Source organism: Mauremys mutica, chromosome 11 (assembly GCF_020497125.1).
Source record: "Mauremys mutica isolate MM-2020 ecotype Southern chromosome 11, ASM2049712v1, whole genome shotgun sequence".
In the NCBI taxonomy this organism is placed as follows: domain Eukaryota; kingdom Metazoa; phylum Chordata; order Testudines; family Geoemydidae; genus Mauremys; species Mauremys mutica.
In genome coordinates this window covers 60,101,581-60,245,759 of record NC_059082.1, presented here as the reverse complement: position 1 = coordinate 60,245,759, position 144,179 = coordinate 60,101,581, and the positions used below count along the sequence as shown (strand labels likewise).

The window sequence follows — 144,179 nt, the reverse complement described above, 5'->3', positions numbered from 1 at the left end:
CATCTTTACCACTCCATGTCATCTCACTTCACCTGTCCAATCACTGTTGTCTCTACCAACTCTAGCACTGAAGTCCCCCAGCAGGATTAGCTTGTCATATGCAAAGGTTGATCTAAGGATGGAGTCCAGGTCAGAGTAGAACTGCTCCTTTCTTTCCTCTCTGCTGGTCAGTGTAGGTAAATAGGCATTCATGACAGTGACATGCTGTATAGGATTCAGGGGGAATAGAAGTTTCGTTAGCCATTCATTCAGGCCAACAAGGAGGTCAAGAAGTTGTTTCAGGAAAGATGTTCTAATTGCAACTCCAACTCCATGAATCCTGTCTTCATCCTCTGCTTTTCATTTTCTAAAGGAAGTGTGATCACCTCCTATTTCACTGATGTAACTTTCTCCAGATAGTCTAGTTTCATGGAGTGCTGCAATATCAATATTGTAGTGGGCAAGTTCTCTATAGATAAGAGCTATTCTCCCAGGCCTTCATGCATTGCCTCCATCCATAAGGGTGCAGACATTCCATGCTCCTAATGAGTCTTTTCTTCTTTATTGTTTTTCAACCACTGTAGGATGATCTGCCAGCTGTGGTAGTCTGGCCAGATGTTATGGAGCAGGCAATGTTTAGGGCACCTTTTCTATCCCCCTCCCTTAGAAGGGGTGAGCAGTACTATCCTAAAAAAGAGCTGCTCAGTCACTTAGGATGCTGTCGAAATTCTCCACTGCCCTGGGGATGGAGCTGAATGGCCACTAGTCCCAAGGCCTCCTACGTTCAGGATTATGGCTACGACCGCCAATGGTCATCTTCACCTGTCACTTCACCATAGCCCCATTGCCGCAGGATTTGGGTTAATGATATAAAGATAATAATACTGAGATTTGATAAGATGATGCTAATGGGATGAAATTTGCAAGAAAAGCTGTGCAGGAAATTTTTAAGGGAGAAAGCCATTGCACAGGGGCAGTCCCACTCTCTTGGCTGCAGAAGCCAGATTCCAGTGGCATGAAGGATTGCTATGGCTGGGGGCTTCCTTAGCTGCAGTGGGTGCCCAGGACATCTTCAGTGCCTTGTTATGCTCTCTGCACCCCACAGAACACTGCTGAACCATCTTCAAGGCCTTTGAATCATAAATTGATTTCCTCCGCCCAGTCCACAGGAACAGTTTTCACATGATAGAGAAAGGCAATTTTCCTATCTGGCTGAGGGTAAAAGACCCATTGGCTACCCTCACCTGGTTAATAGCTGGTAAGATGAAATTATTGGCATTGACATAGAATATCAGTGCATTCTTTCTTAGTACCTGAGGTTGCAATGTCATGAACCAAACGTTTAAGGATGGCTATATTCAAGTGATTTGTATGTATAACCTACCTCCATTATCCAGATACACAAAATGTTGCTACTCAGCATTGTTATGTACACTCAGGCAGATTGGTAAATATTTGAATGACATGTTGTCTTTGAGGCATGTTTTCCTAAATGGAGCATTCCATTTCATCACTTAAGCCTATTGCTTTTGCCCTGTAATACTAACGTAACAACTGTACTTTTCAATCATGCTACAATAAACCAGATCATTGCTTGGAATCTATTATAAAACAGACCATAAAATGTAAGGTCATTCTCATGTATTAAGATAATGTTCTTCTATATACGTTACTTTTAAAAAAAAAAAAGAAAACTATGCTTGAGTACTTTTATATATTCCTCTATTTTCTGGCGGGTTGGCTGGATTTTTCCCCACTATGGATAAAGCTTTTATTTCCAGGTAGCCCAGTCAGGTTAGCTACCATGCTTTCCGTATGCTACATCAGTTGGGGAACCATTTGTGAGTGTGCTGGGGTAAATATTTGAACAAATAGTATAAACTGATGCATATTTTCCAGGAAGAGACTATTAAAGTACCAGGGTGAGACATTTTATATTTGTGTTTCCACACTGTGAGGTAAAACAATCTTGGCATACAGCAGGACGTAGTCTCCATATAACAGCAACCTCGGCAAATAATCTTTTTGGAATCAGTTTCCATATACAGCATGCTCAAGTTTTAACTCTACAATAAGGGAAGATGAAATCACGTCAGGGCTGGCTCCAGCTTTTTTGCCGCCCCAAGAGGTGAAGTGGGGAAAAAAAAAAAAAAGATAGAGCTGCAATCGGTGGCACTTCGGCAGCAGCTCTACCGTGCTGCTTCATTCTTCAGCAGCGGGTCCTTCCCTCCGAGAGGAACTGAGGGACCTGCCGCTGAATTGCTGCTGAAGACTCAGACGTGCTGCTCCTTTATATTGGCCTCCCAAAGCACCTGCTTCCTTCACTGGTACCTGGAGCCAGACCTGTATCACATCATAACCACGGGTCTGATTTCCAGATGTGATAAGTACTCACAATTCATATGAAGCCTGTGAGATGTAGGTGCCATGCAGCTCTGGAAAATCAGCATAATATGATCTTCCCTATCATCAGAGAAATCGTTACTTTTAGAAGGTGCTTCAAGTGGAACAAGCTCTGGAATAGCAGCCATACCTCTGCTTTACTGCACAATGAGACACCTGAGTTTGTAAGCAAGTGTCTATGTTCTGCGCAGAGCAGGACGCAAAGTTGGACATATCTGTAAACTATGATGGCAATAAAATTAAGAACAACAAAAACTGTCTCATATAGCACCTTTTATCAGTTGATGCACCATCGAGTGTTTTGCTAGCTGAAAAAAATCCTCTTTGGAAAAGCAAATTTTCCTTCTGGTCAAAGAGGAAGAGTTTTTATAATAGAAGGTAGCTAGGGAGAGAATCTACAAAACTTAAGTTGTCTTTATTGTTGTCTCTTCTCGGAAAGGGTGAAGCAATATGTACCTCTAATAATCCTAGTACCAGTAGCTGGATACTTCTAACACAGACACAATGGTGACACTGCTTTTAACTCCTTAGAGAAGTGATGGATTAAAGCAGGGTTCCCTGATTTATTTTAATTATATTTTTATCAATTGGCAGGTGTTAAAAAAAACACTTAGTCCACGGATCTTCCTTCCTTATATATAGTCTTTATACAAAATGCAATATAGAATTTATTTGCAATGTACATCAGGTACTAACAATGACAAAATTTATGGGACTATGTCTGAACTGTAATTTGTTAGTGGGCTGTTGATAGAATAATGTTGTTTATCTTGATCCACGCCCTTAATAGCTAACAATATTGCCTCTGCTTCAACTGCAGAAATCTCTCAAATCTACCAGTCTATTTAAATATTCAGAGAGTTCTTGAGCATTACTGCAGCAGCTATCTGAACCACTGAACCGGTGTCATTGCTTCTGGATTAGTCATTTGTCAAGAAAGTGTTTCTTTTGAAATATTTGAAAAAATTGACACTTACGGTTGACAAAAACTGAGGTTCAGTTTTATCCTTCCGCGGCCTGCCTCTAAAAATTCCATAAAATACAGCCATTTGCTTTCCATTTTTCATGCTTATCTGGCCTCTTGCTTAAGATTGTTTTTCTCTCATTTTTCTATTGAGGTGGAGTTTAAAACATGGTCTGAGCTAAAATTTAATATGCACAATAAAATTTAGTGTGTAGCTGAACAAAAAGTCTATGCACCAAAAAATGGTCCAGTCCAGCAGTTTTCTAAATGATGTAGGAGAAAAATAATGGGGCAGAGTAGCAGAAGCCTGACCCTATTCCCATAAGACTGTAAGATTTATCACCTACATAAGCAGAATGCTACAGAAAAGAGATCTATTGACCACAGCAATAACTCACAACCCAGTAAAGCTAGCTGAGATGCTAGTCTGGTATTTGCTGATAGTACCTTTATTATGTGGTACTCAGAATCTGTTTAAATAGCCTTGCTCGACAAGCTACAGTTTTTAATATTACACACCACCTACTCTTTTTAGACCTGCCATTTATTTACAATGCAGTTATTGTGAAAAAGGGTTTATAGTAGTCAGAATTTACTATTTGAATCAAAACCTGCAAGGGGAGCAAGGGGAACTAACCACTAGTACAGCAAAAGGTATCATTCTTACAGTGAGAGAAATACATTACGCACAGCAATGAATTCTAATTGAATATAATATTTAATGGAGAAAAGAAAAAATAAACCTACCAGAGAATAGCAGTTTTTCCCAAATACTAAGGGTTGAATTCTCCCCATTCCAGCACTCCACATAGGGTATGACTACACTAGGAAATTAGGTCAATTTTAAAGAAGTTGATCTTTAGAAAGCAATTTTACACAGTCGATTGTGTATATCCCCACTAAGCGCATTAAGTCGGCGGAGTGCGTCAATACCATGGCTAGCATCGACTCATGGAGTGGTGTACTGTGGGTAGCTATCCAACAGTCTCCGCTGCCCATTGGAATTATGGGTTAAGCTCCCAATGCCTGATGGGGCAAAAACATTGTCGTGGGTGATTTTGGGTACATGCCATCAGGCCCCCCTCCCACCTTCCATCTGTGAAAGCAATGGCAGACAATCATTTTGCGTCTTTTTTCCTGGGTTACCCATGCAGACACCATAGCATGGCAAGCATGGAGCCTGCTCAACTTGTGAGCATTGTAAACACCTCGCGCATTATCCTGCAGTATGTGCAAAGCCTGGCTAGGAGCCACCAGCAGGAGGATGATTGTGAGGAGGACATGAACACAGACATTCCTGAAAGCATGGGATGTGGCAATTGGGACATCATGGTGGCAGTGGGGCAGGTTGATACAGTGGAATGCCGATTCTGGGGCCAGCAAACAAGCACAGACTGGTGGGACCACACAGTGTTGCAGGTATGGGATGATTCCCAGTGGCTGAAAAACTTTTGCATGTGTAAGGCCACTTTCCTGGACCTTTGTGAGTTGCTTTCCCCTGCCCTGAAGCGCAGGAATACCAAGAGGAGAGCTGCTCTGACAGTTGAGACATGAGTGGTGATAGCCCTGTGGAAGCCTGCAATGCCTTACTGCTACCGGTCAGTCGGGAATCAATTTGGAATGTGCAAATCTACTGCAGGGACTGCTGTGATCCAAACAGCCAATGCAATCACTGACCTTCTGCTACCAAGGGTAGTGACTCTGGGAAATGTGTAGGTCATAGTGGATGGCTTTGCTGCAACGGGGTTCCCTAACTGTGGTGGGGCAATAGACGGAACACATATCCCTATCTTGGCACCGGCCCACATTGCCAGCCAGTATGTAAACCGCAGGGGGCACTTCTCAATGGTGCTGCAAGCACTAGTGGATCACAAGAGACGTTTCACTGACATCAACATGGGACAGCTGGGAAAGGTGTATGACGCTCGCATCTTTAAGAACTCCGGGCTGTTTGAGCAGCTGCAAGAAGGGACTTACTTCCCAGCCCAAAACATTACCATTGGGGATGTTGAAATGCCAATAGTTATCCTTGGGGACCCAGCCTACCCCTTGCTCCCATGGCTCGTGAAGCCATACACAGGCAGCCTGGACAGTAGTAAGGAGCAGTTCAACTATAGGCTGAGCAAGTGCAGAATGGTGGTAGAATGTGCATTTGGATGTTTAAAAGCGCAATGGCACTGTTTGCTGACTAGGTTAGACCTCAGCACAACCAATATTCCCATTGTTATTGCTGCTTGCTGTGTGCTCCATAGTATCTGTGAGAGTAAGGGGGAGATGTTTATGGCGGGATGGGAGGTTGAGGCAAATCGCCTGGCGGCCGATTTTGAGCAGCCAGACACCAGGGCAATTAGCAGAGCACAGCTAGGTGAGCTGCACATCAGAGAGGCTTTGAAAACCAGTTTCATGACTGGCCAGGCTATGGTGTGACAGTTGTGTGTGTTTCTCCTTGATGCAAAATTGCCCCCTTTGTTGAATTTACTTCCCTGTAAGCCAATCTCCCTTCCCCCCCTTTGACCACAGCTGGCAAAGGAAATAAAGTCCATATTGTTTTGAATCCATGGATTCTTTATTTATTAAAAAAAAAGGGAGATCACTGACAAGGTAGCCCAGGTGGGGTGGGAGAGGAGGGAAGGACAAGGCCACATTGCTTATTGTAGCCACACTACAAATCAAAGATGTTTAAATGACAGCCTTCTGTTGCTTGGGCCACCCTCTGGAGTGGAAGTGGAGTGGCTGGGTGCTCAGAGCCTCCATTTCCCCTCTTCCCCCCCCTCCCTCCCGAGGACTGCATGAGCTCAGAAAGCATGTCATCGCAAGTGTGTTTTTTTCACCTTCTAATCTCCAATAACCTCAGGGATGGAGATGATAGGGGGCGCATAGAAACATTTGCACCTGCGGGGGTATAAAAAGGGAGAGCAAAATTTAAGATGATACATTGCTGACAACAAAGGGGAGACTCTTTCACCGTGAATCAAGCAATTCACAGCAGACAGCACATGTACTTTAGGTACAAGGTCACGCCTTATATATTGAGCGTCTGCCGGTATGGTGACACATCACACATGGCTGGACAACAGAATTCAGTTTCCAGGCAGCCATGGTAAGTCAAAGGGTACGCAGGGTTGGCTTCTTCCGCCTTCATAACATGTGGGAATGGTTTCAAACTACAGCGTCCTCCTTTCCCATAGCAAGAAATGCTGGTTAGGTTTGCCATTTAAAAGGAGGGGCTGCAGTTTTGGGGTGGATGTGCAGTACACCCCTCCCCCAACCTCATCATATGGCATTTCTCTGGGATGATCCCTTTTAGCCAAGCGCAAACAGCCCAGCATGAACAGGGTCCTTTTACTGTTCCCTTACAAAAATTTCCCTATTTCAACCAGGTGACCATGAATGATATCACTCTCCAGAGGCTAACACAGAAAGATAAAGACCGAATGTTGCTTGAATGCGACCAAAACCCAGGATAATTCGCTACCATGCTTTGTGCTGCAATGATTCCAGACTATTTCCTACTGGCTTGGCGTGGTAAAATGTCCTACCGTGGAGGACAAAATAAGGCAGCCCTCCCCAGAAACTTCTGCAAAGGCTTTCAGAGTACCTACAGGAGAGCTTCATGGAGATGTCCCTGGAGGATTCCCGCTCCATCCCCAAACACGTTAACAGACTTTTCCAGTAACTGTACTGGCCGTGAATGCATCCCAAGTCTCTGTCCCCACAAAAATCCCCCTTTCTACTTTATCTGGTGTTGTCTCTTTGCAGGGAAAGCATATTGAATTGCTACACTCTCCCTTTCTTTGATGGATGTTTTTCTGTCCTTGGGTGTCATCAGGTAGCAGATGTGGTGGTAAATGGTCCTTCCTGCCCATGCTGCAGGAGGAAGAAGCACAGAGCTACACCTTTCTACTGCCATTGACAGGTTTGTTTTTACTAACTCAGAGACAGCACATAAAACCCAACCACATCCACCAAGAAAAGGAGTCAAAATGGCTTCTGTTGGCCACCATCCTGATCTGGACTAGGCTCAGTCAAACACCAGTACCATGTGAGCTTTGTAACCAATCAGGACCAACCATACCATCTTAAAGGTTCGTAAAATCAACATCACAAACATTTAACTCACCTAAGTAGCAAAAATTGCCTGTGTGAAATTTTGTCAGAAAATGTTGATCTCTTAGACTTAACGGTGTTATAATCACTTACCCTAGGTCTAGAGTTGCCTGGCTGTAAGTTCAGCATCTTTCACTAGAAGTACATGAAAGGGCTCAACTTACCCAGTAATGCCTGTCTTAATAGCTGAACAATTTCTGTGTTCTATTATGGCCCTTAACAATATTTGAAACTAACATTTCAGTCAGTACTAAAGTTCAAGTACACACAAAGAACTATCAGTGAAGTCATTATTTATAAAATTAAAATTGCCTCAGGTAGTATCAAGTTATATAATTAGCACAACAAAGAAATAAAGTCTACCACACACAGTACATCTGTTGCCATATGCATAAAGTCTGCACGGCTTGCCAAAGTAATTTATCCACACGGAACTCACATCCAAACTAACCAATATCTAGTACTGAGCAGAAAGAAAATTTAAAGAAAGGCACATCATTTATCATTACAGACAACTCAGCAATATTGTGAGCAAAGAACACACTTTCTGGAGGAAAAAAATAAAAAACCCTGAAGATTGGAAATGTTCACTGAGCTCTGTGCCTCCTCCTAACAGCAGCCTGTCATCCAGGATCTCCAGGGCTCTGTTTGAGGGGAAAAAAGGGGGAGTAAGGAAAGCTGTGTCCTATCCATCTGCTTCCCCATGCTGCCTCAGAGTCCGGAACCTTCTGCTTTTACAGAATTCCCTTTCATACCTATTTACAGCCACTGGCTCACATTCTCTCCTGCGCTGAGTTTGAGGCAGGGAGGTTACCAAGGAGTTGGCCATAACTCTCTGTAGTGCTCTGTACCTCAGGGAAACACCCTACACCCCCATGTTCATCCTGTGACCCACGTTTTGAGAAGGAACTGTGTAACTGACCTCCTGGAGGGGATCAGTCACACAGCTGACTTCTCAGGGACAGAGAAAGAGATGATGGAGGGTACCACAATCCAGGCCCTGGTTTTTCAGGATGCTGTTTCTGATAAGTTTTTGGAAAGTAACTGTGTCTCTTTACATCAAGATGCATCTCCAACATCTGTGACAGCAGAGGAGTTGAGACCAGAACATTGCCAGGCGGTAATTTGTGAGAACACAAATGACCCAACTGACAGAGAAGGGGATGTTTTCCCCCAGGCTGGTGAAACAGAGAGAGCAGTTATGGGAAAGCTGCTAGGAAAAGGTGAGTCTGATCAAAGGGTAAACACACCTAGCCCAGAGAGCCCTGATCACAGCCCTCTAGGGGGCAGGGAAGGACTCAGTGCTGGGAGTGGGAAACACAGGGTAACCCCTAAAGGGGAGCTGGATTTTCTGCATATGTACAGTCTTGGGGTTGGGAGACCCCTCCCCAAAGGGCCAGCCAATGTGCAGGATCCCCCTGAACACTTATCTTGCCAGACTCTGAGGCACCAAAATTCCAGAAACATGATTAAATTAAGAGCCCACACAGAGGGGAACACCGGAGGGAAAGAAAAGCCAGTGACTGATTACATGGGAGAGAGTCAAAAGACACCATGGGTAAGGAACAAACTAACCTCAAACTAGAATCTGAACAGAGGGTGCGGTATCAAAGATACTTGTAAATGCATAGCTGAGATAAAAATGTTGTTATTAATGTTAAGTTTTGGGGATAAGAATTTTGACATGGATGTTAAATCTTATGATAATGTTACTTTTCAATTAATACCTGTAAACAGGTTTAAAGCTCATCACAGCAGAGAAACCATAAAAAAATCTGGTTTGCTATGTGTGAATGGGGAAACTGAGGCACACCACCTCATGGCCTTAATGGCTGGATGCGAAGAGAATTATAACACAAACTGCCTTCGAGCTAGTCAGTGACTAACCCTCTTGCAGTAAACTATGGGAGGGGAGGTGTGACACAATGTATCTTGGGGAAACACCCTACACCCCCATGTTCATCCTTATAATATGATTGTGTGGTATCCAATGCAAAGTTTGTCATGTCCGGTGTCTTCGGAAGGCTCGTGATGTACTGAGCATTGTTGTTATAGTAATGTTATAGGTTTTATTTTCATGTATATAGTTATGAGGCTGAAAATGTGTCCTCATGGCTTAAAGCAAGCCCAGGCAAAAACTCTCCAAGAGCAGAGGGGCAGTTCACACCTCATCAGGGCATGTATGGGACAAACTCAGCCCAGCCTCACAGGAACAAAGGACATTGGCCTAGGCAGCAACAAAGGTTCTGTTGGACTCTCAATTGAGTCACCCCCCTTCCTTTGGTCAGTTTGGGACTGCGATGAGGTAATGCTCACCTGACTCTGAAGGGGTGGGGGGACAAAGCCAAGAGGGAAGAAAGGACATGATAAAAGGGAGAGACATTTGCCATGCTCTTCCTCGCTCTTCCACCTCCATCTACAGACATCACCACTGAAGTGCTGATCAAAGGGGAGAGCCTGGCTCTCCTGTGGTGAGAAGCATCTAAGTTTGTAAGGGCACTGGAAATGTTCATATCAGCTTAGAATGCATTTTGCCTTTGTTTCGTTTGACCAAATCTGACTTTTTATACTTTGACTTATAATCACTTAAAATCTATCTTTGTAGTTAATACATTTGTTTGTTTATTCTACCTGAAGCAGTGCATTTGGTTTGAAGTGTGTCAGAGACTCCCCTGGGGATAACAAGCCTGGTAGATATCAATTTCTTTGTTAAATTGACAAACTCATATAAGCTTACAGCGTCCAGCAGGCATAACTGGACACTACAAGACAGAGGTCACTAGGATTGTGTCTGGGGCTGGAGGGTTAGTGTGATTCTGTTGCACAATCCAAGGAGTAGCTTACATGCCAGAGGCTGTACGTGAACAGCCCAGGAGTGAGGGTTCTCACAGCAGAGCAGAGTAAGGCTGGCTCCCAGAGTCAAGGACCGGCATGACCTAACAGATCACCGGTCCAGATAGCACCAGTGGGGAATGTCACACTCTCCCAGTCTCAATTCACCTCTGCTCTGGTCCTGACTAGTATAAATAAGAGCAGCCCAAAGGCTGCTTGAGCTTATGTAACCCACACACCTTCTGGGTGTGGTGTTCTGTCCCATCTAGTGGCACTGAGAGAGAGAGACAGACAGACAGACAGACAGACTGCTCTATGGCCTTAACTAAGAGCCAGTTGGCTTTTAGCTCAGGCAGTAGAGGCTCATGCACTAAACTCCAGAGGCCCCAGGTTTAATCCCGCCTGCCGAAGACTGGGGTCTGTCAGCGTTACACTTACACTACCTGGCCAGCTGAGAATTAGCATAGGATACTGTGCAATGCCCCACTGCTACACACCCCTATGTGGGAAGGAGGGAACAGTTGCAGGAGTAGGCCACACTGTTTTATTCCAGCTGAGAGCACCCCTTCTGCTGGGGTCATTTGCAGCTGGTCAGTGAAGGCTAGATTCCAGCCATTTTGTGCCACCTGAATTGTCAGAAGTGGTGGAAAGAATCTGGCCCATTGACTGCTGTGGAGTCATTCCAGAGCTACTCTAGTGTAAGCAAGAGTAGACCCAGGCTGTGAGAGCACATTCTACTGTGAAATTTTGTTACACAGAAACTCGAGACACACGACTTCTAACTCCCTTCTGCTGCACTGTATGAGTCAGCTGCATTGCAAAGAGCTAGAATACATGGAGAAGTTAGTGAGCAGTCCACTATGGTGTGATTTTCAATCACACTCGCTACTCCTCACTAACTCCCTGTGTGGACACTTTTACTGCGTATTAAGAGGGTATGTCTACACAGCAAAGAAAAACCCACAGCTGGCCAATGCCAGCCAACTCGGGCTCATGGGGTTCAGGCTGTGGGGCTGTTTCATTGCTATGTAAATTTTGATCTCTCTGACCTTGTGAGGTGGGATGATCCCAGGGCCCAGGCTCTAGCTGGCATGGACCAGCTGTGGATGTTTCTTTGCTGTGTAGACATACGTACAGTGTCCTGAGGCAGTTCAGCTTACTGCACTTCCAAAGAGCGAATCACCAAAAAGACAGAGGAAGTCCAACTAAAACTAGAGAACATTCTCCAAGGACTAAGCATATGCTTTGGCTGCTTCTGCCTCTGCCACTACCAGCTGGACACACTGCCTGGCTCCTCTTTGCAGTTTTCTCCCAAGCCCACATGGAAAGGGTAAAGGAGGCAGCTTCTTTGCCCTAGGTCCCCAGAATGTGTGTGTATGGGGGGGTACCAATGCACAATCTGAGTCTACAAGTAGCTAGTGTGCACTAATTACTGGGCCTTTTCCCCAGAACAAGTTAATATTTGAGAGGAAGAGACTAAGGGCTTGTTTACACTTCCCGGTGCAGCTATGCCACTGTAGCGCTTAGTGAAGACACTGCCTACGCTGATGGGAGACTCTCCTGCATTGGCATAGGTACTCCACCTCCCTCAGAGGCAGTAGCTATGGTGAGGGGAGAAGCCCCCATGTCAACATAGCACTGTAGACAACAGGAATTTGGTGGGTGTAATTGAGTCACTCAGGGGATGTAGTTACAGTGACATAAGTTCATAGTGTAGACCAGGGCTCAAAAGGAACAGGCTTAGTTCAATATCAGGTCAATCATTTTGTTTTGATTTTGACTATTTTTATATTACCGTTTACTTTATATTTTTTAAATTAGAGTTTAATTGCTGTTTTAAAGTATAATATAAAATACATTAAAATATAATAATTGACAATTGGTATTTTAATTGGCATTTGTTTTGTTAACTAGTACTTAATTTGTTCTTTGGTATTCCAGCTGGTCAGTTGTAATTGGTCTCTGTCATTGATACTGTAATAGGTATATTTACAATAAAGTAATAAAATATAAATATAATATATAGATTTTGAAATGAAAGGTCACTTTGAAACAAAAATCCCAAAACATTTTGACTACATCAAATTGCTTTATTATGATTTCTAAATGAAATGTCAGAATTGACACACTCATGCAGCATGGTTCAATTTTGACAAACCTGCATTTTCTGATGGAAAAACTCAATTTTCGACTAGCTCTAATAACAAATAAATAGAATGCAATGATAAAACCTATGAAAAATAAACCTATGTGCCAGTCTACAGCAGTCATTCATTGTTGTGAAACCCTATTAAATGAATGCCACCAAATAAAATTAGTTAGCGCACAAAGAGATAAATCCAGCCCCTTCCTGCACAGGTGTGGAGGGTTCCCAGGCAGTGGTTCCAGTGCAGTTGTGCTGGTGCAAAAAGGCTGGACTCACTCCATTGATTTCAATGAGTGTTAGATCCAGCCCTGTCAGCTAGGAAGAAATATTCCTCACAACTCTCAAGACACCAGAACCTGGGAGTTTTAGGAAGTACTGGGTAGCTCCAAAAAAGCAGGAGGGAGAAGCGGTCAACTAGCTGCCCCAGAATAAGTGGCCATGGAAACCATTCTGCTACACATTTCCTATAGGGTATGGATCAGGGTGTTATTCACCCTTTTAGAGTCAGAGGTTAGTGGGAAGCTGCAGGACTTCTCCTCAAAAGGCAGAATAAGTTAAGGGGGGACGCCTGAGCCAATAAGGGATACGGATGAGTGCTGGGTGAGGAAACAATTGGCTCTTAACCAGCATCCCCTGATGGGACAGTGAGAGCTGGAGAGAGAATCAGTCTATTAACCACATTTTCCTGCATCAATACAAGGTTTAGGTCATAAAATGGGAAAAAGTTTGCAGGAGATTCTCATTGCATACAAGCCAATCAATTCATCGATCATTGCTGGAAGACTTGTTTAAGATAATCTCAGCAAGAGAGTCTGCTCCCCATCTCTTTTATTATCATCACCCCAAATGAGCCCTAATTGACATCAACATCAGAATCAGTGAAAGCAGGACTGCCCTATGAGTTCAGAGAGAAAATCAGGTGGAGAAGTATCCTGGGTTTGTTGCATACATTTAGATACTGAGAGATTTGAGCTAAATGAACTGACTCAACCACATTGCACCTCTCATAAAAATTAGAGCAGGCCAAATTATTAATTATACATTATAATAGAAATTTAGCTTGTTTTGGGTTAGCAAATCATTCATGAACTAATCCTGATTTTCTATGAATGTGTAGTAACGTATTTGTAAATACTCATCAAGTAGCGTAGATGAATATTGTTCAAATTATGGGTTGTTTGTGAGCTGTTCACTTAGATAATTGGTGGTTGTTTTTAATTTGTGGCATTTGGTTGGTTGCTTAAGACACATGTAAATATTACTGATCCCTGACTGGATAACAGAACGATTTTAAATAGGAGAATAATAAGTAATGAACAACAAATGAAATAACAATTCTGATAGAAAGTTTTGGACAAATAATCATTTATGCTAAAATCCAGAGATGTTCTGAGATTTGTGAACCATTTGAGAGCCTTGGCCATTGTCTGAATACTCACAAACAACAAATAATGTCTTTCCAAATCACAGAAATCCAGCACTGACACTAATACTTCAGAATCTTTTTTTAATTGTTTTGACCATTGGTTTCTCTGACTTTGAATAGTACTTAATATGATCAACATAACTGTGTAAAATGACAGCCTTTGCACTCAAGTTTATTTTTGTGAGTGGCAAATAAATAGGATGATCAAAGCATCACATCTAACTAGACAAAGGGCTGATCACAATCTGTGACACTGAAAACCTACTTCTGTCTTCATAAAAATGCAATTGCAGGTATCCAGCTCCCTCTTCCCTTGTTAGATGCCATCATGTGAAATGGGAGGCTATTAGATACCTTTGATGAAGCAGCCAATTTAAGTCTCAATCTGTTTACTCCCTACATCTTGGAAAATTCCATTTTAAAACAATCAAAGATATATTTGCAGTGATTTTTTTTGTACCATGAATGAAGAAAAAGGGCATTTTATGAGAATCCACTAGACCTGTGAGAGGTCAACTGGCCTGCTTGATTAAAGGCTTAATTCTTTAAATTCTACTTTGACGTCACTTCCAAAAAAGATGAGACTCCAAAGCTTGCAAACCCAGACATCCTATGGTATAAGCAAGAGACTGGGGAAATAAAGTGTCCCCGTCTTTAAAATATGGATGGAGACATCCTATGTCTGCTGAAACATTTTAAATGCACTGCCATTACTTACATTTTCCATACCTGAAGAAGAGCGCTCTGTAAGCTTGGAAGATTTTTCTCTCACCAAGAGAAGTCAGTCCAACAAAAGATATTTCCGCACCCACCTTGTATCGCTAATATCCTGAGACCAACAAGGCTACACCACTGCATACTGACATTATCATCTTTTTCCTGTTACCACATCCTGCTCAGGGGCCGATGTAACATCATGGGACAGTGGGTGTGCTATACTAAACTGCCAAGGGGGCACTGACCACCTGCAGCAGCAACCTCCACAGCAATCCTAATCACTGCCCTCTGGGGGAAAGAGGGGGGTGGTTGGAAAACAAGGCTGCCCCACACCCAGCCATAGTAGTGACTTCTGTCCTGATGAACCGGGCACCGCTCCCTGTTCCGGACATTCAGATCTGATGTACAGGGTCACAGCACCCAGGGCCGCCCGGGGGGGGGGGGGGGGGTCAAGTGGGGCAATTTGCCCCAGGCCCTGGGCCCCGCAAGCCACTCCAGGTTTTTGGCAGCACTTTGGCGGGCCCTTCACTCGCTCCGAGTCTTTGGCGGCGGGCCCTTCAGTGCAGCGGAAGACTTGGAGCGAGTGAAGGACCCGCAGCGGAAGTGCTGCCGAAGCCTCGGAGTGCCACCCGGTGAGTACAAGAGCCACAAGCGGCGGGGGGAGGGTGGGGGGAAGCCACGATCGGTGGCACTTAGGCTGCTCTACCACCGCCGCTTCATTCTTCGGCTGCATTCGGCAGCGAGTCCTTCCCTCTGAGAGGGACCCGCTGCTGAATTGCCGCCAAAGACCCGGCCCTGCCCTAGGACCCCTGAATCCTCTGGGCGGCCCTGTTAGCACCACGCAGGTTTGGTCTGACTGCCCCTTCGTCATGACAGGGAGTGGTTGGGCCAAAACTGAGTGAGTGATGCTGCCACCCTGTGCATCTCATCTCATGACAGAAAGGCAGCTGGGCCAAACCTGAAATGCGAAATCATGTGCAAATGCACCCAGTACACATTGGTTAATCCGGGCCTGATTTCTGCAGATACAATTGCACTTGTGTGGGGAGCACATGCAAACAATGGCATGTGGATTTTATGTGGTTTTCTTACAGAACTGGTAGGCAGCTCATATTTCCTTGAAAGCGGACATGTTCACCATCTTAGTGAATTCTTAAGTGAATTTGTTGAAGGTTTCAAGCTGTAATTAAATCTGAACCTAGGCACATAATACATGGCTTCAAATTTATTTTGTGAATATTTTGCATATTTCTAGTCAAGACTGCTGCAGGAGACTGGGGCATTCGCGGGCTGACCTAATGGTCAGAGCTAGACTGAGGTCTGCCCACCAGGGACTGGAGTCACCAGGCCAGAGTTGTTGGAAGGGGGGAGGGATAGCTCAGTGGTTTGAGCATTGGCCTGCTAAACCCAGGGTTGTGAGTTCAATCCTTGAGGGGGCCATTTAGGGATTTGGGGATTGATCCTGCTTTGAGCAGGGGCTTGGACTAGATGATCTCTTGAGGTCCCTTCCAACCCTAATGATTCTATGATGCCAGAGTCAGCGTCTGGCTGGGGCTGGAGATCAGAGGCAGTACCAGGTTAGTACTGAGAGTCAGGAATTGGGATTGAAGTCAGCAACCAGAGATGCAGCAAAATATGGCATCTACATAGTCTATGCCTAAGTCTATGTGATTGCCCAGACAACTTCCTGGGGCAATCCCTAGGGTTAAGTAGGGGCACTTGGCCAGAGGGCTGCACAGTACTGTCACTCTGGGTCTCTTGTGTCGTATGTCCTGTGGCACCTACTCTCCACAGTGCTCCCTGGCTGTGTCTCCGCATGGCTTCCCAGTGGCACTGTGGGAATATCAGCCACCTCAGGTGCTGCAAATCCAGGTTCTTTTCCCCAGGTCCTTACAACTCCAGGGTTACACTCCTACCTAGGCACAGATGTGTTATAAGTTAAGTCCTTTAACTAGCATTTTTAAACTCTTCAGCATAGGCCTAACCCCACTCCCACTGAACAGAGCTCCATGTGAATTCCATGGAAACAGAATTAAGCCAACTCTAAGACTTGATCTATACCTAAAGATTAGATTGACCTAGCTACATTGCCCAGGGATGCGAAAAATTTCACGGCCTGTGCAAAGTAGTTAGGTCAACCTGACTCCTACAGGTAGGTCAATAGAGGAATTCTTCCATCAACCTATCTGATGCTTCTTGAGGGAATGCATTTATTACAGCAATGGAAAAAAACCCTTCCATTGCTATAGCAAATGTCTACACTACAGTGCTACTGCAGCAGAGGCACTTTTAGTGTAGATATACCCTGAATGTTTTTGAAATTCTCACCATTAATCAATTTATGCCTATACAGAATCCAAGAAGGAAAAGACCAAAAGCAAACTAACAAAAAAGAAAAAAAAATGTCCCCTTTAAGATGGGCTCTAAACCAATCCTGGCAGATTTCCTATTTCTTTTATTGTTCTAGGGGGACAAAAGGCATCCTCCCATTCCCTTAAGGATGAGGTAGTTTAACCAAGTTCATAAAGCCCCTCAGCTCAGAGCCTCAAGTCAGAATAGCCAAATTTATAACCAGAAAAACAAATTCTGTGAGGCCCAGGTCAGGCTAGGATCTTGGAAACAGAGGGATCTGCAATTCATAGCAGCCATCATGGCTTCTAGTCCCTCCTAAATGCCGCCCCCCACACACACACCTGTCATAAACAGATAGTTAAGGGTTAATGTCTCTTTTACCTGTAAAGGGTTAAGAAGCTCAGTAAACCTGGCTGACACCTGACCAGAGGACCAATACGGGGAAAAGATACTTTCAAATCTTGGTGGAGGGAGTTCTTTGTTTTGTACTCTTTGTTTTGGGGGTTGTTCGTTCTCGGGACTGAGAGGGACCAGACATCAATCCAGGCTCTCCAAATCTTTCTGAATCAGTCTTATGTTTCAAACTTGTAAGTAGCACAGGCAAGGCGTGTTAGTCTTATGTTTGTTTTCTCAACCTGTAAATGTTCCTTTTTGCTGAGAGGATTTTACCTCTGTTTGCTGTAACTTTGAACCTGAGGCTAGAGGGGGTTTTCTCTGGGCTATATAAATTTAAGTACCCTGTAAAGTATTTTCCATCCTGATTTTACAGAGATGATTTTTATCTTTCTTTTTCTTTAATTAAAAACTTTCTTTTTTAAGAACCTGATTGATTTTTCTTTGTTGTAAGATCCAGGGAATTGGGTCTGGACTCACCAGGAGTTGGTGGGGGAAAGGAGGGGGAAATGGTTAATTTCTCCTTGTGTTAAGATCTAAGGGGTTTGGATCTGTGTTCCCCAGGGAAGGTTTTGGGGGGACAGAAAGTGTGCCAGACACTGACTTCTGGCTGGTGGCAGCTTTACCAGATCTAAGCTAGGAATTAAGCTTAGAAGGGTCCATGCAGGTCCCCACATCTGTACCCTAAAGTTCAGAGTGGGGGAGGAAACCTTGACAACACCTTTTCCCTGTTTTTATATATAGGATGAGGCAGGTGATCCTTTATTAAACCCACATCTTTTTTACCATAAGCTCCGGACGGTTCTTAAAGGGGTAGTATGTCTGCCACAGTGCCTTGGTTACCCAATCTAGCAAACAAGGATCATATTTACGAGGGCAGGTTGGAAAATTGTGATTGAAACATAATTTTAACAAAAAAACAGAAACAAACAACATTTTCTATTTTCCTACCAGTTCTGCTATTTACCTACCTCTTTGGAGTATTGAGAGGCTTAATTCATTAATGCCTGTACAATGCTTTGAACTCCTCCAATCAAGGACATTACAGAAATGCAAAGTATTAGTCAATTGTTTTGAAATATATTTTTGTTTGACACAGAGAATTTCAATTGTGAATCATAAAGAAAAGTCGATATGCAAAGCATACATCTTCTGTTCTAAATTCACGTTAGCTAGCAGAAGGCTAAATCTTCTAATTGGTTGAACATGCCACACAGTCATGGAAACGGCAATGTGTGGCCTCGGCTTGCAGTGTCAAGTATAAATCAGCTGCTATCCTCATTTCACACAGTCAGACTTTTCTCATGAACAACTTTGGCTAAATTCTGCCCTGACTTACATCCTATTTCAGATAATTTGGTTTCCAGGGTGTAAGTTAGAGTAGTACTTGGCCTTTTGTTCAGAGGAAACATTCCAGTTTAAAGCCGCACAGTGAAATGCCTGTTCTGTGTAGTTAAAATACAACTGATGTCCATCAACACACTTCTAAGACTGAACCCAGCCTGGAGAATGGATTCCCTTCTCATCTGACAGTATTTTATGACAAAATTCATTACTGCACAATGGATTGATTGACATGATAACCAATAGGTCTTTTGACAGTGCCATGTCAAATATCCATTTAATAAGGCTCTGAGGATGCATCAAGGTATATCAAAACTTGGCACATTTCTAAGTACTTTCAAGCACCAGGGCATAGATTGCAACAAATGTGTCCTTTTTGAGGGACAGCCTAATTTTTGCTATTATAAAATAATAGGGTTTTAAATCTCAGCATGCAAATGTCACCAAAGTAATCTATTAATCTAGTCTAATGTGAGATGCACAACTACATCCACATGTACCATCTTGAAAATATAGGGGCTAAGGTTGTCTTATGTGCCCATACCCCAGGATTTACTGCAGATCCTACAGGCAGTCTGAAGTGCACGTGTAAGGTTTAGTATTTCCTCTAGTCATTTTAAGAAATGCAGAACCACATACCAGTTTATCGGACTTTTTTTTCAGGCCCCATATATTTTAACACAGAACCCATTATTTTCATTGCCAAAGCATAATTGCAAATAAAGAATCTTCTTAGGTTCTTTGTAAGCTCACAAGGAACCTGTACAAGAGTCTACTTTGCAAAGGGAAAACTGAAGCTGGATGTAGTACTTAAAAAAAAAAGAACAGTCTCTGCAAAACCATGTCACGGAAAAGCTAGAAAATGAAAGAGAAACAATAGCTTTCACATATTTTCATAGCAGATTCCCCACTATAAATTTGGATTGCAGCAGTTATCTGATCCAAACTTTTGGCAGATTTCAGCAGACCAGATGTCCATAATAAAGTGGGTTATTTAATGCATCTGTGAACAGTTTGCAAAATGTGACTGTCTTGGTTTCTGCAAACATTTAATGGACAAGTGCCAAACTCAGTGCGCTTAACTTCAGTTCAGTTGAATAAGTAGCCAGAGAGGTTCTTGCTTCTGTGACCAAGTGCACCCTTTTTAAAAGCTCTCTCAGTTTTGGAATGTTACATCAGAGGCAATGTATGGTTATGTTAAATAGCCTGGAAATATAGTACAGTTACAATACACTTAGTAATAAAGGGAACGATTCTTTGAGCTTCAGAAATAATAACCTTCTATCACAAGTCCTCAACAGGATGTGTGACAATTGTTTCTGTATAGCCATGTAGTTTGTTTGAGATAATTCCACATGCTTTTTGGAGTTCCAAGCATATTGACCATGTTTAAATAATTTATATTCCCTGGCTTCTGTTTTGTTTTTTCCCCATTATTCTCTGGGATCCTTCTGATTCGAAATGCTGTTATTAATGAAATTCCTGGCTGTTGGCCAATATAAATAATTGTGTAGAGAACTAGGATTGCTGTGGTAGAATTAGATAGATCCATGGTATCCTTTTGTACCTACCAGTGCTTAGGCACTGGACCTACAAAATCAATCACTTCTCAGAATCAGGAAAATTAGTTTAAAAAGAAAAAAAAGATGTAAAAAGAAGAATTCTGTGTTTTGCCTTTAATACCTAGTAGAGCACAATATATCAAGCCCCATGGGCTAGACTAGAGTAATTAGTATTGTTGTGTCTCCCTCTAGTGGCTAGTCCACATAGAGCATAAGACCATACCACTAATACCAGCTAATGGAGTTACTCTTACTCTAGTGGTAGATGCCTGTGCTTTGGGTACTGATGGTCTCATATTCAATCCCTGCCAATAACATTGGGTAGTCATTACATTAACAGTAGGATTAATGCAGTGTTACTTCCTCAGCAGTACATGCAATCTAGATCCTCAAAATTATGTCCCATTGATTAGCTTTTTCTCATGCACAGTCTTCTTCATGTCCCTTGATAATTGAGCAATTTCACGTAGTTGCTAGGCCTAATGCCCTTTGTTGTGGTGTGATTATCAAAGAGGCTCTCTTCTGGTACCAAACAAAAATTGTCTCCCATTGTACAGATCACCTCGTTAAATCTTATTCAAATATTAACAAAATCAGGAACTCCTGGTATGCTCTAATTCACATCAGAGTCCCTGTCTCCTAGGCTCCAAAGAGATATAATTGACCCTGACATTGTTATGCATCCCAAGGGACACATAGCATGTCATATTCAATTATTTCTTGGTGAAGCCCAAAATGACAGGGTAATAGTTTAATTAAGGGTAGGAGGCCCTTAAACCATTAAAAGTTCTAAATACTTTTATGAATGGTGGTTCTAAGTAAAACAACTAAACAAGATCATATCAGGAATTGTAGGCAAAAGGGGGCTAAGTACATTTGTTAGTGAACATAAGCCATCATCAACTAATGTCTCTTCAGCAGCCTAAGCATGGAAAATGAGTTGGGGCTTCAGTTCACTACCTTGTGAACTGGTATCAATAACACAATTGGCTTGAACACAATTAAACCCCGTATTGTCAGCCCCAGCTGTCAGGTAAAGGACTGAATGGGTCATGGAAACTAAACTACTCGTTCCTTCTAGAAGTAGTCTTTGTAAAGCAGGATTGAGATCCATGAGCAGGGTTTTGTGGGGAAGTTTGTGCTGCTGCTGCCACTACTTTAGCTGTGACATGCATAAAGGGAGGATTTCATGCACCAGAAAGGTCACTATTGTTTATCCAAAGGTTACTTCTCACAACCACTAAAAATTCACTTTGGAAAATAAAACGTACTTTGAATTACTCCATGTTCACTGAGCCACTGCACATAGCTATGTATGTGCATATATGCAATGAATCCCTTTACTTATAGAACCATTTGAGAAGCTGATAATCTATGGAATAAGCTGCTTTTATTTTTCATTTTTATACACGTCACCTGCACTTTGCCCACCAATTGATCCAGGCATGAACTTGTTCCAACATACTCTGAGTAGCTTTCAAATAGCCACAATACCCCCTCCACTCCCCCTCAAAAAAAATCCCTGCCTCAAAAATGTTTTTTTACCCTAAAATGGCACATTTTTTACCCGGTGACACTGACATGAGGTCCACAATTCAGTTTGGGACCAATGATAGATTTAAGTTCTAGGCTCTGGTAATTCCACAGGGATAAAAACACCTGGCTTACCCCATCATAAAGTTTAGGATTCCACGTTTCTAATGACTCTAATGAATCTTTGTATCTAAACCTAGACAGATTAATTGTGCCTTAGATAACATTGCCTCAGTATGTAGTTAAAGAATGCTGCAGATACTGAAGTAAAGCTAATTACTAAATTAAAGGTGACACGCAAACAGCAAAAGTTAAGGTTCTGTCCTGGGATCTTAATCTTTTTTCTTATGTCTTAACTCACATCAAATTTCAAGAGCCCTGTGCCTGGGTACAAAAGAGTAAATTAGAGATGGATAGCCACAATTATCCCTTAAGAAAGAAAAAGAGGGGACTATAAATTCCGTAGGTTGCATCTCAGAGATCCCATGTGATCGATAATATCCTGTAAGGGTCTGCTTCTTGTTAAGTGAGCAGAGGGTACGCACTCAAAGCCACTTCAGTGAAAGGGGTAAACTCATGTGAGCTAACTGCAAACCTCAGAGGCGGTGCTGGAGGTGGAGGCTTGCAGGGGCTATAGCTACCTCAAAATTTGCCTTCGCCTCCCCATAGCCACCCCTCCCAGTGCAAAGGTCAAATGTTATGCAGAAGTAAAGGTGGTATGGTATGGCATTGCCATTGCCACCCTTACTTCTGCACTGTTGCTAACAGTGGTACTGCCTTCAGAGCTGGGTGCCCAGCCAGCAGCTGCCTCTCTGACCGCCCAGCTCTGAATCTTGATGATGTCCAGGGCCATCATTAGTGAAAATGTCACCCTGGGTGATTGTGAGGGGGAGAAGCTTCTGTACAGGGACCCTTCCCCCTGTGGCTGGGGAGAGATGGGAGCAGGAAATGTGGGGGAGTGCGGAGTGAGCTTCCTGCAGCCAAGGAAAGTTCCCGGAAGTGGGTCTGACCTGGCTCCAGCAGCAGCCTGTTCAGGGGAAGAGGAAGATCGATCTCCACTCATCCCAGCTGGAACTAGCAGCAGGAGTTGAACGCATGGTAGGAGCCCCCAGCCGGGGTTTTCCTGGGCCTGCTCCTCCCTGGCTCCAGGCCCAGAGCTTGGGGCTTAAAGGTGCCTTGGTCTGGCTGTGTGTGTGTTCATACATGGGGGAAGGAGCCCCCCTCCTCAATTTTCTGTCTAGCCCACCTCAGTCCCCCCATCGGGAAGAAGCTGGCGGCTCCCCTGACAAACCTATGGAATAAGAGGAAGGCAGAGGAGAGTAACCTTCTCCCCATCACAACATGACAGGGACAGAGTGAGGTTTCGATACAAGCAGTATTGCCAACCACAAAAGTTCAAAAAGCATGAGTCTGGCCCCCAAAACCCATGAGATTAGATTAAAAATAATGAGATTTTTAAAAATAATAAGTGGTGGGTGCTTTATCTTAGATTTCCAGTTTCTGAGCCTTTACATTACAATTTCTTTCCTCTGCAACCATGAGGGCTAGACACTTTTCTGAGATTCCCATGTACTCACATGACTCCACGGGCTAGGCATTAAGAAAAAACACAAAGTACTGTGAGACTCATGATAAAATTGTGAGCATGGAAAAAATTAAGGCAAACTGATTGGATTGTCTGGTAAATTCTTGTGTTCCCCCAAGGGGAGAGTACTGCAGAAAACACACATTTCCCAAGCTCCCCCTCCCATTCCTGACCCTGAAACTGCAGAGACAAAATTCTCACAGGAGCTGGGGGAAGGGGAGCGCAGCAGGGGGCCAGTGTCATGTGTACTGGCCCAGTTGGAGTCTGCACTTTGGGACTATTAACAGCCTCTCCATTTGTGTAGAGAAACCTGATAATCTGAGCCTTTAATCAGTTTCAGTTTATAATGTTTAGGGGAGGAATGGAGGGTAAGAGAGGGTCATATAACAGAATAAAATCAAATTTTGAAAGCTGGTGTCTTTGCTCAATAATGAACAGGAGAGACAAGAGAATTCTATTTTCTCCAAGCCTCATGGAAGGGCTGTGCTAAATCTCTGATTAGCCAGAGATTTTTTAAAACTTTTATAGGAACGAGAAGGTCTCCACTAATGAGAGTTTAAGGGTATTTCTTAAATCTAAAGTGAAGGATGCCAAGAGTAGAACATAACCTAAGGGTTTTCCTGTACATGTTCACTAATATTACAAAGAGCTCTCAGAGAACCCTCTGGAGATCCTGTTTCCTGCAGGAAGAAAAAGAAGCAGAGCAGATAAGACTTTGGGGAACTGAAAAGGAATGAGTATTGCTATAAATAGTTACACACAGTATGTTGTGGGAGAGGTGGGAGTCTTCCAAATGCCAAAACACTGTAACTTTCAAATACGGGAAGTAATAAGAAAAGAAAAACCTGAAGGGAAAGAAAGTTTTTCCTCTTCAGCTCTCTATGGGGCAAACTGTACCACGTTATAGACCCATCACCACCTCAGTGGGGTTGCACCTCTGTAACTGGGAGAATAATTAAGACCTAAAGATGCCATTTGTGGATGTGTAACCCAATGCCTCTGGCAGCAGGAATTGACAACAAGATCTTTGGAGCATCTACTGCCTGAGCTAAAATACTCAGCTCTGTTAGCTCAAAAGCTGAATTAGACAAACTTCTATGTGGTCTAGGCACTACAGAGGGACAGTCAGTTACACAATGTATGGAGGGTTACAGATGGTAAGACTAATATAATGCTTCACCACAGACAGTAGCTTCCTTAGCAGGATCAGAAGTTACTGTCAATTTATTCTTCATATTACAGGTGAAATCCCTATTCCAACGAAGTCAATAGTAAAACTTCCATTAAGTTCAATGGGCTCATGATTCCACACTTGTATTTGAAGTTGGGCTAGTAACGGATGATTCCCCATCTTCTCTGCCACACCAGACGATTGTCCAGACCAGCTTGTAATGGTGATCAACATGTGATTCAACAAAGGAACAATCTGAGAATGTTCTTAGAAAGGTGCCCCAATAGCATCAGTTAACTTTATTTTTTTTTAATGATGCCTGAAACTGTAAATGGGGGTAAGCTTTAAAATAATTCTTAGCATTAGTCTAAACACATCAGGTTTGCACTGTGCTTTCTCCCTCTGTAATGAGCAGAGACACATAGCTACTCCTCTTGTAATGCCATCATTACAATGACAATTCTTAGGTTCTCCCCTAGGACCTGTCAGAGCGTGAGTGGGTTTTTAAGCTGCACCAACTTAATGATCTACTGCCTGAAAAATTTCAACAACTGAGCCAAAAGACTTCTGCTCTCATTCTGTTCAATGGAAGAATTGTTTTTTAAATGGTGTATTACCATGAAGCACAGGTAGACATAGGAGGGAGAGATTTAAACTTTGTATAAATGGATAGCTGTCAAGGACAATAAAAGACCATGTAAGGTAAGCAAGAGTTATTAGTGCTGAAGGGGGCAGGTATGGAGAATTTAGAGGAATGGATGCTGAGCCTGAGGCATGAGAAATGAAGGGACTTTTATAAAACTCTTCTTTACTTTTGTTTCATTGCAGAGAACTGTTTTATATCAGGAGGCCTGCCAGGTAAGGGCCATTGCCTTCCCAACCCCTGAGCAAGCTGGAGGAAGGAAGTGGCCCAAAATAGGGCAATAGGATTGGGAAATACTGCCACAACTGCTTCCAGTGTTCAAGGATATCCCCTTAGCTGTACTGTAGTAAGGAATCCCACAGAGGGAAGAGGGTCCCTTAGTACATGATTTCTCAGTGATTCCTTTGTATTATGCTAAGGGCCAGATTGTCATCAGCCCTTGTAAGGCCTGTGTGAGACAGAAGGTATAGACAGAAGGGAAGCCCACCCCAAAAGCAGTAATCCAAAGACAAAGTAGAGCAGAGAGGATCAAGGAGAGTCCTGAGGGACATTGGTGGCTCCTTACTTTTTCACTCTCTGTGAAAGAGATGCTAAAGAGTGGTCAGAGAGGTAAGGAGGAAAACCAGGCGAGTATAGCACCTCCAAAGTCAAGGAAGAAGAGAGACATAGAGGGGGTCAGTTGTCCTGAAAGAAAGGTCAAGGAAGAGAATGAAGGAAGGTTGTAACCTCACCAGAGAGAGATGCTTGGTAACTTTGGTGGATTATATTTAAGTGGAGTAGAGGGGGTAAAAACCTGAGTAAATGAGTAGAGAGGAAGTGAACATAGTGGGAGCAGATGGCACATTTTAGAGGCTTGGAGACAAGGGGACAAGGAAGATAGAGGAGTATTTGGAAAAGACAGGATCAAAGAAGTGTACTTTAAAGATCTGGGGGCCATATCTGGGAAGGATGAGGCTGAAGGAGCAGAGCAGGAACTCAGACATTGAAATAAGGAAGATCTGCAGCTGATGGAGCTGTCACTTTTGACAGCTGTCAAAAATACACTGTATATGGTAGCCCTAATATGAATGTCTGGACAAACTGTTTGTAGTGGTACAATGACTGTAAAGTAAAGAATTGCTGGATATGCCACTGATCTCTTTATACTCCCTTCTCCAGTCTTGTGGTCTGCAGAAGATGACCACTGAAATTCTTCCTTTATTTTTTACTAACTGTAACCCTAATCGGAATATTGCACTTTGCTGCTCTCCAATATCACATTGTATTTCACTGCTTTTGTAAATATTTTTGACATATAATGCTACCTCTCTACTTCTTTTCTCCCATTCGTTATCATATATAGAGATTTTTGTTTTATACTTCTGTGAACATTTTGGGTAAAATTTTCAGCTGTCATGGAAATATTCACTTCTTCGTTGCAGCCTTTTTGGTTTCTCCAGAATGGTATGCAATGGGTTCCTGCTACTTTGTCACATGGATTCTGTTCTATCCCATCATTACACAAATGTCAGATACTCCAATTGAATACTCCAATACATGAGGAATCCATACCTATAAGAATGTGTACATGACGTCTCCATCTACTATTTAGAGAAAGCCCATTATTCTTATTGGTGTTTTTTCTCACTTCAAATGACTGTCCAATAGTTCAAGTTTGGATGAGCGCACTTTAGTCTCATCCAAAATTGAGATTCTTCTGTCTTCAGATCAATATTATTAGTTAAAGATTCCAAAGGTTTTAACACAAAAGTGAGCACCTATCCAAATTTTCCCAACATGGATATAATTTTACCAAGTCTCCAATACCATAGGACAATATATCAGTGATTGCCCTAAAGACACCACTGGTCTGCTTTTGAAACTGATCCTTCATGCCGAGTATTTTCCTTTTTGCATGCTTATAAGCCATGAATGCAGCACTACATGCAGTCTCTTTAACTGAAGACTTTTAGTTGTATTTCTTAAGATAAAATAGAAAGGCTGTTCAGGACTATATATGTTTCCTTCACAATAGCACAGGACCAGTTCTCCCCAGCCCATCTGGCTGATAGGTATCCTACTACTAGAATGATGTATAGCATATCAGTCTTTTGTTTCTCCTAAAGAAGAATTTTGTTGTCTTGCAACAACATGTAGAAATGATTTTTTTACTTAGTATTCTAATAGTAGTACAAACATAAGATAGGAAATGTATAAATTACTTCAAACAACAGTAGCTGAGGGATTGAATTTATGGACTATTTGTTGAGATATGTGGATTATAGGATGTGACAAGTGAATATTTGTATTTGTGCAATCTTATTTGCTTTGTATCTAGTAGCTCTAGTTAACATGGGCATTTGCACAATCTACCTATTTTCCATGGCTTCCCAAGAGAAGAGTAGTAGTGAAGCCAATACAGTAGGTAATAAGCCCATATTAATAATGTATGCAGAGGTGTCTATTTATAGGATGTAGCATTAAAGTGTAAATGCCTTGCTTTTTCTTCTTAGATGAATGTGAATGACCAGAACAATGTTATGTGTCAATTTTTCTGTACATTCCACATAGCATAATTCATTACTACTAGTACATATTAGCAAAGATAAAGTTTCTTGACACTTTAAATGAGTGCTTCTTGGAGCAGCTAGTCTTGGAATCCACAAGAGGAGAGGCAATTCTTGATTTAGTCCTAAGTGCGGCACAGAATCTGGTCCAAGAGGTGAATATAGCTGGACCACTTAGTAATAATGACCATGATATAATTAAATGTAACATCACTGTGGTGGGGAAAACACCACAGCAGCTCAACACTGTACCATTTAATTTCAGAAAAGGGAACTACACAAAAATGAGGAAGGTAATTAAACAGAAATAAAAATGGTACAGGGTAAAATGTGAAATCCCTGCAAGCTGCATGGACATTTTTTTAAAATACCATAATAAAGGCTCAACTTAAATGTATACACCAAATGAAAAAAAATCATAGTAAGAGACAAAAAAATGCCACCCTGGCTAAACAAAGTAAAAGAAGAAGAGAGGTAAAGAGACATCCTTTAAAAAGTGGAAGTTAAATCCTAGTGAGGAAAATAGAAAGGAGCATAAACTCTGGGAAATGAAGTGTAACAATATAATTAGGAAGGCCAAAATAATGTGAGGAACAGCTAGCCATAGTAACAAGAAAAGAACTTTTAAGTACATCAGAAGCAGGAAGTCTGCTAAACAACCAGTGGAGCCACTGGACAATCAAGATGCTATAAGAGCACTCAAGGACGATCGGGCCACTGAGGAGAAATTAATTTAATTCTTTGCATCGGTCTTCACGGCTGAGGATGTGAGGGAGATTCCCAAACGTAAGCCATTCTTTTTAGGTGACAAATCTGAGAAACTGTCCCAGATTGAGGTGTCTTTAGAAAAGATTTTCGAACAAATTGATGAACTAAACAGAAGTAAGTCACCAGGACCAGATGTTATTCACCCAAGAGTTTTGACAGAACTACTAACTGTAGTCTGTAACCTATCATTTAAATCAGCTTCTGTACAAATGACTGGAGGATAGCTAATGTAATGCTAATTTTTAAAAAGATCTCCAGAGGTGATCCCGGCCATTACAGGCCAGTAAGACTGACTTCAGTACCGGCCAAACTGGTTGAAACTATAGTAAAGAACAAAATTGTCAGACATATAGATGAACATAATTTGTTGGGGAAAAAAGGCAACATGGTTTTTGTAAAGGAAAATCATGCCAAACCAATCTACTAGAATTCTTTGGGGAGGGGGGAGTCAATAAGCATGTGGACAAGGGGGATCCAGTGGATATCGTGTACTTATATTTTCACAAGTTCCCTCACCAAAGGCTCTTAAGCAAAGTAAGCTGTCATGGAACAAGAGGGAAGGTCTTCTCCTGGATCAGTAACTGGTTAAAAGACAGGAAACAAAGGGTAGGAATAAATGGTCAGTTTTCAGAATGGAGTGAAGTGAATAGTGGTGTCTCCTGGGGGTCTGTACTGGGACCAGTCCTATTGAACATATTCATAAATGATCTGGAAAATGGGGTAAACAGTGAGGTGGCAAAATTTGCAGATACAACATTGCCCAAGATAGTTAAGTCCCAGGCAGACTCCAAAGAGCTACAAAAGGATCTCTCAAAACTAGGTGACTGGGCAACAAAATGGCAGATGAAATTCAATGTTGATAAATGCAAAGTAATGAACGTTGGAAAACATAATCCCAACTATACATATAAAATGATGGGGTTTAAATTAGCTGTTACCACTGAAGAAAGAGATCTTGGAGTCACTGTGGATAGTTCTCTGAAAACATCCACTCAGTATGCAGCATCAGTCAAAAAAAGCGAACAGAATGTTGGGAATCATTAAGAAAGGGATAGATAATAAGACAGAACATATCATGTTGCCTCTATATAAATTCATTGTACGCCCACATCTTGAATACTGCATGCAGATGTGGTTGCCCCCATCTCAAGAAAAGCTATATTGGAATTGGAAAAGGTTCAGAAAAGGGCAACAGAAATGATTAGGGGTATGGAATGGCTTCTGTATGAAGAGAGATTAATAAGACTGGGACTTCTCAGCTTGGAAAAGTGATGACTAAGGGGGGATATGATACAGATCTATAAAATCATGCCTGGTGTGGAGAAAGTAAATAAGGAAGTGTTATTTACACAAGAACTAGAGGTCACCAAATGAAATTAATAGGCAGCAGGTTTAAAACAAACAAAAGGAAGTATATTTTCTCACAATTCGGTCAGTCTGTGGAACTCTTTGCCAGAAGATGTTGTGAAGGCCAACACTATAACAGGGTTCAGAAAAAGACTAGATAGGTTCATGGAGGATAGGTCCATCAATGGCTATTATCCATGATGGGCAGGGATGGTGTCTCTAGCCTGTGTTTGCCAGAGGCTGGGAATAGGTGACAAGGAATTAATACTTGATGATTACCTGTTCTGTTTATTCCCTCTGGGGCACCTGGCATTGGCCACTGTCAGAAGACAGGATACTGGGCTAGATGGACCTTTGATCTGACCCAGTTTGTTTTAAAATTATATAGGACATTAATAAAAATTGACCAAAGTTGTAAGTCTGAAAGTGGATAAAACAAATCTAAGATACATATTCTTACTCTATAACCAAGTTGCTACAAACATACAAATTCAATTATATAGAGATTTTCTTAGAACTCGGGTATTCACATTCAAGAAAAATCCATTCAGTCCTACAAAGTTCTTCCAAAACAAGTTTACTTCTTTGAAAATAATGTTCATTTATTTGTTAATTGCTTTGCACTCTACCACACTGTTCTATGTTCAGTCCAGTCATGCTTCATAATGACCAGAAACCTCAGTGTAGCTATAGCCTCTTGTATAATGCTTGACCAGTAACTGGTTTTTTTATGATCAGTGATAAGCAATCATAAGGACTAGTTTCTGAAATGTCACCAGACTCTGAGCTCTATTCTCACATTCTGATCAATTGGCACTATTATACTTTTCTTGAGAATTCTGGATTCCTGCAATACATGCTGTATTGGATTACCTATAAAGATAATACATGATTTGCAGCTGATTGAGAACATGGTAGCATGATCATTGCTAGGGTAAGCATCAGGATTTCACTGAACACTTGCCAACACTGGGGTATGGATAGATTAAGACTTCTTCAGGTGAAAGGTAAGCACAAAATGTAATTATTAATGGAAATAATAAATAATAACTGCAAATAATTACTTAGTATCACTATTATTTTTTATTCAAAAAGTATTAGATCCAAAAACTTTATACAAGCTTCTCATTTCCTATCTCATAAAGAAATAACAGAACTTTCAGTCCCCAGAGATGGCAAAAAGTATAACAAGTACTGCTCTCATCTTTACATCTGTAGCCCTAGGTCTAAGCAATGCCCTTCAAGATTAAGAACTGCCAAGGATTTGGTGTATTTTAAAAAAAGATCTAAAATGTGTCTCTTTGATAAAGTATTTGCTGTGGCACAGCAATTTAGATTTCATTACTTTATATGTCATTCTATCTTGGTATGTTTTTATGGTGATCATGATTTTGGCTCCCATTCAGCAAAGCATTTAAGCACATGACTCTAATAAGACTAATCATGTGTTTAGAGTTATGCTTGTGCTTAAATGCTTTTCTGAAAGGGGGGGGGGTTAGTCTTGCATTTGCTAGATACCTAGGCTAGGTGCAGATACGTGCCTAAAAATTAAAATGTATTACCATCAGAGTCACAAAGAGCAAAAACTTTTGCTTATGAAGACCATGTATTGGCCATTTTCCAGTAATGTCAGCATCTGTTAACTATACTATGCAAAGGCATTGTGCCACCATCCTGGAAAAAAAAATGTTTGATATAGAAGATGTTTGCATATATTCTCTCATGCTCTGTCCTCAAGACTTGTGCCTAAGCTTCACAAGTTTATACATAATCATATTGACTTTCTCTCATCTTTCCCATACCCAACTGCTTCCTACATTCTCATCTTCTACTGTTCTTATTTCAATTTAAGAATCCTTCTTATCTGTAAGGAATCATGCACATTGACAGCACTAACAGTGTATAGATTTGGGCCAGTGTATACCATACATTCACTGTTTCTTCTCTGCTTGATGGAATGATGTTAAGGTAAGTAGTTGCTGTTTTCCCAGCCTGTTATTCAATATGACATTAGCCAGTCTAATAATAATGGGCAAAAATATATTTGATGAATAATGGGTTAAGTTTTCAAATAAGCGATTTAATTGGTATTTTTCCATTATTCTCACAACTCTGGTCATGACTTGGAAAAGCCACATTACCACTCTGGTGCTGTGTTTCAATATCCTAGCTCTCCATGGTACCTAGGAAAGGATCACTTTTCCCACTTCCTCCCTCTTGATGGCTATGCAGTATAAATTTCAGAAGAAGAGCTGCTTGGTGTGATTCTGTCAAACAGGAGATATGGTGGGTGTGGAGACAGAAATAAAATCCAAGAATTCAAAGTGAGCACAGTTTTAAAAATATTCTGAAAAAAATTGATATGGTCCCTGGAAATGTCAGAGTGTGATATCCTTATTTTTGCAGAAAGAACTGAACACATAAAGATACCTGAGGTTTTCTTATATATATTTCTTTTGAAGATAGAGCTAGAGGCATATATTTTATAATTATCAAGGGACAGTCAGGGTGCTCTTATACGGGGGAGGGGTTAAGAGTTATAAATAGAAAATAAACTAAGCAGTTTGGACATTAAAAAAATGGGAGCGTAACTTTTAAAAATGTTTCAGTCCATTCAAATCTCACTGGCAGTATTGTTTAGAACCAATGTGCCTCTTTACAGTGAAGGGTGAATCTCACAAGAATCAGATTTCAGAGTGATAGCCGTGTTAGTCTGTATCAGCAAAAAGAACGAGGAGTACTTGTAGCACACCTTAGAGACTAACAAATTTATTTGGGCATAAGCTTTTGTGGGCTAAAACCCACTTCATTGGATGCATGCAGTGGAAAATACAGTAGGAATATATATATACACAGAGGACATGAAAAAAATGGGTGTTGCCATACCAACTATAACGAGACTCACTGCACATAAACTGTCAAAAGTTCTGATGCTCCCCGAAGCTCAGCCACACATCCTCAATCTGGAAAATGCAAGTCACCAAATAGCTCTTCCCCATGAGATTTCTGGTACCATACTTCCTGCTTCTGACTGTACAGGAGGTGCCACAAGATCAGCTTTTCTGGCTGAATTTTGGCACTTCTGCTTACTCTGGTGGCTAAAACTAGTACATGATGACGGATGGCAAACAGAACAATTTTGAAATTCAAAAAGGTTTCATCTGTGTTTATGTGGAAAGTTCAGGGCATTAAAAAAAATTGAACCAGTTCACTAAGGCCTCCACTCTCAACATCTCCCACATCTGCCCTCTCCTACAACACACAGACAAGCACAAAGTGAGGCTGACTAACAGCCTCATCCAGCAAACACCAGAACAAGCACTGTGACTTGATTCAGCAAAGGACTCATATTCAGCAAAGCATCTAAATATGCACTTAACTTTGAGCTTCAATAGAAGCAAATGCTTATGAGTATGAATTGCTGTAAGTGCCAACAGCAGTATAAGCAAGAATCATAGAAATGTCTTAGTCTTTTTGGGAAAGGAACAGCGAAGAGAGAGACGGTGAAAATGAGTTATGAGCAGCTGAAGAAATGTCAGCTGCTTATGCTCTGCAATGAAAGACAGGTCTACATTGGAGAGTGGACAAGGGTGCAGCTAGTCAACTTGATGTATTTTGATGAACAGAAGAGAACTGATGGTCCAGATTCACAGGGAACATCCATCCCACTGGCAGAGGATCCAGCAAGCCGAGGAAATCTTGGAGCCAACTACCCGGAGAAGAGCAAGGAAGAGCCTGACAGAGGCAGCAATCATGGCCCATGGAGATCAAATTCACCAATGTAACAGAAATTGTGGACTCATTCAGAGAGCAGGAGAACTGCAGCTGGAGGGGGACATAGTGTGTCTCGAAACCCAGCTGCTTGCATACTCACTAGGAGTGGGAGAGAGCAGACCAGTATCACGAGATAACGGACCAGGAGAGGAGGCATCAGCATGAGGAGAGAGAAGGAGAAGGAGCATCAAATTATCTCAAGAGATACTACACCAGCAAAACCCTAATTCAATTGGTGAAACCAGACACCATGTTCCTGTCCCAGGGGGTAGCATATACTCCACATTACTTCCTCACTGTAGGGAAGGGAGTGGACGTGTTTCTAAATGCTTTTGAAGTGGGATGTGAATTTAACTTAATCTAACATCACATAGCTCTCAGTGATGGAGCATTTAAAATAACAAGAGGTTCCTAATGAAGCCTATTTAGCTCTTTCTTTGAACAGTGGGGAGGAACAGGTTAAACCAGTCTGGGGATTCCTAGGGAAAGTCCACACACATCCTGACTGGAACATCTGTCACCACCCCCTCTTACTTTCACAGGGTTCTGGCATTTGAGCCCCTGGCTTAACAAGGTTCTTTCAACTGAGTGTGACCCTACCTCGTTTGGGACAGGTTAAGCACAGTCCTGCTTCCCTTTATTCCTACAATAATTACAACATTGATAACCATATTTCACTACCCATGCATTCAGTACTAAGGTGATTTGTAACCCAACACTGGCCAAAGTTGATCACTTGCACACTGCTCTATCCGCTGAATATCTAAGCAGAGCAGGAGCAAACTTTATTTAAATAAACAAACCCAAAGTCTCCCCCCATCCCAACTAGCTGCCAGGGGAGCATTCATACAGACCCTGATAACACTTGTAATACTTCCCGGAGGGGGGGCAGGTTTGTATAATTTTTGGGGGTGCCTAGAATGACCAGAGCCCACCCCCCCAACTCCACCCCCCACCTGCCTAAGGAGTTTGGGTGAGGGGAGGAGGTCTGGAGTGCAGGCCCTGGGCTGGGGCAGGGGATTGGGGTTCAGGCTCTGGGAGGAAGTTTGGGTGCAGAAGGGGTGAGAGGTTGGGTTCTGGGAGGGAGTTTTGGTGTGGGAGGGGATCTGGGGACAGGTTCTGGGAGGGAGTTTGGGGGTGTGGGAAGGGGGAGGGGATGTAGGCTCTGGGAGGGAGTTTGGGGCATGAGGGGGTGTTTGGGGGAAGGGGTCAAGATGCAGGATCTGGGATGAGGTGGGGGGAATGCAGCGCTTTCCTGAGGCTCCTAGGCAGGGCAGGTGGGGGGCCTCCATGCGCTGCTACCCCCAGACACTGCTCCCACAGCTTCCTATTGGCCACAGGGGCACTTGGGAAGAAATTATACAGGATGGTTGTCAAATGACTATGGATTTCTGAAAGATGTATACTGGCTTGCTAGAAATATGTTTGTCTGGGTAGCTGAAATGTGAAATTGTGTGTTCTGTTCATGACAGAAACATCATTCAGGGAATAAACCTGTCCAGGAAATAAATTGGTGGGTTCCCCTAGGATGCCAGCCAAGCACCTTAGTTAGACACACTTCTTTAGGGAGGAGATGTGACAGATATGGCAATTTGCTGCTATGTTCATGGGAGACCTTATTGAATTAAGTTGAAGTATCTTCGGGGCCTATTGTATTAAATAATGGTTTCTGTAACTTCTTGAGGGTAAGACATGACAGAGGTAGAGACTTGGGGGTTCAAAGGAATATACTGAACAATGTGCCAGACAAGAATACCTTTTGGAACAGGAATTGTTAAGGGGTTTTCCTGGGCAATATTTAGGAGGAAGTGAATGCAAATTCCCCACCTCCCATTAAGCAAAAACCCACTGTTTTGAAGCTGTGCCCTGAGAAGTGGGCCATTGTCTGCTGATCTCTTGTTACATGAGGCCAAGATCAAAGGCCAAGCTGTATAAAGGAAATACTGAACTAATCATGTTTGTTCTGGTGTTGAATTGGAGATAATTATAAACTTGTAACCATGGGGAAATACCAGTTGTGGGTTTTGGAGGACTGATGCCTATCAGAGCCTGAGGTTGGGTGACCTCTGGTAAGATTTTTAGCAATTGTGTAGATTTTTACGGATTTTATTGTTTTCTTAAGGTAAGAGCACTACAGAGAAAACATTTAAAAAAAACATGTTTGCTAAGGAAGAGCTGTGTGATAACTGCTGGCAATTACACTCTTCATAATCTCTAGAGCAAAAGCAAAGAGCAGACGCTGGCCTGTTATGATGGTTTGGCTTGCTGGGGATATCGCAGTGGAGGCAGGGAGCTGTGCAGAATGGAAAAATCCTTAGTCAGGAGGGAGAGACAGACATGGGTCTCTTCCCAAGGGAGGTGAAGGCTGAGGAGATGAACCTAGAATGGGCCTCAAGAGACCTCAGAGGGGAACAGAAGTGCTGTTTCCCTGAACTGTGACAAGCACTATGCCTTGGTTTCACAACGGACTCATTTAGCAAAGCACCTACGTATGCATTTAGGGCTTTGAAATTCATTTATCCCCATTGTTATGAGAGAACTTGAGCCTAGTGACCTTCAATACTAAGTTAATTTTTTTTTAAATGATTGTAAATGGGCTGAGACATGATTGTAAATGGGCTGGGTAAGTTTTATACATCTAAAAACAGCTCACTAAATAAATACAGTTCATGCTGTCCAGGCAGTGGAGAAAAGCACACTGTGCTCTAAGCCGCTCAGTCTAGAGAGTAGGGCACTGGGCTGCAAGGCAGAAGATCAGGGTTCTCCTCCTTGCTTTGGTGCTGAGCTGGTGCGTGACCACAGGCCAGTCACTTCCCCTCTCTCTGCTGTTTCTTTCCTCCTCTTTGTTCTCTATTTAGATTGGCAGGGACAATACGTCACTGTGTTTGTACAGCACCTACTACAATCTCTGTTTGATTTTCTATACGCTATTGTAATACAAATTCACAAAAAAAAACCCTTACTATACTCTATTTACAACAAAACAAAACAAAACTTTTCCTTAGGGCAGTGCACATAGGTTGGCATTGGCCAGCCAAGGATACATATGTATACATGGCAAATATAAACTGATATCTTGTGACTTAAATGAATTAATAGCCCTGATAGTGTGTTCTCTCCTATTTGCAGAGGCCTCACATTGCTGTTGCTTTTCCAATTCAAAAGAGCAGGACAGAGCTACCTTCAGAGCTTCAATTCTTTTTCTTTCATTCATTCCTTTAGAAAGCAAAGCTGACTAGATACTAGCAAATGAATGGCTGCATAGGAAAATGGAACATCTAATGTGCTCCCAGCTGTTGTTTATACCTAGGTTCAGAGAGAATAATGTGTTTGATTTTTAATACAGAAAGGGAAAGGAGTGCGACAAAAATGTGTCACTGGTTAGTGCTACAGTAACAGGAAACTCACATGAAATAATAAATAAAAATAATATTCAGCTCTTCTTACACACTTTTCATGCAGGATCTGAGAGTGTTGTGCAAACATTAATTGTAAGGCTCAATAAACCTGAGAGGTAAGTATTATTCACATTTTACAGAAGGGTAAACTGAGGCACAAAGCAGCTGAGTGACTAATCCGAGGCCAGAACAGAAGCCTAGCCAAGAACTGTCAGACCTCAGAATAATATTAAATATTATTGTAATTGCCAGCCAGATTCCCCAGCTGGTCTAACACAAAGCCTGATGATCATTAAACAGCAAAAGGAAATGGCAAAAGAATTAAAAACTACATATATAGTATGATATTTTGGGAGTTAAACCTAAAACCATTATCAAATAACAGCACGGCAATTAATTTTTTATAAGTCAAATATATGGTAAGCATGGAGAAAACAAATCTTATTTCTCTCAGAGATTATGGACATAAAGTCTTGTGACAGATTTTCACAACACATCATGCATGAATAGCAAAAGAGCTGCCACCATGTGGTACATTGCTAAGCACCCAAAAAAGGTACCTCCTTATCCGATAAAACATACTACCATTGTACTTTGATCTTGGTAACTCTTTTTTGCTTGTTGACTGATCTTTGTATGTGTCATAAACATACAGCTAAGGGTAGAATAAAATCCCTCTTTTACCTGTAAAGGGTTAAGAAGCTCAGATAACCTGGTTGGCACCTGACCAGAAGGACCAATGGGGAAAGAAGATACTTTCAAATGGAGGGGAGGCTTTGTTTGGTGCTCTGTGGAGTTTTCTTGTTCTCTCCGGAGACAAAGAGAAACCAAGCAAGTAATCCAGCTCCTACCGAATGATACATCTAAAAGTACAGAAATAGTAAGTAATAGCAAGGAAACACGTTAGAGTATCTTTTGTTTTAGCTTGTGAATTTTCCCTGTGCTAAGAGGAAGGTTTATCCCCGTTTTTGTAACTTTAAAGTTTTGCCTAGAGGGAATCCTCTGTGTTTTGAATCTGACTGCCCTGATTTTACCTTCCATCCTGATTTTATAGAGGTGCTGCTTTTATTTTTTTCTTTATAATAAAGTTTTGTTTTAAAATCATCTGATTGAGTTTTAGTGTCCTAAAAACCCAAGGGTCTGGTCTGTGCTCACCCTGGTTACCTATTTGATTGGTGTATTATTCTCAAGCCTCCCCAGGAAAGGGGGTGAAGGGACTTGGGGGGATATTTTGGGGAAACAGGAACTCCAAGTGATCCTTTCCCTAAATCTTTGTCTAACTCACTTGGTGGTGGCAGCATTCTGTTCAAGGACAAGGAAGGATTTGTGCCTTGGGGAAGTTTTTAACCTAAGCTGGTAGAAATAAGCTTTTGGGGTCTTTCATGAGGGTCCCCACATCTGTACCCCAGAGTTCAGAGTGAGGAGGGAACCCTGACAATATGACTAATATAAAGGGTCAAATTCTTAGCAAGCATCAAGCCATCCTCTGTTTTACATGGTCACTTTTGGGTTCACACTTAGGGCTTGGCTACACTTGCAAGTTGCAGCGCTGGTAGAGGCTTTCCAGCGCTGCAATTAGTAACCGTCCACACCTGCAAGGCACATCCAGCGCTGCAACTCCCTGGCTGCAGCGCTGGCTGTACACCTGGCCAGGTTGGGGTGTAGCGATTGCAGCGCTGGTGATCCAGCGCTGCTCATCAAGTGTGGACACACACCAGCGCTTTTATTGGCCTCCAGGGAATAAGGAGATATCCCAGAATGCTTTTAACTAAATTACTCTCTTTGTTTTGTTATGCAGCCTCTCTTTGTTTTGTTGTGAACTCCGATCGGAGCTCCGTTGAACTGCTTATCTAAAAAACAAACACTGATCACAGCAAACAGGAGCTATCTGTACCTGGCTGTGAACGATCAAATGAAAGGCAAGCAGTTTGCTTGACAGAGAAACAGCGTTGGATGCAGGCTGTTTGCAATTAAGACTAAGGGTTCGCGAACATTTTGTGATTTTTCAATCCAGGGAAGCTAACACACAGTGTTGGCTCCAAAAATCCACTCTCTCTATCTTCCCCGCTCCCTGTCACAGTACACCACAGGGAGCGAGTGAAACAGCGGGGAGTCCGTGTTGGAGGCAGGCTGTTTGCAATTAAGAGTTAAGACTAAGGGCTCGCGAACATTTTGTGATTTTTAAATCCAGGAAGCTAACACACAGTGTTGGCTCCAAAAATCCACTCTCTCTATCTTCCCCGCTCCCTGTCACAGTACACCACCCTCCACCCCCCTCTTTTGAAAAGCACGTTGTTGCCACTTGAATGCTGGGATAGCTGCCCATAATGCAGCACTCCCAACAGCGCTGTAAATGCTGCAAATGTGGCCACACACCAGCGCTGGTAGCTGAGTGTGGCCACACACCAGCACTGGCCCTGCACAGCTGCACGACCAGCGCTGTAACTCCCAGCGCTGCAACTTTCAAGTGTAGCCAAGCCCTTAGTCTATGCATGCCCATGCCATACCCCATGTGTGCTCACCAATCATTTAAATGACGACTCATCTCCCCAGTTTGCAAAAGCAAATGGCTATGTGCATGTGCACAATAAGAGTGCATCGACTTTTGTAAGCACTGTTGTATCAATGGAAGATATATACAACTGATCCAGGTATAGATAACAACAAGGATGTGTTTTTCCAGGTAGTCCACTCAGAGGAAGCGAGTCTCTGCCCAGCTCATAACTGCCCACAAGAGACTGCATGTCATCTCTGAGCTAGAGGACAGAAAGCAGCATTGTCACAGATGTGGCAGGCTTTAAGAGAGACAGACACATTGGACAGCATTTCCAAACCAACTTTCACAGAGGTAGAATGAACTGCACGTGCACGCATGGAGACCCAAAGTTACATGGAAAGTCTTGGTGCAAATAAATTGCTCAAAATTCTCTACTTTTTTTTGTTCTGCTCTGTTTCTGAGATGTGCTTAAGACACAAAACAAAGTTCATAGGCAGTTTAGTTTCAAAATTTGTACTTATTCATCTCCTGAATCCTTTGGCTGTGGTTCACACTCAAACACTCTGTCACAAAGAAAATCATCAGTTTGTCATAATGATTCTTAACTTACACTCCAGCAGCTGTAGCTCCTCCTTTCACAGGCAGTGTGAAATATTCTTCTGCCTTTTGGGGGAAGTGTCAGTGACACCACTTCTGCTCACTCTCCATACTGCGTCTATAGGGGGAAAAGATGACGTGAACTAATGAGTCAAAACTTGTGAGCTTGGATGGGCACGTTCTCCAGAGTCCACATCTCTGTGGCAATCACTCATTGCAGCTCTATTTAAAAAATTATCAATTGATTAAGCACAGTGACCTTTACAGAATAATGAGTTAGGAACAATGCCAAATGTTGATTAACTGTCATGTCCACATGTCCCCCCTGTGACGGAACTGCAGAGGTATCCATATGCAGTAAACAACTTAGCTAAGATTGAGAAGTAAAGGTAAAAGGAACAGTTAAAATGAGGGAAAGAAATTGTCCTATTGCCAAAAATACCACTGCAGGGGCTACATATCAAGAGTTGTCCATAAAGAGAGACCAGCAAAAAAACAAAAACAAAAACAAACCCATGGGTATATGTCTACATTGCAGCTGGCCTGTGAGAGCTGACTTGGGCTCATGGGGCTCAGGCTGTGGGGCTGTAAAATTGCAGGATAAATGTTCAGGCACAGGCTGGAGCCCAGGCTCTGAGCCCCTCCCCTCTTGTGGGGTCCCAGAGCTCAGGCTGTTATCTAATGCAATTTATCATATTCTCCCCGCCTGTGAGCTATCAACAAAACGTCTGCAATGATCATATAAAACAGATGACAGAATCTGCAGTTTTGAATGTAAACCAAAAACAGTTTACTTTGAAACAATTTAGCCATTTTCTCCTTTCAGTTCCCTGGGTTTTTCTTTCTTTGCTACTGTCAGCAACTTTGCAGTATAGAGGGGGGCAATTGAATTTCACAACCTAATAGAATTAGCTACCTGCAGATTTCCAAATAAAAACTCTCTCTCTCTGGAGTGATCAAAAACACTTTCTTTTTCATCAGACACCAACATGTTATCTAAACCACCATGACAAACACAGTACTATTGCAGTCAAATTTAAATGGCTGTTCAGTGATGCACAACAACCTCTTGATATCTCCTTTTACATTCCAGCCTGCTTTGTCTCTCTAACATGACTAGTTACAATTATATTTTTCATTCTTTCCACATCCCCACCAACCACCTGTAGTCAGAGGCTGAGTTTCTCATCCAACCAGTTCATAGTCTGTGCCTGCTGATGTGGAGATGACCTGAAGTAAATTGATAATGTTTTCACCACTACAACCGACCGCTACCTAATTCTAATGCAGAGGAAATGACAGGTGAGTCTGTAAGAGATTGAATAAGGCAGCTTCCAATTGTCACCTTAGGGAGCATATAATAGGTGGACAGGTTAGGTCACAAGTGAAAATAAATTGTGTGGTCTCAGCTTGGTCACTATGGGCCTGATTTTCAAAGGTTCTAAGCACTTCCACTGACTTGAATTCATTGCAAATGCTCAGTACCGGGGGGGAGGGAAATCAGGCTTCACAGAAATCACCACACAGTTTAACACAACAGGCAGTCTTTAACCAAGAGAGGCCCATTAGGCCCCATATTGCAGATAAAGAAGGAAGGCAAAATTGTATATAGGAAGCTTGCACAAAACCTTTCTACACTATTCATAGCACAAGACAGGTAAACCAGTTTGGATAAAGTGAGAATTAGCTTGAATCATCTTAAACCCAGACTGAATATAGACCTCTGAGATGCATTTCTGATGTAATTCAGCAAGTCCTTCAAATGCTTCCAACCCTTTCTCTAACCCCAAAATAACTTCCTTTATGGAGTATTTTATCCAAATCTGCAACCCATGCCCTCCCCAATGGCACTGTCACATCTTTCCAGTGTCTTGGAATCACTATTTTTCATGTTACCATTACACTTGAGGTTACCATTTAATATTTCTCATTAAATAATGTAGCTCAACTCTGAAAGAGTCTGATAATATTCAAAGAGGTACCAGATTAACAGCCTTTCAGACTTATTTTTAAGACAAGGCATACAACACAATTAACAGAATGTGCTGCCTACACAATGCTCCCAGACTGGTGAACCAAGCACCTTCTTCCGCAAGAGCACACACAAAGGGAGATCTGACCTGGAGAACCTCAGGGCCCGAGTTCCATCAAAAGTACCTCCACATCTTTCCCAGCTGTAGACTAGGTATGTCAGGGCCAGTTTCAATGGCTTTCCGTTTGTACATGCTCCCCCATCAGCACTGGTAACACAACACTACCTATCATACTGCTATTCAGATCTGTCTTGCAATGATGACCTGGCCTCACTACCTCAGGGTGGGAGAGTTACTGCTGTTCAGAGCAATAGCAATCTATGATGCATTTCCAGTATAAGTTATGCTTCCTGGATAGAGGAATCTACTGCACAGAGCAGAGCTATTCACTGTTTGATTATGTTCATTCCCCCCCCCCAACCTCTTCTACACAAATTCATAGAGCTTAGTCACACATTACAGCCACAGAAGGGGAAGAGATTACTATGCAGCCACATTTATTTTCCATGTATTCCTCTGACCCAATTTATGCAAGAATTTTTGTTGATCTCCACAGCACAGGTGATCATATAATAGGCCCCATAAGTGCAACATACTGACTCAGAACCCCCTCCCTCTACCTCCCATTTCTGCATGGCAGTATAATGTCCTGCCACTTCATTGCAAGCCTCTGTTTGTCGTCATCCCCCTCCTCACCACCAGATGATGGTTTGATTTTCAGTTAGTACTTTCTTATTTTCCTGCAGGAAAACAAGAAAATAAAGAAATCCCTTGAAAACAGACCAAAATAAAACAACAAACAGCTTCATTTGATGTGACAAACTATCCTTTGGAGGCTAGTAATATACAGGAGTGAGATGAAGTTAGCCAGAAGTATTTTGCCAAGACTTGTGACATACTGTCAAATGTGAACATTAGCACCTTGGCATATAACTAATTTATAGCTTTTTCAGAGCAATTCCAGCTCTAATCATGTTCCTCTCACACTATTTAAATATATTTTAAAGAACAAAGAGCCCTGCAACACTTATTCCCTCATGTGCATTTGCAAGCAATGCATTTATGGTTGTCTCAAATCCCGCATGACTCACGTTACAGAGCAAAAGGGATAAGATGATTAAATAGACTGGCTCACCCAGCCAGTTTTTACACATCAATAAATAACATCAACACAGTAGAAAGATGTGGCTTTCTGTTTGGAATTAATTCAAGCACTGGCTCTTCTTCAGATCTTCCACTCTGTGTAAACTAGATCTGGGCAAATAATTCATAATGGATCCTTTATCAATTAAGTTGATTACTTCTGTTTGCTCATTGGCAAACTCAACTTCTTTGAATGTTTTCTTTACTACGAACTATTAGGTAAACAGTTTCAATTAATAACCCTTGGCCTGTAGATTTTTCACATGAAGATGGTTGCAAGAACTCACAATTGTACATTCAAGTTGTGCTGATTAGTTTTAATTGAACACATAAGTCAAATGGTATATTTTTGTCCCCAGTTGGAGGAGTGTAAAATGAGGGATCCGGTGCATACATTCAGGGCTGCAATTCTGGGAATTGCTTGCTCTGCATATTCTCTAATATTCTTGTCAGCCCTTTGATGGGGTCAGGCACACAGCATACCTGTGACAGGCTTTGCTAAGGAGGAGCCAACACAGATCCATCCACCTGTGATTAGTTTATTGCCTATATGGCGGGGTGACATTAATTAGCTAAGGAATACTTGGGCCTAATGAAGTGTTATGATTGCTCTGGTCAGGAAACCTCAGAACACAGGGACCTTCTGAGGAGAGGGACTTCTCAGGGGAGCAGGCTAGTGGACTCACCAGGAAAAGTAGTTTGAGAAAGGTACTCCTACGGAGGAGGTCCCAAAAATCAAGTGCCAAGTTCCCAGAGAGGCCTGGTACATGTGAAAGGCCATTAAGAGACAGGAGCAGGTGGTTCAGATTGAAAAGGCACCACACACTGCTCTGAACTGCCTCTGTAGAGGTCAAACCCTGAGTCGAGAGAGGGAATTCTTCTCCAGGTGATGGCAAGAGCCTTGACTCCTCTTAGGGGGGAATGAGTCAAGTGGGCCTTATTGATAAGAAGCTTGGATGGAGGAAATAGATGGACTCAGGTAGGGCAGACAAATTAAGATTAACTCTGCCTCCCTCCAGCTACAATGCTGGAATGGAGGCTTGCTTGCATACCATCTTTTGGCCTTTAGTTAAATAAGTTAGACCCCAGAAGGGCACTCTCCACTAAGCAGAAGTCTCAGTCAACTTATTGAAAGACTGTTAGGGGAAAACAGACAACTGTGGTTCCGCATGCCAGAATGATAGGTCAGCCTTGATACAAAGGGGTGCTCCAGGGGTGAGCGATCACCCTAATAATGCTCTTTAACAGGGTAGATTTAGAAAATTAGAACAGTAGCATTCTCTGGAGTGCCAGAGAGTGAGAGACAAAGTAGTAACACTTTACTTTTACTGCCCTCTCTATAAAGAACTCGCTCCCGCCATCTGCCATTTTTGTACATAAGACAGAGAATCATATACAGTACAACAACAGTTGGTGCACAATCTAAAAGAGCAAAAAGCTCTCCAATCTTCCATTGACTATGCAAAGTAAATCCCATTGAATCAAGACTGAATCTTCCCCCACCCCCAAAAAAGAAATCCAGTGGCAAACATGGATATATTCCTTTCCCTCCGACAGTCATTCCATAAAGGAGGAGTGTAACAGGGTTGCACTCACTTCTCACCAGCATCCCCTGGCTGAGCACATGTGCCTGCACTCTCTCAGGGGTCAGCAATATGTCCGTACACGGCCACAAGTGTCAGTGGTAAAAATTTCGAGGTCCATGGTAATTTTTAAAAAAATGGAATGACTGAATGACATCCCCTCCCCCGCAATGTTCGTCACTAAGTTCTGGTCTACACTACAGAGTTAGGTCAAAGGAAGTCGCCTTAAGTCGACCTGTTAATTTATGTGTCTACACTACCGGGTCCTTTACGTCAACCTAAGTTGCCCCTGATGTTGACTTCTGTAATCCACCTCTGCGAGAGGTGTAGCGCTTAGTTCGATTTTCATGGGCCAACTGCGAGGTAGTGCAGATGCAGCATTGTGTAATTCGACTTCATTGGCCTCCAGGTGGTGTCCCACAATGCTCATCTGTAACCACTCTGAAGATCATTCTCAACTTTGCTGCACTGCAGCCAGGTATACAGGAAACAGCCCCTCCCCTGCTAAAGACCCAGGAACTTTTTGCTTTCCCATTTCCTGTTTGATCAGCATTGGGAGCATGTCAGCTTGAGCATAGCTGATCATGGAGACTACACACCCCAAATGCGCTCCAGCCTGATCCGCATTGGAGGTGGTGGATCTCATCACTGTGTGAGGAGAAGAGTCTGTGCAGAGATCTATGCAAAGATCGCTCGTGGAATGGGGGAGATGGGCTACACTAGGGACACATAGCAGTGCCGTGTGAAAATAAAAGAACTTTGCCAAGCATACCAGAAGGCAAGGGAGGCAAAGAGTCATTCTGTGCTGAACCCCACACATGCTGGTTCTACAACAAGCTGCATGTGATTCTATGGGGTGATCCTACCAGCACCCCCACAAGCAACGTGGACACCTCACAGGTGTGTGAGTCCAAGGAAAACAAGGAGCATGATATGGTGGATGAAGAAGAGGAGGAGGAGGAGGAGAACTGGAGACAGGTGATCCATCCTCACTGAGAGCCAGGAAATATTTTTAACCTTGGAGCCCTGTGGGTCACAGGACATCACAGTAGCTGACCATGATGCTGGGAAAGGCACCTCTGCTGAGTATACAATTACATGAAAGTCCAGTTAAACTTTAGCGGGCACACACATTCGGTGGTATTGCATATTTACTGTGAAGAAAAAGTGAGGTTCTGTGGTTCTCTGCTTACAAGAGGCCGCTCCAGCTACGCAGAAGGTTGGCCCTGGAAAAGACTGTTTATGTGGCCGGGGATAGCCCGGGAATCCTCCATGGAGGTGCTCTGCAATCCTTTGCAGAAGGTTTCTGGGCAGGACAGTCTTATTTCTTCCACCATAGTAGGACACTTTCCCACACAACTCCTGAATTAATTCTGTTGGCATCATTGCAATACACAGCATCCCCTTCCTTGCAGCATCCCCTTCCTTTCTGCCTCTGTTAACCTCAGGAGACAGATATCACATAGGGTTGCCTAGGGGAAATTTATCATTAAATGTGCTCTTACATGGAAAAAAAGGGCATGTATACCCACCCCACCCCTCCCCACATTCCGGAACGCCAAACCACATGACCACTAATGTGCCTTTACTGTGCCCGGCATGGGTCAGCAAGAAGTTTAAAGTGGCTGATAGGGGACTGTGGCCTCACATGAGAGATTCCACAATTTGGGAGTGAAAATGTTCCCCACCATCCCATTCATAAACAGCTTCCCATGGTGCTATGAGGAAGGGCCATTGTTCGACTAGCTACCTGTGCTCCCGACATGAGCCTGCCATAAATTTAATTAAGAGTGTGGTCATCCATGACCTGGGGGTGGGGGGCTACTCACCGTGGCTGGAGCAGCAAAGTGGCACAGTGAACAGTTATGGATTCTGATTATGTTATGGCTTGCACCTAGTGTAATAAGGGTTTCTTTTTCATGAAAACGGCCTTGCTGTGGAAACATTTTATTCATGTACAATGGCTCCTTTATTTTTTTTCCACCTGACAGCTGGAAATGTGTCCTTCAGAGTGTCATCAACACCTGAAAGCAGACTTTGGGTGATTAGAAGGAGGAGAAAGAGAACACGGGAGAACATGTTCGCTGACATAATGAACGCCTCCAGGACAACTGACAGAGCTGAGAGCGTGGAGGATTTCACTGTCTGAAAAGTTAGACATGGACATGGAGAGCAGGAAAGGTTCCAATGAGCGAGAGCATGCTGCACAGGATGCGATGCTTCGGATTATGAGGGACCAAGCAGCCATGTTGAGGTATCTAGTTGAGCTGCAGGAACAGAAGCAGAGTAGAGTTCCTCTGCAGACCCTGGTGGACAACCAGCCAGCATCACCTGGTGCATAATTACCCTCCCCCAAGCGTTCTATGAGGTATGGGTGAAAAGTCCATTATCCCTTACACTTAACTCGGTGGGGGGAGGGTACAAGGACCAGAGGGCACCCCTTTACAGACTTTTGATGGTCTGGAATGCGGTGTTATGTTACACAGCAGCTGAAAATGTTTCTGCCATTCCAACTTTACAACCCCTTTTCCCTCAAGGTTACCTTTTCTTTCTGTTCTCCCTCTTTACTTATGTTTGTTAAATAAAGTAAATGGATTAAAGAAATAAATGTTCTTTGTTGAGTAGAAGCAGAGGGCTTGGGCAGGGAGTTGGCTTTACAGGGACAGAGATACAAGCCAGGTAAAAGTTTGGGAAAGCACAATGCAGACAAGCAGCTCACATTACTGTGACTCATTATTGAAACGGCTTTTCAAAGGCTCGCAGATATGCAGGACCCCTTGCTGTGCTCTTCTTATTGCTCCGGTGTCTGGCTGCTCAAAAATGGCTGCCATGCGATCTGTCTCAACTGCCCACCCTTGCAGAAAATTTTCCCCCTTTTTCTCACAGATATTATGGAGCACACAGCAGACAGCTATAACCATGTGGATGTTCTCCGCACTAAGGTCTAACCTTGTTAGTAGACTTCTCCAGCACCCTTTCAAATGACCAAAGGCACATTCAACCACCATTCTGCACTTGCTGAGCCTATAGTTGAACCATTCCTTACTGCTGTCCAGATGGCCGGTGTATGGCTTCATGAACCATGGGAACAAGGGGTACACTGTGTCCTTCAGGATAACTATAGGCCTCTCAACATCGTCAATGTTAATTTTGTGGTCTGGAAAGAAAGTCCAGGATTGCAACTTTTTGAATAGACCGGAGCTCCTAAAGATGTGCGCATCATGAACCTTAGGCAAATACAATTTAGAAGGGGCTACTATAAGGTGGGTGCATAACTGGCTGGATAACCATACTCAGAGAGTAGTTATTAATGGTTCCCAATCCTGCTGGAAAGGTATAACAAGTGGGGTTCCGCAGGGGTCTGTTTTGGGACCGGCTCTGTTCAATATCTTCATCAACGACTTAGATGTTGGCATAGAAAGTACGCTTATTAAGTTTGCAGATGATACCAAACTGGGAGGGATTGCAACTGCTTTGGAGGACAGGGTCATAATTCAAAATGATCTGGACAAATTGGAGAAATGGTCTGAGGTAAACCGGATGAAGTTTAATAAAGACAAATGCAAAGTGCTCCACTTAGGAAGGAACAATCAGTTTCACACATACAGAATGGGAAGAGACTGTCTAGGAAGGAGTACGGCAGAAAGGGATTTAGGGGTTATAGTGGACCACAAGCTAAATATGAGTCAACAGTGTGATGCTGTTGCAAAAAAAGCAAACGTGACTCTGGGATGCATTAACAGGTGTGTTGTGAGCAAGACACGAGAAGTCATTCTTCCGCTCTACTCTGTGCTGGTTAGGACTCAGCTGGAGTATTATGTCCAGTTCTGGGCACCGCATTTCAAGAAAGATGTGGAGAAATTGGAGAGGGTCCAGAGACGAGCAACAAGAATGATTAAAGGTCTTGAGAACATGACCTACGAAGGAAGGCTGAAAGAATTGGGTTTGTTTAATTTGGAAAAGAGAAGACTGAGAGGGGACATGATGGCAGTTTTCAGGTATCTAAAAGGGTGTCATCAGGAGAAGGGAGAAAGCTTTTTCACCATAGCCTCTAATGATAGAACAAGAAGCAATGGGCTTAAACTGCAACAAGGGAGATTTAGGTTGGACATTAGGAAAAAGTTCCTAACTGTCAGGGTAGTTAAACACTGGAATAAATTGCCTAGGGAGGTTGTGGAATCTCCATCTCTGGAGATATTTAAGAAGAGGTTAGATAAATGTCTATCAGGGATGGTCTAGACAGTATTTGCTCCTGCCATGAGGGCAGGGGACTGGACTCGATGACCTCTCGAGGTCCCTTCCAGTCCTAGAGTCTATGAGTCAGTGCTTGTTTCACAAGACCAGAAACAGTGCTCAGAGTGCAGCTGCTCTGTGACTGCCAACAGCAACCGTGAATTGTTTTTTTCAGTGGTTTGCAGCAGGGCTGCTTGCAGGACATCACTATGTTCTGTGTGGTGGGCCCTACTTCTGCTCTGGAAATACTGCAGGACAAGGCACAAGGTGTTTGAGTTGCTCACAGCAGGAGTGCACAATTGAGCAGGCTCCATGCTTCTGGGGTTATAGCGTATGCGCAGCAGTTTTAAGGTGTGAAAACCACTGGGTTGTTTGCCATTGATATGAGGGAGGGAACACAGTGCATCATGGGATGCTGACACAATGTTCCCATTCTCCCCTGCGACAATGTTTTGGTCCCATGAGGCATTGCACAAACCTCCCCAAAATACACTGTGGCAAGTTGCACTTTGGGATAGCTACCCACGATGCACTGCTTTGTGCATAGATGCAGGCGCTGCTAATGAGGATGCACTCCATCAAGACAATGAGCATAGTGGGGCTACCCACAATTGCCTTCATTAATTTGGGGGCTTGAGGTTGAATTATTTAAAGTAGACTTAATTTTGTAGTATAGACAAGCCCTGAGTACGGTAATTTTGTCAAGTGTCCATCGTGCAACATGGTGGTGCTGACCCCTGCGCTCTCTCTACCTGTTTGTGGTGTTTCTCTGCTGACTTAGCCTTCTGGCCAAGTCCTATACAGTCTGTCTGTGAGATAAAAGCAATGCAAACCCCTTTCAGGGTACAACTCCAACAGGGGTTTCTCTCGGTTTGTCTCTGCTCCTTCCCTGAAGGCAATGTCTGTGCGCTCTCAGAACCTTTCTGGCCCCAGCTTTTCAGCTGGGCCACTACAGTTCAGTCCCCCTTCTGGGGTGCCTCAAATTCCAGGCCATTTTCCCTTTCTGGAGGTGGGGAGGTACCAGGGACCACCCTCTACTCCAGGTCCCAGCCCAGGGACCCTATAGATAGCAGCGATCCACAATGTCCCTTTAAATAAACTGCATTGCTGCTCTAATTCCCTGGGCCACTTTCCCATGGCTTCTGGACATTCTTCACCCTTAACTCAGAGCCTTGTCCTGGTGGAGTCCCAGCAGCCAGCCTGGAGCACCATCCACTCTCCTCCAGCTCTAGAAAGGAACTGCCCTCACTCTGGCCCTGCAGCTCTTCTTATACTAGCCTGCTGGGCCCCGATTGGCTGCTTTCCACACAGCCGCGCTAGGCAGCTCAGAGGACCTCTCTACTACCCTCTTCTGGGGCAAGGTGTGGCAGGGCTACAATGCCACCAGCAGGGGCCCTTCACCCCATCACAGGGAGATATACACTCTCACTCCCACATTGCCAGAACAGGCAAGGTCAAGAATAATAGTCTTCAGAAAGATTCTCTCTCCCCATATGAGTAGCTATGCATCTTATGCCTCCATAGTGTGTAAATTACTTTTGTTTGGCGTCAAAGCACCAGCTTGATCGTGAATAGGTAGGGCCTGTGAACACCCCATGTCTAATTGATGCGAACCTATGCTAATCGTAGGGCTACATCTATGCTTTGCCAAACAGTCCTTAAGATACCTATTCTCAATGAGTTACAACTGACACTCTAAAATGTCTCACGATAGTACATTTTAAGGATACTATATAACACAGTCCTTATCTGCTTGAGTTAAAATCATTTTTATCTCAGATCTTTGAGCTTACCATATATTTCTGTAAGATTATTTTCAGTCAAAAACAAAGAAATATTACCTGAGTGTACTTTAATTCACATAATAGCTCGCTGCAACACAGCAAGGACACATATTGATCAGCATCCCCAGTGGCTTTCTTAAATATTATGAGCCAACTCTAATTCAGTTCAGAAAAACAATCTTGTTCATTTCTTGGCTAGTGGAGTTTCTCCTTATTAAAGCTATGGCTTACATGTTACAGAAAGCAAAAGCTCTCGATGACGATATGCATAATGAAGAGACTCCATTCCTTACACAGAAAGCTAATTAATCATTAGGTGAGTTCTAGTAAATTTTCTGAATCACCAATCTTCTGACAGACACACTGTTAAGCCAGCAAACTGCCCACAGATGTTACTTGCCCTTCAGAAGGGAAAGTATTCTCTTGTGGACTTTGAGCATCCTGTCGCTATTTTTTTTAAACAAAAACAAAATTAACAAAACATGTAATGACTAATGTATCTGTGCAAGCAAACAATGATCGCATGGAGCCTAATAGTGCCAGGGTTTAAGGTATATTGATGGAAGTGTGAATTGTTTTCTAGTGGATCAGGTATGGTGTAGTAGACAGAGCAACTACATTTTCTGTTTAACACAGTTTAAAACCCAATTTAGAGAAAAAACGTTACCATCCTTGCTGCAGAGCTAGCTGTTGAGTTTCCCTTGTCATGTCCTTAGCTTCTTTGTTATGCTACTGGGTCACTCTCCGCACTGAAGTTTTCTCAGCAAGGATCAGTAGCCTGGCTCTCCCCCTCCCACAGAAATAAGAAGAGGATCTAGGTACATAAACATTACCCCAACACCCACACAAGGGATGGAAATGGAGATATCTGCACAGCGTTGCCCCATCTACTCCCATGTTGGATGGGAACAGAAAGTTCCACACGGATCTCATTATGGAGTTTTTCTGGGATATTCCTTGGGCGGGGGTGAGTTGCATGTCAGAGGGAGTGCCTGTGCTACAAGACGCAGGGGAGGGAAGAGGGCAGAGGGAAATGGATTTCAGCAGTTCTGCCCCTACAACTGATGGATTTGCAGGAAGGGGAGATCCATGTGACGTCGACACAATGGAATCCTAGTGAGACAATCCCCATCAATACATATAAAACCCAGGTTTGCCATTCAAAGCAGATGTGGGCCTCCCATTGAAGTCAGTGGGGCTGCAACAGAATGCCCAAGGTCAGAATTAGAACCAAACTACATGGATTCTGTAACGGATCAACTATTTTCACCCTATGATCTTTTGCAAAACAACAAACTGTTTTAAAAAAAAATACTCCATTTTTCCTTGAACACTCTTTACACCAGTGGCTCTCAAACTTTTGTACTGGTGACCTCTTTCACATAGCAAACATCTGAATGTGACCCACCCACCTCCTTTATAAATTAAAAAAACTTTTTAATATATTTAACACCATTATAAATGCTGGAGGCAAAGCGGGGTTTGGGGTGAAGATTGACAGCTCACGACCCCCCATGTAATCACCTCACAACCTTCTTTCAGCTTCCACTTTAATGCATATCACAGACTATGGGGAATGAAAAATATTGTTTCTTTTGTTTTTCCACAAAAAATATTAATTACCTTATTGTTCATTAGCTGAGCTCATTAGGAGCATCGTATAGGTCAGGGGTGAGCAAAGTTTTTGGGCCGAGGGCCACATCTGGGTGGGGAAATTGTATGCGGGGCTGGGGCAGGGGGGTTGGGGTGCGGGAGGGAGTGCAGGGTGTAGGAGTGGGTGCGGTGTGCAGGAAGGACCTCAGGGCAAGGGTTTGGGGCGGAGGAGGGGTGCGGGGTGTGCCGGGGGCTCAGGGCAGGGGGTTGAGGTGCAGGAGGGGTGTGGGGTTTACGAGGGGGCTCAGAGCAGAGAGTTGGGGTGCAGGAGGGGTGCGTGGTACGGGCAGGGGGCTATGGACAGGGAGTTGGGGGGCTTCAGGCTCCGGGGTGGCAGCGGCATGCACCGGGGCCAGAACAGTCTCCCTGCCTGCCTGCCCTGTCCCCATCCCCATGCTGCTCCAGGAAGCACTGTGGCCCCGGGGGAGGGGAGACGGCGGGTTCCGTATGCGCTACCCTTGCTACACCTCCAGGTACCACCCCTGAAGCTCCCATTGGCGGCAGTTCCCTGTTCCCGGCCAATGAGGGCTGTGGGGGGCATTGCCTGGAGGCAAGAGCAATGCACAAAGCCCTCTGTCCCCAGCCCGGGGGCTGCAGGGACGTGCTGCCGGCCACTTCTGGAGAGCGCTGCGGGGGCTGCGGCGCCACGGGGGGGCAGTCCCGCAGGCCGGATCCAAAGCCCTGAGGGGCTGGATCTGGCCCACCGGCCGTAGTTTGCCTTGGTATAGGTAGTAAGTAGGTACTTGGTAAAGTGTAGTTACTCTATTAATATAATTAGCAATTTTATGCTTTATTCAGAAAGATGACCTCTGTGGATATAAGAATGGACATCCACTCCACTGCTACTAGCTGGACTGCAGGTGGGTAAGGTTTGAGTACCAACCCCCTTAGCCTACTACAGAGATCACTGCACAGTGCATAAACAAGCAACATGCAGAAAAAGAATGTTGTCTTTGCTCTATGTTAAACATAGAAAGGAGAGGAAAGGGACCTGATCTAGCTCCCCCATTAGATCAATATATCATCTCCCACCGACTTAATTGGGAGTTGGACCAAACCCCAAATGAGCAAACCAAAAACAAACAAATCAAAAAAATACATGTCCAACTATTTGGCTGTTGTCTTTCTATATGAAAATGTTTTTGTTTAAGCTGTAAAGCAATTTCTACAAAAGATGCCCCCTAAAACAAAAATCCCAAAATTGAAATTCTGAGCTGTGAGAGCCCAAGGAGCATACCCCAAACAACTCCCATTAAGATTTGTTGCACCAATATAAAGGGAGTATCATTTGTCGCAAAAACCTGGGGTGGGGGGGAAATCTTGCTTTTACTTGCTTCCATGATGATTAATTTCAAGGATTTTGGAGTGCTGTGGTAAAGCACATTTTAAAAAAATGATTATTTTGGAGCTTAATATTTTTGTGGTTGCAGAGAATCACACATTGCTAAGGTGAATAGTTATGTGCTTCCCAGTTTCCCATTATATAACCTCTCAATATTCACAAATCCCACAAACAATGCCTGTCTTCACTACATAATTCACATGGACCAGCAAGCAGCACTTCTTGATTCACTTTCTGTAATGCTATCACGTAGGGAGCTGTATTTAATATAATAAATTTCAGCCAAACATGTGGCAGAAAACATAGGCTTGTCAGGTCACCTGGAGCAAATTGGTATTATGCTGGAACAAACTGGAGTACTAACAAGCAATACAGAGGAGCTCATAGACAGCTGACGCAGATCCATAGTTTATATTCCAGAGACAGTTAATGTCAATGTCAGTGGAATTTGCACAAGCAACATACCCTCAAACTCAACTCTGCACTAGCTGACATTTCTCTTTTTAAAATTGGCAGCATGAGTTGTGGAACCTAAATTTAACCTCTGGAGAATACGCCACATGACACTTGTGTTCCTTACATGTTCAGCTTAAGACTTTGAAAGCTAAATTTACTCATGCACCTCCTTTATAAGTAACTAGACTAGCAACAGCTGAACTTCTGTCACTTGTTAAGCTTCTATAGTCTCAATCTTTCCCTCTTGGGGACCCATTTTTTAATAAGGACCATCTTAGGCCCCAGAGGATGACACTAAGTGTTTGAAAATGCCAGAAACATAGCACTGTTCAATGATTTTTAAACAAACGTCACTTTTGGTAGGTGACCATTACGCTGATGGATTTTTGGATGAATTATGCAAGACTTGTTTTAATAGCTTTGTCTGAATTTTCACACAAGCATTTCAAATTTCAAAGCCTAATTAAAGATCTTTTAAGGTGATGTTTCCAGAGACTCCATACTAAAATTTAAGGAAATAAATAAATAAATACAAGGATTATTCCCTGAAAGAATTTCTGGTAAATGTGCAAAAGTGGTTCTCTTCCTTTTCTACTAAACACCTTGCCAATGCTATACAATTGGAATTGCTAGAAATTTAGCTGGCAATTCTATTCAAATATAATGAATTTTAGAGTTACCCATTCTTATTTTATTAATCATTCATTCATTCATTCATTCAAACTTCTCTCTTCTTGACATTAACATCAATACTCAAATCACAGGAAAACTGAGCTATAAACAATTATACTGTGCTTCATATTTTTTTTCAGTCCAGTGATGGCACTGATGGGACGAAGGACAATTCTTACCAATGAGGTGAAACTTGTTGCAACCAGAAGGATGGACATACTTCCTAGAGATGGCCAACAATCAAAGAAAGCAGGCATTACAGTACAATAGGTCAACCAAGGACCTACTGGCCCTGGAGACAAGCACTCCTGTGAGGATCCAGCCATTAGAGAGACACTAGAAGGAGTGGACTAAAGGATTCATGAGGGGTGCAGTGGTACCCAGGTGACATGAGGTGTTTCAGTAGGGAAAGAGGGATAAGCAGTGGTGAGCTGGAGCCAGTTCACACCAGTTCACGCAAACCGGTTGTTAAATTCTGAAGTAGTTTTAGAACCGGTTGTTAGCCCGCTTCCCTGCGAGGGGGCACTACGGCTTTGATGGGCTCTGGCTGGGAACTGATGTAATTCCTCCTTTGGCCACCAGGGGCGCTGCGCTGCAGGAGCCATGTGGGCCACCACCTGGCCCTGGGCACAGGCCCTGTTGCTGCTGCTGCTCCCCCGACCCCTGGCCCTGAGGCTCCCGCTGCTGCCTGGTGGGTCCCTGGCTGGTCTGCTGGGTCTGGGCTGTGTCCTACTGCTCGGGCTGCTCCGAGTCGCTCTCCCCATGAGTACCTGCCACCCTGCCTGCAGCCATCCCCTGTCTCCAGCCAGCCCTGCACCCCCAACCTGCAGCCAGCCCCTGCCACACCCCGTGCCCTGCCTGCAGCCAGCCCCTGCCGCACCCCCTGCCCTGCCTGCAGCCAGCCCCACACCCTCTGCCCTGCCTGCAGCCAGCCCCTTCCACACACCCCTGCCCAAAGCCAGCAAGTCCTGCACTGCTCTGCCTCCAGCCAACCCTTGACACACACCCCTGCGGCCCTTCCCAAAGCCAGCCAGACCCACACACCCCTGTCTCCAGCCAGCCCCACACCCCCCTGCCCTGCCTGCAGCCAGCCCCTACCTCCAGTCGGCCCCTGCCCTGCTTCCAGCCAGCCCTACACCCCCCCCGTCACCAGCCAGCGCCACACCCCCAGCCCGCAGCCAGCCCCTGCTGCACCCCCTGCCCTGTCTCCAGCCAACCCCTGCCGTACCCCCCTGCCTGAAGCCAGCCAGCCCTGCACTCCTCTGTCTCCAGACAACCCCTGCCACACCCCCCTGCAGCCCTGCCCAAAGCCAGGCAGCCCCACACACCCCTGTCTCCAGCCAGCCCCGCACCCCCCGCCTTGCCTGCAGCCAGCCCCTATCTCCAGCCATCCCCACACCCACCATCTCCAACCAACCCTGCACCCTCCTGTCTCCAGCCAGCTCCACACCCCCTGCCTCCAGCTAGCTCTGCCCCACACCCCTGTCTGCAGCTGGCCTCATGTCCACTGGTGCCCTGCAGTTCCCAGGGCAGTAACCCTGCACATCTGCTTCAATGACGGGGGCAGGGAGCAGCTGGGACCCACACATGTGCACACCCTAGGGTGACCAGACAGCAAGTGTGAAAAATCAGGACGGGGTGGGGGGTAATAAGAGCATATATAAGAAAAAGACCCAAAAATCAGGACTGTCCGTATAAAATCGGGACATCTGGTCACCCTAGTACACCCCCAGGGAGTGGCGGGGACCCACACATGTGAAACGGAGCTCATTTCTAGTTCAGACCCATCTTTTTAAAAAAGAACATTAGGTAGGGTTAACATACGTCCGTATTTTCCTGGACATGTCAGGCTTTTTGATTCTTAAATCGCCATCCAGGAGAAATTTAAAAATTTTAAATTTTAAAATTAAAATTTTAAATTTTAAAATTCCTCCCAGGAAAATACGGAAGTATGGTAACCCTGTTGGTACAAAAAATACATACTGTGGCGCATCCCTTAAATCAGAACTTTTTACAGGGAACCGGTTGTTAAGATTTTGGCAGCTCATCACAGGGGATAAGTGATTCAAAGAAACAGGCCAGCAGCCACAACACCCAGAGAGAGCCTACCGAGATAATCACAGAACTAAGTAACAAAGAATCAGTCAGAGACAAATGCCCTGGGGAGGGAGGAGACTCCGCAGAGAGAGTGTTCCCAAGACTCAAAGACAGAGATAGGCCACTCCTGAAACGGTCTCAAAGATTATGTAACCAGCTGAGTCTATGGTGAAGATGAGACTGCAACTCTGCTATGTGCTAGTGACCTCTGGTCGAAGGCACACGGGATGGGGCTCTAGGCATCAGTTATTTGCAAAATAAAGAAGATGTATCATGATCAGTGGAACTGGAATCAGGGGCTCATGTTTCATGGAGGGCCTATTATGGATGGGTCATCAGAGCAGCGGGTGGAGTTTGTCTGGAAGCAATTCAGCCAGGTGGACAGAGCAATGCATATGATTTAAATCAAGTTCCACTGCGGTCAGCTTCACTCTGTGCTAATGAAACTCTGCTGACTCCAAAAAAGACTTTTACATTCCCTGCACTGGGGGTGAAACTTCCTCTGAGGGAACTCTGTCAGGGTTCCTTCCCATTGGGAAGGTGTCACAGCCTTTAGAGGCTCTCAGTGGATGTGCCCCACAGAGGCTCAGCCAGCACAGTAATTCTGTTACAATATTCTGTTCTTGCAGCAAGACAGTAGGACACATTTAGATGAGTTCTTGGTTCATTTTGCAGCTTCTCACAAGTCTCTCCATGTATGTCCTTGCAATAGTGTCTAGTTCCCTTTTGTCTCTCTTGATACTTCCTTACACCTTTACCAGACCTGCTGTGGCACTGCTTATGGAAGAAGAGTACATCTGTTTCCATGCCCATGATCTTGCTGTACTCAAGTAGTGACCTATGCCTTTCTCTACCTGCCTTGATGCTCCATAGACTGGCACTGAACCGAGTTACAGAAAGCTGACATTTTACCTGGGCTTAGAGCATTATATTAGCTTCACTCTTTAATAACCATTGTCTCAAGTCAGCATCTAAGAGTTAAAATGGCTCCCAGACAATGACCTAAGTACAGAGAAAAATCAATGGGACTGACTGTAGAAATCCACACACATCTTTCATGGAGCCGAGAGTGCTTGAATAAGCTGAACTCTGTGCCATAGATGGGGCTGCACACTTCCTGTGTGGAGCCCTCACATTCCAGTACAGCCTCTGGAGCCATAGAGATTGGGCAAGATTTGCCTCAGCATGTATCTGTTGAACTGCCCCAGCCACTTAGGACAGGGTTCCCCCACCCCCTCAGTCACCACAATGTAGTGCTTGTTTCAGGTACTCTGTGCTGGTTGACAAGAAAGGACTTCATGCTTGTAAAACTAAACTGGCTTTTTTCTTCAGAGAACTATTTAGAGATGCTGCAGTTGCAGCCAGCATCCTAGTAATTTGCACACAAATCGACTTCCCTGTGCCTCCTCCAAACTTCTCTCCTGTTACCTGTACTCCTCCCTCCAAATTCCATGCAGTTTGCTACAGTGCTTTCCTACCTTTCGATTCAATAGTTATCTCTTTGTAGCAATTTCGGCTCCTTAGCAATAATACTTTAACAAAACACATTCACTTCTGAATATCAGTAAACATTCTCTCTCACGCATCCATGAACTTTAGTCAATATTCTCCCTGGGCAACATTTTTCCAATGTGTCTAATTCAGATTGCCTTAGGGATATGTTGCTCTTTTGCCTCTCATGGACTGCAAATATTACAAAACCCCATTTTTGATGAATGTGTCCACATGTCACCTGGGCAGGCTCCAGTAATTCTGAGCATTACACACCCATGAAGAACAGAAAAAAAATGTTCAAGATACCACACAGAAATTAATTCAAGAACATATAGTAGGTGAAATTGAAAACTTGACATGTTGGGACCACTTGTGAATAGTCCCACTTTTTCAGTATGGTTATGTACCTTTCTGTGTATTAAATAGAAGGATTAGGATGCTAGCTTGCATTTAGCAGCGCTCGCTTCAATTCCCTATTCAGCCACAGATGTCCTGTGTACCATTGGACAAACCATTTCATCCTTGTGTCACAAGTCCCCATTTGTACCATGGGAATAATGGTACTAAGTTGCCTCTCAGGAGTCTGGTGAGGATCCATACATCACAAGATTGTGAGGTGCTCAGATTCTCCAGTAATACAGGCCGCAAAAGAACCTTAGAATGATAGCTAGTTACAACACTTTATATATCCTCTTACTCCTTCCCTTAAGGAAAGCACTAAATTGCACACAAATATATAAGTAATAAACCATATTCTGTGGGAACCCCATGAGAACAGGTACGTGTTAAGATGATTCTTTACTCACCTCACATTTACCCCAGGGAGTACCTGATGAAGGCGTAATTTTAGAAATAATTAAATAGGTCAGTATCCAGAACTAAAAAGGAGAGAGAAAGCATGGTCACTCACAGTGAGAAAGTGTTACTAAAGAACACATGGCATAGATGCCTACAGTATAGGGAGCAATCTTATAGATCAGTTAACTGTTTCTCTTACATCCATGATCAATGCAATAACAGGACTAATTTGTTTCATTGGGAATCCTGCCGCCATAGCCTTGAGAAAACAGTTCGAACTGCCCAAGCTATTTGTGGCAACTGAATATCAAAATTCCTGTGGGTAGGCAGGCAAGCAACTCTATATTTGGAAATATATGAATGAATATCCTGTTGTACCTTATCATTGATTTAGACTCCAACACTGGAAACAATTAGCATATAAGTAACTTTACATGTGATTACCATCTCTGAGTCAAAAGGGTCTAATCACATGCATTATGGAAGTGAGACATGTAAGTACCTGCAGAAACAAGGTACTAGATGGTAAGTTCTTTAGGACATCTCTTTGACTACATATTGATCTAACTCTTAGCACAACAGGGCTCTGGTCCTATAACTTAAAAAATGGCATTTCCAAACTAGTTTGGCCCCTCTGTACAAAAAAAAAAAAAGCTCTATTAATTTTATAGACCAATACAAGTGAATACATGAACAATGCTTGGGGTCCTAGAAACCAGGACAGAAAAGCAATTCAGATCAAATAAAAATGATGGCTTGAAAGAATGGCCTTCATTCCACATTCTTATCTCAAGAAATATACTGTCCAACCTGATGGAATAGCTGGTGAAGAAAAAAATGGCAGCTGAAGTATGAAGAACTTAATGTGTAATTGCTGGCAGATATTAAAGATGAAAGGTTCTAAAAGGCAGAAGGTTTCAAGGTAGCCATTTCTTCCATCTGGCTTTCATCATTGTGTATTTTTTTTTATTTGTCTAAATCCTGCGTATACCTCTTAAAACAAAATAACTCACTCTTTTAAACAACCCCGCTTTTGGTACTGCTTATTTAGAGGGATGCCCATCAATGATTCACAATGAGATTAATAATGTATTTATATCACATGCTACTAGTAGCAAAAATGTCTATAAATGTTTAATACATATTCTGTAATGCTTCTGGAGCACATGTTATAAATGATAAATAAGTAACAATAGATTCCCTATGAAATATTTATATGCATTGTGGTTATTGTTATGCTATAACTGTTCAAGGAGCCATTACTAACAAAGTGACTGGAGTTATCAAGGTTATAGATATGTTCAGTAAGCCATTTATAATGAAATGAGTAACTACTAAAAATAATGTAAATGCATTTGTAGCAGTTGTTGACAAAGTATAACTGTCTAACAAACCATTCATACTAGGCTACATGCAGATATAAATGATATGTAGTCATTTAATAAGTCATTTAGAGTGAGATGTAAAACCCTACTCTGCTGTAAATACATTGTTAATTATTTGTAAGGTATTGTATATTACTGTGCACTACGCATAGCACACTTATAAATATACGATTAATTCTCTACAAATCATTTACAGGCCACTCTTTTAAATATTAGTGCTACCTATCATATCCTGACTATCCAAGTGACTCAGGGATATGGAGTGGATGCGCCTCCACAGAACAAAGAAGGGAAAAGAAAAAAAAATCCACCAGTCACAGATTTCTTCCTATCCTGAAAGTTGCCAAACAAACTCAGCTCTTTTTGAAGGCCATGGAAGCTAAAGGCATGCAGCACCTCACAGAATGAAGCCCTAGTGGTCTAACAAGGATTAGATTTGTCAAGGACGCAAAACCTGCTTTTAATTGCTTTAGCGAAATAGTGGCTCCATCACAGTTGTATTGATGGTGGCTTAAGAAGAAGTTGCACATGCTGTCAAGAAAGTGCCAAAATGGTGGTCAGGTGTATAGCATGATTTAAGGGGAAAAAACAAACAAACAAACAAACAAACACTATAAGGAATGTCTGAATGATGGACTACAGGACATCTACGATCTAAGTTCAAGTATTTCACCATATATCTTACTATCAAAACATCCCTTATGTTTCAGTTTCATAGCATTGCTCTTTGGGATATGAGGCACTGTGTTTTGTTGATGTTTGTTCACCATGTTGTCATTTTCTACGCTAGCTGCCTTCAGCACTTTTGCAAGTTGGATAAAGCATATTGATTTCTCTAGTTTTTGCTGCATGTGACTCTGACAAGCAATGAGTCCGCTACTCTGCACAGTGGAATTGTTTACATGGCAGAAAGCATCTTCCTGGTGGAACTAGTAGTAAAAGGAATTGAAAGATTTGTTGTTGTTTTTAAATTTTATTTATATTATATATTATAAATCGGGGTAGGCAACCTATGGCACATGTGCCGAAGGCGACACTCGCTGATTTTCACACTCACACTGCCCGGGTCCTGGCCACTGGTCCGGGGGACTCTGCATTTTAATTTAATTTTAAATGAAGCTTCTTAAACATTTTAAAAACCTTATTTACTTTACATACAACAACGGTTTAGTTATATATTATAGACTTACAGAAAGATACATTTTAACATTTTTAGAAGGTATTACTGGCATGTGAAACCTTAAATTACAGTGAATAAATGAAGACTTGGCACAGCACTTCTGAAAGGTTGCCGACCCTTGTTATAAATCCTTTTAACAATTACTTTTTAACAGGAGGAGTATTCCCCCCCTCCCCACCCCGCACACAAACACAGTCACTCAAGGAGAGCTGAACAATGAAGACCTAACTAATTGTGACAATCATGGAAAGCACCTCCATTTCTGTAACTCAGTCACACAAAACAGTGGTCTACAGTAGTCTGACAGAGAGATGCACTTGGTCACTCTGGATTTACAAAAACATGGTTTTCAGTGTGTCATAAAGATGACTATGTGGAGACCACTTGGAAAGATAATGACAGCCCATGAGGCAAAACAATCAAGTAACTTTTGTAATATCTGAGACCCCTTGTATTCTAATTATATCCAACTTCTAACACAATTCTCAGTTTATTGTGCATGAATTTATCATTTATCATGGGCAGTAGCTGCATGTAGCTAACTTTAGTGCTTAGCACTTAACAATTCACTGCTAAATATTTTTTATCAAGGTCTGCAGTTCTGAAGCTACCATAGGAAGTTTGCTTGGATAAGGTTTACTGCAGAATTTGACCATTCAATCCGCCCTCCCCCCCCCAGCTTCAGAATAACTAAAACCTCAAACATAAAAGACATCCTTCACTGTAGCTTTAGCCACCTCTAAAGGTAAATTCTGAACTCAAACATTACATATATATCCCTAGCTTTATAGTAGCTCTAAACTATTAGAGGGAAACACTTTTTAATATTGATACATTAATGAATGATAAATTAAGATGAAATCTTATTGAAATCCAGTGACAGCCAAATTTATATTAAATGAGTTCATCATAATTAATATTGTACAATAAATAGCAAAAGAATTATCATTCGTTAGGCTATGATTTTAAATCATTAATCTTTAAGGATTTTATTTTGATGTAGTTTTAATAGATGTTGAAAAAAATAATCCTCCGTCCCACTCTGTAGAATTTCATGGGTAGTGAAACAGTGTGTACTAAGGTTAACAGAACATATATTGACCCCTGTCCGGTAGTCCTTGTGCTGTCATAAGTCTCAACCCAATATGCCCAGAGATTCCACAAAATAGTAACTAAAAATTCTTTGCACTTCTATAGCACCTACCAAAGCACTTTATAAACACTCATAAATTAAGTCTCACAGAGCACCATGAGGAAAGTAATTATTAGTTATTGAGATTTGACCCACACCCCCAGCATAAAGCAGCCGTAAAGCCAGCATAATGTGCCATGGGTGGATTACTCCAGTATAGAAGGGTCCTCCAGTAACTAAAAACACTAGAATGATATAAAATATACATGGCACACATTAAATGGACTAAAAACTAGCTAATGAGTAGATATCAAAATATATTTCTAAATGGGAAATCGTCCTCAAGCAGGTGTGTTCCCAGATTGAGAAATTCTTGGCCTTAAACTATTTAACATCTTCATCAATGATCTGGAAGAAAACATAAAATCATGACAGACAGAAAGTTTGCAGTTGACATAAAAATTGGTGGAGTGGTAAATAATGAAGAGGACAGGTCACTGATACAGAGTGATCTGGATCACTGGGTTAATTAGGCATAAGAAAATAGTATGTGTTTTAATCTGACTAAAGGAAATGTATACATCTAGGAACAAAGGCTATAGACCAAACATATAGGATGGGGAATTCGATCCTGAGAAGCAGTGATTCTGAAAATGATTTGGGGTTCATGGTGGACAGTCACTAGATCATGAACTCCCAGTGTGACTCTGTGGCCAAAAAGAGCTAATGTGATCCCAGGATGCATAAATAGGGGAATCTCAAGTAGGAGTAGAGTGGTTATGTATATTTGGTATTGGTGCTGTTACCCAGGGTTCTTTCAACCCAAAGCTCTTGGTAACTTTTACTCTGTGTGAGAAGATGTCAGGAAATAAATCAAAGGAGACATGGCCATCTGACCCATAGATGTCTGGCACAAACAGGACAACACAAGAGTGCTTTCACTTAAAGCTAAATTTTACTAGTCTCAAGCACTTATACACGTCCGCAACAAAATTAGTAAAACACCCCCAACCCTTGATAATTACCAAAGCTAAGTGTGGCTTTCAAGTAACACAGCGGCAGGCTTCTGGTGGCCAAATCTTCCATCTGCCGGTGAGGACCTCAAGATGTAACCAGAGGGAAAGTCCAAACAGAGTCCAAAAGAGTCCCCAAACGAGTCCAACTATCTCAAGCTTTTTCCCCTTATTTATACATTAGTAATAGAATGACATGTTCCTTAAAGAAACCTTGTTAAATAAGCAAATTCAGTGATCAAGCAAGAGGCTCCTTCTGATTATTGATTAACCAGGTGTGGGTCTTACCAGGGTTTGCAGCCTTGAGACCCCAATAGACATTCCTGAGGGTATATCCTGCTCTTTTCAAATGCATGTATCAGCAACTTCAACACAATTCTTATCAGGAAGGATGCGGGGTCAAGCTGCGTTTGCTGTGGCACCCAAAACCCCCTCCCCTCCTGCCTTGGTCAAGCTGAGATTGCTGAATGGCCAATTTACAGCTTGCTGACTAGGCTTTATTTAACAATAAGCCATAGTGGTTTTAGGCACTTTACTAGTTTGCCAAAGTCTCCCTGTACAGTGCAGCTGCTAGAATACTGCATCCAGTTCTGGCATTCACAATTCCAGACGGATAACTTGGCGAGAGAGCTCAGAGTACAGCCATGAGAATGACCAAAGGATTAGAAAACATGCCTTATAGTGAGAGACTCAAGGAGCTCAATCTATTTAGTTTAACAAAGAGAAGATTAAGGGGTGACTTGATTACAATCTATAAGTACCTACATAGGGAACACATATTGAGTAATCAGCTCTTCAGTCTAGTAGAGAAAGGAATAACACAAGCCAATGGTTGGATGAATTCAGATTGGAAATAAGACACATTTTTAATGGTGAGAGTAATTAGCCATTGGAACAATTTACCAAGGGTTGTGGTGGCTTCTGCATCACTGACAGTTATTGCATCAAGACTGAATATTTTTCTAAAAGATCTGTGCAAGGAATTATGTTGGGGAAGTTCATGGACATTGGTGGTTGCTTTGTACTTTGGATATAGGGAGAAACAGGGCTTCCACTCTCACCATTACAAATCCTCTTAAAGTGACAAGAGTTTATTGCAGACTTTACTTTGAATTTAGTATGGAATTAGTTCTTAAAATAAAAGAATACAAGTCTATTATAATTAATGGACTCTGTAGGTATGAAAGGAAAGGCAGCTACTCTGAATACATAGCATTAAAAAGAAGATCAAAATGTGCCCTTGGGAGCTCTGCATGGAGGGGACCCCCTCCATGCAGGGAACTCCGAAATCCCACACAGAGAGAGGAACAGCAATGGTTTTCGAATGCCCCCCTGTGGGGGTTGGTGTTCAGGCTACATGAGGCACAGACAGGGAACAGATGTTCAGAGTGCTGGCAGCAAGCAGGTCCATGCTGGGTGGGAGTGAGACCAGGCTGGATGGGACATACATCATTGCCTCACCATCCCTGTGGAGCTTCCCAGAAGAATGTAAATCAGCTTGAGGAAGGCCTACCTTTTCCATTAGCTGCCTCCCATGCAACACCCACTGCTATTCCAGGCAAGGCCATTGGAATTAAGCATCTTGAACCTGTCCTCTGCCTAATGAGTAATAGTTTTCCTGGTTGGTTTCCTGAAGGCCCTGCAATTGCTCCATATTCTCCATAACCACAGCTCCACAAAGCAACATACAGCCCTCACAGCCACCCCAAGATGACTCTTACCGGGCTGCAGCTAGACGTCTGAAAATGGAGCCCTGGTCAGCCCACAAGAATCATCTCATGACAATCCCAGTTATGTACAGCAAGTTCTGCCTACTCCTCAATCATTGCAATGGAACTTGAGAAACTGATGACCTTATTATGGTTTTGGTTCTGGAGCCTATCTAGCTAGAAGAATACAAAACTGATCAGTTCAAAGTCAGTTAAATTTGGGATTGAATCCATTCCAGGAGTAGGCTGAATGTCAGCTTTAAAAAGTATAACACCCACCCTACAACCTTGGCTTGTCAGCAAGGACTGAACCTGACACCTCTGTGGATTAGTTGGTCTCCGTAGACCAACACACGCTGCTATGAAGGGAAGAATTACCAGGATCCTCATCGCTGATGCATGGATCCTAGACCCCAGATATGATTATGGTAGTCTATACTAATGCTTTGATTTCTTAGCAGTCATTTTAGTTGGAAAATCTGTAGCACATGGTAGCCCATAGATTAAACATTACAGGGAATTGGGAAAGAACAGACCACAAAAATTATGTCTGGATGAGAAGATACTGTAGCATTATGTTATCAACAGAAACAGGCTGCAGTAGTTTTGGAGGATGAAGCTAATGGAAGATTGACATTAAAAATAAGCATATTGAGGTACAGTAATTTAACCACTTGTAAAGACTCACAAGATAATGTAAGCGTTCTTCGCATGCCATAGTTCTCCCCCCGAAGGGATGGATATCATCAAGCCTTTATCACTGGGAGGAAACCAAGATCTTCTTTGTAAACTGAAATATCCCATCACATTGGGATTTTTGTCCCATAAACTGCGTGGTACTGCAATCAGATGACAGAGTTCCTTGAATGCACAAAGGACATAAAAACTGCTGTATTGCTAGAGTGCTTGAGAAATGTTTTTTCTTTGCCCTTATTGTAGAAAATTAAACAGTGAAGCTTCTGTCTGATTAGATGCTAGCAGAAAAGCATTCCCAATTATTGAGGCCATGTACTCAGTGATTGCAATGTGTCATGATATTTTCAAGATGCACAAAATATATTGTTATAGGTGGAAGAAGATGCTATTTTTTTAATATGAATCGTTTTTTCCGAGGGCACAAAGAGTATTCAGTTTAAATTTGTTGGAAGACAAAAATGCATAGAGTATCCAGGTAGCCTGTCTTTTATAGCCTCTTCCTTAATCTTCAACCAAAGTTTCAGGGCCATAAACTGACATCAATGGAAGTTGCACCTATGGAATGAGAGCAGTATATAGCATTTAATGTGAGAGGGTTTTACACTTACACACACACAAAAAGCTGTTCCATACTCTGCAGTCATTCAGCATAAAATTACTTACTTATTATTCATTACTATCTTTAAATGCTTTATTGAAGCATAATGCAAAAAGTATCTGTCCATATTTAAAAAATGAAATTTCATCAGGGCTTGGTCTTCAGAAACTATTAAATGGCTCCATTATTCCCCTGTTACTGACATTGCTGGTTCAGCGCACCAGCTTTCCCTGTATGTGACGTGGACAATATTACAAAGAATTACATCAGCTTTCCATTTCACTGCTTGAAAATGAAAGCTGGATACAGGTGGGCTTAGCAATATCGAAGGGCACTTTGATGTGCAACAGGACTTTTCAGCTTCAGTGTTACACAAACCTGCTAGTTTGGGTGTACAGCTTCTGAAAAACCACCCTGGAAGTTCTAGATTGCAGTGGTCACTTTGCCTTGAGGCTTGCTGGTAGTTTTCAATTCATTTGAACCTAAGAGCTTCAAGGAAACGTTATAGTTTCATGATGAAACCATTCAGTTTCACCTGGTCTCATCCATACAACACTCTTCTGCTCAAGATGCCCAACTTATGTCCTCCAGCTTTTGAAACATATTGGGGAGGAGAGGAATAACCTGGTGGTCCCTGCTGGGCCCGGTCTCCTCCAGATGTCTCCAGAGGTAGTTGTGTTTTCTTAAGAAAAAGCTTTCAAGCCCACCCAAATTCAAGAAGGAACTTCTGATGAGTAGGGAGCCTTCCATGATGAGGAGCCTGGGGCTTTATCAAGCCTACTGGGTAACTTCATGAAAACATATGAGCAACACATGCCAACAACTGTTTTACTTATTGCATTTAAATACCTAATGGGCAAAAGCCCAGTATATGGAAAAGTAGCCAGAGTTAAATGAAATCCACTGGTTTCAGTTAATGCATGACTCCAGTAAATGGAATCAGCAATTGTGATTTCAGGGCTCTTCTGAGTTTTGTTTTGAATCTCATGTTCATGCAATCCCCAAAAACTGAAAGTGATACTCAGGTGAAACCATACAGACCCCACTGTGTTTCTTTTAAAGTGATGAAACTCACTCAGATTCCCCAGCCTCCCTGCCACAGTTCTATTTCCAGCAAATCTCATTCCTCTTGTAGGTAGCCATCTCCTGATCATAACCCTCCAAAACCAGACCTGTCCCATCACCACTCAAATGTCTTCTCTATCCAGCTTGGGTGGTTCAGTGTAGAGTGCATCACACCCCAAATAAGGTAAATTCTCAATGTATGGTCAGGATTTGATGGAACCTTTCTCTGTCTCAGAATGAGAGGGCAGACAGGTAATTTGCAATACAAAAGTCCTTTCCAGCTGAAGAATGTAGAGAGAAAGGGACAAAAAGGTATGCCTAGAGCTGAAAACAGAAGGTACAGAGGGCAAGCCACCTCGTTACTCCTTGAAGAGCCCGGGAATGCAAAAGGGAGCAACTATTTCACTCCCATGCACCCAAAAACACTAGGAAAGGAGGGGATTGTAGGACACTGCATCCCCGCTGAAGAAGGCTCAAGGGAAAAGGGCCCCAAACCTGTTAAGGAGGGATGGTTTGGCCAAGAAGGGTTCTAAACTAAACAAAACCTCAGACTGTTTCAAATTCACCTAGTTTCCAGTTTGGGTCTTAGCCCCTATCTCTCAGGAAGGTCAATGAGGGCTAGTCTACACTTACCTGCCAGTTCGACACAGAGAGTTCGACTTTTCGGAGTTCAAACTATCGCGTCTAATATAGACGCGATAGTTCGAACTCCGGAAGCGCTCCGTTCGACTCCGGTACTCCACCACTGCAAACGGCGGTGGCGGAGTCGACCTTGGAGCCGCGGAGTTCGGTTCCGCGGCGTCTGGACGGGTGAGTACTTCGAACTAGGGTACTTCGAATTCAGCTACGCTATTCACGTAGCTGAATTTGCGTACCCTAGTTCGACCCCCGTTCTTAGTGTAGACCAGGCCTGAGTCTCAACAAACCTTTTATCCAAAATCAAGTTGCACTTTTATATCAAAATGGAAAGCCAATCAAGATTCACCTGATTTCATTACAAAAGTTTCCCAAATCCCTTATTACCAACTCCTAAATGTTATAGAAAGCAAAAAAAAACAAAAACAAAAACCACCTTATTTCTGATTTACACAAGAACCCAAACTAACTGAAACCTGGGAGCTGATATAGTACACTTTGCACTCACTACTTAAAATTTTGCTCAAAAAAGGAAAAATCCCACCACATACATGGTAAGTATCATAGGGAAACCTGGCTTACCAGGAGCACCCTCTAGAGGCAGACCATGGCATAACAGTCATGCCTGCCTCAGTTTCCATCCTTCATAGTCCCCAGTAACTCCACAACTGCTCTCTTGCCTAATATAGGCCTCTTTGGGGCTGGTTTATTACCAAAAGCATAGTGCAGATAGTCCATTTAATATCCCTTGTGCATGTAGTCCTTACGATCAGACAGCCTCTTGTCCATTGACATAGCACATACCACACTGTGTTGTCTTCCAGCACACCTAGGCTCCATGTTGGTTGTCTTCTGTCCGTCTGCCAGGACAGCCACCCCAACTCTTCCAACTGGTGTGTAACTCTACTCTTCCTAGCAGAAACCCCCACAGCCCCTTTGCTGGGAGATCACTCTCACAAGAGGGAGTGGCCCTCAATCCCACAGCCCTCTCACTGCTCCCCTGGGAGCAGCTCCTCAGCATGGAGACCAGGGCCGGCTCCAGGTTTTTCGCCATCCCAAGCAACAACAACAACAAAAGGGGGATGGAGTGCCGCCACCGAAGCAAAAAAAAAACCAAAAAACGGAGTGCTGCCAGCAAAGGGCTGGAATGCTGCCCCTTGAAAATGGCCACCCCAAGCACATGCTTGGAATGCTGGTGCCTAGAGCCGGCTCTGATGGAGACATCAGCATATGTTTCCCTTGGCTACTTGCCTTCCTTCCCCCTTTTTTCACTCAGCCCTACCCTGTCCTCCACTTCAATTCTCTGTCTCCAAGTCAGCACACAATTCCCTGTGCCGCTGCTGCTCTCTCCTTCTACTTTCCAGTCCTCTGGCCCTGGGTGTCTCACTTGGAGAGGTCAGGCAGCAAATCCCTCTCGCTGCTCTCCAACCTTCCCCACTCCAGGAACCAACTACAGTTTCCTTCAGGGAACTCCTCCGGGCTCCTGTTCTCTGACAGCTCTCATCTGCCCATCTCCTGACTCACTCACTCCCCGGAAGTGCTCACCTGCCCTTTCCCGACTGACCCATGCATTGACTCACCAGGCCTCTCTCAGGCCAGGGTGCGCTCTTTTAAGCCCAGTTGGGGTCAGCTCACAATTCACAAGCCTGAAATGTCCAGTGCCACCCTGGGATGGTAAGTTTCAGTGATTTGGGGGGTAACTGCATAGAACATGGGATCTCAACCTGGGGGGTCACAAACAGGAGTTGGGGGTCACAACCAGCTTGCCCTTTCCATATTGTTAAATCTGAGGGGATCTTGGCTGCATCCCAGCTAGATGGGAGGACGGTGCTGGTATGGAAAAGGATGAGAATCACTGGTACAGAACCTAACACAAGGGCTACGCCTGCCACACACAGCAGGTCAGTGGCTAAATCAGGATCAGAACTCAGGTCTCCCAAGTCTCATTTCAGAGTCCAACCAGACTATGCTGTCTCTCACATCCACTATAGTTCTTGGTTTTATTGCTGTCTCTTAAATGAACAGTGTCTGAGTTCAATACAACTGTCGTTTGAATTAGACTGTAAATTCTGACATGAGCATCCCAGGAGGATACAAAGCTTCCTCTGGCGAAGGGCAGGGTTCATGTTACAGAAGGGAGATTTGGGAAAGGCTGTTATTTAGACTGAATGCTCTTTGGGGCAAGAGTTCTCTTGGTTACAGAGTGTCCTTACCAGAATGCCCCCCTTCTAGCAGTGCAACAAACTCTCAACCTATTGTTTCCCTTCTGGTCTTCTGCTGCTCTGCCTGCCCTCCTGCGCTTTCTGGGTTGCAGAAACTTAGCCTCTCTTATCAGCCAGGTAAGTTACAGTTCTACTCCCACCAGTGCACTCAAAGTCCAAAAGAAGTGTCAAGCATCATAAACATAAACTCATACCTTTCTTCCAAGAGATCTGCTAATCAATCTTTCCCCATCCTTGGCCCAAGCCAGCTTTCTCTCCCACAGTGAGAGCTCATAGACTTTAAGGTCAGAAGGGACCATTATGATCATCTAGTCTGACCTCCTGCACAATGCAGGCCACAGAATCTCATCCACTCACTCCTGTAACAAACCCCTAACCTATGTCTGAGTTATTGAAATCCCCAAACTGTGGTTTGAAGACCTCAAGCTGCAGAGAATCCTCCAGCAAGTAACCCGTGCCCCATTCTGCAGAGGAAGGCGAAAAACCTCCAAGGCCTCTGCCAATCTGCCCTGGAGGAAAATTCCTTCCCGACCCCAAATATGGCGATCAGTTAAACCCTGAGCATGTGGGCAAGCCTCATCAGCCAGCACCCAGGAAAGAATTCGCTGTAGTAAGTCAGATCCCACCCCATCTAACATCCCATCACAGACCACTGGGCATACTTACCTGCTGATAATCAAAAATCAATTGCCAAATTAATTGCCAAAATTAGGCTATCCCATCATACCATCTCCTCCATAAACTTATCAAGCTTAGTCTTGAAGCTAGATATGTCTTTTGCCCCCCCTGCTCCCCTTGGAAGGCTATTCCAGAACTTCACTCCTCTAATGGTTAGAAACTTTCATCTAATTTCAAGTCTAAACTTCCTAGTGTCCAGTTTATATCCATTTGTTCTTGTGTCCACATTGGTACTAAGCTTAAATAATTTCTCTCCCTCCCTAATATTTATCCCACTGATATATTTATAAAAAGCAATCATATCCCCCCTCAACCTTCTTTTGGTTAGGCTAAACAAGCCAAGCTCTTTGAGTCTCCTTTCATAAGACAGGTTTTCCATTCCTCCCGAAATGCATGACCTTGCACTTTTTACTATTAAATTTCATCCTATTACTATTACTCCAGTTTAGAAGGTCATCCAGGTCTTCCTGTATGATATCCTGGTCCTTCTATGTGTTAGCAATACCTCCCAGCTTTGTGTCATCTGCAAACTTTATTAGCACATTCCTACTTTTTGTGCCAAGGTCAGTAATAAAAAGATTAAATAAGATTGGTCCCAAAACTGATCCCTGAGGAACTCCACTAGTAACCTCTACATCTATTCTTTCTGCCTGCTTCCCCCAAATGAGCAGGGCTTTTCTTTTTAAGCTACTTCATGGAAACCTTTCTTCTGTTCAAGGTATCATAATTAGGGCTAATTGGACCTACATTGGGCACATTAACCCCTTTCTGTCTTGTATAGAAGCTTGTGTGCCCCATTATAGTCTCTTACTATATGTTTGACAGTGCATAACACAATGGATCCTTGACTCTCATGGGACGTCTATGTGCTACTGCAATGTAAATAAATAAGTAGCAATAATCAGATGGCATTAGAAGTGCTAGTGTATAGTGACTTACTGTATTATAAAGCATTGGTATCCTATTGTTTAATGGTGAATGTTTTTGAGTAACTTTGTTCCATAAGTAGATGAACTTTCCCTTGTGGTAGAGTATTCTTCTTTTGGAAGTTTATTCATTTGGCATTTATTCCTGTGAAATGTAATTATGTAACTGTGATTTATGGTATATGTATACACACTTGGTTTAGTGCAATGTGAAGTACTTTAATAAGTCTTATCCATTAACAGGTATGGTTTTTTTCAGTTGGCTTCACTGTGATTGGAATAGCTGATAAATGTAACATAGAACACACTGTTGCTAAACGTCTCTGGGCTAAGCTTACCACATGCCTTTTAGAAAGTCAGATAATTATATGCTTCTAGAAAATATCCTTCTAATACCAAGGTGAAAACTGGGACTGAAGATTTGTAAGGGATGAGGGAGGTATGGTATATTTACAGGAGTGAACTTCAAAAAGAAGCATTAATATTAAGAGTCAGTGCTGGCAAAAAAAAAAAAAAGAGAAAAAGAGAAAAAATGTTTCCTTGCACTTCTGAACTTGTTCACACGCATAGTCTGCTGCATAGCAGAATATTGACATTGATGCTAAATGGCATTAATAATTGCTAAATTATATTAAATTATATATCAATCAAATTAGTAAAGCTTACAATTCTTGGGGCATTTAGATTTCTAAAAATCACTAGCATCTGCTCCTATTAAAAATGACAGATGATTAGCAAATCCAAAGTTTTGGTGGAATACGCTAGCTAACAAGGTGAAATTAAAATTTACATCTTGTTCCAACATAATGAAGATAATTAAAAAGAGTGATAAAACCCTTTGATTAACCCTCATCTCATTTTGCACAGTACTTTATTATGCAAATTAAATATTCAACATTGTACACTTAATACCAACAAAAGAGTCCTATATACATATATTCTAATTTAAAAATTAAGAAAATGTACAAAACATTTTATTGGAATTTCTGTTGTGCCTTTTTTAAATTGTGAATATAAAACAAAACAGGGGGCAAGTGTCATGCTGAGATAAGTTATGTCTTGAATTGCCGAAGGCTCGTAGCTTGGTCCTGTTCCTTTCTTGTACCAGGTATCAAATTTTCTCAGAATGACTTTGGTTTTATTGCTTAATAGGCATTCTGCTATAAATCGAGCAATGTTATGTCATGAGAAACGTCATACCCTGCAAAACAAATATCTGAACCATTCCGTTTGGTGTTGAACTCAAATGTCTAGGTGTTTTCAATGTTAAATGTGCAGCAAAAATTGTATTTTCTGTTGTGTCTATATCAACAGTAGCATAGTGCAATAATGTACTGTATTGCAGGGAGAGAGGAACAAGATTTAAAAGGGCCTGGTCTAAAGCCTCTTGAAATCCATGAGAGTCTTACCATTGGCTTCTGTGGGTATTGGATCAAGCCTAATATGAATGAAAAACCACATCAGCAGTTTCAAGTTACATTTTCTTCTGTTTCTGTCAGTCTGTAACTTGACTCTGAACAGATAAATCACTACCTCCAGGAAGGTAAATATGAGCCTTTTGCCTAAAACCAGAAAACCTAACAAGCACACCATTAAGAAACAAAACAAAAAAACACCGCCACCAAAACTGTGATAAACTCCCAATATCCAGCTTGCAGAGATATCTATCAATCTGTAGGGAAATAGGTGTGGTTACACAAGAGCTGTAGTCTATCTCTCACATCCCAGCTGCTGCTTGTTAGAAATACTGTCTATAACATTCTCTACCAAATCTACAGTAAGTCATTCACCAAACTACTTGTCTGGTTTACTTCCCCCTTCCTCCCCCCCCAAAAAAATTAGAGGGTCTAACTTAATGAAAAATGATTATTTTTTTTCTTTTTTATAGCTTAGGAGGGTCTGAACATAAAGCTCTTATCACAGAGGCACAGCTGCAGGAGGAATCCTTTAATCACAGCCTTCCTCCTTGAAGAAGAATATAGATTTATGACTGGACTTTGGTTACTAAGCGAGGAAGAAATATTGCCAGCAGCCACTATACTACTTCCCATAGGCTGTAAACAGCTTTAATCTGCTTTAGCTGTCATTTTGAAGTCGAGAGATATTAGAGTACAACGTAATTATGTGGTTATGGGCAGGAGTACAGTTTATTTTCTTTAAACTAAAGTGGCAGGGGTAAATTTTTAGACTATGCTCCTAAACAAACAAAACAGCCTCTGTCTTTCTGGCTGCATGGCTGCTACAGTGCCATCCCTTTTGTGATGCCTCACTTGTTCTGCTGTTCTGTTAATGTACTTTTGTAACGACCTGGGCTATTTTCCATGGTGACATGAGCTCACAGTTCTCTCTCTCTCTCTCACACATACACACGCACCCCTTCAGTTAGCCAAGTTAAAATGAAGAGAATCTCTTTTTAGGTAATATCAAGAGCAAATTTAAATGCCCCATACCGTGTGTTGGGAGAAAGAAATGCATTCACACACTAATCCAGGAGTCCTACCCTTTCATAGTGGGTTACAGATAACTCCTATTGGGTTCTCGTAGGGAGAATCAAGCCCTAGGAGCATAGAAACAGGCGGCTAATTTCTGACAACAACATGAGACTTCCCTTCCTCTGTGCTCATTTCTATTAATTAGAGGCTCATAAGTGATCATATTTCTTTCATTATGGGGAAGTTCTTGGCATAGCCTGAGAAATCATCACCCAGCTTTTCTGACCCTCTATTTCTAATTGTTTCTGGTGGGACCTTCCACCAAAATCATTAAGTCTGTAGCCCTCACACTGGAAGGATGAAAGATATCAGGGTCAGAGGAATATGTATTGAGTGGATTATATTTTGGGCCTGTTATCAATAGTGACCATTTTAATTTTGATTATTCAAATGTGTGGCTCTCACTTAGTGAAACCAGCAGAAAATTACAAGTTCATATGCGAACTTCTGGACTTTACCAACCTTAGTCTATGGATCTGCTACCTCAGTCACATTTTTGTATTTCAGCATCATAGGAATTGGGGGTTGGGGGTGGGAAGAAAGAACTATTAGCTCATGCAGACTATCCCTGTGCCAACCCTGGAGCGTACCCTACAGTAGATATCTATTTTGCACCATCTAGTTTCAAATGTCTCAAACTCTATCCCTCCACTACTTCCACACAATGTTTATCTTACACATTGTTAGTTGCATTTCCTGCTACATTGGCCTCCCAGTTTGACCAGCTCAGTGTGCAAGTTACATACACTTTTAAATGCCCACTTAATGCAAAACCAGTGCAAGTTTCCACCTACAGCTGTTTTCTAACCAGTTTATCCTCAGCCGTGAAACTTACAGCACCTTTTATACCACAGCTGCATTTAGACCAGAGTCTTCTATGAGAGGTGTATTTATTCCAGGTGTGAACTTGGCAGCCTGGGTTTCAATTTCCCCATCTATAAAGTGGTGTTAAGATCACCTCTCTCACAGGTGTTGCAGTGTTTAATGTTTTAACTGGCCACATGTTCCCCTGTGCTACAGAGAAGAGGTTATGGAAATGTAGCCAGTTAGGAACAAGAATCTTTTTAAGGAAAAAGCTTCACCTTCATTGCATTCTTCCCTATATCCCAGTGCCTGCCAAGGGCATGGTGATTTTTGGAATTCCCAAGGGAGGGCAGAGGCAAGTGCAGGGAGGCTCCATGCCTTCCCACTGCTCCTTCAGCTCTCCCATCCCGCAAAGCAACATGACTTCCATAAAAGCAGTGATGCCACACAGTACTGCAGCTCCATCTCATGCTGGTCAATGGCAGCATGCTGCCCTCTGGTCTGAGTGAACTGCCAGCTCAAGACCTATCTACCGTACAAGTTACTTCTGATCAGCCCAAAAGGTAATTTCCACTCCATGTCTGCAAACCATCCCCACCTGCCTAGGTGCCTAAGATCTGGGAGAAAGTGACACAGCCACTTGGGGGAGATGGGTTGCAGGTCATCATGGCTTTTATGTAGGCCATGCTGCCAAGGGGGGAAGGAAGAGGTCAAACAGCTATGCAGGTGCACTGAGCAATCACATAGATGCCACAGCTCCCATGCAAGTGCCCCAAAATCTGTGGGGAACTTGGGACTTCTTCAGGTGTAGGGAACTGAACCTGACCCCCCCTCACCATATCAGCTCATCATGCTACATCATCCATGTCCCTTATAGGATGATTCAAAGGAAACTCACAAGTAAAACTTGCAGAACTTCCTAAGCCACTTTGCTCGAAAACCCATTTACGGATACTATGTAGCACCCCCGTGTCAGTAAAACATTTTTAAATACTCAAAAGAAAGGTACAATGGCCCCGATTCAGCAAAGCTTAAGTCCAACCTTATTTAGCAAAGCTTTTATGCCCGGATATTCAAAGGTATTTAGATACTCACAGGTATTTAGGCACCTAAATCCCATTAGAATACTAACTCTCTGAGGCACTGAAGTACGTGCTTAAGTCCTACTGATGTCAGTAGACCTATGCAACTGCAGTGAGTTTACATTATTTTTCCTGACTTTATTTCTCCTGAATTTACTGAAATTAAGAACACAGGACTAGAAGGGACCTGCTGAGTCATCAAAGTCCAGTCTCCTGCTAGAGCAGGCAATTGTGTCATGTAATCCTATTAATAATTTATCAAGCTCCCTCTTAGAACCAGTTAGGTTTGTTGCCCCCACTACTCCCTTTGGGAGTCTCATAGTTAGAAAGTGTCTTCTAATTTCCAGCCTAAATTTACTCATGGCAAAGTTTATAACCATTAGTTCTTCTGCCAATAGTGTCCTTTAGCTTAAATAGCTTTTCTCCCTCCCTGGTGTTTATCCCTGATATATTTATCTCCCTTTCCCCAAAATTGTCTAACAATGATATTTAAACCAAACTTCCCTTATTATATGATATAATTTTGTTCTCCCTTCCATTCTAGCCAAGGAAACAAAGTTGCTAAGGTACGTTGCATCCTTTTTGCATTTACACTCTCCTGCACGGTGTACTGCATTTTAAAAGTCATAAATTGTCAGATCTATTTGACATCAGCTGTATGCTATTACCTTTTCAGACAGCCTCGGGTACTTCGGATGGTGCAGCTTGTCTGGCTTTAGGATTCATTGTAATAATCTCCTCCTGATTGGCTGAGCTTGCCCATTTCCAAGATTCTGTGTATCAAAGGTTATTAGTGGATTACAGACCTGATCTGTGATGTGCTGAGCACCTTTATTCCTACTGACGTTTGGCATGCTTAAATTGGATATCATAAAACTGGGCCACAGATGACCTTAGGAAAATATTGAATATTCATTTATACAAAATTGTCTCAAGGTTGAAAAGCCAATCTACTGGGTACATTTGCTTAAAGAATAGAGAGGTACACAAAGCTGCAGTACAGCACTGCAAACAGTGAATACCAAATTCTCTCTCTCTCTCTTTAGGATTCCCCTTGAAATGAGAATAAATTGTCCTACTGTGCTCTTTGCAGCATTATTTTGCATCTGTGTTCCAACAGTCCACAGATCTCCAGGCAATCCAAACAACTATCCATGCAGATTACTCCAGATACCTTAGTGCTGTGGGCAAATAAGTGGAGTCGACATAGATCTGGACCTCTGACCCCATAGCTTTGGAATGCTCCTTTGTGGCTGAATAGAAAGAGGGTAACCACTGTATTTTGCAAGGAGCCAGTATCAAGGTTGTCCCATTGCTTCCATGATGCTATGGATTAATGGGCCAAAATTATTTCTGGATTAACTCCTCCAGAGATTAATATAGTACCATGAGTTTAAGGCAGCTATATAGATATAACTCTAACCAAAAGTTGGTAAAAATTGGCTTAGAGAGTGTAGAAGATCAAGGTAGATCCATGGTATAAACTTTGCCGTATTGTCTCAATATGAGACCTCAAAGGTTCAAAGGTTTAAGAAGGACTTTCATTAAAACTAAATGTTTTCCATGAGTAATTTTTTTGGAATTTCAATTGTTGGGCTTATGAAAAGCAAATGGTGACTAAGCCTTCTATTTATTCTTGAACAGGATCAGGACAATAGTGATATGATAGATTTCTCCATACTAATCTCACTAATGTCCACCAACTCCCAGGGATGCATGCATGGAGAGATTAAGATGGCCAACATGGAAAAGATCACATGATCTGATAGAATGCATGATGGTGGGTCTACAATTCGTCTACTTCAGTAGACTGGGAAGTTGGTCAGTACAGTTGGTCAGTTGCACAAACTATTACAGCTGTAGATATACAAGGAAGGGATAACCATTAAGGGTGTGCAGGTAGAATGAATGCAGTAGTGGGATCATAGTGACAGGAAGTCAATGATTATTTTTTTAACATAACCCTACTAATAGTAAAGCTGTTTGGAGAGTGATTATTTTTAATGACAAACAGATATATGCTACATGACACCTGAACTCTCTCTTAAATGCTATTTTATTGTCATAGTAACAAGAGAGGAGACAGCTGGTATGCTTAATGTTCTTTCTTCTTTTTCCAAGATCTAGTAAGGAAGGTGAAGCCAGATACCTACACAGATGAAATGAATAGTGAAGAACACTGAATGAGAAAAAGAGTGGTTTTGCAGAATTCAACCACTGTACATTTAAAATAATAGAATTAATTCTTTTCACTCAGTTAATTATAGCAGTCACCAGGGACTTCAGGTGGTATATTACATGTTACATACTTCCTTAGATTTAGCAAAGCAATGTACATGAGTATAGTATCTATTGCATAGAAAGAATAGTAAATATGGCAGGCAACCAGCTTGGCTTAACAGTGAAATCCTTGCTGATCTTAAACACAAAAAAGAAGCTAACAAGAAGTGGAAGACTGGACAAATGACCAGGGAGGAGTATAAAAGGCATGCAGGAGTGAAATCAGGAAGGCCAAATCACACTTGGAGTTGCAGCTAGCAAGAGATGTTAAGAGTAACAAGAAGGGTTTCTTCAGGTATGTTAGCAACAAGAAAAAAGTCAAGGAAAGTGTGGGCTCCTTACTGAATGAGGGAGGCAACCTAGTGACAGAGGATGTGGAAAAAGATAATGTACTCAATGCTTTTTTTGCCTCTGTCTTCACGAACAAGGTCAGCTCCCAGACTACTGCACTGGGCAGCCCGGAATGGGGAGGAGGTGACCAGCCCTCTGTGGAGGAAGAAGTGGTTCAGGACTATTTCGAAAAGCTGGACCAGCACAAGTCCATGGGGCAGGATGCGCTGCATCCGAGGGTGCTAAAGGAATTGGCAGATGTGATTGCAGAGCCATTGGCCATTATCTTTGAAAATTCAAGGTGATAGGGGGAGGTCCCGGATGACTAGAAAAAGGCTAATGTAGGAAGAAAAGATGGAGGATCCATGGAACTACAGGCCAGTCAGCCTCACCTCAGTCCCTGGAAAAATCATGGAGCAGGTCCTCAAGGAATCAGTTCTGAAGCACTTAGAGGAGAGGAAAGTGATTAGGAACAGTCAGCATGGATTCACCAAGGGCAAGTCATGCCTGACTAACCTAATTGAGATAACTGGCTCTGTGGATGAGGGGAAAGCAGCGGATGTGTTATTCCTTGACTTTAGCAAAGCTTTTGATATGGTCTCCCACAGTATTCTTGCCAACAAGTTAAAGAAGTATGGGCTGGATGAATGGACTATAAGGTGGATAGAAAGCTGGCTAGATCGTCAGGCTCAACGGGTCGTGATTAATGGCTCCATGTCTAGTTGGCAGCTGATATCTGTCTGTTACAGCTCCATTTTGTTCTTACAGCTGTCCCCTTACTCCATTTTGTTCTTGTTTTCCTCCTGTGGCCGCCCCTCCCTGGCTGTTAAGTTGTTTACCAGGGCCTCTGCCCTTCTCAAAGGGAGGGCCATTTATGCTAAGTGGGACCACTGCCCTGTTCAAAGGGTTAGTCCTGTTATCACCTTGTTAAAACCTGGGCTTGGTGTAGGGTGGCCACTGTCCAGAGCTGCAAGACCTATTGTGTTTTTAAGATCCTGGGCATGAGTCATACCTCTGGGCTCAGGGCTAGTCCAAACATGCCTCTGTGGCTACCTGCAGTTTTTCCCTGCCTGCTCTCCTCTCTGTGAGAAGGGGAACCAATCAGAGTTACTGGCGGGAAGCTGCCAGGGTTTGCCTTTAAAAACAGACATTTTTTGAACAGACTTCAGAAAGGTTCTTGCATTGCTGCCTGGTCTGATCAACCAGGGGTTCTGGGGGTCCTTTCTCCGCTCTCGTTTTATTTTTGAGCGTACCCCCGTTTTTGAACCCCCCCCCCACGAACAACGAATTTTGCCTGGAGATCTCCTGATTATTGTGAATGAATTGAGCCCTCTCTGCATCCTCTGATGCTGCTGCTGCTGTGCCTGCTTCTGCCCCTGCTGCTGCTGCCTTGTGGGATGGTAAGAATCCCTCTGTGAAACTTTCTATACTTTTATTTTATTATTTTAGCTGCTGGCTCTGTCTCCCCAGCACACAGACTCAAGCTAAACCTTGGTCTGTGTCTTAAAACCTCTCTTACCACTACCCCCCCTTTGTCCTGGCTGCTGGTTCTGTTTCCCCAACAGACAGACCCAAGCTAACTCCTTGGTCTGTATCTGTAATCTGTTTCTAGTTCTGCAGTGTCTTTGCTGCTAGAAATAAGCCTGCTTGCAACCACCCCACTGCTGCTGTCACCCCCTCCTCTTTGGAGCTGTGTCCTGGACACACACCACTCAGCCCTCTAGAACTATCCTTAGCATAAGGTACACCCATGAAGTTAAGTTTAGCATTATACTTTGTAAGTTAGGCTTAGAGAATTGTTGCATTGTGTTTTAATTTGTGTAGTCTTGGTTAAGTTAGCTCAGAGATAAGATTTTGCTGTGTTCTGTATAATTGTAATTGTCTGTCTTCCCACTGCAACCCCCCCCCCCAGCTTCTCTGTGTCTTTCTACCTTGTTACACTCTCTCTGCTGCTTAAGCTTGCAGCCTGTTTGTTCTGTCTCACTAAATTAAATCTCTAGCATAAAACCCCATTGGTTACTTTCTTCCTCTCTGATACCCCTCACATTCTACATCTACCCACTGTGACACATTTTTACCTAAAATTGTTTGTTATTTAACACATTTTATCCATAACTGTTAGTTGGTTATATGCTGCTGTGACACACCTTTTTACATAGAAATCGCTAGCTACCTGTTACATTTATACCTCAGTGTTAACTGATTACCCACTGTATTGTATCCTACTGTGTTGTACCCCACTATTGAAACCCCCTTACTGTTCACCAAAAAGAAACCCCTCCCCAATTGTCTACCTTAACAACCCCCATACCCCTCACTATTGAATTTTCCCTGTTTTTGCATTTGCTTAATAAAGTTTATTTTGCACCCCACCTGTGTGGTAATTGCTCCCCAAGATCCCATATACCTGCGGGCAGGGACAATATCAAGTGGAGTGCCCCAAGGGTTGGTCCTGGGGCCGGTTTTGTTCAATATCTTCATTAATGATCTGGAGGACGGCGTGGACTGCACCCTCAGCAAGTTTGCAGATGACACTAAATTGGGAGGAGTGGTAGATACGCTGAAGGGTAGGGATAGGATACAGAGGGACTTAGAGAAATTAGAGGATTGGGCCAAAAGAAATCTGATGAGATTCAACAAGGACAAGTGCAGAGATCTGCACTTAGGATGGAAGAATCCCATGCACTGCTACAGACTAGGGACCGAATGGCTAGGCAGCAGTTCTGCAGAAAAAGACCTATGGGTTACAGTAGACGAGAAGCTGGATATGAGTGGACAGTGTGCCCTTGTTGCCAAGAAGGCTAACGGTATTTTGGGCTGTATAAGTAGGAGCATTGCCAGCAGATTGAAGGATGTGATCAATCCCCTCTATTCAACATTGATGAGGCCTCATCTGGACTACTGTGTCCAGTTTTGGGCCCCACACTACAAGAAGGATGTGGAAAAATTGGAAAACATCCAGTGGAGGGCAACAAAAATGATTAGGGAGCTGGAGCACATGACTTATGAGAAGAGGCTGAGAGAATTGGGACTGTTTAGTCTGCAGAAGAGAAGAATGAGGGGGGATTTGATAGCTGCTTTCAACTACCTGAAAGAGGGTTCCAAAGACGATGGATCTAGACTGTTCTCAGTGGTACCAGATGACAGAACAACGAGTAATGGTCTCAAGTTGCAGTGGGGGAGGTTTAGGTTGGATATTAGGAAAAACTTTTTCACTAGGAGGGTGGTGAATGGGTTACCTAGGGAAGTGGTGGAATCTCCTTCCTTAACGGTTTTTAAGGTCAGGCTTGACAAAGCCCTGGCTGGGATGATTTAGTTGGGGATTGGTCCTGTTTTGAGCAGGGGGTTGGACTAGATTACCTTCTGAGGTCCCTCCCAACCCTGATATTCTATTATTCTATTGCGCATGGCTTCAATGGAGTGACACTGATTTATACCACCGAAGAATTTTGCCCTGGGTTGATCAGGAAACAGATTCTTTGGGGCCAGTCCTCATTCAGGCAAAACTCCTTTAGTCTCTTTTCTTTCCAGACAAATAAGCCTGCATCCTCGTCTGGGCCTTCGTTGCTCCAGTGCCCAGATAATTTGAGATTTTAAAATGAGATTTGATCACTCATGCCTAGCTAAAGTTGGTTTTGGTGCCACCAAATCAACTATCAAGGAGACTAGTATTGATAGCTGGGAGAAATGATTTCCATTTTCTCCATTTATTAGTGTGAAAATTAGGAGATTTTTCACAAACAAAGTATAGAATCTTTAAAAGACAGACAGATGCTACAGAGTTCGTTAGAAATAACTAAGCCAGGAGGATAGGACAGCTCAAGGATTTTGTTATGAGACTTTGTGTCTTTCATCTTTAGGTTGACAGCTCAAATACAGCCCAGGTTTCAGTGGTGACTAAAATTTGCTAGTCTCAGGCGATGTCTACCCTACAGTTTATGTCAGCATAACATGTCACTTGTATTATGAATAAATTCCCCCCCTGAGCAGTGTAAGTTACACCATTGTGGACAGTGCTGTGTTGGCAGGAGAGTTTCTCCCGCCGACGTAGCTACCATTGCTGGTAGGCTGGAGTAGTTAAGCCTATGGGAGAGCTCTCTCCCCGTGGCTTAGAGCAGCTACATTACAGAGCTTACAGCAGCACAGCTGCATTGGTGCAGCTGTGCCCCTGTGAACTGTCTAGTGTAGCCATGCCCTCAATGTAGTGTCCAATGAGGAGGTGTCCACATCACAAATGGTGTCCTTGCTAGTAGTCTTAACTAATGGGACAATGAATAAATGAGCCTGGGACTGAACCCTTGCCCCATGACCCTGCCGCCCATCCCCACAACACACATACACACCTCTAGAAGCAGTCCCTCTAGAACACAGTTGAGGCCCATCAGGGGGTGATGCACGTTGCTCAGTGAATCAATACAGGTCTCCAGAACCTCCCATGAAAACTAAATCCACACAAAAATGGAATTAAATACACACAACTGAAGAAGAAACAGGGTATTTGAAAATAGACTGGGACGTATAAATAATAAACATTTAGAGAGATACAGGAGATAGATAAAATGGTGTTTCGGTTAATGGTACAGTAACTGAGGGCAAATAGGGATTAAAGATTTAGTTGTTAATAAAAATGGGTTCCCTGTTTTAGGTTTTATTGTTCATGTGGGCTATTATTTAGGGAGCAGGCATCACCCCTACATCATCAGTATAGAACATCACAACAATTGCAAGACATCCTCAGCAACTGGAGAGGTCACATGTCATAACAAGCCTGGGATATCTGCAGAATTATTATTCATTTTCTTTTTTCAGCTATCCAGGATAAATGTTTTGGGAGATCTGTAAGTTGATGGGATCTGATTTATTTTAGCATTATTTGATTTACAGTTGGCTGAACCATTAGAAACTGCTGAAACTTGTGTGAGGGGATATGGGCAATATTGCAAGAGAAAATGGGAAGACACAGCGGTGCTGAACTGGGGAATCATGTGGATACAAATTGCCTAAGGATATCCAGAGAGCCTTCAGCAGGTGGCAACATTCAGTACCAGTCCTCCTGACTTAGCATTAGAAACTAGTAGGAATCATGGAACTGTAGTAGTCTCTGGAGTTCATTGTCATAAGAGTACAAGAGCTTAATGGAATTCAAGAAAAGATTTGAAGAATAATAAGAATATCCAAAGATACAAAAGGAAATATTTAAAACAAAACAAAGTTTGGGAAGAGATATATTTGTGGGTGTAAGCTAACATCTAACAAATGGATTAGTACCTTCCTTGTGGCTCAATTATCCGTAACTGCCTATTGCAGGTTTTCTTGCACAATACCCTGAAATATCTGATACTTATTACTGCCAGAGACAGGACAAGTATCAGAGGGGTAGCCGTGTTAGTCTGGTTCTGTAGAAGCAGCAAAGAATCCTGTGGCACCTTATAGACTAACAGACGTTTTGCAGCATGAGCTTTCGTGGGTGAATATGGTGGATGCTTTCTTGCATCCGAAGAAGTGGGTATTCACCCACGAAAGCTCATGCTGCAAAACGTTTGTTAGTCTATAAGGTGCCACAGGATTCTTTGCTGCAGAGACAGGACAGTGGACTAATCCATTCTGTCAATTCCAATGATCCTCGGACCACTATCATTAGGTGAAATTCATTCCTGTGCAGAGAGGCAACACAAGGGCTTTGCACCAGTTCAAGCGCTATAGCTCTTGCGCTGGCTCTCTGCACAGGGGAGAATTTCACTCATTCAAGTCAATGAATAGAAATTTAGGATTTGGTCCAGTCATTAAAACAACATGCAGTGGATAAAAATGCCCTTTTTGTTTCCAGTATGAAGGCAGTCTAGAAGGACTTTAATTATGTATTTTCTATTAGTTGGAAGAGATTTTAAAAATTAATTCTAATTTAAAAATCTGCATCAGTGCAATAAATTACTGCATAAATTATACCCCTAAGATGAGTTGGTGTTTATCAAGGAAGCTGTGTCTCTATACCCCTAAACATCACATATTGACTTGTATGTTGTACTCCTTATTTTTAATGTTGATAGTACACCACCTCCCACCATTTTCCCTTCTCTCGCACCCAGGGCATTGCAAGTCAAGTGTTTTTATGTCTGCAGCATAAACAGATTGTTTCATTTGAAGAATCAGAAAAAAATATTTATGATTATAACTCTGCAGGCTAATAAAAGCATTCAAAAATTAAAATCACTACAATCCAAATTTGAATGCCAGTCAACGGTTTCTAAATTAACACTGACAACAAGATGTCTTCCCAGAAGTCTAGTCAGATTGTTAATATGCTTCATGTAGGGGTCTGGGCAATGCTTTAGATACTCTATGTAAGGGGGGAAATATAGTTTACTGGCTTTTGTTTATTTTCCACACTGGTGGCTTGTCTATTCTGGAGTTTTCTCTGCACAGGTGAAGCTATACAAACAAACTTCATTCATGCAAATAATAAAGTAAAAAATGCACTATCTAAACAGTGACTTGCCTAAATTGCAGCTACATCAATGTAGTTACACCAATGCAAAACCACAAATCAAAACAAACAGTGTAAGTAAGCCTGGGGTTTTGTATAGATTTTAATGTAATCACATTTTTAAATAATGAGCCTAAAGAATAAAGTAACGAAAGGGGAGGACTTAACCTACGAAAACAAGGTAAGGATCAGTTAAGCTGAACTCTGAGGTCACCCATACGAACAAGAAAATCTGCATCAACTAGTCAGATAGCTGCTAGTTAGCACTCAGCCAAAATGCACCAATAGTTAGCACTCCCTGTTGAATGCTTCCAAAGCAAGGATTCAGCTGATTTAAATGTGCTAGAAGGGAAGCACTATTTGAGAGTTTCGGCAAGCAGCTAAGGGTTGGTTGAGTCTAAGTTGAGCACTAACTGCACATTTTAATACATGGATAACTAGTCAGACAGACAGTGAATTGCTCTTTACTTCACCCACCAAAAAGGCATCCAAATCCTAAGGGTCCATAGAGAAAAGAAGGTGTAATTCTGGTGTCCTTCCTCCACTCCTCAGTGGATCCTTAGGAAAGGGTGGCATGTGAACTATAACTCCTGGGAAGATCTTAATCCTCCAGATTGCAAGAGCGGCATATACTCTCTCCAGCTCTGCTTTCCTGCTGCACCACAGAGCTGGATTTAGCATTTTTGGAGGGCCTCTAAAATGATGTTTTCTCCAAACCTCTCTGCTCACATTGCAGGCATTAGTTGACCATCTGGATTTTCATATCTGCTTCAGCAGGACCTTGCAGTAAGAAACACCCTACAATGTTCACCAATACCAACAACTACAGTCACAATGCTACAGCTTCCCTGGCTTTACAATGCAAAATATCTGCACTGATGACAGAAGCTTATCTTTTTAAATGTCACCCAATGTGCTCAGTCCTGAAGCGTCATTGTACAGAAAGTTCAAAGCTACATGTGAGGGTCAATTTGCATTGCCACTGAGGACTATGGTGAGATACCATCCAAAACATTTTACTCAGGACAAAAAACTATTCTTAAAACCACTCTTGATCCATGGCAGGTAAAAGGAAGGATGACTGCTATATCCACAAAAAACGGTTACTCACCTTCTTGTAACTGTTGTTCTTCGAGATGTGTTGTTCATGTCCATTGCAATCAGGTGTGTACACACCATGTGCATGACAGCCGGAAGATTTTTCCCCAGCAGTATCCGCAGGGTCAGCCTGGGCATCCCCTGAAGTCGTGCCTTCATGACGTTCAATATAGTGCCCTGCCAACCCGATCCCCCTTCAGTTCCTTCTTGCCAGCTGCTCTGACAGTGGGGCAGGAGGCTGGGTATTGGAATGGACATGAACAACACATCTCAAAGAACAATTACGAGAAGGTGAGTAACCGTTTTTTCTTCTTCGAGTGCTTGTTCATGTCCATTCCAATCAGGTGACTCCCAAGCCTAAGTTCAGGAGAGGGGAAAGGGAGGTTGGAGTTGTCCACTGATTAATGCAATGCTCTACCAAAGACCGCATCGTCTCTGGCCTGTTGGGTAATTACATAACGTGCGGTAAAAGTATGTATGGAGGACCATGTCGCCGCTCTGCATGTTTCCTGTGGGGTGGGGAACGTGTGCCAGGAACACTGCTGAAGAAGCCTGCACTCCGGTGGAGTGCGCAGTGAGTGGAGGGGCAGGCAACTCTGCCAGTTCATAACACTCTTGGATACAGGGCATGATCCATGACAAAATTCATTGAGAGGACACTGGAAGACCCTTCATCATCTCTGCCACAGCCACGAAAAGTTTCAGGGACTTTCAGAATGGCCTTGTTCTCTCGATGTAATAGGCTAACACTCTGTGGACATCCAACGAGTGAAGCCTCTGCTCTGAGTGTGGCTTAGGACAGAACACTGGGAGGAAGGTGTCCTGGTTCATGTGGAAATGGAAGTCAACCTTTGGGAGAAAAGCCAGGTGTGGCCTGAGCTGAACCTTGTCCTTACAGAACACTATGTAAGAAGGCTCTGATGTTAGGACCTTGAGCTCAGACACCCTCCTGGCTGAGGTTATTGCTACCAGAAATGCGACCCTATTTGAGAGGTAAAGCAGGGAGCATGTTGCCAGTGGTTCAAAGGGCAGTCCCATGAATCTGGAAAGGACCAGGTTGAGGTCCCAGGCCGGGACCAGCTGTCGAACTTGTGGATATAGCCTGTTGAGACCTCTGAGGTAACAGCTGACCGTAGGGTTGGTGAAGTGCGACCGGCCTTCTTAGCCTGGATGGAAGACAGATGGTGGCCAAGTGAACCCTTATTGATGACATGAACAATACCTGCTGCTTGAGATTGAGCAGGTAGTCCAATATGAGTGGAATAGAGGCGAGCGTCGGGGACGAACGATGCTGTGCCAACCAGATCAAGAATCTCTTCCACTTGGCAAGGTAGGTAGCCCTGGTGGGTTCCCTACTGCCAAAGAGGACTTGTCTAACCTGGTCCAAGCGGGAAAGCTCCACCGGGTTTAGCCATGGAGCTTCCACACCGTGAGGTGCAATGACTCGAGTTTCAGGTGCTGAAGGCAACCATGATCCTGAGTTATCAAGTCATGGAAGAGTGGCAAAGTGACTAGGGCTTCCACTGACATGTCCAGGAGCAATGTGTACCAGTGTTGGCGGGGCCAGGCTGGGGCTATCAATATTACCACCACTTGATTCCTCCGTATATTGAGGAGCACCTTGTGAACAAGAGGGGTAGGCGGGAATGTGTATAGGAGATGGGCTTCCCAGGCAAGGTGGAATGCGTGTGCTATGGAGCCTGGGCAGGGATTTGGGAAGGAGCAGAACTGCTGACACTTCCTGTTTTGCCATGTGGCAAAGAGGTCTATTTGGAGAAAGCCCCACTGATGGAAAATAGAGTTTGCAACATCTGGGCGTAGGGACCACTCATGGCCATGGAACGATCTGCTGAGATAGTGCACTAACTCGTTCTGTACCCCACGGAGGTACAATTCTTGAAGGTGTATTAAGTGCTCTACACAAAAGTCCCAGAGCATGAGGGCTTCCTGGCACAGGGGTGAGGAGCGCGCACCCCCGTTTGTTGATATAGAACATCGCCATGGTGTCGTCTGTTTTCACTGATACACATCTCCGACTTCAGTGGGCTCAGAAAATCTGACATGCCAGGCACATCGCTCTCAGCTCTCTGACATTGATGTGGAGAGTGAGCTCCGCCTGAGACTAGAGGCCTTGTGTCCTGAGGTCTCCCAGGTGTTCCCCCAGCCCAAGTCTGATGCATCTGCAACCAACGAGAGAGGAGTCTGGGGGCTGACGAAGGGGACCCTTGCGCACATTAGCTGTGGATTGAGCCACCACAGAAGGGAGTTGAGGACCGGGTGAGGCAAAGTCACGACCCTATCCAAACTGTCCCTGACTGGCCGATACACTGAGGGAAGCCATGGTTGGAGCGACTGGAGTCTGAGCCTGGTGTGTTGCAGCACATAGGTACAAGCGGCCATGTGTCCCAGGAGTTTGAGGCAATTCCTTGCTGTCGTGGGGGGAAGCTGCCTGAGACTCCGAATGATGTTACCCAGGGACTGGAACCTCAATTCCAGTAGGTACTCCCTGGCCTGAGTCGAGTCCAGCACTGCCCTTATGAACTCTATCGTCTGATCAGGGGGCAGAGTTGACTTCCCCGTGTTCAGGAAAAGGCCCAGTTCATCAAATGTTGCAATGATGAATCCAACTTACGCCTCCACTTAAGCTCTGGAGCAGCCCTTGATCAGCCAGTCGTCAAGTACAGGAACACCTTTACCTGGCGCCTGCGCAGAAACGCAGCCACAACTGCCATGCATATGGTAAATACTCGATATGCCGCTGACAGGCTGAACAGAAGGATTGTGAACTGGAAGTGGTTGTTGTGCACCACAAACCTGAGGTATTTTCTGTGGAATGGTGTGATTGCTATATGAAAGTACCTGTCCTTCAAGTCAAGGGCGGCATACCAGTCCCCTGGATCCAAGGAAGAAATGGAGGCCAAGGAGACCATGCAAACTTGAGTTACTTCATGAACTTGTGGGAGCTCTCGCAGGTCGAGGATGGGCGTGAGCCAGCCTTTGGCTTTCGATAGTAGGACATACCAGGAACAGAAGCCTTTGCGCTTCTGCTCCTGAGGAACCTCTTCCATTGCCCCCAGCGAGAGGAGCGATTGCACCTCCTGTATAAGGAGCTGCTTGTCAGAAGGGTCTCTGAAGAGGGATGAGGAAGGGGGGTGGAAGGGCAGGAGGGCAGAGAATTGGAGTGAATATCCCCTCTCTACCATGCAGAGCATCCAGCGGTCTGACGTAATATGGGCCCACGCATGGCTGAAAGGAGATAGATGGGATGAAAAGGTAAGACGGGATGGATCCAATCTGCACTGGTGCATTGCCCCGGGTACACCTTCAGAAGGTCAGTTTGTGGCCTGAGGAGGGTTTAGACTGGCCAGAACTCTGGCCAGAGGAGAGGATGAAGTCTCTTCCTTGAGCAACCCATCCTGACTACCCTGAGGTTGATAATTCCTCGGAGGGGGCTGGAAGTTGTAGGTCCTTGTGGCGGTGGACTGGTGAGTGGTGTGGGTCTGGACTCTACTGGACTGCTCCTGGAGCAGGAGTTGACAGAGGCCCCACCGATTGGGTACCTGATGGCAGCTTACCAGCCACCTGGTCTTTAGGCCTGGTCGGGGAGCACCCTCTGTTGGCCTCCTCTCTTTTATGAGGCACCGGGGAGTGAGACCGGTGCCTGAAATGATGCCTGGGACCTGTGCGCGGAGCCATGGCAGTGTCAAGGGTCCTTAGAGGAATCCTTTCTTGGCACCAGCTTGTACGTCGATGGTGCCGGAGCGCTGCGCACCAAAGAGGCGACACTACAGATACTGCTAGGGGAAAAATCTTCCTGCTCTCATGCATGCAGCATGCACATGCCTTATTGGAATTGACATGAACAAGCCTTGAAGAAGAAGTGTAGACAACTCAGCCCCAAGAGTGCCTTTCTTAAATTGTAAGCATAGGATGAACTTGTTGAATATAGTAGTAGGCATCCTTCAGTCTCAAGACCATTGGTATGCGCCCCTGAGAGATAAAGAATTTACTCAGTTGGTTTATGGCAGCCACAAACTTGGCTGAAGAGACCCATTTGAGACTCAGTCTCTGCTGCATCTGTCACATTTAAAGGTGATGTTTCGACCCTTTGGGCTCTGCCTTCTGCAAGCTCTTTTGTCCTCTGCTAAACTGGACTCCTCTCGTAACTGCTCTGTTTGAGGAGTGTTTGCATGCTGGGTATGCTTGCCCGTTTGAGCACCTCAGTGTTGCTGACTTTGTCCCTCCAGGAGATTCCAAAGATTCGATGAAGGCAAGGCATATGAAAGCTGTTGAGCCTCTTTTCCTGTTGAGAGCATAAGGTCCATGTTTTGCTCCCATACAGAAGTGTGCTGATAACACATGCTCAATACACACAGATCTTTGTGTGTTCTGTCAGTTTGTTGTTTTGCCATACCCTTTTGTTCAGTTTAGTCATTGTTGTGGCGGCTTTTCCAATGTGGATGTTGAGTTCGGTTTCAAATAAGAGGTTGACTGCGATAGTGGATCCCAGGTATGTGAACTTGTTCACCACTTCAAGTTCATAATTGTTGATCTTGATGGAGGTTGCTTCCTCAATTCCTTGGCATATTATGTTAGTCTTTTTTAGGCTTATAGTAAGCCCGAAGTCTTGGCAAGCTTGGAAAGACTGTCCATTAGGCTTTGAAGATGAGCTTCTGTGTGGTTTGTCACTGCTGCATCATCAGCAAAGAGAAGGTCTTGAATAAGGGCCTCCTGAGTCTTGGTTTTAAATCTGAGTCTTGCAAGATTGAACAGCTTTCCATCAGCTCTTGTGTGCAAGTAGATTCCCTCAGTTGAGGAGCTAAAAGCTTGTTTCAGTAACTGGGTGAAGAAGATTCCAAACAAAGTCGGGGCAAGTACACAAACTTGCTTAACTCCGCTAAGAATCTGGAAAGCCTCAGATATTGAGCCATCATATTGGACTGTGCTGTACATGTTTTCATGGAAGGATTGAATCATGCTTAAGAGCTTGGGGGGCCATCCAATCTTTTCTAGAAGCACGACAAAGCCTTTGTGAGATCAGTGAAGGCTATGTCGAGGGGCTTTTTTTGTTCTCTACATTTCTCTTGCAGTTGTCTCAGCAAGAAGATCATACAGGGCCTGCATACACATACGGGACCATCACACTTGTTTTATGTACTTATATTCCCTAAGGTCAGATAGTAAGTCTGTGACATAGTCAGCAACTGAATCCAGATCTCCCAAGTCCCGGTCGAGTGCCTGACCCATGTCATCCTTCCTCCCATATTTTAATTTCTAGCAACCAATCTCTGAGTACAACTCTATTTAGCTTCCATAAGTGACTTCAGCATATAACAAAAAATAATAAAAAACCCTCTTACTTTGTATGTAAAACTTAACTAAATGCAGAAGTCCTTTTAATTCAATTAATTTACTTTTTATTACAGTTATTTTTATATAGATCCAGCAATAAGGTAGGTGGTTCTATGCTGTTTTTTGTATATTAACGTCTAGCCCATCATTCTCCAAAACAGCCTATCTTCCCCCTTAACTTTTCCCCTACTCTTTATTCTTAAAATCCTTAAGACTCAAATCTACTCCAACGCTGCCTGTGCTACATTTACTATCCTGCCAAGTGTACTGCTTCTATATCTCCACTCTGCTTTTGACACTAAACTCAATGATCAGTTGATCAGCCTAGCCCATCTGTCTGACTGTTGACACTGAGCGCCTTCAAGCTTCTGTTTTCCCATTCTGTTTCTGTATCGTTCAGCAACTTGTGTTTTCCTCTGAGGTCACCCTTAAAGGTCCATGTGTCATGTTTTTCATTTCTGCCTTGTCAGGAAAACCTTGCCAGTGCATCTATCAAAGTAATCATCAAGCCTTGATGTAAGAGTATGGTTCCTCTCACATTTTTCATTACCAGATAATTTATTAATATCCTTCTGAGCAACACTAGATTTATCTTGATAAAACTGCTATCAGTGGTGACACAGAATACAGCACTGAAAATGTTCAGCTACTTTGGCAAATGCTCAGTGAAGAGGTGTCCTTTCACCTCTCCCACCTCTTAATACCCTGCAAAGACAGAAGAGGATTTTGCCTCCTGGGGGTCCAAAGACCCTCAATATTTTATCTCTTTGATAAAGCTGACCTAGGGCGGCCTAATCAGAATGCTTTCTTTTCTCACCATCTCTCTGTGTTGCTAGGAGGGAATGCATGTCAGTTTAATGGAATAAAGGTAGGGGAAGAGTGTCAAAGTGACCATAGAGGCTTTCAGAGTTATTTGTTTCTTTTCAAATTACAAGTCTACAGCCAACAACTTTACCTTTCAGTTAAAGAGGCACCTTAGGTACCATTGTGGATGTTTTCTATATAAAGGAATATTGTATTTTGTTCTTGCTCCTGAACCCCATACGTATCACACACACACACTCCTCAGCACTCTATTCCTCTAACAGCCATTCCTCTTTAGATTATCTTCGCCTGAGATAATGTTGTAAGGCTAGTCAGTCAGTTCCTCGGTCTATTATTCACTGAAATTAAAGCACAGGAGGCCTTTCACAAAGGCGGCTGGCTAATGACTCTCCTGGTGGACATTAGGGGAGAGAGATGCATTTGTGACATGAGTGGCAGCTGTGCAGACACCATTTTATGCGATTCAGTACAGCTATTTCATTAATTGCGTTTCACGGTTCATTTCTTCAGATTACACTCAAAATAAATAAATAAATAAAAACACAAAGCTGCTGTGTTCTCTCAGCCATTCACCAAACAAAACAAAGGAAAAAAATCCTTACTTTAATTGGCTTCCTATGTCTTGCCCTATCTTAGGTGCCTTTTAAAATGTAAAGTTCAAAATAAAAAGAAAGAATGCAGGTTCAGCCAGCTAGCTCCCACTTAAGTTTTCCACAGAGACTTACAAATTTTATAAAGAACCCTGATGGGAAGTGGCATCTTTTCATGAAAGTGAAAGTTTTGTGGCTGTTCACCTACAATGACACATCTATGTTTGTGGTATAGCTTTATATCATTAAAGTTTGTGGGCCAAACGCTACACTGAGCAATATGCAATCATTCTGTAACCCTAGTAAGTCAATGATACATAAACCTGCACAGAATCTGGAACCGCCTATAGACATCCTCATAAATAGACACATTGGACAACAGATAATACTGTGCAGCATACACAGAAAATAATGTGGGCATTTGGGAATATTAATGCACCTTTCACTGAAGGATCTCAAAGGGTTGTACAAATATTAATTAAGCCTCACAAGAGTCCTATGATGTAGGATTGTATTATAAAAATCATTCCACAGATGGTTAAAGAGATATCGAGAGGTGACTTGCCCAGCATCACAAAGGCAATGGTAGAGATGGAAACATGAAGTAGGAGTCTTGACTCTCAGACCCTTGTGTACTATAAAGATCTGTGGTGCACAGATACATCAGACAAAACACTCTTCTCAGTGTTTTGGTGCTGCTGATAAGCCTCAAGCATTTCTGTGGATGCATTTTAATAATGATGCTCTCTTGCACTTCCTGGACAGATGGCCGTTCACACTTCAGTGCTCATTTAAACACATACGTTCAACAATGACAGGACATTTCAACTGAGAACAAGCCAATGTAATCTTCCAAATTCACAGCTATCCATCATTGTTGTTGGTTCTATAAAATCAGAGCTGGGTGAAACCAGGACTTTAACATTTGGCAAGCCAGAGAGAAAACAGAAAATTCCACTTGGCTTGTTGTCCGCATGAAGCTCATGCAAGGCTATTTAAAATTATTTGAAAGGCTTAGAAGATCTGGCTTTTCTGATCAGTAGACAGCTGTTCTCTAGTCCTGATAGGGAAATAGAGAAGTTAGTGTCAGTTTTTAAAAACAAGTTGTGTTCACATCCATAAATTCTCTTGGGGAAAGATGGGCTGAGTAGATGGCTCAGAGGCCTGCACTAGGATGTAGATATTTCATTTCTATCTTTCCAGTTGAATGTTAGTAATGAACAAAAATTGTTACTATCTGACAGCTCTTCAGTGGTTTCTGAAGGCAATGGACAAGAGCCCATGTTAAAAATACACAACCCTGCTGGTTCTTTCTGCAGATAGGACAAAGGCTGGTTGAAAATAGAGGGTCAACGATCTTCTTGACTCTAGAGGTGGTCCCTTCAGGTAAATGGAAGCAGGGTGTCCATAATGGACCAGGCAGTATGGGGAAGATGTCATATGCTGTGGATAAGTAGACAAATTAATTTTCTATAGCTGTCAGGCCAGCACCTTTCAAAAATATTAAAGACAATTTGTTTTAATAATATCCTCTTGTGCTACAAGGAGCAGGCTCTGTTTAAGAAACAGAAGCCTGAAGTGTCAAAATACTGTGAGAAAGCCTGGTCTTGTGACACTTCTGGTGTCTGCCAGGAGCAGGAAATACTCAGAATCTGGCGAGAATATGTGGCTTGATGTGATTTTTCAACCTCATTCATAGATCCAAGAGGTTTGGCTAGTTCAGATAAATTTCAGGCAATGTTTTGGGAGTTTTGACACATCAAAACCAAACTAAGAGCATTTTAAAGTTTAATCAGTCAGTATTTGGCAGGAGAAGATAAACACAATAGGGCATTTAAGAAAGTTTATATATAATGTGCCACTTACTATTAACATGGCAACAGGATTGTGGCATAGAATGATATAGAAGGATAACACTCTGGCTATATGGGACATTATTACTCTCTATAACAGGATCACCTGCCTCCTGAGTGTCCCCCTTGTAGCTGGAGTTGCTCTGCAGGACCCTGCCTCAGGACACTCCCTTTCTAGGGTCCAATTTATTAAATCTTGCATAAAGTCTTCCCAGCCCACTATCCCTGAGGGTCTGTCTTGCCTTCACAGTTCATAGAATTGGAAGGGACCTCAGGAGGTCATCTAGTCCAACCAGCTGCTCAAAGCAGGACCAATCCCCAGATAGACTTTTGCCCTGATCCCTAAATGGCCCCCTGAAGGACTGAACTCACAACCCTGGGTTTAGCAGCCCAATGCTCAAACCACTGAGCTATCCCTCCCCTTATAATACTCCTCTGCTCCAGTTCTAAACTGGGCACAGCTCTTCCTCTGAGTCTTTCTCTTTTTACAGTACTACTCACTTGGAGTTTGTCCTACCCAATAGGCCTACCCCACTGATGTCTTCCCACACTGCTGGCTCAGGATCCTGCAGAGCCTTTTTTACTTCCTGCTGTGTCTGCAGGCATCTGTCAACACCCACCTGCAGCCCCTTCTCTATCCAAGCCTCTTTCTTATGTACCCCAGACCTGATCTGGCCACCTGCCCCACTGGTCACATGACAGTCATTTTACCTACCTGGGGACATGAGAAGCCTATCACAGGTAGATTGAGGCCCATCTCCCCTTAAGGGACCAGCCACCCTGTGAGACACTCCTAGAAAGAGTCAGGAGAAATATCTTTCTAGGCCATGTATATTTCTGGAGTTTTATATCCTGATTGAACACATTTTGTAATGCAAGGACTTCTGTCTGTTTGGTTTTTGTCCTATCTTTGTACAGTGCCTAGCACAATGCAGTCTTGTTTCATGACTGAGGCAGGCTAGGCACAACTGAAATACAAAGAAATAATAAAAGGGAGGCTTTGACTCTGTGTTGGACGCAGGAAGTTCAGCCATATACAACTTTTAAAAAAAACTTTGTATTTTTTATATATTCTTAAAATATTTGCACATTAGGTATAAGAACATTGAAAACAATGCACAGAAAACACTACAGAAAACAAAATCACACAATCCAGAAAGTATACAACCCCCAGTAAGGGAAAAACACTAATGCAAACAGCAACCAAGCCTATACTGCAAGGTTATTCAAAATAAATACTTTATCACAACATGAAAATGCCCCATTTTCAGCCCTGAGACAAATTTACTGTGTAATAAAACAGACTAAGGGCTAGTCTACACTAGAAGCGCTACATCGGTGCAGCTACCCCAATACAGCTGTGCCTCTTTAGCGCATCTAGTGAAGACGCTATATGCCAACGGCTCCCGTCAGAATAATTACTCCACCTCTGTGAGAAGCAGAAGCTGTGTTGGTCCCCGACATAGCGCTAGGATGGACTGAGCTTAGGTTACTGTAACTTGCATCGCTCAGGGGGGTTGGATTTTTCAAACCCCTGAGCGACATAAGTTATAGCAACATAAGCAGTAGTGTAGACCCACCCTAATAGAAATAAAGGATGAAGCCCAACAACATTTAATGAACTGTGCACGTGAGGCACTCTGGCTTTCCTAGCCTGAGTGGGATTGTGAGGCAGGTTCTGAAGGATAATCCACACCACTCTGGTCCTGCTGCAATTCCACTAAGGAAAGTCAGGCATATGCATCAGAGAGAGAACAGACTCCCTAGGGATAAGACACTCAAAAGAAACAAAATGTCAATCTGCAACAATAGTTGCCATCAACACATCTGCTTGAACGTACAAGAAGTCAGTGAACATAGCGGTAGCCAGATGTTTGTGATACATCCGTTTCTACTTGAGGTAATATCTTTACTGGACCAACTTCTGTTGGTGAGAGAGACAAGCTTTCAAGCTACACAGAGCTCTTCTTTAGATATCATGGGACTGACATGGCTACAACAACACTGCATATTTTTGTAAGTTTTCCATCAAACTGCTAGCCATAAAACTAAGTAGGCACAATTGTTAACAAGTCCTCGAATCCCACCCCCCAAGCTTACTACAACATTATTTAAACAGTCCCAGTCCCCACCATGCATTATACACTAGTCATACCAAAGTGACTGGGAACATTACCGTAGCATACTGTAGTCATTTATTTTTTGTAAAGGAGGATTTGAGCTCTACCCAATTGAAATAAAAATAAAATGTCCTCTAGTGCAACATGACCCTGGCCATTGGCTCCCTCGGGGATTGCTCTACACTTGAGGTAGAATAATTAACTTCTTCCTCTTAATAACAATTGCTACTAAGTGCCGACTGCCTGAGAGGAAGCCCTCCTGAGGAGCAGGCACAAGACACAGTCACCAAATTGACCATGACTCCCAAAGAGAAAGAAGGGGACTAGTTAGACTTTTTTTTGCTATCCCTGACTGAGATTTCTTCTGTCCTAACTGCTAAGAACATCTTGTATGTGAGTTGATACAGGGTGGAGAGCAGAATGGTCCATGTGCACATTTTTGTTACAGATTGTGTTTCTGCATTTTATATGATTTTATGCAGGACAGAGGGACATATATTGAATATCATGCTACTCCATGCTTCAGACTTTTACGGGGTTAGAAAAACTGTTACCCTCTATCATTAGAAACTTTAATGTCTGAAGAAAGTAGAAGGGTATCAGCAAACAACCAAAAGATGGACATCTCTCATTTAAAATATTCATGGTCATAGAAAACCTCATTCCAATTTCAATTTCATGTTTACTGTACTGAGGTGTCAGTCATAGTCTTGACAGTTACTGATAACTCACCATCTCTCTCATGTTAACTAATACGAATAGATTATTATGCTACCTCTAGCAACAATGGTTTATGGTCACTATAGCTTGGTGTGAAATGCACATCAAATGACACACCCTTGTGCAGTGTAGATAGTAAAAGGGTCTGACCTCTCCCTGCCTTGGTAATGTAATTGAATATGATACAGAATTATTTAACTCCATCACCTCCATATAATTTAAATTGATGGCAATTTTTTCTGGACTTGACACTGCTGTAGCATTTGACATGGCTGACAAGTGCGTTGAACTTCATCTTCCAAGCTTACAGTTCCTGATATACAGTATAAACCCATGAAATCTGCAAATCTAAATAAAGGCCCAGAGCCAACTTTCCATAAATGTGACCACTTCTATGGTGCACTGTAAAATGAAATGTGCAAGTTGGCTAGCAAGAGTCAGTAATATTTAGCAATCTAGGTTAGAAATTGCTTTGACTATATAATTGCTCTTTAACATTCATATTTGCATCAGCTGAACAGTTAAAATTTTGCTAATTTATAATGCTATTAACTAACAATACTGACACCATAAGATCTGAGAGTTTTGTAAGGTGTATTTGCCTACTGATACCTAGTCTTGTAATGTTTCAACAGAGACACTGCTATGATATCTTGTATCTTATTCATTGAAGATTATAGCTACAGCTGGAGAGATGTGAGGAAAATACTTATAATGATAGCTATGGTTAAGATTTTAAAAGCAAAGGATTTAGCCATATGTCTGTCATTAAAAATAATGGAAATATGTAACTATATCACCTGAATGGCTTTGACCATTTCACCTCATGTATAGCTCACAAATGGATGAAACAAGTTGGACTGGTTCTCATTTTTTCTAAGTATGAAACTGACCAATTATTTTAGCTTCTGATCAGCTCAGCTCATGTGAGTCTCCCTTTCCCATCCTCCTATCTACAATAGGTTGTCTACAGTACCTGAAATCCATTGCCAGACAGGAACAGGAGAGGCAACCCCCATTAGTTCAGCTGCTATCTCATTATTATTATTGCATAGGTGACTACGAGCCCCAGTCATGGACCAGCACCCCATCTTGCTAGGTACTTTACAAACAAAGACAGTACCTGCCCCAAGTGATTACACTCTTCAGAACTTCCCCAGGGTTGGGAGTGAAGGAGCAGATGCCTTTGGGGGTACTTTTGAACAAAAGAAGGCCCACAGTTCACAAGGGGGGTTGGAAAGAAGGGCAGGGAAAGATAGGAGTTGGAGAAAAGGAGAGGGAAGGGAGACCTTTCCAGTTTTGGCTGAGTTTATATAAGCATATACATGTGAAAGGGAGGGAAAGATGGGGCTAATGAAAAACTAACCTCTGTGATTTTTGAGGTTTTCTTCAACTAACAGTTACCTGCTTAAATAAGATGGTTGAACATCTAGTGCCCAAATAAAGTATACCAGAAGAGGGGAAAAGCCTCTTGCAAAGCTTGGTTCTAATCCTACGACTGTGTTACTTCTACAAAGCAGATTATTACTTGATTATCAGACATGCATGCCAAGTCATAAATTAATATTAAAGTCAGCAAGGGGACTTGAACCTTGATCTTCATGCTTCCCAGGCGAGTACTCTACACTTGAGGTAACAGAGTAATTAGACAGTTTTTTTTCCCCCTCTGAAGGATAATTGCTAATACATGCTGACTGCTGGAGAGCGAGTCCTCCTGAGGAGCAGGTGCAAGTCTCCTTCTTCATTAAACGAGAAACTTTACTTTTTCAGCTGTTAGCAGCAAACATATTATTTAGTATATTAGCTAAATGGAGACATTCCCCTGAGCGTCACACAATTAAACACCGCAGATGAGGGGGAGATAGCATTAAAATTCTGACACAAATCCATAGTAAATGCTGCCAGGTTACCCATATTGCCTAAGCATAATACACAACACTGGAATCCAATGGCAAAGGACAACTGTTATATGTATCGATAAAAACAATAAATCCATAAGATAGGGTCCTGAGCACGCGTGTAAACATTCCATGCCTTTTTTACGGTCTTATGGATTTTGGTTTGAAGTTTCAAGAGACACCATCCTGATGGGGATACTTATGCCACTGTGTGTTCTCACTTTGCATAGTCTTTGCCCTTAGGATTGTGAGATGGTTTTTGCCATACTTTCCCACCTTGTGCAGGCATAAAGGAAATGTCACAATCTAGCTCCTTAATTTGTACTGAACTTTTCACATGAATTTAGAGAGCATCATAAACATATTCTTTATATGTAAATAAAGAGCACATTAGATCTTTATACTGGAGAAACGAATGAAATTATGTAAACTTTATAAAAACATCAAACATAATGGGGCTTAAAAAAGTCCAGCTATTTACTAGTTGCTATTGAACAAGACTTCTTGTACAGCCAATGAATGTAAAACCTAAAAAAGCAATTAATTAGGGACCCAATCCTACTCTATTGAAATCTAATAGTTTTCCCATTGACTTCAATGGAGGCAGGATCAGATCCCAAAATTCTCTGGGCCTCATTCTCCATTGCCTTGAATTTTATGTAGTCACTAATGTCTATGTGCAATGAGTGTAAAGTAGATGTAAAATACTACTACTGGTGTATTTACTCTTGGGATATTCAGTGCCAATATGTCTGTCGCCCTTGAGACTGATTCACTTCCTTGGCGGAGACTGATGGAACATTAACAAAACATTCTGCTGTGCTGGAAGTTCCAGCCTTTCCAAACCCTGTCTAAACAGTTGGTTTCTCTAATTCAAACCTGACATGCAGCAGCTTAATTTTATGTCTAAACTACACAACACATTACCAGTGAAATTACTGCCTCTTAAATTTAAACTGTCCAACAAACGGTTCTTCACTGGTCACACATACAGTTGCAGCTCCATATATTTCATGGCCATGGAATTTTCTGCACAATTCACAACTGCTGCAGAACTGTGTTGCAGAACAGTGCTCCAGAATCTCAAGATATATGAAAACCTTGAAAATGTGAACCAAGTGCAAAATGGTACCTGTCTGAGTTTGCAGATAGCCCGAAACAATGCATCTGAGAGATGTGGAATCGGTAAAATTTTCCCAAGGTGCCACGGAATTAAGTATATTCACTGCAGAATTCATTTTGATGCAGCCAAGGGCCTGTCATTTTGTTCTGTCTCCCAGCTTGCTAGGACCTGCCTACAGCTGTCTCTTGTTCTGCACTTTTTTCCACAGGAGGGAGTTAGTTAGATTACAATGCATAGACAGTGCGCTGTTCCACAGAGTCAAGCAGCGGGAAGTCTGGTAAGCAGGGCTGGAGTCCAGATAGTGCCAGGGACATGTGGGATCCAGACATATAGATTGGCCACCTAGGCTACCTAATGAACAGAACAGCACCCAAGGCCTCGGGAACTGGGAAGATGAGCTACTAATGCTGCTTATAAGCTTTGCCTTTCCTCCTGACACACACGGGGCAAAGACTTGGGTCATCTGGAAAATATTGTGACTGCTGAGGCCCAAAGAGCTCCAGCTGTCTGGGGAACACATCCGAAAAAGATCCCTCACCAAAAATAATAATTACTGAACACAGTCGCACATGAAGTATGTTTAAGACTGGAGACATATTCCATGTGTGCTTAGGGGATGGAGGGATAGGAGTGAAGGCTAGTCCATAGAGATGCAATGTGTTAACATTGCCATGTAATTTAGAGGTTCTTGCTTCAGAATTTGGTCCCATTTTACCATGAAGTATCCAGAGCCCTGTACATGTACTTACACACACACACACACACACACACACACACACACACGAGTGAGTTCTGGATAGCGAAGATGTAGGACTCTGGTAGGAATGTTGTAGGTAAGGAGCAATGGTGGTAATTTAATTTAGTTATATCTGTGTTGTTGCTGGGTTAGTTGAGCTTGGGATGCCTAATGGGCAATAAATAATTATACTGAAACAAGTAGGAGGCATTGCCATCTGGTAATCAGAGCTGCTTGGCAGTTTATTTCTAAATGTTTATCACTGGAAAATGCCAATTCATGAAAACCTAAACCGTTTGTGGGAAAAGGTCGGTTTTCACAAGTTTCCTGTTTCAACAAAATTTCAGAGAAGGTTTCAGAATTATAGCAACAGCCCATGCTGACATTTTCAAAACAAAATATCAGGGTTTGGGGTTCAAAATGACTGTTGCAAAATTACATTTAAATTTAAAAAAAAATGTTTTAAAAAGGTTAAAATCTAAACAAAATATTTTGAAATTACATTTCAATCATCCCAATCTGAAATTAAAAAAAATATTGTTTCACGGATATTTTTGAGATTCTAACTTTTCATCCCCTTTCAGGGAGGGTAAAAAATTGAAATCTTAATTCTCTTGGGACAAGGAAACCATTTTCCACTGAAGTCTAATTACAGATTAATTATTGCTAATCAGCTTCGTCTGTAGTTTGCAATTATAGAGATGGGTGCACTACAGCAATATAGATAATCAACTGAGGCAGACTGTTACCATGTACTGACAAGGTGTCATTGAAGGCTGCCACATAGCAGTTAATGAGAGGTACAGCTCTTATTCTCAGTACTTTGAGTAAGTCACTTATCTGAATACTATGTAAATCATAGAAAGAAATTTGGCATGCCAGGTCAGTCAGTCGATCTCCCTGCAAATGTATGATTGCTTTCCCACAGCATATTTGTTTTGTCCAATTTTAAATCTGTCTCAGTCTGATAAAGTTAATCACCCTGGGGCATCTATGATGGCAATTAAGTTGTCCATCCCAATAAGTGTGAGTTTTGATCTTTGCCCTGTTCTATGTCCAGCTCTTGAGGAGATATTTTTGAGCATGCCATTGAGTTTTTTCCTCCTATTCTGCCTTTTTTCTCAAGTGTTCTGTTGAATATGTGCATTTTATTGTACAAAAGCAGAGGGAGTAAGATTCTTTCCAACATCCTTTGACTCAAACAAAGAGGACATCCACTAGCATGTGCTCAACTTTAAGCATGCCCCATGGGGACTTAAATCCTAATGGATTTAAGCACATAAACATGTGCTTAGCTTTAGGTAAGTGTTTTGCTAAATTGGTGTATAAAGGAGTTAAATATGTCTAATGAAGCTAATTGTCAAATAAAGGAGGACATCTGTTGACAAATATCTGAGGGGTTGTTACTAACAGGGAGATCCCTTCTGGACATCTCCATCCAGAGCATTGATAGTGGAATCCATTTAATTAAGCATAGAAGTACAACATGGGGGTTACCTGTGGCTGACCCAAGTACAGCACGCTATAACAAGCCGTACATTATTGTGTCAAGCAGACAGTGGAGTTCAGTGTGTTGTTACTCTGAATAAGAGTGACATGAATCACTACTGCTGAATTTCAGAGCCAACTTGAAATGGATTTTAGCTACAGCATGTCCCTTCCCTAATCCCATTTTATCACATTATGTATACATTTCCTATACTCTGTCTGTTCCAACACCCCACCATGCTGAACTAGCAGCAACTCCTGTCAATCACTAAGAGGTAAGGCTGCTTCAAGAAATGCTGTTATTAGCATGACAGTATTAGCACTGCAGGGACAGGTGGTATGGAAGCAGCAGTGGAAGGATCCCTATACAAACAGTGTTAAGAAAATAAAGGATAGTACTATTGGCCTTTTGGAATGGAGTAAAAGTCTGTAATGATTCTTTGGTTATGATTCCAGACTTCATGGTAGTTTTCATAAAATAGAACAGAGTAATTGAGTTTCACTTGTTTTTTTTCTATTATTGTAGTTTACAATATCCATCTATAGTACTTCTAAGGCACCTATCACTGTAATACTCTCCCGTTTATGTTTACATATCTGTCAAGATGTGATGTAAAACTGAGGTCCTGACCATTGACAGTTATTAAGGATCCTTCAGCGCTTTTCACAAGTGTAGACAAGCTAACCCTCATATACTGTTTAAATTCCAGTTCGGGTATGTATGCTACATACAACCTACTTACAATGAACCTATAACTTCACCTGGATCCATGTTTTTTCTTCAATTCCCGTCTTAAACTGTTGTGTTGTGCCGTTGTGCACTGTTAAAAAACTGTTTCATTTCAGTAGAAAAATGATTCATGCATACTCTTTATCTTGGTACTTATACCGTTACCAGAGCATCTGAGCTCCTCACAAACTTTGATGTATTTAGTCTCACAACGCCACTGTCAAGTAGGGCAGGGCTAAAATTTCAAAGTTACAGATGGGGAACTGAGGCCTAGAGAAATTAAAGAGCTTACCTGAGTTTGTACAATAAATCTGTGGTAGAACAGGGAACTGAAGCCAAATATCCTAAAGTGCAGGCTAATTCCCCGACCACTGGACCATTCTTCTTCTCTATAGAAGACTTTGTTCTCAAAAGTGGGTATCTAAATTGTGCTCACCCAATTGCACGTGCAACTGTGGTGCCTCAAGCCCACACCCTCCCTGTTTAAACAGACATATGAACGTGCAGAAAGTGTAACTAAATTTTACACTAAGGAGTCAATTGGCTTTATTATAGACATCGTTGTTTGTATGACCAATACAAGGTTTAGTGGGTACTTGGCATGTTATATGCTAAAGTATCTGCACAAACAGTTAATATTTTATTTTATTTTTTGGATCAAGCTCTGGAGAAACTATTAGTTAGCATCATAAATCAGTATAAACACAATTTTTCTCAGACTGGAAATTTCTTTATATGATTTTGCTAGATACAATTTTTCCATTGGCCTGGGACCTAAAATGGAAGTTTATATAGCATAATTCAGCATGGGTCTGCCTTAATTTGCTGCAAGCATATGCATTTCTGACCACATTATTGTCATGGTCCATATACGTTGTCAAGTATCGGGGGTAGCCGTGTTAGTCTGTATCCACAAAAACAACAAGGAGTCCAGTGGCACCTTAAAGACTAACAGATTTATTTGGGAATAAGCTTTCATGGGTAAAATACCCACTTCTTTAGATGCCTGGAGTGAAAACTGCTGATGCGGGTATTATATAATGACACATGAAGAGAAGGGAGTTACCTCACAAATGGAGAACTAGTGTTGACAGGGCCAATTTGATCAGGGTGGATGTAGTCAACTCCCAATAATAGATGAGGAGGTGTCAATTCTAGGAGAGGCAAAGCTGCTTTTGTAATGAGCCAGCCACTCCCAGTCCTTATTCAAGCCCAAATTAATGGTGTTAAATTGGCAAATGAATTTTATTTCTGCTGTTTCTCTTTGAATTCTGTTCTCAAGTTTTTTTGTTCAAGAATAGTTACTTTTAAATCTGTTATAGAATGTCCAGGGAGACTGAAGTGTTTTCCTACTGGCGTTTGTACGTTACCATTTCTGATGTCCGATTTCTGTCCATTTATTCTTTTACGTAGGGACTGTCTGGTTTGGCAAATGTACATGGCAGAGGAGCATTGCTGGCACATGATGGCATATATAACATTAGTAGACGTGCAGGTGAATGAGCCCTTGATGGTGTGGCTGATGTGGTTGGGTCCTCTGATGGTGTTGCTATAGTAGATATGGGGACAGAGTAGGCAACGAGGTTTGCTGCAGGGATTGGTTCCTGGGTTAGTGTTTCTGTGGTGTGGTGTGTAGTTGCTGGTGAGTATTTGGTTCAGGTTAGGGGGCTGTCTGTAAGCGAGGACTAGCCTGCCTCCCAAGGTCTGTGAGAGTGTCTCCCTGGACACCGGACTCCTTGTTTTTATGGTCCATATAGACAGTTTAATCTATCATAGCATCACATCAGAAAGCATTTTTTTGAAAGACTTGTTGAAAGGAATATCTTTGTCAATATCTTCCTATCCTTTTAGAAGTACTTGGATACTTACAAAAGGATCAAACAATTATGATTGTGGCTTCCCAGCTTCCTTTTATGTTTATTTCCACTTTTTAAAATCTGGAAGATAAGCTGGTCGAATAGATACACTCCATTTGACATAAGGACCCTTTCATAGTCAAACATGAAATTACCAAGCTGGTGTTGGAAGAGGAGCTCAGGATGTCAGCATGACAAGAGGAAACAAAATAGATTCTGCATTAATTCAGGGACTTGATATCCATTTTGTGCTCATTTTATGAATTTGAAATCACAGCTTGAATGGATCCATGAATAAGTGGACCAGGCACTTCTTAGTTCATTGGTGATGTTGTTACTGAAAATGAATTGTTATTTCTTAGATGTACTTTTCACATTCTTATGTAGTAGACGTGGCCTTCTAGGATGCTCAGTTCTAATCTACTTTTATTAACTTTGAAATAGAGTCAAAAAAGTATCACAAACACTTGCAAAAAGTGAGGAACTGTATAGTATTTGTTACATTACACTTTTCTGCTGAGTAATTAGAAGTTTCTGAATGTCACTAGTCCTAAAAGGGTTTTTTTTTTAAAGATGGTCATACATTTTCTATTTAAAAAAAAAAACACCTTTATTATAGCTACAATTTACCCATTTCCAGCTTTCAGAATCATAGTTTGTCATAGAGGATCAATAGGAAGAAACAAATGTTTCCTTAATAACTAGATTCTACTCTACCAACTCTATTATTTGGATAAGATCTGAATCCAGAGTAATTTAAGATACTCTTGTGATCATTAACAATCTGACACTTCATAAAAGTGAGGATTCAACCTTATGCCTTGATTCCATTTTTACTAATTGCATTTGCCTACATACTACCGCACCCAACTCACCCCTTTGTAGTTTAAACTTTCAAGTCACAATTACAGAATTTGAATTGTCCCAATACTTGTAACTAACAGCAAAGATGCTACAGAAACTCAAACTTTTGTAAAACATGGGCGCCTGCTCTCTGACAAAACTGCTCAGAGAATGAGATGACTCTGGTTCTCAGATGGAGAGTATCAGATTAGATTAAAGTCTGGATGTTGTTCATGGAGGCTGACAGTGGGCTGGATCCAAGACCTCTCAGAAACCACGAAGATGTTTCAAGTTGGCCTATAAAAATCAGAAGCCATTGCCAGCTGAACAGAAACTACAGTTCCACCTCCTTGTTGTGTCCTCCCCCTCTTCTCTGTATTGACTGCATTTTGGGCTCTTTTTCAGTTAAGGGACAGTTTCAAGAGTTCCACCTGATTACAGCATATCTACAAAGTCTTTTGATCAGAGCACTGACAAAATCTGAGACAGACATTATTCATCCCACTAGCTTTCCACAGTTGTTATAGATATTAAAATATACCAGAATAAGAAAAAAAACTGCAATCACCAATATACTCTGATTCTCACCTGCCTATTTTCAGATATGCCTTGATACAGGTAGAGTTTTCCAATCCATTGTAAATAAAATCCATCCCACTTTCATCTATATCCATAACTTTTCTATGGCTGATGCTTCTTACACTTGGTTTCATTATTTGGATTTTTACAGAAGTGAGACAGTGCACCGTCACTCAGTGTGAGTTTGAGACTCATTCCCATGGCACCCAAAACTTCAAATGAAATCAAAGGAACTTTACCCAAAGAAGGCAGGATCAGGCCCTGAGAGATTATTGCAAAGCCTATAGCTCAGGGGTAGGCAACCTATGACACGTGTGCCGAAGGCGGCACACAAACTGATTTTCAGTGGCACTCACACTGCCCGGGTCCTGGCCACTGGTCCTGGAGGCTCTGTATTTTAATTTAATTTTAAATGAAGCTTCTTAAACATTTTAAAAACCTTATTTACTTTACATACAACAATAGTTTCGTTATATATTATAGACTTATGGAAAGAGACTTATGGAAAGAGACCTTCTAAAAAATGTATGACTGGCACTCGAAACCTTAAATTAGAGTGAATAAATGGAGACTCGGCACTCCACTTCTAAAAGGTTGCTGACCCCTTCTATAGCTCATTGCTGGCAGGGAGGGTTAATATAAAAGGACTTGGGGGGGAAAGGATAGCTCAGTGGTTTGAGCATTGGCCTGTTAAACACAGCATTGTGAGCTCAATCCTTGAGAGAGCCAGCTGGGGCAAAATCTGTCTGGGGATTGGTCCTGCTTTGAGCAGGGGGTTGGAATAGATGACCTCCTGCAGTCCCTTCCAACCCTGACATTCTATGATTCTAATCTCCCTGTTAAAACACCTGATAGCAAGGCTGCCACCTTTATACACACTGGCCCTGATCTTTAGGACCACTAAGCTGTGCTCAACAAACAAACAATTCAGAGTGGGAAAAGATGTAAGACAGCCATGCCATCTCTTTTGTAAACTTCAGTTACATCTGCAGACACTTTTTACTTTTTTTCCTCTTGTACATACGATGCTAAGATCTGCTTAACTTCAACAAGACAGAACAGCTTTCCTAGAAACTAGACACATTCTCAAAGAAGCTAACAGACTCTTCATCTTCTGCTGATGATCCTTTCTTATGGAGCTAAATATTAATGTCTAGAACTTTGGTGTGATTCTAGATTCCAAATTAATTTCCATAGTACACAGCCATTCAGTTTCATAGTACTCCTTGAAGTCACTTGTTAAATTCAACCTTTTTCAAAAAGAATGCTGAAACCTTGATTGACACTTGCATTACTTCTTGGCTGAACTACTTTCATGTACTTAATTTTTTTGTCTTCCTGTATTCCTTGTGAAATGTTTTGCGATGATAGAGAATTCAGCAGCCAGCCTTCTTATCTGTTAGAGGTTCTGTTCCTTTAACTCACTAATTCTTTACCTTTCCTGAGTACTTGTGTGACATTGGTTTATACATGAGAGGCCAGATTTATCCCCCATGTAACACCATTGATGTCAATGGTGTTACATCAAGAATGAAATTTGCTGAGGCCTCGATTTTGACATACAAGAATGTAATTTCAGTCCTTAGCTTCCATTTTATTGTACAAACTCATTCCTGTATTAGCATGCTCTACCCCTTCTTTTCACCCTATTCCTCTAACTCTACCCTTAAAATAGTCTATGGCTGTATATACCTGTTAGCATGTACAACAGTAAATGTTTTTTGTATTCCATATTTGCTAGATGTGATAATAGCCTTTGGCGGTCTGTTATAAACTGGAATAATTTTAGAGCAGCCCTGTGGCTGCTCCATGTCACCAGGGTCAAATTAGTCCCAGGCTGAGCTGAGAAATTCCATCCATTGTGTGTGTGCAGGTTCTAGCTCCTGCAAAGTGCTGGCATGAGTGTGCGTTGTTGTGCATATACACAAGTAGAGACTAGGAAAAGTCCTGACTGGAAATTGACCCATAACGTCTTTCCTCATTTTTTCCACCAAATTTCTAAGTAAATAGTTTTGAATTATGTTGGAAAATTGTACCATAGCAAATTAACAACATACACTAAGAATTTTTCCTTTTCTTTTTGCCTTACCATTTACACAGTTTATGTTTGCAATCTGCCTGCAATTTGCATTTTCATGCTTTATTCACATCAGTTGTTGGATTAATTTTGCCCTCTATAATTTTATGAATATCTTGGAAGTTCTTAATGAAATTGAATTGATTCATCCAGCCCTTGTCTGAATCTAGTAATTATCAGATCGTATAAGCTGGCTGTAATGCATTCAGAATGCCCACCACCAAGGCTGGCGGTAGTTGCAAACCAAACCTCTAAATATGTAATTTAAAAAAAAAAAGTCTCCCATTATACTTGTTTCACTTTAGAAGGCTGAACTGCATGACTCCTCTGTTACACAATAAAGAGCAGATGGAAATTCTAGAGTGCTTTTGATAAACTCAAGTTCATGAAAGCAAGTCAAACAAGTTCATAACTGTCAGCCTTTTCTTTAGCAAGAAATAATACTTTCCCATCTCATTCCCCTCTCACAGCTGCCATCCAACTGACTAGCTAATTTTGGCTCCCTACCAACAATTGGAGAGCGTAGGAAGATCTGCTCACAGTCAAATTATTCAGCCATTATTACCTTATCAGTTACCATTGTTGATCCTTGAAATCCTTTCACACTGCACAGTGCCTGATTATTTACCAGTAGAAAAAAAAATCCCAAATAAATGCACCTTGTTAACTATAAGGGAATATGAAACATAGTTGTCTTTCCTTTTATAGCATTTGTCCTATTAAATATGTATATAGGAGAGTGTGTGCAAAACCTAGTATCAGACAATATTTATCGCTGATCAAAAAGCAAAGGATATTCTTTATAAGCAATGCCCCAATCATCCCCTCACTCTCTCTCTCTCCCCCATTGCCTCCCTCCTCCCCGCCCCCCAAAAAAATCAGGAAAATAAATGGGCTTTTCATAATGTCCTAAAGGACAGCAGATTCAGGATCTGTTAGATTAGTGGGGAAAACCAATTCCAGAGAGTCAAGCCGCTTCCACTGACATGGCCTGCAAACAAACTCCACACTTGTTAAGTTAAAGACTGTGTGCTTGAGCACTTTACCTAACCTCCCATCAAACCCATGCAGTTGGGCCTTACACCTGTGCAAAACACCAATGAAATCAGTTGGGTTCTACACAGACACAGGGGTCTATCTGCATGGACCTGATTGCAGATCAAGACACTAGCTCTTTAGGGCCAGTCCCCATTATTACTGCACTGAGCACGATGGGTATTCTCTTGAAAGGGCTGTGTAGTAGGCTGTGTAACCTTTGTACTCCACCTCCCTGAGGGGCAACAGCCAGTAGTTGTACACAGTGACAGATTCACCAGTCACTGACCTCACCTGACTCCCCTTTACCCCAAAAGAGCTAGAGCACAAAGCTGCAACAAAAAAATCCATCCATTTTTATGCTTGCCATAGTGCCAGGAGATCCTCAGATGGACGGTGCTGTATAAATGCAGAATTATATTATTGCTAGAATAAAAAAAAAATCTATTTCAAGCTATATTGCTTGCTTATTTGGATCTAAAGGCAACATACTCTCAACAGAAGGTAATTTATTAGCAGTGAATTTGTACAGGTGGCTTATAACATTTATATGCCTCTCCTCGAACTAATAACTATTAAGGATTGCAGGTAATAGACAAACATGATCAATCCTATTGCCTGAAAATGTGGAACAATTAACATATTTTATTGCATATCTTCCTTATTTAATTCCAGTATAGTTATAAAGTTATGATCTGCAGTGCTTTGAAAAACAACTAAGAGTGAATTAGCATGCTGCTCACCTGAAAAAAAGATGTCCTTCCTCTCTGATTATTCAGTTAATAATAATAGCCTGAAAAATGAACTAAGAATGTATTTGTAGTTTGATGGAAGGCACAACTCAACAAAATTTGGACACATCTGTAGACTTTGGAACCTTAGGGGAGACTCCTCCATGTAGCTGCAATAAATCTTACTCTGTGCTACCTTCAGGGATCTGTATCCTTTAACTAACTATAGTCAATTCCACTACTTTTCCTTTCATTATAAAAAGAGTAGTGCAGCACAAGGTAATCTCCAGCTAAAGAAATGTGAAAATACAGCCACTTGACTATGGAAAGGAAGGGAGGGAAAGGAAACTCCCTGACTTGAAATTCATTCTCTCCTGAGGTCCAAAATAGCTCTGATCCTTTGAACTCCCATGCACAATCTAAAGTCCATCTGCTTGAGCAGGTATCTGGGAAGGGTTGAGTTGGACAAGGGCAAGAATGTGAAGAGTGGGAGAGTTTGATTTGTATTATTCATGCTGACTGGTTGTTGGGGTAGGTGGGAAACAGAGAGGGAAAAAAGTGATGTTGTTTTAGAATTTTTTTTAATTGTAATGTTTAATTAATGGCAAAGGCATCTACAGCTCAGGATAGATGTTCTGTTATGTTTATTGCATTTAAAGCTAAATAAATTAATAAACACAATTAAACAATATTTTAGCAATTCAGTGATTCATTTTTGTACCCTTCCCCCCTTACCAAGTGTCAAGACCCTGGATTTTTTATTTCCTGGCCTCAGGTGATTCCTGTCATCAAGCTTTGCACTTGGAAACTTCACCTCACTCTGCTCCCTTATTCCAAGGTCCCTGGATGCTCAATGATAAACTTGGTAGTGCTCTTCAAAGGCCTCTGTAGGAAAACCCATTCGCCACAGCTCCACTCCAGACTTCAATAATGGACTCTTAGGCCTGGTCTACACTAGGACTTTAATTCGAATTTAGCAGCGTTAATTCGAACTAACCGCTCAACCGTCCACACCAGGAAGCCATTTAATTTGAACTACAGGGCTCGTTAGTTCGAATTTGGTACTCCACCCCGACAGGTGGAGTAACGCTAAATTCGACATGGCTAGCTCGAATTAGGCTAGGTGTGGATGCAAATCGAACTTAGTAGCTCCGGGAGCTATCCCACAGTGCACCACTCTGTTGACGCTCTGGACAGCAGTCCGAGCTTGGATTCTCTGACCAGCCACACAGGAAATGACCCGGGAAAATTTGAATTCATTTTCCTGTCTGGGCACTTTGAATCTGACGTCCTGGCTGGACATCGGGGCGAGCTCCGCAGCACCTGCAACGATGCAGAGCTCTCCAGCAGAGGAGTCCGGCCAATCCAAGAATAGAAAGAGGTCCCCAGCATGGACAGACCGGGAAGTCCTGGATCTGATCGGTGTGTGGGGCGAGGAGTCTGTGCTTTCGGAGCTGCGCTCCAAAACAGGGAATGCGAAGACCTACGAGAAGGTCTCCAAAGCCATGAGAGACAGAGGATACAGGCGGGATGCAACGCAGCGCCGCGTGAAAATCAAGGACCCCCAGACAAGGCAACCAAAAAATCAAAGCGGCAAACGGACGCTACGGAGCCTGCCACCACTGCCCCACCAGTGACCGTGGACTCTGACGATGGGACAGTGTCGACGGCCAGTTCCTCGGTGATGTTCGCGGACGGGGAAGATGAGGAAGGGTTTGTGGAGGACGAGGCAGGCGAGAGCGCTTACAACGCTGGTTTCCCCGACAGCCAGGATCTATTCATCACCGTCACGGAGATCCCCCAACAACCCTCCCCGGCCATTAACCCGGACCCTGAATCAGGGGAAGGAGCAGTCGGTAAGTGCTTTAACCATGTTAACTTTTATTCTTAATATAACAGGAATCTTAACTGTGTGAAAAGGAGGTCTCTCTAGATATGGGGATAGAACAGAAATCATCCTTGGAGATCTCCACGAAGCTCTCCTTGCGTTAATCGAAAAGCATCAGCAGGAGGTTCCTGGGGAGAGCTGCCTTATTGGGTGCTCCGTGGTAGCACAGTTTTCCACGCGAGGCTTTCATGAGGACCTCAGGGAGCACTGCCTCCCCGAGCACGGCTGCATCGGGCCCTGGTTCATGCTAGCTTTCACGCAGCATGCGCTCTCTATCTCCTTCAGTGACCCTCCTCAGGGTAATCTTGCTCGGAGACTCCTGCATCTAATTAGGGTAATTACTGTAATTTTACGCCTGGTCCAAAGTATTTTTAATAAATCTACGGACAGACGGCATAGCACAGACTCAGCACGCAGCTGCGTGACGAGCGTAACAGAAAGCCAAAGAATATAATGGACGCTCATGGAGGGAAGGGGGAATGAGGACGCAAGGTATCCCACAGTTCCTGCTGTCTCCGAAAAGTATTTGCATTCTTGGATGAGCTCCAAATGCTTCTAGGGCCAAACACAGTGTCTGCGGTGGGTCAGGGCATAGTTCGGCAATTTGCGCACACACCCCACCCACCACCAGAAGTGAAAACAATCCTCTGTTGACTCTTTTACATGTCACCCTATCTTTACTGAATGCTGCAGATAGACGCGATGGTGCAGCACTCAACACCAACATCCTTGCTCCCCCCACGCTATGGATGCCTGATGATGACGATGGATTTCCATCTTTTTGTACCATCAGCCTATTGGCACATGGGGCAGTGCAAAAGGGCTGGTAACCATGCCGACTAGCATCAGTAAGGTCGATCAAGGGCGCCTGTCCCTAATTTTTGATGGCAGATGGTGCAATATGGCTGGTAACCGTCCTCATCATTGCAACAGGGGGCTGAGCTCCATCAGCCCCCACCCTTCATTGTAAATAAAAGATTTGATTGCCCCTGGACTAGCAGAGGGATGATGGGCTCCTTCATCCACACTCCTTAATGTCCTGCCTGGACTATCATTGCAGCTGGAGGCTTCCTTCCACTCATTTCTCACAAACAAGTCACTGTGTCTTATTCCTGCATTCTTTATTACTTCATCACACAAGTGGGGGGACAATGGTATGGTAGCCCAGGAAGGCTGGGGTAAGAACGGAATGAACAGGTGGTGTTGTTGCAGGAGCACCCCCTGTGAATAGCATACAGCTCATAATTTATGCAGGATCGGACACAGAGCAGCTGTGCTCTCTGGTTCTATGATACAGTGGTTCTCTAGTACACTTGCCCATAATCTAGGCAGGACTGATTCTATTTTTAGATACCAAAAAGGAGGGATTGACTCAGGGAGTCATTCCCAATTTTTGCTTTTGCGCCCCTGGCTGCTCGGCCAGGGGCACTTATGACAGCCCCAAATGGGGCAGTGCAAAAGGACAGGTAACCATGCCCATCTTATTACCATCTTATTACCAATTTATGGTATGGTTGATGGTACAATATGGCTGGTAACCATCTCTGCTGTCATGCAAAAGCAAAAGCATGCTGCTGTGTAGCGCTGCTTGCCCGCCTCTGTCAGCGGCATCTAGTACACATACGGTGACATTCACAAAAGGCAAAACAGTGTCCATGGTTGCCATGCTATGGCGTATGCCAGGGCAATTCTGGGAAAACGGGCTTGAAATGATTGTCTGCCGTTGCTTTCCCGGAGGAAGGAATGACTGGCGACATTTACCCAGAATCCACCGCGAAAATGATTTCTGCCCCAGCAGGCACAGAGGTCTCAACCCAGAATTCCCAGAGACAGCCTAGACTCAGTTAATTGTTCGCAAAAATGTATCTTTGCAAGGAATTCACTCCCTGTTTCCCATCTCACAGCTTCCACTGTCTCCAGACCTGCCACAGCATCCCCCTCGCAGAGGCTGGCGAAGATTAGGCGGCGAAAGAAAAAGACAAGGGACAAGATGTTCGAGGAACGTATGGGCTGCTACCTAGCAGAGGCGGACCAGCAGAGCCAGTGGAGGGAGACCGTCTCTCTGTGCCAGCGCTCACACAGCGAACGGGAGGAGAGGTGGCGTGAGGAAGACAAGCAGGCGACTGAAACAATGCTTGGACTAGTGAGGGAGCACACGGACACGCTCAGGCACCTTGTGGATGTTCTGCAGGACCACAGGAGGACAGAGCCCCCCTGCAGTGTATCTGCAACCGCCCTCCCCCGCCACAAAGTCCCATACCCCCCTCACCGAAAATAATCAGGAGGAGGGGCGGCCGGGGACGTGAATACTGTCACTGCACCACAGCACAGTGCTCAAGTACCCAAAAGCTCTCATACCCTATATTTGCCGAAGTCCTTCACTTCCAGACTCACAGTAGTCCCAATCCCAGTCCCATCCCCTAACTGTCTACTTAATTAATAAAAATGCTTTGCTGTTAATTACTGTTTCCATTATGTTTTTTCAAAGAAGACTGTGTTCGAATGGGGGACGTGGGGAAGGGGGTGGTTAATTGCATAGGACAGTCACCTTTCCCAGGGTACAGACCACGGGGGCAGGATCAGCAGCGGGTCACACACACGGTGCAGTCAGTAGGCAACCTGGTCGGTTTTTGGAGGTGGTTTCCAGGATCTGTGTGGGCGGGGGAGATGTGACTTTGCAGCGTGGGAGGGCGGTTACAGATCTTATACAGCGGTCCTTGTCCTGGACCGCTGAGTCACGCAGCTGAGGAATCTGTATCCGTCCTCCTCCACCACAAAGTCACATAGCCGCCCGCACACAGAATTCCATAAAGAGGGATGGCAGGCTCCGTTGAAAGAAGCATTCCGGCACTGCGGACCGCTCTAGGAGCAGGAGTCTGTCATTCCTTGAGTTTAGAGGCGGTCTTTACATCACCGCACACCCTACCCAGCACAGCCTGCATCCCAGTTTCAACCCTTTCACGAACAGGCATGAATAAAGAAACCTTTGTTAAGTAATAATGGGACATGTATTTTATTTTTACACGTGTGCTGGAAGTGGGGGTAACGGGGTGAACGGGGTATGTAACCGAAGAGGAGAGTCAACAGTAACTGGGTAAAGAAACAGGGGCAGGTTCAGCTTCTCTGTAAAGAAACTGAACAGTCACAGGTCACGCTGCTCGCTGGTATTTGAAGAGTTCCTTGTCGCTGTCCCAGGCGCCTGTATAGGGCTTCATGAGCAAGTGCATTAGCGGGTAGGCTGGGTCCCCGAGGATGACTATAGGCATCTGGTATCAGAGGGGTAGCCGTGTTAGTCTGGATCTGTAAAAGCAACAAAGAATCCTGTGGCACCTTATAGACTAACAGACGTTTTGCAGCATGAGCTTTCGTGGGTGAATACCCACTTCTTCAGATGCAAGAAGTGGGTATTCACCCACGAAAGCTCATGCTGCAAAACGTCTGTTAGTCTATAAGGTGCCACAGGATTCTTTGTTGCTTTTATAGGCATCTGCACATCCACAACAGTTATTTCGTGGTCCGGGAAGAAACTACCTTCCTGCAGGCGTCTGAGCAGCCCACAGTTCCTGAAAACACACGCATCATGAACCTTGCCCGGCCACCCGACGTTGATGTTTGTAAAACGTCCCCTATTGTCCCCCAGTGCTTGCAGCACCATTGAAAAGTAGCCCAATTTCTCAGCAGCTGACTGTGGAAGACGTGGACGATAAAGTGCGAGGAGGAGAAAACGGCGATGATCGCAGCGGGCTCCATGCTTGCAGTGCTGTGGCGTCCGCGCTGTCACTGACCAGAAAAGTGCACGAACAGATTGCCCGCAGGCGCTTTCCCGGAGGGAGGGAGGTTGTGATTGACGGTTCAATGACGACACTTACCCAAAACCACCCTCGACACATTTTTTCCCCCCAGCAGGCATTGGGGGCTCTACCCAGCATTCCAATGGGCAGCGGGGACGGCGGGAACTGTGGGATAGCTTCCCACAGTGCACCGCTTCCAAAGTCGACGCTGGCCCCGTGAATGTGGACTCAGAAATTCGAATTAGTGTATTTAGTATGGATACACAAATTCGACTTCATGAGGTCGAATCCACAAATTCAAACTAAGTTGATTCAAAATATAGTCTTGTAGTGTAGATAAGGCCTTACTTTATTATTACAGATAAATCCATGAATGAGCTAATTTAAAGTCTTTTCCTGCCACCTCTAGCCAGCCAGCCTCCACTCTCCCTTCCACCATTCTTCCTAGCAACCAAATGGGCCCTTACAGAGTCCTCAGATGTCTCATGTCCAACCACAGATTTTACTCCCGCCTACAACACCGTACATAAAATAACATTAACTGAACACATGACCTAACATTCTTCACAGCATGCAATCTCCACTCCTCCCAATCTGTTACATGAACATCTGTACAAGAAACAGCCCATTCAGGATGACACTGCCCTTGAGGTAAGGACAGAACTATAATTGCAAAATCCACAGTTTAATGCAAGGGTAGGCAACCTATGGCATGGGTGCTGAAAGTGGCACGCGAGCTGATTTTCAGTGGCACTCACACTGCCTGGGTCCTGGCCACTGGTCCGGAGGGCTCTGCATTTTATTTAATTTTAAATTAAACTTCTTAAAGATTTTAAAAACCTAATTTACTTTACATATAACAATAGTTTAATTATATATTATAGACTTACAGAAAGAGACCTTCTAAGAACGTTAAAATGTATTACTGGCACGCGAAACCTTAAATTAGAGTGAATGAATGAAGACTCGGCACGCCACTTCTGAAAGGTTGCCGACCCCTGGTTTAATGGATAAAAGAATGGTTACTTACTTTACGCTAACTGTGGTACTTTAAGCTATGTTGTCCACATGGATTCCATGCTTCCACATGAGTACAGATTCTTTAGGACAGCAATGTCTCTTGGGGCTGCACCTTTGGCCCAGATCTCTTTGTGCCCTAGCCATCACTGCCAACTGGTTTTGCTAGCTTAGCTGTAGTATCAAATTTGCTGCCAGAAGTAAGATGCCAAGTGTGCTACAGATGAAGAAGAGGCAGAAAGTAATCTGCTGTTCTTTCTCAGGGTATGGCTACACTTACGGTTTGCAGCGCTGGTAGTTTGCAGCGCTGGTCATCCAGCTGTGCAGGTCAGCGCTGGTGTGTGGCCACACTCACAGCTACCAGCGCTGGTGTGTGGCCACATTTGCAGTATTTGCAGCGCTGTTGGGAGTGATGCATTATGGGCAGTTATCCCAGCGTTCAAGTGGCCGCAATGTGCTTTTCAAAAGAGGGGGGTGGAGTGGGGTCTAGTGTGACAGGGAGCGGGGGGAAAGAGAGAGGGGATTTTTGGAGCCAACACTGTGTGTTTAGCTTCCTGCATTGAAAAATCAGAACATGTTTCCGACCCCTTAGTCTTAACTCTTAATTGCAAACAGCCTGCAGCCAACACGACTCCCCGCTGTTTCATTTCCTCCCTGCCTCTCATTTGATTGTTTACAGCCAGGTACAGATGATCACTGCAAACAGGAGCTCTGTTTGTTTTTTAGATAAGCAATGGAGCTCCGGAGCTCGTTCATAACAAAACAAAGAGAGGCTGCATAACAAAACAAAGAGAGTAATTTATAAAAGCATTCTGGGATACATCCTTATACCCTGGAGGCCAATCACAGAGCTGGTGTGTGGCCACACTTGATGACCAGCGCTGCAGCACCAGCGCTGGAATCCTTATTCCCCATGCCGAGTGAGGTGTACTGCCAGCGCTGCACCCTGCAGGTGTGGCCACTTACTAATTGCAGCACTGGTGGAGGCTTTCCAGCGCTGCAACTCGCCAGTGTAGCCATACCCTCAGTGAATCTCAAGTCCTCTGAGGGCTGTAGTAGTATTGAGCAGAGCGGCCCTGCTTGAAGGAACTCTGAGGTTTTGCTTGCTTCCAGCTTGGGACTGGAAGCCCTGGAGTCCTTTTGTAAGTGGAGAAGCTCAATCAGTGAATGTAAAAGTTCATTGACATCAAAAGGAAGTTTTTCATTATTCATGATCTGGGCCTCCCTGAGTATCTCCAATGCTTGGAGCCAGGACAAATCCATTGTCACAGAAGTGTGCCACTGTATCTCACGCATCTAAGGCTGCTTGTAGGGTAATGTGGGCTATCAGATATCCCTAATTTATTATAGATTTTAACTCTTCCTTATGTTCTGGAGGAATATAAATTTACTGTCTGTAAATTGAAACAGCTTGCCCCAGTGTAAACAACTATATTTTTTGTCACAATCAATTGGTAATTAGCTACTTGAATCTGGAGCCTGACTGATGAGTAGACACCAAGTTACATTGAAATAGATCCTGCTTTTTAGGGTCTTCTCTCTAGATATCAATTTGGGAGACCCTTGTTGTTTTCACTTCTGCTGGACAAGAAGAGATCCTGATACAAAAGCTAAAATGCAAAGGGATCTTGATAAATTGGAGAACTGGGCTATAGACAACAAAATGCAATTCAACAAAGACAAATGTCAGGTGCTACACTGAGGGAAGAAAAAACAAATGTGCAAATATGGAATGGGAGATAACTGGCTTGACAGCAGTGCTGCTGAGAAGGATCTGGGAGTTGTGGTGGATCACAACTTCAATATGAGTCAATAGTGAGATTCTGTTGCAAAAAAAAGCAAAATGCAATTTTAGGTTGGATTAACAGAGGCATAGCATGCAAATTATGGGAGGTGATGCTAGTGCTCTACTTGGTGCTGGTTAGGCCTCAGCTGGACTACTGTGTCCAGTTTTGGTCACCAAAGTATAGAAAGGAAGTAGAGAAACTTGAAAGGATCCAGAGGTGAGTGACAAAGATGATCAAAGGGATGGAATGCAAGCCATATGAGCAAAAGCTGAAGGAATTGGGTACATTTAGTTTGGAAAAGAAGCAATTAAGGGGGGAACATGATAGCGGTCTTCAAATGCTTGAAAGTCTGCCATAAAAAAGATGGAGAAAAGTTGTTCTCTCCTGCCATAGAGGGCAGAACAAGAGGCAATGGGTTCAAATTACAGCATAGTAGATTTAGATTAAATCTCAGGAAACACTTCCTAACTGTAAGAACAGTAGGACAATAGAACAGACTGCCTAGGGAGGTAGTGGAAGTTTCTTTACTGGAGGTTTTCAGAAGAAGGCTGGATATGGATAGCCATCTCTCTTGGATGGTTTAGACCTATCAAATCCTGCATCTTGAGAGCGAGTCAGATTAGATGACCCTTCTGTTCTCTTCTACCCCTGTGATTCTACTGGGTGGAAAAAAAAGTGCCTGAATCACTTGAGAGGGACTTGGTACTTTCTGTCTGCATTCTTGGATGTAGCTGGAACTGATGCCTGAGTCCACCACATGTCTTCCTCTGGCTTACCAGGAATGGAAGGATGCAGAATATCCCACAGTCTATTTGATTTCTCTTGCACTGCCTCAAACGGTATGCCAAGATCCTCTGCATTTAGTAAGATCTTGGAACACCTTAAAATCATTGATTGGAAAAGATATTGAGGAGTTCACCACCTCATCAAGAGAGGTTGAGGAAAATGCAACAAGGATTAGTTGTTCTTCCTCATCTTCTCCTCTCATCTCTCTAGAATCTGAGGCTGCACACATTGATTTGGCTAGGAAGATCTATACTGCCTCTTCAAAGAAGGGGATCTAGCCTTGGAGTGGGAGCAGTACTTGGAGTGGAGATTGCATACCCTAGGGTGTGCTGAAGAGCCAAAGTTGATAAGCATATAGACACTGGACTGGTAGACACAGAGGAAGATACCAGGGTGTGTGTGCGCTCTTTTATATTAAATGTATGCCTTTTCCTACTCAGAGCGCAGTCTCTGGAGTTCCTCCTGAATTCCCATTGTGATCTCATGGAGGCAAGGGAGGGAGAGTACAAAATGAGTCCTTAGCATGCACCGATGGGGAGGATAAAAAGGAGTTCACCTCCTAGAAATATGGGGCTACCCTTATGGGAATAGTAGGATGTGCTAATTTCCCTTCTACTTGAATAGAGGATGGAGTTGGTACCACTTATACCGCTATTGTCTGATTTACAAAAGCCAGCACCACCTCCAACCTATCTGTCATCATTGTTGCCTAGGAACTTCAGTTAGGGACCATGGCCCCTTTGAACTTGGCTCTGAGAAAAAAAAATGACAGTCCCTGCCCAAAATGGCTTTGAATCTCAGCCTATATTTGCATTTGGAGTTGGGGATGTGATTCTAGCTCATGTAAACTTACCTGCGCTAGCTCTACTCCAGCTAGTGTGCTAAAAAGGGCAGTGGTTCTGGCTAGCTACCCAAGTAAAAACTTGTGCAGGCATCCTGGGTATGTACTCAGGTGGCTAGCCTGAGTCGCTGCCCGTTCTATCCTGGCTACTCTGCTAAGTTTTTAGCATGATAGCTCAAGCAGAGCTAGTGCAAGTATGTTTATGCAAGTTGGGAATCGCACCCCCAGCTCCAAATGCAGACACAGTAGCTAAGTAGCAAAGATGACTGGTACTGGGCCTACAGCTAAATCAGTATCATATATGCTCTAGATACTGATAGCGACAGTAATGACACACCAGTTACCAATTTGATGGTTACCACAAGGTGCTTGATACAGAGGAGATTGGTATGAGGAAGGGCAATACATGGATTTAGGAACATGTTTAACAGTTGGTATTGAGATACCAGAGGTACCTTTGTCAGGCTCTTGGTTGCCCCTTCCACTTTTGTGCCCCAGATGTGTAAGATGCCTGCTGATTCTTGTGTCTCAACTTGGTAGGCACTGGAAATGCAGGACTATGCCTTGGCTCATCTCTGGAGCAGTGCTCCTTCCTACCTCTCTCTGAAGTCATTGATGCTGGACTGGAGACAGATGACTGGGGCCTCTTGGGCAACATAGCACAGGAGCTCAGTACAGAGTCTTGGCTCACCAGGGAATTCATGGAGAAGGAATGACAGGAAGCATGAGGCCTAGCTGCATACCTCCTTTTGGTGTCCATGTTAGCTTGCCTGAAGTGCTCCAGGAATCACAATTTTATGTGGACTTCTCCAGTTCTTTGAGTCTGCTCAGAGAAGGTATGACATCACTCAGGAGTATATCCCTCTCCTAAACAAAAACAGCATGTGGAGTGCTGATGATTAAGCACCACTGAGGCTTCACACAATGGGCAGGTTTTGAACCCCAGCGATTTTGCTTCTGCCATATTGCTAGAGCCCTTTTAAAGGGGATGTGGGGGGAATCTAGTCTACAACCTAAATGTCTGACTAAAAAGGTTTTTTTTCTGTCAACTGGCAAAGATACTGACACTGCTAACTAACAACTAGCTAATAAACAACCCTAAAACTAGCACAGTGTCCAGAGAAACTGGTGGAAACTGCAAGGGTTCTGTGTCACTGTCATGGGTAGAAAGAAACAACTAAGAGACAGTTGTGGGGGAGAGGAGGGGTCACCTAGGTTTAGGTGCAACCCAAAAGACATTGTTAGCCAAAAGAATCCAATCTTTCATAAATGTGCATCAAGTGTGGAATCCATGTGAACAATCACTTGAAGAACCAACTCTCAAACCATGGTCTGTGGACCACTGTTGATCCACAGAGCACTTGCTGGAGAATATGACTGGTCATACGGTACTGGTTCTCCTCCTTCTCCTAAATCACATATGCAATGTTTTCCTAACATTACTTTTCATGCTAACCACATGCTATGATTACCACAAGAATGTTATATGACCATGAATGGAAGGGGATGTCTGCATGACTTGGATTGATAGGATGGTGGTTCATTATTGTTATTGTCTAATATTTACTTTACTGTAGTGCCAAAAAGCCAACCAGATTAAGGTCCCATTGTGCTAGGTGCTGTATAAACATACAGTAAGTGACAGTCTTTGCCCCAAAGATGTAACAGGTGGATGATGCAGACAAGCAAGCTTGGGTGGGGGAGTCAAGGTCAAAATGATGTGCCTAAATCTTGGCCAATAGGAAGCAATAATTATAATTTGGTACCTGCTGAGTCATTATCAGATTGCTGGGTTTTGTAAGCATATATATCTAGGGTAAAAGCCATCTCTTAACACGTGGTTCACACTATGAAAAGATTTGAAAGCTCTTGTCATAGAGCAATGCAAAATCAAACACTGAGCAAGCCAAAGTAGCTGACAGTCCAGAATAACCAACATTCTTTGCTGGCTGCATGTCTCAGCTATAGTAAAAGTGGCACCATTTTTGACAGCAGACTCACGAATAACATTCAGACCAAGAACAAGTGAATGAGCAAGCTATAGTTCATCTTTGACCTGTAGCTCCATTTTCACTGTAATGAACACATTCCAGATTTCAGTACGGAAAAATCAGGTCAGGGCATGCTTGCCAGAAAAAAACCACAAACCCTGCTCTTTGTTTATGAAGAGTGAAAAGGTTGGTAAAAAGAGACGTTTCACTACCAGTGCAGAATTTTTGGTAGTTCATAAGAGCTGTTTAGACCTGAATTTTGGGGATATTAGTAGAGTCAGATATACAAAAACACTGTAGAGGATTTAAAAGTATGAAAGGCATAAGGATTATATAGACTTGAACTATGAATGAGGTTGAAGTGCATTCAAGGAAGCAATAAAAAACTAGTAAACCAGAAGCACCCTGTTCACTTATGATAAAAAGTCTAGTTAATACCAAAGAAAAGATTCAAATAGACTTTTTCTGGTTCTTTAGAAAGTCACTATAAAATAATGCCTATATTCTTTGTATAAGTACTCTCACAAATAAAGAGGATTTTAAAGAAAAGGACATTGGACTTGGTAAGTAAAGCGGCTTAAGATGTAAGGAAAAAGTAGAATAAATTTATTTCTGAACTTGCAGAAGTGTTGGATTGTGTTCCAGGGCCCTGTTCCAAAAACCTATATTAAATGACCACAGTTTATATATATATATATATATATATATATATATATATATATATATATATATATATATATATATACACACACTTTTTATATATATATCATGCACTAGGAATGTAACTCACCACATTTTGCATGTGAGACAAAAACCAAAAGGTTAATTTGATATAAAATGTCACCAAAAAAAAAAAAAAAAAAGGGAACAAGGTGGGTAAGGTAAGATAATATCTTTTATTGGATCAACTTCTGCTAGTGAGAGAGACAAGCTTTTGAGCCACAACATGGCATAGTACAAAAAAGTAATTAACACAATAGTGCCAACAACCACTTCGTTAGTTTTTTAGACTCTTGTTCATTTCCTTGAACAGTAGGGAATTTCACAACTAACCTATTCCGCTTTTACTGGCAACACTGCTGCTGAAGTGAAAAAAACAAGCCAAAAAAAAGCAGAAAAAAAACAACAACCACCCTTTAGACTAAATGGATTATAGGAATATAATTTGACTAGCCAAAATAAGATATTAAAAACACATAAAATAATTTCACCTTAATTAACTTTTACTTCACCTGAATATAGTCAAGCTCTGCACGTTTTGGAGGAGCATAGCAGTAGATACAGTATACTAAAACTGCTTTGTATTTTTTTATGGGGGAAATATTACTAGAACTGTAAGATTCAAGTAAACTATGCAAAAATAAAAACACATTGTAGCATCACAAACATTTTACGCATTGATGCAAAACTCAGCATTTCCCCATCTGTTACTATTTCAAAATGTGATTCTCACCAATTTTGAATGTGAAGCAAATTTTGATAAATTAGCCACTCTCTGTGTTACTGTTATGGGAGTATTTCATTTTCCCTCTCCAGCAAGAGATCTTAAATTGGAGACTAAGATTCCTGTTCCTACTAAGGCATGTGCAATATTACCCATCAATTACAAAACATTTCACAATAAACTTGGCACCAAAATAAAGCTTTGAATCTTTCTTAACCTCTTTAAAGCTCTGGGCCTCTCTTGGTACATCTAGAAAATATGTTTTTAAGTGCAAGCAGAGACAATACTAAACTCATACAGATGCACAATTATGGTTCACCAAACCACCTCTAGGTAAAACATCATCTGCGCCTGCACATTTGCAAAGCTCATTAGCAACTCATTAGGAACGCTAGACATGTTACAAAAACAAACTTGCGGTGGGAGAGGGGATTAGGGAGTCTGTATTGGTAAATTACACGGGAAACTTGCACACAGTCAAAAATGATAGTTCAGAGAACATCCTGATAATTAAGCAAAAAGGTAAATCCTTTTTTTAGCACTGCATATAAAAGAAAAAAACAATTACCTTTTTAGCAATCCAAAGGTTAAAACAAAAGGGAGTCGTTGTCAGGGTGAAGTGCTGATTTATCCTTGGATCTGCAGAGTGATAACAGGAAGACATTATTAGAGTATATATTTAATGCTTTTAGGAGACATTGATTTTATCTGAGGTCAGTCAATGGTTCTTTCTATCAATGGAAAGTCTCTTTTTTATGTGTTATAGAATTCCGGTGGCCTTTTCTTTTCAGTTTTTGTTGTTCATTTATTATGTTTGCAAAAATGCCATTCATTTTAAACCTGTTACAGATTAAAGAAATGTCTGTTCATAATGAGCTCAATCCTGCTAGATAAGTTAATGGCCAAATTTTCCTTGAATTCTATGGGAGCAGCATAGGACCCAATGAATTCCAATAGTATAATTAGACCTATCAGCTGAGGGAAAAAGACCCCTTTAAGTATAGAATGTCAGGAGACACAAAGTTAGAAAGATGTCAAACATTTCTCGGGCCTGAGCTTATAGATATTACTCAAGCAACACTCCTACTGAAGTCAATTTATGGGACTTTTGCCTGGATGAGAACAGCAGAAATGATTGGGTTGAGTTGTGCTGGATTTGGCAGATTAGGCGCAGGGAATTGTCATGCCTTGGGTGTGTGTACAGAGAATGGTTCATTAAAATGCAACATATACCCAGAGACACCTCAATAGTTGGCACAGGGGAAATACTGCCTTGTTATTGCAGAGAGCAGAAGCTTACTACAGTTTTTTTGTTTTCTTCAATTTTTGTTTTTGCTGGTGAAGTCTTTAAATTTGAAAACCAAATTCTACCCTGACCTGCAACCATGTTGTCTCCGTTCTCCTTCCACACCTGTTTTACACTGGTGTCCCTCCAATGACTTTATATCAGTGTAAATGAGGAGAGAACCAGGCCCATCCACCTACAGGGTTGCCCAGGATATAAGTCTAACTACAACATGAATTTGGTGTACTCAGGTTTTCCATTCTTTTATGTTACCTCTAACTGCTCCCCCACATCATTTGAACAGGATACTTTTGATTTGAACTGAGTCTCAGTAAACGTTTGACCCATTAAGATAAACAAGAAACCAAAAGTTCTGAGAGCATCCATGGAGTTACCATGGAAACCACAGCTGCACACATATATGGAGTACATTTATCTCACTTTCCCTCTGGTTCTCAGAGGGCCAGCAACTGTAGTGTGGGGTCAGGAAAAAAATAAATAAAAATGAACTGCTAAATGTGTAAAATCATTAAGAAATATCCAAATGAATTAATTCACAACTTTGTTGGTTATACTGGGACACACAGAATGGCAGTAAACCCATCAGAAATGTTCTCTGTCCTGCTTTCCCAACCAATTCCTATTTATGTGTTTCCAGCTGTCACCTCTAGGATAATATACTAATCAATACTCTGGAGAGACAAGGTCGGGTGAGGTAATATTTTTTATTGGACCAGCTACTGTTGGTGAAAGAGACAAGCTTTCCAGCTAAACAGAATTCTTCTCCAATACCCTAGTCTAGTTCCAATAAAATGGATATATTGTTTTTCTGGATTGCATCAGAGGGCAGGGCTGCAAGACTTACTTGCCAACACCCACCTCCAGGCAAGCACATCAGAGAAATAACTGGGAAAATATGGACTAATTAACGTAAGTAGCATCATCTGCACACACACGGAAAATAGATGACACTCTCTATGGCAATAAATTTGGGCCAGATCCTGCCACCCATACTCCTGTTCAGCAGTATTTTTAATCTTCAAATAACCCCACTGACTACTCAAGGAGTAAGGTAACACTTGCTGTGAACAAGGATGGTCCATTGTTGGTCTGAGTCTGACATTTAAATTCCACACCAGAAATCTAATAGGATTCTGAATGTGGAGTCAATTGCCTATCACATATTCAAATTTACGAAATTTAGAAAATGCCTCACTGCTGGTGTCTTCAATACAGATGAGAATTTCCAATGAAGGAATATTGAGAAGTGTTTGTCTCTCCAGTCCCACACATACACACACTTTCAGAAGTATATGCTAACTGTATTTCTCCACTTACATAATGAATTGTGGAAGCAGATCTGAAGAGTCACGCCCCTGTCTACTTGCAGAATATTCTCACTTGATGAGATCAGCATCTGTCAGGAATTTGCCTGACAAATATCTGTGATCATTAGAACTATAATCTAGATTCTAAACATAGTAGGGTTTAGACATAATGATAATCTAGCCTTCAGAAAAGAAAAAAAAACCCACATCCTTATTAGGGACTGTCTCTTTCTTAGGATTGCAGTATACTTAAATATTATTGTTCTTATCAATTCTCTTGTGGTAGACACGTTTCCATGTGGTTGGAAAGATTTCTATGAACTGATGTAAAAATTCTCTTTTTATGAATCTTTTATTTTCAATAGCCACAATATCAACTTTATATTCTACACATCTGGGTGACTCACGGGGCCTTAGCTCAGAGCAGAACTGGACTACTACTGAAAAAAAATCTTTTCTGAAGATTTATTCAAGTCATTTCTATCCCACTTTTGTTCATTTTCCTGAAGAGTTCCAAAAACTAGTGGTTTTTGATAGAAATGTTTGTCAAAACAAACGTTAAAGAAATACTGTAGAATATTCATGGAAAATTAATGTTTGCAATCAGAACAGCTTGAATTCTAAATTTCACATATTGACAAATGTGAATAATGTCACTTATGCAAACAATTCAGCAAACAATTAGATAATCAGATACATTCAAGAAAGTTACAATCTGTTCTCAGAAAATTCATGATGTGAAAGAGAAGCAAAATTGAAATAAATTATCCATTGCAAATTATTAGCTAAGCTCTAAATAAAATTGAACTGAAACAAAATTGCGGCAGAGATTTTATTTTACCAGAGGTGGAATTATAGTAGCAGTTCTTTTGAAACCACATGAACACTAACAATACATTCAATAAGGATTAAAAAGATCTCCCAAACATTTAGAAAGGATATAAGCTCTCATGTTTCAGGGCATACATCATCCTCTAACTTAGTAGATCAAGAAGAAATTTTGCCTATGGCCAGGTTATTACATAATTGCCCTCTTCAGGGTTTCTTGAATCTTCCTCTGAAGCACCTGGTTCCTACCACCGCTGGAAACAGAATATGATGAGCTGGACTATAAGTATGATCCAATATAGCAATTCCTGAGTTGTTATGGTAATTTTAAGGAGAGAGTCACATAAGGATGAACTTAATATCATGTTAACTGGGCTGAATTTCTATTCTTGAGCCTCCCTTGAAAGGAATCATGGGATCTGCAATGCATTAATGTCTTTTTTTTAAAGTACTATTGTTACACTTATGCAAGTATGCATATTTCTTACCACGCAGATTTTACTTTGCATATATTTCTTTAAATTTAATATAATCATCAAGTTTTTCTAGGTAATTGATATTCAAATTTCCATTTATAGGTTCTATTTTCATTAGTTCACATGACTCCCTTATCCTTATATAGAGCCTGGATTTCTTCCCAACACAAAATCATCTGTATTTTGCAGGAGGTATTTGCCAGCATTGATTGCTCTATGTTCATTACATTAATGACATAGCTATACTTCTCCTCCTTTCCTCCACGTGCCTTTTAGTTTTCTTGATGTCAATATTTTCACAACTATGGATTAGTCTGAAGACAACCCTTTTCCCCCATCTGAAACACACGTGTTTCCCTCTCCTCTTTTCTGTGATAATGGCACATTTGTTGGCTTGGTTTTGTTTGTGTTTTAGAATAATTTCACACAATAAAAAAATATGATAAGCTCTATGCTTTCACTTTGATATATTTCCTGAAGACGTACTTTTTCAAACCTCTTTTGTGAATGTAGAGTCCTTATCTGAGTGTTCTCCACTCTAGATTCAACCACCCTGTTTTTCACTGGATTGTAACTTAGTTTGCGTGTAGCCCCTGCTGATTTGTGGAATATCGATCCTTCTCAGCTGGTGTGTGTGAACACTGAGAAGGCCAAGCATGTCCCAAGAGGCTCACAGCACATCTCTGAAACTAGCCCTTAGTGCTTATCTGCATCCTGGAGACTGAAGTTTATTTATTCACAAAACAGAGGTAGCATATGTAGCAGCTAGAGCGCAGAAAATGGGAGGGGGACATAGATTATTTGAACACTAATTTAAATTATGCCGAGTTCACAACTCTTCAATGCTTACTTTCAAAGGAGAGTTGAGTGCTCAAGCTTTACTAGCAAGACAACTCAAAGAAGTTTATTTCTAATTATAAATTCAATTTTAGAATTAACAAGGTGGTAATTTCCACTATATTTGTTAGTCCCCTAAAGTCATCCAGTCAAAGACCAGAAACAATACCACATGACTTAGAGACTTTGCACCCATATGTAAGGAGAGTAACAGAGTATGTCTACACTACCCGCCAGATTGGCGGGCAGCGATAGATCCAGTGGGGGTTGATTTATCGCGTCTAGTTGAGACACAGTAAATCGATCCCTGAGCGCACTCCCATTGACTCCTGTACTCCACCGTCATGAGAGGTGCAGGCGGAGTCGATGGGGGAGTGGCAGCAGTCGACTCACCGCAGTGAAGACACCATGGTAAGTCGATCTAAGTATGTCGACTTCAGCTACGTTATTCACATAGCTGAACTTGTGTAACTTAGATCGATTCCCCTCCCCCTCCCCTGTGTAGACCAGGCCAGAGAGAATCCAGAGAATTATAAACCCAGTCAATCTAACTTCCATACCTGGAAAGATACTGGAACAAATTATTAAACAATTTGTAAGCACTTACAGGATACTAGGCTAATAAATAATAGCCAACATGGATTTGTCAAGAGCAAATCATGTCAAACCATCCTAATTTCCTTCTTTGATGTGGTACTGGCTTAGTGGATGGGGAAAGCAGTAAGTGTGATTTATCTTGATTTTAGTTAAGCTTTTGACATTGTCCCACATGATATTCACATAAGCAAACTACGGAAATGTGGTCAAGATGAAATTACTATAAAATGAGTGCACAACTGGTTAAAGACCATACCCAAAGACTAGTTATTAATGGTTCATTCTCAAACGGGAAGGACATATTTAGTGGCATTAATGAAAGTAATCATCAAGGAAAATATTAAATAGTACCAGACCCAGGACTGATCTTGGGGTCTGGTACTATTTAATATTTTCATTGATGACTTGGATAATGGAGTGTAGAGTACACTAATAAAACGAGGTGTGAAGGGTAGCAAGCACTTTGGAGGACAGGATTAGAATTCAAAAAGAACCATAATACATTAGAAAATAGGTCTGAAATCCACAGGTGAAATTCAATGAAGTCAAGGGCAATGCACAACAGTTAGGAGGGAAAAAGCAAATGCACAAATACATAATTGGGAATATATGGCTAGACAGTAGTACTGCAGAAAAGTATCTGGGAGTTATTGTGGATCACAAATTGAATATGAGCCAGCAATGTGATGTAATTGTGAAAAACAGCTAGTATTTCGGGGGAGGGATAGCTCAGTGGTTTGAGCATTGGCCTGCTAAACCCAGGGTTGTAAGCTCAATCCTTGAGGGGACCATTTAGGGATCTGGGGCAAAATTCTGTCTGGGGATTGGCTCTGCTTTGAGCAGGCGGTTAGACTAGATGACTTCCTGAGGCCCCTTCCAACCCTGATATTCTATGATTCTATGAATGATGTATATAAGACATTGGAGGTAATTGTCCTGCTCTACATGGTGAGGCTGGAGTATTGTGTCCACTTTAAGAAAGACGTGGACAAATTAGAGAGTGTCCTTCAGAAAACCTGACCTGTGAAGAAAGGTTAAAAAACAAACAAACTGGATATGTTTAGTCTGGAGAAAAGAAGTCTGAGTGGGGGGAAACTTGATAATCTTCAAGTATGCAAAGGGTTGTTATAAAGATGACAGTGATCAATTGTTTTCCATTGTACCTCCTCTGAAGGTAGGACAAGAAGTAATTGGCTTAATCTGTAGCAAAAGAGATTTAGATTAGATACAAGGAAAAACTTTCTAGCTATGAGGATAGTTAAGAAATGGAATAGGTTACCAAGGAAGGATGTGGAATCTCTGCCATTGGCTGTTTTTAAGAATAAGATAGACAAACCTATCAAGGATTGTGTATTTGGTTCTGCCTCAGCTGGGAATGGGGGGAGGGGCTGGGGCTGGCCTAGATGACCTCTCAAGGTGTCTTCCAACCCTACATTGATGATTCTATGTCTTAAAGCAATGCAAGTTTAATTTTGAAGTCTGGGTATTGAATGCTAGCAGTGAACTTTCTTCAAGCCATTAAAGAGGAAAGTAAATGCCCAAAGTAATTTGTAAACAATTCTGAATACCCAAGAAATTTGAGATTTTTGTGATCAAATTACAGGCAGTTCACATGGAGGAAAAGAGGTGAAATTCAGCTAATAAATCTTTCACTTACTTTTAGCACGCCATCTTGTACCAGTCAGGGGTAAGGACCTGCAGCTTAACTTCACCTACAAACTTAACTCCCAAGCAGAATAACTAGCATAGAAGGGCCCCAATTGAGTCACTTCATTACTTCATTAGCCAAGGGGATCAGCAGACCTGCTCTTAAGACCACCACCAGCAGCAGGCCGCTGGCTGTTCAAATCTTTTGCCCACAGCAGCAACAGCGCTCATGCTTAGTTGTTTTCATCCTTGCTCTCACATTAGACTTTAGCTTTCCCCCTACCTTGCCACACTCCAAGTAACTTGGCTCTGACCCTCAGCTCTGATTCCTGATTTCTGACTCCAGTTCTGACCCTTGGCTGTGACACCTGGCCTCGGATTCCCTCTCTGACCCTGGGCTCCTATTCCTGGCTACCAACTCCTGCTCCAGGCACTAGGCCTGGCCCACATCTCAATCTCTGATACTACCATGCTAACCTCAGTCTTGTCCTAAAAGGACTGTGAAAGCTCTTCACCTAGTGAAAACTAACATAGTTCCATATACTTCAATGGAGCTACAACAATTTAATCTGAGTATCTAAGCTATCTTCTCAGCAAGTGAGATACTAGTTCAATTTTCATCCCTAATCTATCACTTCGCTTTCTAAGCAGTCTCCCACCAGTACAGAACTCTAAACATTAACTTACACCATGCCTTCTGTTCAGAAAACCCATCTCTCTTACTTCAAAATAGCATTTTACAACTTTTTCCCCCCTTTTGATGACGGATATACTTCTTTGTACCAGGTTAGGTTTTCTAATGTAGTTATTAAAACAGAAAATTGTGTCACCCTTTTGTTATCTAGAGGTTAAATACTGTACTATCATTTAAAATAGGAAACCTCACAATGCTCTATCTACTCACTTCCAGTCTGATTTGGGCAGGACTTCCCTGCTCAAGGCTGGAAATGTCACAGTAAATTGTTTCTTGTTCTTTATTCTGTCTTCCTACGTATACATTTATACTGGACTAATAATCACAGTATTATTCCAACTAAGTGCCTGACAGGGAATGGTTCCATTTGTTATATTTTTTCACTTTTCAAATCGCTATTATCCATCATTAATAATGACATCACACAATTCTCACACAATGTGTGTGTGTATTCGTTAAAAGAGATTTGATAACCATAAACAAATCTTTCCACAAGTTGGACAGATTTTCTTCAGCAAAGCCAACATCTTGGCTCTGAACTCTTAACCTTTCCTTTAAAATATAGGAGTTTTTAATTCCTCTAAAGCCTATTTCAGCTTCTCTCACAAAAGACTCTTTAGTACTTAAGTAAAAAATGACGGCAAAATATCATCTCTGTTAAATTACTTTTTCAATAGTAGATGATTTATAGTTGATTAGGTAATTAAATCAAATACAAGTGGCTGAAAGTAAATCTATTTTTATCATCCCTGTAAATTAAAAGTTCCGCATCATAAAAAATCATGACCATCTTGAAAATGACTAGTCAAGTGCTTTTTATAGGCAAGCAGGATTTATTGTCAATTAACGTATTGAACTGTATAGTCAGCATAACCCTGTGCTCAAGACTTTTTAAATTATTGGCTTCCACTCTCAAGCTGCTCCATAGCACAGTAATGAAATGTATCTAGCTATTCACATATTGAACAATTCCTTAGGTTGGGTTTATATCTCACTATAACAACATTTCATTTTATTATTATCTCCTATCCTCTGTAATGGATACAAATACATTCCTTTTTTCCATCATGGGTATATCAATTTTCATTGATTTGCCTGTAATGAATACAGTCAGAGTAAAAAAAAAGAAAGAAAAAAGCAATCCTATCTATTAAGGTGTTTTAAACTTCTGAAGGTTTTTTTTTTCTTTTCTGTAGCATTGTTTAATTAAAAAGAAGAGAAAGTCGTCAGCAAACTAATTAAAGAGAGAGATTCGTTTAGGTCCTGCTTATATAATTAAGTCAATTATTACATAAAGGGATCTGGGATCCTTTATTTCTATATAATGTTTGCATTTTAATTTTTCCTTCAGCAGACTTTAAACATAAAAAAATGAAAACTTCCCATGAAATATCTCTATTGCATATAGATGTTTTACCATTACACTGTCATAATGCACCACATTTTTCTCACTCAATAAAGGTCAACATGAGTAATACAATTAAAAATGCAGTGTATGGTGCAATGGGCACATTTTTAAAACCTGTTTCACATGAAGCATGTTTGCATGTGGAATCTATTATACACACACACACACACACACACACACACACACACCATCCTGACACATGTTGAATGCCCACCACTTCTGAGGAGAATCTCTATGTTACAAGACTCTGGATCCCCATTTTAAAAAGCACTCAAGTCCCAGGTAAGTACAGGGATGGACATAAGCATGTATTGTAAGTGCTTTCCTGAATCAGGGCCTTAATGCTCTTAAACATTCTTTTATTATTTTAAAACCTAAATAAAGCTTCAGCCACAGATAATAAATATACACATCTTGGAATTAATATTTTCTCTAAAAGTTTGATACTGAATCTGAACTTTTTGATGAAAACACAGTGTTCTCTGTGACATTTTATTGCACTGTAACTGTTGCATCTGCGTGTGTTTAGCAATTATATCATTGTATGATAATGTAATTTCATATAAAACAAAGTGATACAATAACAATCCTGGCTTTCATTCAGATGCAGCAAAAACTCACGGAACATGTAAGGCCCACTCTATCTACTCAAGAGTTATTGAGAGTAGAATCTGACTTACTGAATTTGTTCAGTGTAATCGGGTTGGGCAATGCTACTATATAAAAGTACAACAGAAAGCAAGAAAGTTTCGTTAGATACTGAAGTGCTATGTTACTTTGTAAGAAACAACATCCATTTCAACGGGTAGAGAACTTCACTTTGGAACAGATGTACAGATAATCCAATTTTGTACAAGGAATTGCACTTTAAGCTGCCTCATATAGTCATCCTAGAGAATTCAATGCCACGGAAGATCATAATCAAATACCACAGTTTGTTTTTTAAAAGGGGTGGATAATTTTATGACCAATAATAAAAGAGATATGCATGCTAAAACAAGGGGAATGAAAAGTCATGCATTAAAGCATAAGCACATCATTGATTATTTATTATTTGTAAAAAGAACAGGAGTACTTGTGGCACCTTAGAGACTAACAAATTTATTTCAGCATAAGCTTTTGTGGGCTACAGCTCACTTCTTCGGATGCATAGAATCAGAGGTGGCTCTAGACATTTTGCTGCCTCAAGCACGGAGGGTCTGCTGGTCCCGCGGATTTGGCAGACCACCCGCAGGCATGCGGGAGGTCCACCAAAGCCGCGGGACCAGCGGACCCTCTGCAGGCAAACTGCCGAAGGCACCCTGCCTGCCGCCCTAGCGGCGACCGGCAGAGCGCCCCCCGTGGCTTGCCGGCCCAGGCACGTGCTTGGAGCGCTGGTGCCTGGAGCCGCCCCTGCATAGAATGGAACACACAGAAAGAAGATATTTATAATAACAGAGAACATGAAAAGGTGGAAGTAGCCATGCCAACTGTAAGAGGCCAATCAATTGAGATGAGCTATCATAAGCAGGAGGAAAAAAACCCAGCAACTTTGAAGTGATAATCGAGATGACCCATAGAAGGTGTGAGAAGAACTTAACATGGGGAAATAGATTCAATTAGTGTAATGACCCAACCATTCCCAGTCTCTGTTTAAACCTAAGTTAATTGTATCTAATTTGCATATTACAGTAGCAGACAAAGGTCCCAACCAGGTTCTAATTAGCACTAATGTGCTAAGTAAGGTACAGCCTCTCCCCTTGTGGACTGTTTGTAGATTGACTACATACATTACCAGGTTTTCCCACCTTTCTCTGAAGCATCAGGTGCTGCGTGTGAGGATAGGAGACCAGGCTTGAGAAAAAAGTCTGCTGCAACATGGCGAATACTAAAGTGAGTGAGAGATTAAATGTTTTTTCCTAAATCTGCACACACAGGAGATTCCCCAGCCCCCATTTAGATGTCATCCCTGGATGGAGGAGCAACTACCTCCCCAGCACCTTGCCCTACCATCTCCAAATCCTGTATCGCACTCTGTAGGTCTGGAACACGTGTGGAGAGACAGCAGGAGTAGTAATGTCCAGAAAGGGAGATAAACACCACCCAGTAGGATTCCACTACAAAGGTAACACAGCCCCAGGGTGCTGGTGAGAGAACAAGCTCTCTCTCATGGAATAAAAAAGGAAAAGCTAGGAGGGAAATATAACTGAACTTTTGAGCGTCATTTGTTTTTAACCATCTGAAAGAAAGGAAGATGCAGTAAATAGCAGCCATTGGCAAAACAGGCACTCCAGGGCTGTGGTTACTCAATTCTGTCAAATGTAAAGGGTCGTTCACAGAAAAGCATTCTAGGAAAAAGTTAGTCTGGACTGGGAAGTCTCGAAGGTGCTCTAGACAAAGGGCTGCCTCTGTGTATTGCACACCATTACCACCACATCACAAGTGGCAATTGCCTTAAAACACTGCATGTGGTAGCTGATATGCTTTTCCAAGAGATTTCTACTTTGGAAAGGGAAAAAAATGCAAACCATGAAAGGCTGAAAAATAACTTCAGGACACGCCTTTTATTGAAATTATAGGCTGGGATCCACGATCTTTACAGGCAGTGTTAAGATTCACTGAAAATGAAAGCCAATTAGTAAATTATTTTTTCTTTCTTTAAACCAAATGTCCATATAGTGGCAAACCCATTCCTTTTGTTCTTGTTGAACATCTTATTTCTCATGATATTTTTTTCTCCAATAAGTTTGGAGAGTAAATTTCCAGAAGAACCTCGTTAAAAAAATTAATTAAGCAGCTTTCTGAATACAGCTTAGCTGAGATTTCCAAAAGACTCTACAGAAATTTGGTGTCCAAACCCCATTGAAATGTACCATGTTAGGTGTCTAACTCCCCAACCCTCCTTTGAAAGACCCAGCCTTGAGCATTAAAATTGTTTCAACGCTCATTAAACAAATTATTTTATACCTTTTATATTTCCTGTCCTCCACAAAACTGTACATGTTATTTTGTAGTAAACAAAAGATTTAATTTCAGGATCTGAGAGAGAATTTCTCCTGTTATAACCACACACAAATCATATAGAATACCAGAGTAAAGCAGCATGGCCCAAAGCTTTCTAACAATTAAGGAACAAAATGGGATTACTTGCATGTGTAAAGTTGCTCACATAAGTAACATCCCAGCCTTCCAAGATGCTCCATGTGGACAGAACTTTTTCTTTCTTCAGTTGGACTCTGCATAGCTTGCAGGATCAGAGCTTTATAGAATAGTCTCCATTCTGTGACAGAGGCATTTGTCTATATTTTTCCAGTGCTTTCATACAACATTTTTAGTTCTTAGTAATGTACATTAATCCCAAATATTTGGGTGGGAGGAAGCACCAGGTAAATTTATCTCAAACACTATAATGATTATACACTTGAAAAAAACAACAATATGTAATAATTAAAACAAGTCCCTGAGGCAACAGCATCATCTCTTGGCAATGACCTGGACATATTATTTTGCCCATTTAGCTAAGATGTAGAAATTAAAACCTTTGAAGTTCATGAGGAGGAGTTACCAGCACTAACAGTCAGCAAAGCCATTTTGTAAAGTATAAAAAAGTTAGTATCACTAACATTCCTTGTTTTTGTCTCATAGTACTTGAAATAGCACTTTTTGCTTTACACTGAAAAGATTCTACCTTTGTGGCTACCATATTTTTTATGACCACTATATTAAAAATAATTAGAGATAGGTCTGAACTGCAAATTTTGTTCCAGACCCAAATATTCCAAACAGCCCAGGGTGCTTAGATTGGAGATTTCTGTTTGGACAGCTTTCCAGGAGCCCAGAATCTACTGAAGTCAGTCGTGGGAGCAACTAGGTGCAGGCCTTCAATTTCTTCTTCCATTTATAGATTGCTACCTGAGCTGCATTGCAGAGGCAGACAGTAAGCAGAGGCCACTCAAGAACATCTGCTGCCCTAGGCAAAACTTTAGTGTGCCACTGCCTTTTTCATAGACCTGGGGCAGCAGATTTGGCTCAGACGCCCCTCTATTGTGATGGGCAGATTTGGCAGCCAGGTCAAATCTGCTGCCTTAGGCCTAGTTAACTTATAGCTAAAGCAGCCCCTGGCAATAAATTTTACAGTCAAGGAAATACTGATATGTCAGATTAGGAAGGAAGGGAAATGTTATGACTGGGGATGTTTGAACCAGTCTGGATACGATAACATCTAACCTGAACCTTTGTCCAAAAGTCAAACTGAAATTTATGTGTCAAGTATCAGAGGGGTAGCCGTGTTAGTCTGGTTCTGTAGAAGCAGCAAAGAATCCTGTGGCACCTTATAGACTAACAGACGTTTTGCAGCATGAGCTTTCGTGGGTGAATACCCACTTCTTCAGATGCATCTTGCATCTGAAGAAGTGGGTATTCACCCACTCAAGCTCATGCTGCAAAACGTCTGTTAGTCTATAAGGTGCCACAGGATTCTTTGCTGCTTCTACAGAACCAGACTAACACGGCTACCCCTCTGATACTTGACACCATGCAAGGCACTGCATTTAGCCGTATGGAGTGGAAATCCATCAACCTCATGAAGAAACTTGCACAAATACAGACAGATATGAAATTTATGTGTGGTCTTCATTCCCTACTCCCCCCTGCCCCCTGTCCCAATACCCTATTTATTTCTCTCTGCGCCCCATACAATATTTCCCATTTTAATGTATCTTTCCTATTCCTAGTAATGGAATTGCTGTAACACATTGATAATTGCAGTATTTTCAGTCAAACAGAAACATGCAGATCAAGGGGTCTAAGTGGTTTGAACAAGCATCTGAAATGTTGGATGGTTAGTATAAGCATCTAACACCTTGTTTTTATTACTATAATTTATTTATTTGGGGAACACAATGTGCTCATCATTATAATATCTAAGCTCTTTCCAGTAATGCATTAAGTGATATGACTAACTGAAAAGGGTTTAAAACCTTACAAATCTTCTGAAGTTCACCCACCATGAGATATGAACTCAAACTGGACAAAAATTAGTATGGTGACTGAGGTCCTTTTACTGTAATGCAGAGGCTTGGTAGAAATGAAGATATGGTACTTGAATGGCCAATAGCAAAGTCATTACGTAACACCCTCAGGATGTGGTCCTAAGGCCTTACTCAGACAAACTACCACTGAAGTCAGATGGAGTTTTGCTAGAATAAAGTGTTGGAATCAGAAAAATTGAGTAAGGGCCTTTGGGATGTGGTAGTACCTGAAATCTAACAGATTTCAAATATCTAAGGCAAAAGCTACTTCTAACAGTGATCCCCATCCCTATGCAAACCAGGAAGGTCTTAAGGCCCCTTTATAACTTCAGAGGAAGAAGGCTGGCCCTTAAAGACTGCCTGAGCTGCCACCAATAGTTCCTTAAGATGTTAGGGGAGGAGAGGTGCAACAGCTCCATGGGAACATCGCATCCCTCAAATTACATGCCACATGAATGTTGGAAAGACTAATTTATACAGTGTTCTAGCAGTGTGGATTATCTGACAAACCCCACACCCACCTATGCATGGACATTGATCCTGCCACACTGTTGCATGCCTACCAAACAGGCAAAAATCCAATGGTTCTGAGCCCTTGTGGTTCACTGTCTCCTGAAGTTTTACTACACACTTGTAAACAGACAGATAAACACAAATGTGCTAAAAATGCTTAGAAACAAGTATAAGGACAAAAAAGTGGACTCTTTTGCTGTGGGTCAAGAGAGCACATGCTGCAAACACACCATCATATTCTATGCTCAGAACAGCCTGTCCACCCTTAAACACTTTACAAGACACCTCAATAAAAGAACCTCTTGAATCTCTTCATTTTAAAATCGATAACCTTCAAGCTTCCCTGGCCTCCTTAGAGACCAAGGTAAATAAAACTGAGGGAAGGCTGGAGGGAGTTGAAAAGCGAATGGAGTCAATTGAAACTCAAACAACAAAGAGAGAAATTGTGTAAATAAAACCCACAAAGGAGAGAAAACTGTGTTTAAACATTATGCAGCTCCTGAAAGAAGATTAGAGCCTTTGGAAAATCAACAGCATTGTCACAATACTTAGGGTTGTGGGCATCCTAACAGAGAGGGTCAGGATGATCTGAAATTCATGAAAAGGTCCTAAGCACAGATAGTGAGGAAAAAATCATATTTGCATGGGCTGCTAGTACCGTATCTGCAGGAGAGCTCAAGGCACAGAGAGCATGATGATCACATTATAAAAATGCAAGTGGCTTGAAGCAGAGTAAAACAAGCAGTCAAAGAAACAAAACAAACACACAAACAAAAAGCAGAATAAAAATGGGAACTGGCCAAACTCTTGTTTCCCCCTCAGACTTGAGTTCTGTAAGCCCTGGAAAGAGATAGGAATTAACCATAGTTGGAAAGGAAACAAAACAAACAAAAAAGAAGCTTCTCTTCAGTTGAATGTGCCTACATGAATCTCTAAGCTGCCAAACAGAAGGTAATTCTGGGGAATGGGGAGACTTACGTTTTCTGGGAAGTAGAGGCAGCAAAGACTGTTGAATAAAATGAAAAAAAATGAAGCAGGAGGTTGAAACAATGAACATTTCAAGATTGCTTAAAATACTTTCTTGATCAGCCCACCAGAATGTTTGTCTGTTTCTGTTATATTTTTCATTAAAGATGCATATGCCTCTCAGAATTCTGCTTGTCCCCTCTCTCAGTGTGGGTAGCATTGATGATTCTCCTCTCACTAACACTGGCATAAAACACAAGTACATCCTAAGTAATTAATGAAGTTACACCAGTATAAATCTCAATATTATTTCCATTAATACCAACCAATCATAGAAAAGGGTTGGCAAGTAGATTTTGTGCCTGGGCTGGTAAATGAATATTTATCGCTTTGGTTATTTGTAGGGAAGTTTGTATGCCTATTCATATTTGTGTCTTACATTGAATGTGTCTGTGCTTGTGGCTTAATTGAATTTACTGTGTTTTATAGTGTTGTGTTTGTAATAATGTAGTTGATTGTAATATGTTGTGGTTAATGGACTCCATTTTCCAAGATGGTATCTGGCCTGAAGGAGTGAACAACAACATAGACTCCATCTTTGCTACCCTCCTTCACAGACTTTCGCACCTGTTATGGTGGGAAGCCTCTGAGGAGGCTGGCTCAAACCAGTTAGAATTGGTCAAAAACAGACTTCAAAGAGAAACTGCAGAGCTACAATTCATTTGCAAACTTAACACCAATAATTTGGGCTTGAATAGGGACTGGGAGTGGCTGGCTCACTTCAAAAGCAATTTTCCCTCTCTTGGTATTGACAACTCCTCATCAATTATTGCGAGTGGGCCACATCCACCCTGACTGAATTGGCCTTGTTATCAATGGTTCTCCACTTCTAAGGTAACTCCCTCCTTTTCATGTGCCAGTATTTCTATACCTGTATCTATAATTTTCACTTCATGCATCTAAAGAAGTGGGGTTTTACCCATGAAAGCTTATTCCCAAATAAATTTGTTAGTCTTTATGGTGCCAACACACTCCTCATTGTTTTCATAAATGATGGACAGACTGATTTATTGTTTGCATTGTGGTAGCACCCCCCAGGTTACTATCAGAATTCATTGTACAAACACACAAGGTGACTATCACTACCCTGTAAAAGTTTACCATATAAGGCCTTAATCCTGCAATGAGCTCCACATGGGCAAACCTCTTTTTCCATGCAAAGTTCATGGCAGTTTCACATTCTAAATTGCACTAACAGTAAATTAGAAATTCCCTCTGGTGCATTTTTCATCCTATTATTATCACATTTAATTAATATAGTTTGGGTTTATTATATTTTAGAGTGATACTCTCTTTTCATATATTCCAGGTTCATACCATTGTAACTCTACTGAAGTCAGAGTTACTCTAAAAATGTATACCTGTGTATATGAAAGGAGACTCTCACCTATTTAATAGTTTCAAAATATAGTGAAACCATCTTGCACCTGTGCAGAAGATAAATACTTGGCAATGTCAGCCATAATGTAAAACAAAAACATAGTTAAGCTAAGTTAAACTCTGATATAGGAAGGAAATTCACATTTTGCACTGACAATCACCAATATGGCAAATATCTGTTGGGTAGCTCTGTATTACTAATTATGTTTCTCATGCATCTATAAAGGATACAAGCAAAATAGAATAGAAAAGAAAAACAATATCAAAGAAATCAGAATCCACTCTTCCTAAGTCAAAGCAGCCCCCGTTAGGAGATGAAGAGGGGGTGAAATCTTACCCTTCCTTTGCTTTAACCTTCTGTCATTGGGTTAAGTGAAGTCTGCATCTTTGATACCCTAGAGTGTGAATGTCCTTGCATGCCTGAGTTAGAAATATTTGTTTCTGCTGAACTGAGATAAGCTAGTATCAGAGGGGTAGCCGTGTTAGTCTGGATCTGTAAAAGCAGCAAAGAGTCCTGTGGCACCTTATAGACTAGAGGTAGGCAACCTATGGAACATGTGCCGAAGGCGGCACGCAGGCTGATTTTTCAGTGGCACTCACACTGCCTGGGTCCTGGCCACCAGTCTGGGGGCTCTGCATTTTGATTTAATTTTGAATGAAGCTTCTTAAATATTTTAAAAACTTTATTTACTTTACATACAACAATAGTTTAGTTACCGGTATATATTATAGACCAAGGGTCGGCAACCTCTGGCACATGGCTCGCCAGAGTAAGCACCCTGCTGGGCCGGGCCGATTTGTTTACCTGCTGCGTCGGCAAGTTCGGCGGATCGCAGCTCCCACTGGCCACGGTTCGCCACTCCAGGCCAGTGGGGCCGGCGGGAAGTGGTGCGGGCCAAGGGATGTGCTGGCCGCAGCTTCCTGCTGCCCCTATTGGCCTGGAGAGGTGAACCGTGGCCAGTGGGAGCCATGATCCACTGAACCTCGATGCGACAGGTAAACTGGCCCGGCCCGCCAGGGTACTTACCCTGGCGAGCCGCGTGCCAGCGATTGCCGACCCCTGTTATAGACTTATAGAAAGAGACCTTCTAAAAACGTTAAAATGTATTACTGGCACACCATACCTTAAATTAGAGTGAATAAATGAAGACTTGGCACACCACTTCTGAAAGGTTGCTGACCCCTGTTATAGACTAACAGACGTATTGGAGCATGAGCTTTTGTGGGTGAATACCCACTTCGTCAGATGCATGAGATAAGCTAATATGTTGTGCCCAAAGGAAATATATGAAGTATGCATGGTAGTGACAGTGCTAAGAAAGAAGATTGACTAGAAGTGCACATGTACAGGAGGAGAAGACATGCTCAAAGACAAGCTTAAGTGATTAATACTCTACAGAAAGAGAGGAAATAAGGGAGACAAATGACCATGAAATATAGTATATTTCTCTTAAATAACCTGACCTGATTTTCTGGACTGCTAAACATGCCAAAAATTCTGAGGCATTGCGGATGAAACGGCATGCCTAAATATTTCCCCCCCAAAATTATTATCTTGATTACTAACAGGTAGTGGCAGCTTGTAACATGTTGACATGGTGAGGGACAAATCACAAAAGAGATATTTCCACCCCTACCCAGTGTATAATGTACTAGCTATTAAAAGCTTATTTATAGCGAAGAAGCAGCTGGCAGACCTGGGAGCTGGAGCTGCCACTGCTACCCGGGCTGGTATGGGAGGCAAAGCACAACGTGCACGCAGGGCTTGGTGGCAGCTTCTTATGCACATGCATGGGATCTGCCTTGCATGGGACAGGACTTGGGAGGTGCACAGCACAGGCCCCATTCCTGCCCCCTGCAGCCCAGGC

General features: G+C 42.3%; 1 long non-coding RNA gene across 1 annotated transcript; it reads right to left on the bottom strand.

The window, feature by feature from the left end:
• Positions 1-40,130: 40,130 nt before the first annotated feature.
• On the bottom strand, positions 40,131-126,957 carry LOC123344033. The gene is made up of 3 exons (XR_006572446.1): positions 126,842-126,957; positions 125,852-125,922; positions 40,131-40,202 (listed from the first exon to the last, which is right to left on the bottom strand). It is a non-coding gene; the product is annotated as an uncharacterized LOC123344033 (long non-coding RNA).
• Between the last annotated feature and the right edge of the window lie 17,222 nt (positions 126,958-144,179).